Below are 130,465 nucleotides of genomic sequence, written 5' to 3'. Positions count from 1 at the left end.
CTATAACGTATTAGAACAGTATCCTGGCTATACTGACTATAATGTATTAGAACAGTATCCTGGCTATAATGACTATAGTGTATTAGAACAGTATCCTGGCTTTAATGACTATAATGTAAAAAACAGTATCCTGGCTTTAATTACTAAAATTTATAAGAACAGTATCCTGGCTTTAATGACTATAATGTATAAGAACAGTATCCTGGATTTAATTACTTTAATGTTTAAGAACAGTAGCCTGGCCTGATCCCTGTGTTTGTATTGTGATGAATTGTGACCTGAGGTTTACTGACTCACATGTTATATTTTACTAGTGAGGTTTCTCTCTCTCTCTGACATACAGTACAGTACAGTACAGTACAGTACAGTACAGTACAGTACAGTACAGTACAGTACGCTGCTACAACAGAACCAAGAAAGCTTTAATCCAACCTGCCAAAGCCTTCTAACAGGCCTGATTTGTTCAGGGCTAAAAGTAAACAGTACTGGTTCACTTGCAACAATGAAAACAAGCCCTTCGAATGCAGTGAAGACAAAAGGGACAGTGATATACTCCTTTGACCTTGTTCTGGAAGAAGAAAAGCCTTGACTTGACATGTCCCGATCCTGAATCACCCCTCCGTCCTCTGCCAATTATGAGCCAATAGAGGAATCGTTTTACAACCATGTTGTACTTACATGTAGCCTACTGTGCAAAAGTCCACAAAGGAGGAGGAGGTTTTCCGTAGCCTGGTCCCAGATATTTTTGTGCTGTTTTGCCAACCCTTTTCGTCAGTGTCACACCAAAAAATTGCCCAAACAGATGTGGGACTAGGCTAGGTTTTAGGCTAGGTTCCAGGCTAGGTTTCAGGCTAGGTTTCAGGGTAGGTTAGAGGCCAGGTTCCAGGAGTTCCAGGCTAGGTTCCAGGCTAGGTTTCAGGGTAGGTTCTAGGCCAGGTTCCAGGAGTTCCAGGCTAGGTTCCAGGAGTTTTAGGCTAGGTTACCTGTGCTTGCTGGGGGATAGTCAGGTATTGTTCTTCCATTTTGAGAGCAGGAGCATGGTTTATTTAGTGTGTTGATTAGACTTAATTGACATTCATTTGACTGAGTCGCTGATTTGATAAATAGAGAAATGGTGAGGATTGTGGAAAACGTTTTATTCTCAGATCTATGGGCCAATATAAACGTAATCCAACACTTCATACACACAAAGACATCTAAACATCTAAACATAACCTAAGGATTGTGTATTTGTTTACTTCTGTAACCATATGATCATACATTGAGAATCCCCAACAGAAGATGGGAGACTGAATGGTCTAAACTGAAATGGAAAATCAAGGTCACACAATTAGAGATTTTTTTAGAAGACATTTCCACCCATAAAAATGCAACCAACTAATCCACAATGTTAAGTTGGTCCATGTTTTCCATAACATAAATCATGTTGCTTGATTTTAATGCAATGCCAAAAATCTGAGAATTTGAAACAGTCACAACATGCTTTCAGTGCATGCTTGGTCTGCAGAGAACCTTTCCTGCCAGAGCATCTCAGTGGATGGAACTGTTTACCAAATTACCGTACATAAATCCTTACATGGAAACATCCCCAGTCCCGAATGGAAAAAGATTGTCTTGTGTGTGCGTGTGCGTGTGTGCGTGTTACCTAGCAACAAGACATGAATGGTACAGACTTAAATTAGAGAAACCACTTAGTTTTGGACATTTGGTATAAAAGGTGGAAACTCAAAGGATCCCGCAAAGGAATTGGTAGTAGGCCTATTTGTAAAAACGCTTACTTTACTTAATTACTCCCAATTACAGATTTGTTAAAAGTCTTTAGTAGGCTAAACGATACTATTTTGCGTGCCTTGCATAGTTACATCTAGCTACTTCTTGCAGTGTTGAAAACGGTGTATTGTCCTTCCACTCCATTGTAAAGATAACATCCAGAACATTTTAAAAGGGCGATAAAGCATACCAGAGAGATGTGCTGAGTGTTCTCAGAATGCACTTAATAAAGATGAACAAATGAGCAAATTGGAAATGCCCCATTGCGTTGTCACTGTCATAAAGTAAATATTGTTGATCCCCTATGATTTGATCCTGCTTCTTGAGGTAGGGAGCCATCTAGTGGTGGCTATGGCCAAGAAATCAGACTGAATCTGAAATTTGAATCATATTTTGTACATGCACACGATTTTTTTTTGTTGAGATGTCTCGCTAATTTATAATATTTCACTATCCATTGATTAGCACAAGTTACGAAAACGCCTGTTTTTGATTTTTGAAATTTGGTTTCTCCGGGCCACTGTATATTTGTTTCGAAACTTCCTCACGTGACATCAGTCCAAGTGAAGATGTCAACATCATCAACAGAGTACACTTGAAGTTATTTGATTGATGCTTTTGTCGTATTGCTGGCAATCGGGAGGGAATGACGGTGTTGACCACTGCTTGATTGTCACATAAGATAGCTAAGGTATGTTGTTGTCTCAAGAAATAGTCTATGGAACGTTATCCAAGACAAGCTACAACAGCTAGCTAGAGATAGATTCGTGTTGGCTTTGTGAGTAGCCCAGTTTAACGTTCACAAACAACTGCAGGTCCTGCATTGCAATGTACTCTACATAGGTAGCTAATAAGCTAGCTGGTATTTAACCAGTATCCTACAAGTTAGCTTCCATCATCTCTATACTGTAAGTTGAGACCGTATTTTTATTTTAACAATTTGTGGTATTGTTTGGGTTGTTTGCACGTGTCACATTTCTCCAGCATCATCTGTCTCGGTCTTCTCATCTATTTTATGGTGCATTGTTTACCTGCAGGATGGCTGGATGTCACAGTGGCCAATCCACCCTTGTCAACAGCTTGGCCACTCTGCTTCGGAATCATGGTATAGTAACATCACCACCGTCTCTTGAAATCATGTCTGTCTCCCAAAACATATTCTAGATATAGCCCCTGTTATCCCAGACCTGCTAATCGGTTCTTTTGACTTTGTTAGAAATTATTAGGGCCTCATTGCTATACTGTAGCTACATGCTTAATATATTTTATGTTGCATTATAACGGCTGGTTTTAAGTGGTGTGTTACCATTGTCTCTCCTCTCTCCAGGTGCATCTGTGCTGGACGGCAGCAGTACACTGACTCTACAGGCAGACTCTCTGCAGCACCTAGGTCGTTTGTTTGAGCAGTACCTCCTCTCCAGGACTCACCAACATGGCTTCCTGGCTCTGCCCTCACACCCTGCTGACACCGCCTCCCTGCTGCAGCTCCAGTTCCTGTTCGACGTGCTGCAGAAGACTGTCTCCCTCAAGGTGTGTGTGTGTGTGTGGCCTGCTCTATTTGAGAATAGTTTTGTAATAGATGTATGCATAACTTGCTCAGCACTTCATAAATGTTCCAACTTAAAGTGAATTATGTCGACATCTGAGGGAATTTCATTGCGCCACTAGGTGGAGCTATAGCATTCTGTATAATGTTCTTTGGCCTTTGGTTTTTCATTCCTAGCTCATCAATCCACCCGGGTCGAGGCTTCAGTCAGTGGTCAAGATCTTTCCTTTCAAGTCTCTCAAGTCCTTAGAGGTATGGGAGGAAAATGTGTGCGCTTCTCCTTTGTAACAAAACAGTATACATTTTGTATATAGATGAATCTGTCTTACTCTGGGCCTGTTCTCTCCCAGTTGAAGCGTATCCCCCCTCACTGTCTGGAGGACCTGAGGGGAGTCTACTCTCAGTTAGAGGTCTTCACCTGCTCCAGGAGCCTCGGTTCCCTGGAGGTAACACACACACTTCACCGTTTTCTCTTTCTGAATAACAGACCCCTTTGCGTTTGAGTTTGAGCCAGTGTCATTGTTGCAGGAGCTACTGTCTCTGTGTGGGGGAGACCTCAGCTCTGCACTGCCCTGGCTGGAGCTGCACACCCTCAACTTCAGCTACAACGCTATAGTCTGCCTGGATGAGTCACTGGTAAGACACTCACACATGCTCCTGCTCACTGGTTTATTTATTCACTGACTTTGACTTTTTCATGTGAATCACTTTTTTTAGCCATGTTTTAATGTGAGTCACTCTGCCTTTTTTTTTTTAGAGTTTACTGAATGTTCTGAAGTCTCTGGATCTTAGTCACAATAAAATCCAGGAGTGTGCTGACTTTCTCAAGGTATTTCTGGATAGGTTTTGTGTCTGTGTGTTGAGAGGGGGTCAGAGTTGGAGTCATGCAGTAAGTTACTGCACTGGGCTATCTCCATATCTACTGTCTCTCTCTCCTCCTCCTCTCTCAGCCTCTGAGTGAGCTAGAGCACCTCAACCTGGGCTATAACAATCTCCAGAGAGCACCAACGCTGGGTTTGAGCTCCAGAGCCAAACTCCTCACTCTCATCCTCAGCAACAACGAGCTGGAGACCATCAACGGTACTGTAACACTTCTGATAGACACCATCTGGTCATGGTATAATGAATGATAGTATGGTGGTTTCTCTACGGAAAATGTGATATTTAAAAAAAAAAATGTTTTACCACAGCCCTAATGTTGATATTATCCCTAAACGTTTGCCAAAAATCATCAATACCAAATAGTTAGCAATAGTATTCCATCTGCAAACTCCCTCAAGACTACCTGCTATGCACAACCCCTTGAACTGACCTCTATCAGTATTGGAACAGAGAGGGACTTCAGACAATCAAAGCCTTGGACAAGACAAGGACATTAGCCAATCAAAGCCTTGGATCTGTTTACACCCTTGTGTCCACAAACAGTTGGGGGTTATAGATAAACAGGAAGCTAGGAATATATTAATATACTGGCATACTCCAGCGTTTGTTTGCCAGTACTGCCTATCTGCCCATCTCTCTCCCCCAACCGTCTCCCTATTGTTCAGTGTACTCTCTAAGAAGTCTCTGTTAGTCTTGGATGGCTGACTCTGTCCCCGTCTCAGTATGAGATGCCTAGATGTCTGATTTGTGTGTGTGTGACTGTGACCCTATGCAGGAGTGGAGCAGTTGTCGTCCCTACAGCACCTGGACTTGGCCTACAACCTGCTACTGGATCACTCCCAGCTGGCTCCTCTGTCTATGCTGCACAGTCTCAACATGGTGAAGGAGAGAGAACTTAGAAGTGTGCTTATCAGTAGTTTACTGTGTGACAGCCTCTGTTATCCCAGACCCGCTGACCTGTAGCCTCGGTGTTATCCCAGACCCGCTGACCTGTAGCCTCGGTGTTATCCCAGACCCGCTGACCTGTAGCCTCGGTGTTATCCCAGACCCGCTGACCTGTAGCCTCGGTGTTATCCCAGACCCGCTGACCTGTAGCCTCGGTGTTATCCCAGACCCGCTGACCTGTAGCCTCGGTGTTATCCCAGACCCGCTGACCTGTAGCCTCGGTGTTATCCCAGACCCGCTGACCTGTAGCCTAGACCCGCTGACCTGTAGCCTCGTTGTTATCCCAGACCCGCTGACCTGTAGCCTCGGTGTTATCCCAGACCCGCTGACCTGTAGCCTCGTTGTTATCCCAGACCCGCTGACCTGTAGCCTCGGTGTTATCCCAGACCCGCTGACCTGTAGCCTCGGTGTTATCCCAGACCCGCTGACCTGTAGCCTCGGTGTTATCCCAGACCCGCTGACCTGTAGCCTCTGTGTTATCCCAGACCCGCTGACCTGTAGCCTCGGTGTTATCCCAGACCCGCTGACCTGTAGCCTCGGTGTTATCCCAGACCCGCTGACCTGTAGCCTCGGTGTTATCCCAGACCCGCTGACCTGTAGCCTCGTTGTTATCCCAGACCCGCTGACCTGTAGCCTCGGTGTTATCCCAGACCCGCTGACCTGTAGCCTCGTTGTTATCCCAGACCCGCTGACCTGTAGCCTCGGTGTTATCCCAGACCCGCTGACCTGTAGCCTCTGTGTTATCCCAGACCCGCTGACCTGTAGCCTCTGTCTCTTCTTAGCTGAATCTGAAGGGCAACCCACTCTTCTTCCAGAAGACCCACAGAACATGCACTGTCCGCCACCTCTCCCCCAAGGCTGCCTACCTCAGAGTGAGTGAGAGGGGGAGGGAGGGAGAAAAATCGGAAAGCTGAATTTGGACCCAGTCTTTTTTTCATGATCCTCTGTCTCCTCCTGGAGTTTAATATTGTCTCTCACCTCTAGCTCAGACTGGACAGCAGCCCTCTCTCCTCCTCAGAGTTGTCAGTGAGTAGGCCCTCCTGTGGGTCAGCAGGCATATACTCGACACTTCTCCAGTCTTGTTGGGTCACTTGTTGATGTGCACTTTAAGTCCTTTTGTGGGATTCGCCACTTTTGTACCAGATAGTCTTAACATGGGACCGCCCCCCCCACCTTCACAGGTGCTACCCAAACCGGGACAGCTGATTGGGAAGCTCCAGTCCCAGGCCTCGCCCTTGATCACCAGGGCTTCAGAGCGGGGTAACCAGGAAGTAGTGTCCAGCGGGGGTGGGGAGTTGAGTGACAGCCTGTCAGTCAGCGAGGTGAGAGTGACACGACAACGCAAGAAGAAAGCCAAAGTAAGTCAGCTACACAGCTCACTGAGAGGCTGGTGGTCTGTCCCCACCCCCTAACCACTCTGTGTACCTGTTAAAACCCTGGCCAGCTAGAAGAAATGCATATTAATAGCTTTAACTAACTAACTAAGGGGGCTAGGGGGTGTCTACGGGGTAAGGGGCTAGGGGGTGTCTACGGGGTAGGGAGCTAGGGGGTGTCTAAGGGGTAAGGGAGCTAGGGGGTGTCTAAGGGGTAAGGGAGCTAGGGGGTGTCTAAGGGGTAAGGGAGCTAGGGGGTGTCTAAGGGGTAAGGGAGCTAGGGGGTGTCTACGGGGTAAGGGAGCTAGGGGGTGTCTACGGGGTAAGGGGGCTAGGGGGTGTCTACGGGGTAAGGGGGTGTCTACGGGGTAGGGAGCTAGGGGGTGTCTAAGGGGTAAGGGAGCTAGGGGGTGTCTAAGGGGTAAGGGAGCTAGGGGGTGTCTAAGGGGTAAGGGAGCTAGGGGGTGTCTACGGGGTAAGGGGGCTAGGGAGTGTCTACGGGGTAAGGGGGTGTCTACGGGGTAGGGGTCTAGGGGGTGTCTAAGGGGTCTAGGGGGTGTCTAAGGGGTAAGGGGGCTAGGGGGTGTCTAAGGGGTAGGGAGCTAGGGGGTGTCTAAGGGGTAGGGGCTAGGGAGTGTCTACGGGGTAAGGGGGTGTCTACGGGGTAGGGGTCTAGGGGGTGTCTAAGGGGTCTAGGGGGTGTCTAAGGGGTAAGGGGGCTAGGGGGTGTCTAAGGGGTAGGGAGCTAGGGGGTGTCTACGGGGTAGGGGCATGGGGGGGTCTACGGGGTAAGGGGGCTAGGGGGAGTCTACGGGGTAAGGGGGCTAGGGGGTGTCTATGGGGTAGGGAGCTAGGAGGTGTCTACGGGGTAGGGAGCTAGGGGGTGTCTAAGGGGTAAGGGGGCTAGGGGGTGTCTACGGGGTAGGGGGCTAGGGGGTGTCTAAGGGGTCTAGGGGGTGTCTAAGGGGTAAGGGGTCTAGGGGGTGTCTAAGGGGTAAGGGGGCTAGGGGGTGTCTAAGGGGTAAGGGGGCTAGGGGGTGTCTAAGGGGTAAAGGACGAAGGGGGTGTATACGGGGTAAGACCCTGGGGGGTGTCTACGGGGTAAGGGTGTGTCTACGGAGTAAGGGGGGGCTAGGGGGTGTCTACGGGGTAAGGGGGTGTCTACGGGGTAAGGGGGTGTCTACGGGGTAAGGTGGGCTAAGGGGTGTCTACGGGGTAAGACCCTAGGGGGTGTCTACTGGGTAAGGGTGTGTCTACGGGGTAAGGGGGGGCTAGGGGGTGTCTACGGGGTAAGGTGTTTAGGGGGTGTCTACGGGGTAAGGATGTGTCTACGGGGTAAGGGGCTAGGGGGTGTCTACGGGGTAAGGGGGTGTCTACGGGGTAAGGGGGTGTCTACGGGGTAAGGGGGTGTCTACGGGGTAAGGTTAATTTGGAATTAACAAATCAATACAGGCAGAGGAGAAGGACCATGTGTCTGGAATGTCGTGTGTATAATATATATATCTGTGTTGTTTCAGAGTAAGGTGAGGGTGAGACGGGCCAGCATCTCAGAGCCCAGTGACTATGAACCCAGACCACAGTCCTCTATACAAGGTAAACTGTTCGTGTGTGTGTGTATATATATAGATAGATATCTCTAAAAACCGCCTCTCTATTTCAGACATCATTCTCCCTCACCAGAAGGAGATTGAACGCATGGACAGTTTCAGGGACCAACTGGGTGAGGATTGGCTGCGCTACCAGCATCACCTAGAGGGGGCGCCAATCGCCACCCTAGAAGTGGCGGACAGGCCAGCTCCTCCACACCTCACCAACAGTCTCCGTGCCACCCCCTCCCCAACCAACAACAGCCCTGTCCAGGCAAGCCCCGCCACCTTTAAGCCCTCTTCTCCAGACCTGGAAGTCCCGGAGGTTCTACCCCCACCACTCCTCTCGTCTGAGCCCAAGGAGGAGGCCTCAGCCTGGGATGCAGATCTTGAGACAGAGTCCACCCTCCAGTGGCCTGACCACAGCCTCGGGCACACAGAGTCCACCCTGGAGACTACTATGGCAGAGGGACTGGGTCAGGGGTTAGAGGGGCCACCAGCGACACCCACGGACACCAGAGAAGAAGAGGAGGAGGACTTGGGAGGTAGGAGCACTTCAGAACTAGCAGTAACACACCTGATTTGAAGTAGACAACTTATCATCCAGCCCTCAACTAGTCCAGCCAGCTGTGCTAGAGTGGGAATACAACCAAAATGTGCAAAGACTGGGGGGGTTCCAAAGGAACTGATTGGGCAACGCTGAGCCAACCTTTGACCTCTCTTTCTTCTGTCTCTAGTTGACCTGTGTCACCCCCTGCTTGTGGGAGTACTATCATCATCGGAGGAGGAGGAGGGGCTGAGGAGGAACAACAGGGCCCAGTGTCCAGTGTTCCTCAGGGTCAAGCCAAGACACGTCCTGGAGGTGGACATGAGCAGGGGTCAGTTGCAGGCCCGGCTAGAGTTGGACAGTCTGGGGAGGTTCACCATGTCCCAGGTCACCTGGACTGACAGGGTGAGGAGCGGGGGGGAGGGAAGGAGAGGGATGGTGGGGGAGGGGAATTATGCCGAGAGGAAGGGGGGTGATTTATTTTTGGTGTTGCCTGAAATGATGAAAGAAGTATATGTTTTGTATTTGTTCTAAAGATAGTTCTCTCTCTCTCTCTAGGAGGTGGAGCGAACTCTTCCTGCGGTAGAGCTTCACTTCCGTTACATCAGCAGAGAGAGGAGGAAGAGACGCTATGTTATGCTGGATGATGACCCCCAGGAGGCACTGCAGGTAACACAATAGGGATGTGACAAATGGAAAATGCTCTTACCGGTTAAACAGACATTTTTTTTAAAGTCCGTTTTCCATTTAAACTCCACGTGAATTCACAATGCAGCTACTCTGCTGCTAGCAACGCTTTGGGTCTCACAGTACGTCCCTTTCAGATGGTTAAGCATCGCACCTGTACTACCATTACTCTACCTCAACTCCACAAAGTCTGCATTTCCTTCTCATTTAACTTGTGAAAGTATTGCCATACCGGACTATGCTGCTGTCGCTTGTCTTTCTCTGCCATTTTGCGAACTGTTAACGATGGTGACGTAGTGTTTTGAGAGTGTCGACTCCAATAGAATTGATACCTCGTCTCCTTGCACGTCGACTCCCGGTGCTGACTCCCATTTCTGAGTTTCAAGATTGACTCCTAAGATTCAGTATTCTTGGAACGGAGGAGAATGATTAGTTGCCGTACTTCTGAGAACACAAACAATCGCATCTTTCATAGCGAGGGACCGACAGAGAGGAGAGGGGCACAGTATCGGCAGGTCAGCCACCAGGCAGACGGAGTCAGGACCGTGCACTAGACCTATCTATCTGCAATCAAAAACAGCATTCTATTGCGAGATACTGCGTCTCGCAATTTCTTGGCTTGCAACTTCAGTAAAGCGGGGCCCATCATCAATGAATAGGTTAGGATGTTCTACACGCAGCAGACCGGAGCCTGATCACACACTCACATCATTAGCGAAGAGAAAGATCAGGGGTGTAGTCATTAGTCCAAACAGTTGTAAAACGTCCACAAGGCTGCGGTCAGTACTCCATGGATGTTGCCATCAGTCCTACAGATCAGGCCTTGCTCATTAGGCCCAATGATATCTATCTTGTTGTTTGTGTGTTTTACGTAAGCAGCCATTGGAATGTTCTGTATTCTGAATGTTCTGTTTTCTTGTTTGGACTTGCATGTGGGTACAATACAAATTTGAAGTAGCCAGTCATCATACAACTGTTCTATCGGAAAATACAAGGACTGTTATTAAAGTTTGAAAGAATGTCTTGGAAGATACATGATTGTAAATACGGCGGTGTTGTGTTGTTGCCAGGCACTGACAGAGGTCCTGTCGCGGGTGGTGGAGGAGAATGAGCGGCGAGTCATGGAGGGTCGTCCCAGCTGTGTCCGCCTGCAGTGTCTTCGCTGTGGGTCAGAGTTCATACAGCGGGGAGGGAAGGAGCAGGAGGATGGAGGGAGATTGAGAGGATGGACAGGACTGGAAGAGCAGCAGCAGGAGGACGAGTGGAAGAACAAGTGCAGAGAAGATGGATTGGGTGAGAGAGGCACACTTGTACAGGAACACGGATGCTAGGGACTGGCACGGTTATTCAAATATTACAATATCCAAACCAATGTCAGTATTCCATTTTTTTCTTCTCTCCCTCTGTGCCCCACACACACACAGACACACACACACACAGACACACACACACACAGACCATCACACACACACACACAGACCATCACACAGACCATCACACACACACACACACAGACAGACCATCACACACACACAGACCATCACACACACACAGACCATAACACACACAGACCATAACACGCACACACACACAGACCATAACACACACACACACACAGACCATCACACACACACACAGACCATCACACACACATACACACATACACACACACACAGACAGACAGACAGACAGACAGACAGACCATCACACACACACAGACCATCACACACACACAGACCATCACACACACACAGACCATCACACACACACAGACCATCACACACACACAGACACACAGACCATCACACACACACAGACACACAGACCATCACACACACACACACACACACACACACAGACCATCACACACACACACAGACAGACAGACCATCACACACACAGACCATCACTCACACACACACACACACACACACAGACCATCACACACTCACCATCACTCTCACCCAATCTGGATATGTGAAAAAAGATCATGATATTATTTGAATACTGAAATCATTTCAAATGCCCATACCTAACACATGGACACACCCACATACAGTCATGCATGCAAACATACAGGTAACTGCCAAAATAAAGGAAACACTTGGGTAAATGAGGGATAAAAAGTATATTGAAAGCAGGTGCTTCCACACAGGTGTGGAATTAACCAATAAAATATCCCATCATGCTTAGGGTCATGTATATAAATGCCCATTATTTTGGTTACCATGGCTAGAAGAAGATATCTGAGTGACTTTGAAAGAGGTGTCTCAAAGCTGTCACCAGATCTCAACCCAATCAAAAACGTATGTAGGGCTGGGCGACTTATATTGAATGAATTTGATTAATTCAGATGTATGTTTTCGCAGGATATTCCAAATGCCTGTATCGCAAGAATCAAGTTTTTATAAGAGTTTTTATGAGCGTTTTATGTCTGCTTGTTCTCATATATTTTTGGTCTCGTCTCCTTCGCTCCTCTGTGCTGTGTGCACCTTCCTATTTACACCTGAGATCTGTATATAATGACGAGATGCTTATGTCTCCACCCTAACAATTCAGTCGTTGTCCAAAATTCGGGAAGGCAGGCGACAAGCTTAGATCCAAAATAACCCCATAGAAATGCAGATTTTGGTGAGAGTGAAACCTCTTGCTTTGCATCTTCCTCTCTGTTTACACACACCAAGCCCCTTCCCCTGCCACTCACAACAACAAAGATGGGAGATCACTTCCTCCTCTGATAATCGGTTACAACTCGCTATTTGCATTTGAGACTTAGTCCAACAGAATCTGTTATGTGGAAACCGAAAACACATTGAGACATTATTTTACTGCAATAGAGAAGTTATCCTGTCTCAACTCCTCAAATTGCATGCAGAGCAGACACTATGAAAACAAGAGTATCGATGAACATTGATTCTGGAAAATGAATGCTCAGTTTGGTACCACGTTCCGCTAGCAGCGTTTTATTCAAAGACCGTTATATTTGCTGTCTAGTCTGTTTTATAAATGTGCAATAAGCATAAAGCACAATGACGTAAGGAATTGGAAACTCGTTCTCATAGCTGTCTAGTCTGTTTTATAAATGTGCAATAAGCATAAAGCACAATTACATAAGGAATTGGCAACTCGTTCTCATTCTGAGAAATAAGATGGGCCACTTGATTTCAACATCTGAACAAAGTGGACAGGCTAGCATGCTGTTCAAACAATTGGAGATGGACAGAAGGGTGTTTTATAACAATTCAACTGTTCTACCTTGTTGGCTAGCGAATTAAACTAAGCAAAAAAGAAACGTCCCTTTTTCAGGACCCTGTCTTTTTAAAGATAATTTGTAAAAATCCAAATAACATCACAGATCTTCATTGTAAAGGGTTTAAACACTGTTTCTCATGCTTGTTCAATGAACCATAAACAATTAATGAACATGCACCTGTGGGAACGGTCGTTAAGACACTAACAGCTTACAGACGGTAGGCAATTAAGGTCACAGTTATGAAAACTTAGGACACTAAAGAAGCCTTTCTACTGACTCTGGAAAAACACCAAAAGAAAGATGCTCAGGGTCCCTGCTCATCTGTGTGAATGTGCCTTAGGCTTGCTGCAAGGAGGCATGAGGACTGCAGATGTGGCCCAGGCAATAAATTGCAATGTCCGTACTGTGAGACGCCTAAGACAGCGCTACAGGGAGAAAGGGCGGACAGCTGATCATCCTCGCAGCGGCAGACCACGTGTAACAACACCTGCACAGGATCGGTACATCCGAACATCACACCTGTGGGACAGGTACAGGATGGCAACAACAACTGCCCGAGTTACACCAGGAATGCACAATCCCTCCATCAGTGTTCAGACTGTCTGCAATAGGCTGAGAGAGGCTGGACTGAGGGCTTGTAGGCCTGTTGTAAGGCAGGTCATCACCAGCAACAACGTCGCCTATGGGCACAAACCCACCGTCGCTGGACCAGACAGGACTGGAAAAAAGTGCTCTTCACTGACGAGTCATGGTTTTATCTCACCAGGGGTTATGGTCGGATTCACGTTTATCGTCGAAGGAATGAGCGTTACACTGAGGCCTGTACTCTGGAGCGGGATCGATTTGGAGGTGGAGGGACCGTCATGGTCTGGGGCAGTGTGTCACAGCATCATCGGACTGAGCTTGTTGTCATTGCAGGCAATCTCAACTCTGTGCATTACAGGGAAGACATCCTCCTCCCTCATGTGGTACCCTTCCTGCAGGCTCATCCTGACATGACCCTCCAGCATGACAATGCCACCACGCACAGAACAAGCAGTATGGCTGATTTCCCGGATCTCCACGTCTGGGACCTGTTGGATCGGAGGGTGAGAGCTAGGGCCACCCCCCCCAGAAATGTCCGGGAACTTGCAGGTGCCTTGGTGGAAGAGTGGGGTAACATCTGACAGCAAGAACTGGCAAATCTGGTGCAGTTCATGAGGAGGAGATGCACTGCAGTACTTAATGCAGCTGGTGGCCACACCAGATACTACACTGTTACTTTTGATTTTGACCCCCCCCCTTTGTTCAGGGACACATTATTCCACATGTCTGTGGAACTTGTTCAGTTTATGTCTCAGTTGTTGAATCTTATGTTCATACAAATATTTACTCATGTTAAGTTTGCTGAAAATAAACACAGTTGACAGTGAGTGGACATTTTTATTTTTTTGCTGAGTTTAGATCCAAGTTGGTTAGACATGAAATATAAAGATTAGCTGGCTACTCATAAGCATGTGGGCTTGTGCTTGAGTGATTGTTTACAGTGCCTTTGGAAAGTATTCAGATCACTTGACTTTTTTTCCCATACAGCCTTATTCTAAAATTGATTCAATTGTTTTTTTTATTTTCTCATCGATCTACTTTCAATACCCTATAATGACAAAGCAAAAAGAGTAATTTTTTTTAATGTTTGCTAATTTATTGAAGAAAAAAACCAGGACATTTGGATACAGTACCAGTTTCAAAGTTTGGACACACCTACTCATTCAAGGGTTTTTCTTTATTTTTACTATTTTCTACATTGTAGAATAATAATGAAGACATCAAAACTATGAAATAACACATATGGAATCATGTAATAACCAAAAAATGGTTAGGAAGAGTCTTGGTGGTTCCAAACTTCTTCCATTTAAGAATAATGGAGGCTGCTGTGTTCTTGGGGACCTTCAATGCTACAGAAATGTTTTGTTACCCTTCCCCAGATCTGTACCTTAACACAATCCTGTCTCGGAGCTCTACGGACAATTCCTTCGACCTCATGGCTTGGTTTTTGCTCTGACATGCACTGTCAACTGTGGGACCGTTATATCAATTGAATTTACCACAGGTGGACTCCAATCAAGTTGTAGAAACATCTCAATGATGATCAATGGAAAGAAACGAGATGCATCTGAGTTACATTTCGAGTCTCATAGCAAATGGTCTGAGTACTTATGTTAATAAGATGTGTATATATATATATATATATACATCTTATTAACATAAGTACTCAGACCATTTGCTATGAGACTCGAAATGTAACTCAGATGCATCTCGTTTCTTTCTTTTATATATATTCCAACCTGTTTTAGAATAAGGCCTTAACTTAACAACGTGGAAAAAGTCGAGGGGTCGGAATACTTTCCAAAGGCACTGTGTGAGACCTGTGTTCATTTTCTATAATGCCTGCCACAAGAAGTTAGTCATTATTAGTGAATGTGCGTTATACCTAGTTCTGGTAAACATTTGAACAAAAAGGACATCTTGCTAGACAGACTTGAACACCAGATCAGTGATTATTACAAAAAAAATGCAGCTTTTTATAAAACAATTAAATGATTAGTGGGTCTTGGTTGTGGAAGGCTTATATTTAGCATAGGTATAATTTCACTAACCCTGAATTAATTTGATTATTACTGACTGTTTGAAATGCAGTGTATTTGACCTTTTTAAGTGTACAAAAAAATCTTCATTAGAGAATATAGATTTAAAAAAAATCAAGCTATATATCGTTAATCAGCCCATGAGTTTGAAAATATTGAGATGATTTTTAGGCCATATCGCCCATCCCTACACTTATCGGAGATTCTGGACCGGCGTCTGAGACGGCGTTTTTCTACCACCATCAACAACACCAAAGGATGGAATGTCTCATGGAAGAATGGTGTCGCATCCCTCTATTAGAGTTCCAGACACTTGTAGAGTCTATGTCAAGGCGCATTGAAGCTGTTTTTCACATCGTGGTGGCCCAACGCCATGTTAAGACACTTTATTTTGGTGTTTCCTTTATTTTGCTCATGTTCAGTCATCTCCATCCCTCTGATAGAGATCTCCAGGTCTGATCTTAAGGACAGGGCTCTACTGGTAGCGTGCAGGATCACCTTATCTTCCTGCCCTGACAGACGTCATACAGACGTGGGTGGAGGTCCGATGACAAGTTGTTCTAAAACCTTTTGAGGTTACTATGGCAACAGACATAACGCTATGGTCCAAGCGACCACATTCTTTCCTTATAAATTGGCTGTCAACTTTGTTGAAAGTGCTTGTGAGATTCTTCTATCAACTATTTTTTTAATCAACTCTCTTTCTAAAGTACTAATTTACCAGAACAAATCCCTCAAACACGCCAAATGTAGCTTTTCATTCCTGTTTGTCTTTTAACGCTTGACTGCTGGTCCCACAGACGACAAACTAACCGCTATAATTAGCAGAGACAGATAGCTTGAAGCACTTGCTATCAGCTTAGCCCTCCTCTCCTGGTCCTCAACAACCCAGACCTGAAATGACTACATGCTCTGACATGCCCAGAGCTCAGGGAGAGTTTGTTCTACAGATTTCTACAGTTTTTGACAGTTGTAACTTCTAGTTGGAATGTAGTTAGTCCTATCCCTTTATATGCTGAGTACGACATCTACACCAAGGAAATGCTGAAGTGTCTAGTCATTAACTCTGTTTTTAAAGAGCAGATTATGGACCGAATTTTGCCTTTTTATATATAAGTATTTTTGTGTACAAAAATTAAACCATTACAACATACACTAATTTACCAATACGTACGAATTCACACTGAAGTATAACACTTTTGAAACGATGTATTTATTTTCTGTTATTTGTCAATTTCTACAACGTCTTCAGGAAGTACCGTCATCTGTCCTGAGTGTGGTAGTGATCATGTGGTCCAGCTGGCTGGCCAATCAGCTCCCTCCACCAGTACGCCCGTCCATACACCCGTCCATGGTTCCCCATGCCAAGACGGGACTGACCGACACTTTACCTTCAACCACAGAGATACACCTCTACCCAGTCACCCTGGCAACAAGGTTTGAGATTTTTTTTAGTCTTTAAGGTTTATTTAAATATGTTGTTAAATATGATGAACATGTTTTTAAAGTCTAGGGCAGTGGTTTCCAAACCTTTTATAGTCAAACATTCAACCTCCAGCTGCGTACCCCCTCCAGCACCAGGGTCAGCGCACTCTGCAAAAAAAACAATATTTGAATCATTGTAAGCCTGCTACATGCTATACGATACATTTATTAAACATAGGAATGAGTGAGTCTTTGTCACAACCCGACCCATGGGAAGTGAAAAGAGCTTTTATAGGACCAGGATGATGATAATAAAAAAATATTTTTATTTAGCCATCTTACATATAAAACCTTATTTGTTCATTTGAAAATTGTGACTACCTCACCACAGGTTAATGAGAAGGGTGTGCTTGACAGGATGCACATAACTCTACAATGTTGTATTGGAGAGAGTCTTAAATCATTTTCTACACACAGTCTGTGCCAGTTAGTTTTCATGCTAGTGAGAGCCGAGAATCTACTCTCACATAGGTACTTGGTTGCAAAGGGCATCAGTGTCTTAACAGCGCGATTTGCCAAGGCAGGATACTCTGAGCGCAGCCCAATACAGAAATCTGGCAGTAGCTTCTGATTTAAATGACATTTTCACAGAACTGCTTGTTGCAACTTTGACGAGGCTCTCTTGTTCAGATATCGGTAAGTGGACTGGAGGCAGGGCATGAAAAGGATAACGAATCCAGTTGTTTGTGTCCTCTGTTTTGGGAAAGTACTTGTGTAATTGCACACCCAACTCACTTAGGTACTTCGCTATATCACATTTGACGTTCATTGTCTGTAAGCATGAGTTCATTTGCACACAAAGAAATCATACAATGATGCAAAGACCTGTGTGTTGTTCTTGTTAATGCAGACAGAGAAGAGCTCCAACTTCTTAATCATAGCCACAATTTTGTCCTGCACATTGAATATAGTTGCGGAGAGTCCCTGTAATCCTAGATTCAGATCATTCAAGCGAGAAAAAACATCACCCAGATAGGCCAGTCGTGTGAGAAACTAGTCATCATGCAAGCGGTCAAACAAGTGAAAATTATGGTCAGTAAAGAACTTTAAGCTCGTCTCTCAATTAAAAGAAATGTGTCAATACTTTGCCCCTTGATAACCAGCACACTTCTGGTTGTAAAAGCGGTACAAGTTCACTGCCCATATCGTTGCATAATGCAGAAAATACACGAGAGTTCAGGGGCTTTGCTTTAACAAAGGTAACCATTTTCACTGTAGTGTACAAAACGTCTTTCAAGCTGTCAGGCATTCCTTTGGCAGCAAGAGCCTCTCGGTGGATGCTGCAGTGTACCCAAGTAGCATCGGAGCAACTGCTTGCACACTCATTGCCACTCTACTATGTCTCCCTGTCATGGCTTTTGCACCATCAGTACAGATACCAACCCATCTTGACCACCAAAGTACATTTGATGTCACAAAGCTGTTCAGTACTTAAAAAATATCCTCTCCGGTTGTCCTGGTTTGCAGAAGAGGTCTTCCTTAATTGACCCCCCCTTAAAGGTAACGGACATATACCAGGAGCTGTGCCAGGTCCGCCACGTCTGTTGCCTCATCCAGCTGTAACGCATAGAATTCACTGGCTTGTTTGCGAAGCAGTAATTGTTTCAAAACGTCTCCTGCCATGTCACTGATGCGTCGTGAAACAGTGTTTTTTTTATGAAGGCATTGTCTGTATAGTTCTTTTGGCCTTTCCCCCAGCCTTGTCCCAACAATATCCGCGGCAGCAGGAAGAATTAAGTCCTCCACAATAGTATGGGGCTTGCCTGTCCTAGACACTCGGTAGCTCACCATATAAGACACTTCTAGCCCCTTCTTATTAATGGTATCTATTGCTTTTACTACTCAAACGTCTTAATTCTCGCTCAAACTCCTGTGGCTTAATTCTCAAATTGGCATGTTCTGTTTCTAAATGTCTGAGTTGTGAGATAATACTTTTGCACATATAACACACCATGGCTGAGGAAAGGCACTACTGCCAATATAAGTGAACCCTAAATCAATGTAGTTCATCATATTTGCACCTCTTCGATGGTCCAATGTCCCTGTCTGTTGTTCGGTGCTTTCCCGGGTAAGGGGGCAGTAGCTCTTCGGCTGCATCAGATTCACAACTGTCAATTTTTGAGCAAACGGAATGAGCAGCAGCTACGTTTTGGCTACATACAGACCGTTAGTGGAATTCCCGCGAGAGAGTAACGGTTAATGTGATTGGAGGTTAATTGTTTGACTAGGCTACCTGTATTTGACAATGTGTTGTTATCTCGCTGAACACGAGATTGTTTAATTTTTTGGCAGTGAAACGAGGCTACTCACCCAAATGTATAGCCCCGTTGGAAAATCTAAATGGACTGTTTGAAAATTGTTTTTTTTTTAAATGTATTTTAAAATGTGAATCATATTTTTATTTGGCGTACCCCTGACTGCATTGCGCGTACCCCAGTTTGGGAATACTTGGTCAAGGGTAATCAATCAGCTTTCAGGCCCCGCCATAGTGTCAGTAAATCTCCCATATTCCCCCTCCCTCTGTTTTTAGGACCCCACCATGGAAGGTCCTTCCTCTGCCAGGGCCAGCCACCACGACAGCCCTGCTATGAAGGCCTCAACCCAGGACACTATCCAGACCAACACCTCCATGGAGGACCCCACCTCCTTCTTCTCAGCCAAAGGAAGCTCCTTCTCCTTGGGGGAGACCTGGGAGGACCAGAGCTGTGACCAGAGCCTGTCCCAGCCTGCCAGCTTCTACAGTACAGAGGGCCAGAGTAAAGGAAGTTTAGCAGGGAGCTACAGCTATGCTGTTAGAGCTACCCCACCTGGACCCCAGTATCAGCATGCAGAACAGGCCAGTCCAGGTGGGTCCTGCTTCCTTTGCATAGACATCATTTTGTAGTCATAATGTAATAACCAATGTTATTGCTAAGATATAACATCTGTGTATTGTGATGGGGAAAGGCATGAACAAAATAACATTGTTTGATTGGGTCCTTTGGTTTTTATCAGCCATCAGATGAAGTCATAAAATGGATTTGATCCTTAAATAGAAGTGATGACATGACCTGGATTTGAACCTTTTATTTAAAGATTTTTCATCAAATGGCCCCTTTTTTTGTTTTTATGTCAGTCGGTCCAGCACCATCCTCAGATAATTGCTTTCATTTTTGGTGTAATTCACATTTCTGGAAAAAGGTTCAAATCCAGGTCATGTGACATGATAGTCCAAAACACAGGGCCCTAGTGATAGGAGACGAGGAGGAAATGCAGATTTTGATTTTGCAAGAACGATTATAACACAACAATCCACAGGAGGTTATTTGATGTGACAGTCTCCCAGCCTGGCCCCCTGGGTCTCTGTCTGTGAGTCTTACAGTAAGGTCTCATACGGTTTAGTTAGACCGTTACTATTAGAACTGATGGGAGAGGAAGGAATGATTTAGCCTCCACAGAGAAGACAATGGAATGGGGAGACGGAGAAAGAGTGATCTTAGAAGGGGGTATAAATACTGTATATACACAGTATCGTAGACCTTTATATTTCCCTCTGTGGTAAACTGTAGCAGCCAGAGATGCTGAATGACTGACAACATGGAATCCTTCGTGTTTAAAAACCACACGCCGCTGCAGAGACCCATCCCAAAGCACTTCATCAGCCGCTGAGCTGACGCTGATTTCAGACAACTTCTGAGAGGATGAAGACGCATCTCTTTTGTTGAACAAGTCCTTTAGTCTAACACCAGTTTACTACATATAGATGAAAAATAACTCTGATCTGATTTCCATGTATTTGGGACACATTGATCTGAATATCGCACTTCAAAAAGGGAATGTTAGACGCATACGTTGAGATGAACAGAGCGGAAAGACAAGTGTAAATGCAACATTTGAATACTCTTACTTTAGCTATAGACACTTCCACTCAGTGATATATGTAGCATTGGACCAGATTCAGAGAGGCCAAGTGAATGATGGCCACATAGTAACTAACTGCCAGAAAACTGGACTATTGACTATCTATTGTCTCTGGGGTTGATGTGTCACCTTGCACTAAATGGACCAGCAGCCCTATGCCAAATTAGATTTACTACACAGCGACAGCATAATGCTCTGTTTCTACAGTTTTAGAGACAGTTTAGATTTAGTGGGAGGGAGGGAGGGTTAAATCTATATGTTAAATTATGAGACACCCATCCCTTTTATCAGTTTTTAGTGTGATCTGCCAAGGTATTAACTGGAAAATATATTTGTTTAAAAGGGGAAGTAGGGAGACTACATAGCCAAAATGTTATTGGGTCTGTTAGCTGTTGCATACTAACTGTACTGTTTGTAATCTAGTACTGTGTCTGTGTTGGTTATGCTTAGCTAATTTCTGGCCCTGTGTGTTGGTTATGCTAACCTAACAGCTGTCCCTGTGTGTTGGTTATGCTAACCTAACAGCTGTCCCTGTCTGTGGTGGTTATGCTAACCTAACTGCTGTCTGTGTGTTGTTTATGATAAGCTAACTGTTGTCCCTGTGTGTTGGTTAAGCTAACTGCTGTCCCTGTGTGTTGGTTATGTTAAGCTAACTGCTGTCCCTGTGTGTTGGTTATGTTAAGCTAACTGCTGTCCCTGTGTGTTGGTTATGTTAAGCTAACTGCTGTCCCTGTGTGTTGGTTATGTTAAGCTAACTGCTGTCCCTGTGTGTTGGTTATGATAAGCTAACTGCTGTCCCTGTGTGTTGGTTAAGCTAACTGCTGTCCCTGTGTGTTGGTTATGTTAAGCTAACTGCTGTCTCTGTGTGTTGGTTAAGCTAAGCTAACTGCTGTCCCTGTGTGTTGGTTAAGCTAACTGCTGTCCCTGTGTGTTGGTTATGATAAGCTAACTGCTGTCCCTGTGTGTTGGTTATGATAAGCTAACTGCTGTCCCTGTGTGTTGGTTAAGCTAAGCTAACTGCTGTCCCTGTGTGTTGGTTAAGCTAACTGCTGTCCCTGTGTGTTGGTTATGATAAGCTAACTGCTGTCCCTGTGTGTTGGTTAAGCTAAGCTAACTGCTGTCCCTGTGTGTTGGTTATGATAAGCTAACTGCTGTCCCTGTGTGTTGGTTATGTTAAGCTAACTGCTGTCTCTGTGTTGGTTATGTTAAGTTAACTGCTGTCCCTGTGTGTTGGTTATGATAAGCTAACTGCTGTCTGTGTGTTGGTTATAAATGTTACCCTAACACTATTCTGACCTGTGTGGCTGTAGGCCAGTTGGACCTTCTCTCAGAGGACTATGAGGCGGTGGACCATCGGCTGAAGCTCTTCCTAGATGTGGAGGTGTTTGAAGAGGAAGAGGAGCTCCACTCCTTTCTCAAGGTTAGCAGAACCAATGTTCTGACAACGGTTAACAGTTCAGTGACGTGGCTGAATCCGGTCACAGCAGTTCTGCTCAGAAGTTCCGTGAACTGCTAACCCAGCCAAAACCGGTCGACTCCAGCTCTTGTGATCTGCTCCTGGCTGCGTTTGTACCCCCAGCTGTTCTCTCGCTGTCCTGCACCCCATCTCTCTCTCCATCTCGCCACCCCCACCCACCACACCATGACCTTGGATGAGCTCCTCCATGTGGAATGCATGCTGGGAGCCCTGTGGAGCGGAGGGGTATTGGTTTACTGCTCAGGGACACCTGGACGAGGAGAGGGAGCCAAGAGGACACAAGCAACCCCAGCAGGAGATCCATCTCATAACATGCTCATTCATCTGATGTTTATTTATCTTGTCACACATGCTTCTCTCCCCTCTGGCTCTCTTTCTCTTTCAATAGCTCAACTTTTATTTTTGGGCCTACACAGTATTCATTGAAGATTGATGTGACTTTGTTGCTAGACCTTACTCTTTAGGTGTTTTTTTTAAACAGGAACTGATCTGTTCTTATACAGTATGTTTAAGAAGAGCTCTGAATGCAGCCATCATTTTCCTCAGTCAAAGTTATTTGCAGCAGTTGAGTGTTGTGGAATCTTTAACGTGTACACCTTATCTTTGTTGTAGGTGTCGACCGTGAAGTTTGGTGATCCGGTGGAGTTCCCCTCGTTCCTGGTGGTGTCTGACCAACGCATCTACTTCCTGGAAGTGACATCCGACATGGAGTAAGTTAACCACCTGACCTATCACACTGAAGAGCATCACACAAGAGAAGGCTGGAATAAAAATAAACATTCAAGTACCCATTCTGTGGTCCTAGAAATGGTTGTGCCTGGATTGAAGGTGTGGTAGGGAGCAGACCAACACAATAGGATCACCACAGCTTTATGTAACCCACCACATCCCAATACTAACAGACTTTCTGGGCCACATCTTCAAACCCATTACAGCCCTGGTCTTTGTGGTGCGAACACTATATCAATGACTTTGTAAGCCCTGTATCAATGGCTTCTTTTTTTGTCCTCATCAAAAGCATGTTGGCTTGCCTCCGCTTCCTCCCAGGAGTGTGGGTAGTACGGTGTTGGACAGGCCTGAGTCTCATGCTGCGACGGTCCCTATAAAGTTACTGGGATTCTGACCCCAGAAGGCCACACCCCCACTATCCTTAGCACGCCCTGGAAGTTGTGTAACGGCCACGTTTGGTTGCGCAACAGTGTGATATTTTTATGATGACCTTTCGCTACTTTTTAAAGGTGCAATCTGTGACTTGGTTGTCTGTGGCTGTCTGACAAATTGCACAAACAAACAGTGCTCAAACAAAAACATATACACCTTAAAAGGTTAACGTGAGTAGACTCAAGGAAACAAAGTTAATAGGCGGGATACATGCAAGTAAAATAATAATTATGTTTCTTTCACACTTTCCTGTCTTCATTGTTCTCTTCCTGGCAGAGGGCAGCCGTGTGATTGGCTGCAGAAGAGGGACAGCCGTGGAATCACAGAGCTGAGTTACCTGGAGGTGGGACTGGGCTCCCAGAGTATCCACATGGAGTTTGAGGACGGGCCTGTGGCCTACACCCTGCTAGTACGGGACAGCGTGCGTTGCAAACGCTTCTTCAGCCTCTTCACAGGCAAGACGCTGACACACACACACACACACACACACACCACACACACACACACACACCATGAATTAAGGGCCTTCCTCCTGGGGATATGAGAGTGGAGCGTACTCGTTCTTAGGACAATATGTCCCTCTCTTGCTCTCTCTCTATCCGTCTCGCCTTTTCTCTTTCTCTCTGTCCCTCTCTCTATCTCTCTTTCTCATCCCTCTCAGTATGTTAATCACATGCTCCTCTGCTCACAGTGACTACACCCTGCCTAGCCTGTCAGCAAGGCAAGACCAGAAGCAGAGAGAGAGGAAAGCTGAGTTTTATTAGATCAACACTCCCCTCTCTGACTCACAACTTCTCTTCACAACTTCACTAGAGCACTCTTTTAATGGAGTCCCTTTGGTAGCAAGGGGAAGCACCATGGCCAAACGGTCTTCAGCTAAGGCTCTGTGGACCTGAGTCTGTGCTGTCTTATCTGTGGGGACTCCATGTTTTCATTCAGTTGTATCAATAATCACTCAGATCACGTCATTATTTGACTGTTTTCCAGATCAACTCTTTAGCTAATCTGGTACGGTCCAGATGTCCTCAGATTTTTATTTGGAATTCCCTCTGCCTCTGAAAATGAGGGTCCAGAATCGAAGATTCATTTCTGGCCTCAAAAGGGGTCATATTGTCAAAGTGAGTCTATGTTTCTTGTACTGTGAGGCCTGTTGGAATAATTGTTTCTGAGGTTATGTCCTTTTCTGGATTCGTCAAAGATTATTTTTCTCCTTCCTCTCAACGACTGAGGACGGGTCCAGCTTTTCAGTCACCGGGACCACATAGCCGGCTAGCCAGTCCAATTCTGGGCTTGGACTCTGTATTGCAAAGCTGAACGGCCCCATAGAGAGAGGCTGTAACAGGGCTCTGCTATAGCCTGCCAGTTGGATCATCTCCTATACTTCTTAAAATATCCTCTGTTCTTTTTGTGTTCCTGAGGAAGGAGGAGGAGGAACAGGGGAGGTGAGCCTGGTTGTAGGCCTGGTTCTGAGGTATGTGCTACAGACAGACAACATGGCTGGTCCTGTCCAGTTGGCAGAGGGGGGGGCTAAATAACTAGGTGCCTTCTCAGTGCTCCACTCGTTGGTATGAGGCTTTGGCACCATCCTTCCTCTCCGGCCTTCACTCCTAGTCTGCCCCGCTCTTCCTCCCCTTGAGGAAACTAGAACTATTTATTATATGCCTGAAAACTCGGTCCAGAGCTCTGATATTGCCCCCATAACAACTATTACAATATTTGTCTCAGGGAAAGAACCAAAGGATACCTTTACTATAACAAAAGCAGTTTTCAGACGGGGCTGGCATTCCCAGAACAGATGTGGTCACGCCTGGCTTGTCGGTGGTGAGGGCTACAGACATGGAGAAGGAAAGGGTCTGGGACTGGGAGGAAACTAGGATGTGGTTTTACTACCCCAAGGAGAAGAAGCTAATAGGGACAGATCAGTCCACTGCTCACTGGGTTTGAAAATGTTTTATTGAAATGAGGAAGAAGGCTGGACAAGTCTTAACTTGATATTCCGGAGGAGTCAGTACAGGTCACCATGTCAATCAAAGACTTGTCTGAACAATGTCTCGGCTTTTGCTAATTGAAATGCCCTTATTGCCCGGTACAGACCTACAGTGGGTAAAAATATGTGCTCTGTATGGTTAGAGGACTGTCTGGTAAGTAGTTTGGTGAGGTTTGCGATGCTCGTAAATGGTAATGGAAGGAGTGTTTTGGTTTGGTTGTGCGGGTTGGATCCAGACACTAGATTCCTGAAAGGTAACGGAAAACTGTTCCTGTCTCCTTCACTAACTATCAAGTTAAGGGGTAGTGCTCCCAAATTACAAACGGACCTAATCTATTGATACCAGGCAACACAATCAACATTTTATGATTTGTTTACTTATCAACAACGGCAATCAGCATCTTGAGTAATATTTGTAATTTGGGTGAAGAGTCCCTTTAACTGCATCGTAAACTCAGCGTCCTCTCTTGTAAGGAGATGATAGAAGCAGATGTCATTTCTCAAGTTTAACCCTATCAGATACCTTTGCAATACCAACACAGTGTCACTTCCCACTGTCTTAGACCTGGGCTAAACTCTGCCCTGTTTTCCTTGGAAATCCACTCAGATTCGGCGTATCCCGGCCGTACTGCTCCCACTCCCGTGCCCTCCCTTCCCCGTGGTCCGCTGTTCCAACAGGGCCGAGAGTGTTCGGTTTCGCCCGGAAGGACGCTAAGGGTTCATCTATTCCTTGTGAAAATAAGCAAGGGTATTTGGGAAGGTTGGAAGTGGTTAACCTAGCGGAGAGGGTCTTGTGATTGAACCGGCAGGAGGGAGAGTAACGTTATTCGCCAGGACAGATCCCAGACGCCGACACAGATCTGCTCTCCTTTTACAGCGACCGAGCCCTGTACCTGTTTATCCTCTGGTCATGGTGACGGTGGTCCACTAAATCACGCAACACATACATGCACTGAGTGTACAAAGCATTAGGAACACCTTCCTCATATTGAGTTGCACCTCTTTTTGCCCTCTGAACAGCCTCAATTCATCGGGGCATGGACTCTACAAGGTGTCGAAAGCGTTCCACAGGGATGCTGGGCCATGTTGACTTCAGTGCTTCCCAGAGTTGTGTCAAGTTGGCTGGATGTCCGTTGAGCGTGAAAAACCCAGCAGCGTTGCAGTTCTTGACACACTCAAACCGGTCCGCAAGGCACCTACTACCATACCCTGTTCAAAGACTCTTCAATCTTTTGTCTTGCCCATTCACCCTCTGAATGGCACACATACACAATCCATGACTCAAGGCTGCTTTAACCTGTCTCCTCCCCTTCATCTACACTAATTTGAAGTGGAGTTAACAAGTGACATCAGTAAGGGATCATAACTTTCTCCTGGATTCACCTGGTCAGTCTATGACATGGAAAGAGCAGGTGTTCCTAATGTTTTCTGCACTCCGTGTACACCGTCGGGAGAAAGCACAAGGGTATGTTTAGACTAAAAGGGCGACGTTCTTGACTCCTGCACGCGCAGCTTAAAGATGGCAGAAGTAGGTGTTGCTCACAGGACGTTATTCTCTGGGATAATAAAACAAAATAGGCCCTACCTTGTCCTGTCCCACCTTGCCCTGTCCTGTCCCACCTTGCCCTGTCCTGTCCCACCTCGCCCTGTCCTGTCCCACCTTGCCCTGTCCTGCAAGCTCCACCTTGTCCTCTGCTCCAAAAGGAATTTAGTGTTATTGAGTTTAGAGGCTAAATCTCTGCATTGCTACATCTTGAATAATGTCCTGAATAGAGAGGTATGTGTGTGGTCTCCTATTGGTTCACTAGAACCCACCAGACGATAAGCGGTTAAAGGGGAGCTCAAAGTGGGACAACAATACCGTCCCTTTAATGGTTGCCCTTTTAATCCAACACCATGCTTCGTCCCGTAGGCTTCACTTTAGATGTTCCTCCTGGTCTGGAACGTTAGTGTGGCAGATCAGTTTCCTCCGGGAAGAAAGGGAAAGAAACAATGGCAAAAGAGTTGAGGTTGAATCTTATACAGGCATTGGGAGCCAGAATAGGCCACTGGTGCCACGCAATGTCTTTATTTCTCGTCCCTGTTGTTGTTGAACTTGGAAATTGATAGGGGCAGGGTGTTCCTACTCTGTTTTTCTTCATATTTGTTGTTTCACTCTTTTCAGTGTGTCTCCCTTTTAAACTCAACTTCCCTTTCAAGTTCACCTATTTAACCTTGGCATTTGCCTGTGGCCCTGTGTTCCCCTATTGTTACCACCCCACAGGGAAGTATTTTGTCGCTGTGAATGTGACCTACCACATTGTACTCCTGTACCTATTTCAACCTGTTTTTTTTTACCTGCTTCCATGGAGATGTAATTCTAGATCTGAAATCAGAGACCTGTCAGCTTTCTAGTCCTAACCCACCACAGACTGTAATAGTCTAACATTAGCTTTGTCTATTGTCCCTTGGACTGCAAAGCTACCGGTAGCTTACCAAAGTTACCGGAATCTTCAGTAATTTTGTTAATTTAACAGAATCTATGGCAATCTATCGTAACCTTGGTAATTTATACTTGAATAAATGTTTAAAAAATGATATATATATATATATATATATATATACACTGCTCAAAAAAATAAAGGGAACACTTAAACAACACAATGTAACTCCAAGTCAATCACACTTCTGTGAAATCAAACTGTCCACTTTGGAAGCAACACTGATTGACAATAAATGTCACATGCTGTTGTGTAAATGGAATAGACAACAGGTGGAAATTATAGGCAATTAGCAAGACACCCCCAATAAAGGAGTGGTTTGGCAGGTGGTGACCACAGACCACTTCTCAGTTCTTATGCTTCCTGGCTGATGTTTTGGTCACTTTTGAATGCTGGCGGTGCTTTCACTCTAGTGGTAGCATGAGACGGAGTCTACAACCCACACAAGAGGCTCAGGTAGTGCAGCTCATCCAGGATGGCACATCAATGCGAGCTGTGGCAAGAAGGTTTGCTGTGTCTGTCAGCGTAGTGTCCAGAGCATGGAGGCGCTACCAGGAGACAGGCCAGTACATCAGGAGACGTGGAGGAGGCCGTAGGAGGGCAACAACCCAGCAGCAGGACCGCTACCTCCGCCTTTGTGCAAGGAGGAGCAGGAGGAGCACTGCCAGAGCCCTGCAAAATGACCTCCAGCAGGCCACAAATGTGCATGTGTCTGCTCAAACGGTCAGAAACAGACTCCATGAGGGTGGTATGAGGGCCCGACGTCCACAGGTGGGGGTTGTGCTTACAGCCCAACACCGTGCAGGACGTTTGGCATTTGCCAGAGAACACCAAGATTGTCAAATTCGCCACTGGCGCCCTGTGCTCTTCACAGATGAAAGCAGGTTCACACTGAGCACGTGACAGACGTGACAGAGTCTGGAGACGCCGTGGAGAACGTTCTGCTGCCTGCAACATCCTCCAGCATGACCGGTTTGGCGGTGGGTCAGTCATGGTGTGGGGTGGCATTTCTTTGGGGGTCCGCACAGCCCTCCATGTGCTCGCCAGAGGTAGCCTGACTGCCATTAGGTACCGAGATGAGATCCTCAGACCCCTTGTGAGACCATATGCTGGTGCGGTTGGCCCTGGGTTCCTCCTAATGCAAGACAATGCTAGACCTCATGTGGCTGGAGTGTGTCAGCAGTTCCTGCAAGAGGAAGGCATTGATGCTATGGACTGGCCCGCCCGTTCCCCAGACCTGAATCCAATTGAGCACATCTGGGACATCATGTCTCGCTCCATCCACCAACGCCACGTTGCACCACAGACTGTCCAGGAGTTGGCGGATGCTTTAGTCCAGGTCTGGGAGGAGATCCCTCAGGAGACCATCCGCCACCTCATCAGGAGCATGCCCAGGCGTTGTAGGGAGGTCATACAGACACGTGGAGGCCACACACACTACTGAGCCTCATTTTGACTTGTTTTAAGGACATTACATCAAAGTTGGATCAGCCTGTAGTGTGGTTTTCCACTTTAATTTTGAGTGTGACTCCAAATCCAGACCTCCATGGGTTGATAAATTGGATTTCCATTGATTATTTTTGTGTGATTTTTGTTGTCAGCACATTCAACTATGTAAAGAAAAAGTCTTTAATAAGATTATTTCATTCATTCAGATCTAGGATGTGTTATCTTAGTGTTCCCTTTATTTTTTTGAGCAGTATAGTTATATATAGTTAACACCTAAACATTTATTCAAGTATAAATTACCAAGGTTACGATAGATTGCCATAGATTCTGTTAAATTAACAAAATTACTGAAGATTCCGGTAACAAGTCATTTATTTATATATATATATATGTTTACATGTATGTACATGTTTACATTTCGCTTGAATCATATGGTCTATCTACTAGAAACAGTTTTTTTGTGTGTGTGTGTGTATATAAATATATATATATATATATATATATTTTTTTTTTATACAAAAAAACTTTTTCTAGTAGATAGACCATATGATTCAAGAGAAATTAGCCTAATTAATGAAAAAAGTATCTAATCAACAATGTCATTATTTTCAGTTAACTCTACAACTCTTCCAACAACTGACTTTTTTCACAGCTGCCACCAGTTTGACGCTGAGACATTGGCAACAAATACATAGTCAAATAAGTGTGTAAAAAAATTATAATTAAATATATTTCATGCTGAAATCCTCATATTAAACAATGGTATTCACTAAGTTTATGGTTATATTTTAGATAATGTTTTATAGATTTGTCATTCAATTATTTTTGTGAAAATCATATTAAATGAGTTGATATATTTTACATGTGATGAGGCCACACAGAGGGCCAGTGACTATTAGACACCTGTCATCTCAACTACCCAAAAGGACCACTAGATGTATTGTGATAGAGTTCATAAAATCCTTGAAAGATACTGGAAAATTTCAAAGAATTTTGGTAAGATACCCTCCCTTTGCAACCCGAATTGTAGTTGGTTGGATGGGCTGTTTACAGATGGGCTGTGTACAGCTGCAGCGATCGGTAAGCTGCTCTGACAGCTGACGCTTAAAGTTAGTGAGGGAGATACAGTTGAAATCGGAGGTTTGGATACGCTTAGGTTGGAGTCATTAAAACCCGTTTTTCAATCACTCCACAAATTTCTTGTTAAAAAACTATAGTTTTGGCAAGTCGAATAGGTCATCTACTTTGTGCATGGCACAAGTAATTTTTACAACAATTGTTTACAGACAGATTATTTCACGTATAATTCACTGTATCACAATTCCAGTGAGTCAGAAGTTTACATACACAAGTTGACTGTGCCTTTTAAACAGCTTGGAAAATTCCAGAAAATGATGTCATGGCTTTAGAAGCTTCTGATAGGCTAATTGACATCATTTGAGTCAATGGGCGGTGTACCTGTGGATGTATTTCAAGGCCTATATTCAAACTCAGTGCCTCTTTGCTTGACATCATGGGAAAATCAAAAGAAATTAGCCCAAAAAAATTATAGACCTCTGCAAGTCTGGTTCATCCTTGGGAGCAATTTCCAAACGCCTGAAGGTACCACGTTCATCTGTACAAACAATAGTACACAAGTATAAACACCATGGTACCACGCTGCCGTCATACCGCTCAGGATGGAGACGCGTTCTGTCTCCTAGAGATGAACGTACTTTGGTGCGAAAAGTGCAAATCAATCCCAGAACAACAGCAAAGGACCTTGTGAAGATGCTGGAGGAAACCGGTACAAAAGTATCTATATCCACAGTAAAACGAGTCCTATTTCGAAATAACCTGAAAGGCCGCTCAGCAAGGAAGAAGCCACTGCTCCAAAACCGCCATAAAAAGCCAGACTACGGTTTGCAACTGCACATGGGGACAAAGATCGTACTTTTTGGAGAAATGTCCTTTGGTCTGATGACCATCATTATGTTTGGAGGAAAAAGGGGGAAGCTTGCAAGCCGAAGAACACCTTCCCAACCGTGAAGCACGGGGTTGGCAGCATCATTTTGTGGGGGTGCTTTGCTGCAGGAGGGGCTGATACACTTCACAAAATAGATATGAGGACATGAGGATCTCAAGACATCAGTCAGGAAGTTAAAGCTTGGTTGAAAATGGGTCTTCCAAATGGACAATGACCCCAAGCATACTTCTAAAGTTCTGGGAAAATGGCTTAAGGACAACAAAGTCAAGGTTTTGGAGTGGCTATCACAAAGCCCTGACCTCAATCCCATAGAAAATTTGTGGGCAGAACTGAAAAGGTGTGTGCGAGCAAGGAGGCCTACAAACCTGACTCAGTTACACCAGCTCTGTCAGGAGGAATGGGCCAAAATTCACCCAACTTATTGTGGGAAGCTTGTGGAAGGCTACCTAAAACGTTCGAATTTTTGCAATTTGTTCCAGTCATTGGCAGCAGAGAACTGGAAGGAAAGGTGGCCAAAGTAGGTGTTGGCTTTGAGGATGACCAGTGAAATATACCTGCTGGAGCATGTGTAAGGGTGGGTGTTGCTATGGTGACCTGTTAGCTGAGATAAGGCAGAGCTTTACCTAGCAAAGACTTATAGATGACCTGGAGCCAGCGGGTTTGGCAACGAATATGTAGCGAGGACCAGCCAACGAAAGCATACAGGTCACAGTGGTGGGTAGTATATGGGTTTTGGTGACAAAATGGATGGCACTGTGATAGACTGCATCCAGTTTGCTGAGTAGAGTGTTGGAGGCTATTTTGTAAATGACATCGCCGAAGTCAATGATCGGTAGGATAGTCAGTTTTACGAGGGTATGTTTGGCAGCATGAGTGAAGGAGGCTTTGTTGCGAAATAGGAAGCCAGTTCTAGATTTAACTTTGGACTGGAGATGCTTAATGTGAGTCTGGAAGGAGAGTTGACAGTCTAGCCAGACACCTAGGTATTTATAGTTTCCACATATTCTATGTGAGAACCGTCCAGAGTAGTGATGCTAGTCGGGCAGGCGGGTGCAGGCAGCGATTGGTTGAAGAGCATGCATTTCGTTTTACTAGCATTTAAGAGCAGTTGAAGGCCACGGAAGGAGTGTTGTATGGCGTTGAAGCTCGTTTGTAGGTTAGTTAACAATGTCCAAAGAAGGGCCAGAAGTACAGAGAATGGTGTCGTCTGCGTAGAGGTGGATCAAAGAATCACCTGCAGCAAGAGCGACATCATTGATATATATACAGAGAAAAGAGTCGGCCCGAGAGTTGAACCTTATGGCACCCGCATAGAGTCTATAAACTATCAAAATAAAGAAACTCATGATGCCGAAATATTGGTAAATACTCATTTAATTGCTGGGAGATTATACATGGAGTGTGCGACTTTCTTTATTTTGATAGTTTATAGTTTATTCGCCGTTAGTCAGCACCTCCACACAAACTTATTCTGGGTGTGCGCCAGCTCGTGTTTTTTTAACCCCCATAGAGACTGCCATAGGTCCAGACAACAGGCCCTCCGATTTGACACGTTGAAGTATATCTGAGAAGTAGTTTGTGAGCCAGGCGAGGCTGTCATTAGAGAAACCAAGGCCGTTGAGTCTGCCGATAAGAATACAGTGATTGACAGAGTCGAAAGCCTTTGCCAGGTCGATGAAGACGGCTGCACAATTGTTCTTTTGACCAATCACATCAGATCATCTGATTGGTCAAAAGACCAATTAATGGAAAAAAAGATCAGAATTGGGCCGCAGGTGTAAACCCAGCCCGTGTCCTGTGTGATTTCCAGTAGGTTACATGCAGTTACATACAGTGTAGACTTCAAAGTGAGGTCTTCTGTCTGTGTAAGCTCTGATTTTACTTTCAATCAATCATTCAACATATTTATCATCACGGTTCATTGAAATTAATTGTGCTGATGTTCCAATACACTGCATGGAAACACCATAAAACATGAATTAACTCTATTTAAAGGGATACTTCGGATTTTTGGCAATGAAGCCCTTTATCTACTTCTCCAGAGTCAGATGAACTTGTCTATACCATTTTTATGTATCTGTGTCCGGTATGAAGGAAGTTAGAGGTAGTTTCACAAGCATATGCTAACTAACGTTAGCGCAATGACTGGAAGTCTATGGAAATCTGCTAGCATGCTTCTTCCAGTCATTGTGCTAACACTAGTTAGCAATTGCACTAGGGCTAGTTAGCAACTTCGTTCAAAATGCACGCAGAGACATAAAAATGGTATCCACAAGTTCATCTGACTTCATTGCTAAAATCCCAAAGTATCACTTTAAATAGAGTTGAGCGAACAATTGATAGGGACGCATCACTAAACTTAATTCGTATCTCCTATTCTTTTTTCCCTTCCTCCACTCTATCTCTCCCTCAGGAGTGGTGCGTGAGTTGGCTACCAAGTCGGACAGCAAGCTTAAGTCTATCTCCACCACCAGGCTCAACCCACAGCATCATCTCTGGTACGAACTGCTCAGATTTATGTTATAATTGCCATGAATAACTTGCATGTGTCCTGGATATGTTCTCATATGCTGACCATCTCCACTCGATGGTATTGAGCCAAGCCATAGGCCCATCTGTCTCTTACCCCCACTGTGACACTGACAAGGCTGTGGTAACTTCTGTCTGGTGTTACTAAACCTCCACATTGTTGAAAATTGGGCTCTAAATTAGTGGCTAAACCACATACTAATGTCTTACATGTGTTGGCCTCAAGATGCTAAGAAAGCGCTAACGATGCATTACCTTTTAACTAGAAAGCTGATCCTGCAGTGCCATGTCCTTAGGGGCTTCATCCCAATACTGTGAAGTGGCTTCCTCCCCTATGATCTTGGTCCTTAGAGGCTTCCGTGAAGTGGCTTCCTCCCCTTTTCTTGTATCAGCTGAAAGGACTGGAAAGTGAGGACTAGCAGATTGGAAAGGAAACCATTTTTAGTATATGGATTTACCATCCACCTTTCCCTTGTTTCTGTTGTAATGATTGAACACACTGTACATTCACTGAGATAATTCATGGCTCAGTTAGTTATTATACGGCCCTTCTTTTTTTTTGTGTAGCTGAAAACCACAGCTACTCAGGGAACAGACTCACTGTTTGAACAAGACAGTAGTATGACTAAGGACTGTTTTAATTGTTTATCATTCCTACCATTTCTGTGTAGCTTTTATAATCACACTATCGTGGATATAGTTGGAATAACTGTTAACACATGGTCACTTTAAAGTCAACAACAGACTTAGAAACCACAAAATACTACACAGAATTAGTATTACCTCTGTCTGCTCGCTTTCGAAAACAAACTCACCCAGGCGGCCATTTTGAAACCATAGACCAAAGTCGTGTTTATGTGTCTGTGATACAGATAAGAATCAGGAAAAATGGACATATCTCCACACTTTTGAGATCTGCCCCGTCTCAAAAGCACTTAGATTCAGAGTCTGATGTGGTGTATGGGCCTGATGTATGTGACGTGGTGAATATTAACCTGGTTGTCTCTTATGTAAGCCTTTCCTCTGTGTCTCCCCAGGCCCCTAGTGTGTGAAGACATGCAGACTGATGTGGAGGATGGCCAGCTACAGTTCTTCTACCTCCTGTCCTTTCTACACCAAGGTACATTAGAAGTGTGTGTGTGTGTGTGTGTGTGTGTGTGTGTGTGTGTGTGTGTGTGTGTGTGTGTGTGTGTGTGTGTGTGTGTGTGTGTGTGTGTGTGTGTGTGTGTGTGTGTGTGTGTATACTGAACAAAAATATAAACACAACATGTAAAGTGTTGGTCCCATGTTTCATGAGATGGAAAAATAGAACCCAGACATTTTCCATATGCACAAAAAGCTTATTTCTCAGATTTTGTGCACAAATGTGTTTACATCCCTGTTAGTGAGCATTTATCATTTGCCAAGATAATTCATCTACCTGATAGGTGTGGCATATGAAGAAGCTGATTAATTAAAACTTCTTAGGGCTAAGCCCCTTTTTTCATAATTTCTGCCTGAATGACATGCCCAAAGTAAACTGCCTGTTGCTCAGGACCTGAAGCCAGGATATGCATATAATTGGTACCATTGGAAAGAAAACACTTTCGAAGTTTGTAGAATTGTTAAAATAATGTAGGAGAATATAACACAATAGATATGGTAGGAGAAAATACAAAGAAAAACCAACCAGAATTGTTTTTGTTGATAGACTATGCTCTTACAATGGCAAGTATAAGGACATACTCAATTCTAGTTCCCAGGATGCAATTCCTATGGCTTCCACGTGGTGTCAGCAGTCTATGTTCAAGGTTTCAGGCCTGTAACTTCCAAAACGAATAAGAAATATCCTTTTTAGTACAGGGACACAGTCTTGGAAATTCGTGTTTGCGGGCGCCATGAAGACAAGACGCACCTGCTAAAATCCTATTGAACATACTTCTTTCCGTAAGAAATATTAGTTTGATTATATTTTAGGGTATCTGAGGAGTATATAGAAACGTATTTTGAGATTTTCGGATTCCTTTCTCTTCATGTTGAACGAGTGGATTACTCAAATCGGTGGCACCAACTAAACAGACTTTTTGGGATATAAAGAAGGATTTTATCTAGCAAAACGACACTACATGTTATAGCTGGGACCCTTTGGATGACAAATTAGAGGAAGATTTTCAAAAAGTAAGTGAATATTTAATCGCTATTTGTGAATTTATGAAACCTGTGCCGGTGGAAACACATTTTGATGTGGGGCGCCTTCCTCAAACAATCGCATGGCATGCTTTTGGTGTAATAGCTACTGTAAATCGGACTGTGCAGTTAGAGTAACAAGAATTTAAGCGTTTAACCAATATAAGACACTTGTATGTACCTAAATGTTTAATATCCATAATTTTTATGATTATTTATTTGAATTGCGCGCCCTCCAGTTTCACTGGAAGTTGTCCCGTTAGCGGGACACCTAGCCCTAAGAAGTAGCATGCTCATTACACATGTGCAACTTGTGGTGGGGACAATAAAAGGCCACTTCTAAAAATGTGCAGTTTTGTCACACAACACAATGCCACAGATCACTCATGTTTTGAGGGAGCGTGCAATTGGCATGCTGACTGCAGGAATGTCCAACAGAGCTGTTGCAGGAGAATTTAATGTTAATTTTCGTACCATAAACCGCCTCCAACGTCATTTTAGAGAATTTGGCAGTACGTCCAACCGGTCTCACAACCACAGACCACGTGTAACCACGCCAGCCCAGGACCTCCACATCTGGCTTCTTCACCTGGGGATCGTCTGAGACCAGCCACCCGGACAGCTGATGAAACTGAGGAGTATTTCTTTCTGTAATAAAGCCCCCAGTGGGTGGGCCTATGCCCTCCCTGGCCCACACATGGCTGCGCCCCTGCCCAGTCATGTGAAATCCATAGATTAGGGCCTAATGAATTTATTTCAATTGACTGATTCCCTTATATGAACTGTAACTCAGTAAAGTCATTGAAATTGTATTCTTTATGCATTTATATTTTTGTTAAGTGTATTTATGTATGTACGTGCAATGCGTAAATGTTAATGTTTCTCTGTGTAATTGAGTGTATCTGTGTGTCTCTCCCTGCCTGTGGGTGCAGACTTTGCATCCGTAGCCAAGCATGGCTGCAGGCTATGGGCTGTGCAGGTGAAAAGAATGTTAACTTCTGTAATTCTAACATGCACTGACCTGCCTCTGCTGAAGAGTTTTAAACTGGGTTTAAACATCAGGAGGACATCAGGAGGATGGAGAATTTGTTTTAAACTGGGTTTAAACATCAGGAGGATGAGGAATAGAAGGGTTTTAAACTGGGTTTAAACATCAGGAGGATGGAGGATTAGTTTTAAACTGGGTTAAAACATCAGGAGGATGGAGGATTAGTTTTAAACTGGGTTTAAACACCAGGAGGATGAGGAATAGAATAGGAAAGTGTCTACCCATTTGAGTCCAGCCACTTTATATCCCTGGACTTCATTGGACTGATGTGGGGAGTGAGGGAGGACTATTACGTATATCACTCCCTACCCAGTCCTCCCACTGTCTCTCCTTCTGGGAGATCACTGTAGTCTAGTCAGACCCAGTCCTCCCACTGTCTCTCCCTGTAGGAGATCACTGTAGTCTAGTCAGACCCAGTGTTGCATGACTCTCTCTCTCCCTGTAGGAGATCACTGTAGTCTAGTCAGACCCAGTGTTACATGACTCTCTCTCTCCCTGTAGGAGATCACTGTAGTCTAGTCAGACCCAGTGTTGCATGACTCTCTCTCTCCCTGTAGGAGATCACTAGTCTAGTCAGACCCAGTGTTACATGACTCTCTCTCCCTGTAGGAGATCAATGTAGTCTAACTTTAAGCGTCAGCTGTCAGAGCAGCTTACTGATCGCTGCAGCTGTACACAGCCCATCTGTAAATAGCCCATCCATCAAACTACCTACCTCATCCCCTTATTTGTTTTTGTTTTTCTGCTCAGTTGCACACCAGTATTTCTACTTGTACATCCTCATCTGCACATATCACTCGTGTAAATTGCTAAATTGTAATTACTTCGCCACTATTGGCCTATTTATTGCCTTACCTCCTTACTTCATTTGCACACACTGTATACAGATTTTTCTATTGTGTTATTGACTGTACGATTGTTTATCCCATGTGTAACTCGGTGTTGTTTTTGTCGCACTGCTTTGCTTTATCTTGGCCAGGTCGCAGTTGTAAATGAGAACTTGTTCTCAACTGGCCTACCTAGTGAAATAAAAAAATAAAGTCTAGTCAGATCCAGTGTTGCAGGACTCTTATTTATCACCCTATACCCCTGGTGATTGTCGACTGATCAAAGCTGGACAGTTCCTTCCTGGTTTAATGGAGTAGGTCAACACAGAGAGGAGGAGATGGAGAGGGGGAGAGAGAGGCAGCTGTTTCCCGGTGGGGGTGCTAGGGAGATGAGAGCTCTTTGTCTTATCTCACCACGGTACCGATGTCCCACTGATATGGCTCTCCCCGTGTCTGTTAACCAGACGGTAAAACACTTTGAGACGTGCCATAAGGCCCCCGGTTAGATCAATACAATACAATACAAGCCAAACTATTTAGATGCAAGTATATGATTATAATCTGTACAGGGGGGGTGTTTTAAACATTTATCCAAATGCATATTTTCTGTGTGTTGTATTTGTTCTCTCTGCCAGAAGACAGTGTGACCCCTCTGACAGTGCTGGCCACCCGGGAAACCCTGTACCTGCTCAACGAAGACCACCAATGGAGCAAGAGCTTGCCCCACCCGTCAGCCAATGAGAATGGGGAACCCTGCAGTGGGCATGTCACTGTTCAGGAGACCCAGCCAATCAGCTGTGTCAGCTCTGTCCATCTATGTACGTCTGACCCGTGCAGAATGGACATCAAGCTTTACGATGAGGTGAGACTGAGGGAGGAAAGAGGCATGTGATTGGTCTTAGATTAGGAAGGGCTTCTTCCAAGTTCTCAGGGGTAAGCTGGATAAGCTAAATGCTATCATGAGCAAAGCTGGGCACACGCTTGTATATTTATTAGACATTTTTCAGGATGAAATCTCTTGAGATGCACCATCTTGTTTTCAAGAGTGTCCAGATGAAAACGACTAACAAACGAACAATACTTAGTAAGAAGAAGAATGTGGCTACTACTGTCTAACAACAATGAAATCTAATTTTATTTGTCACTTGCGCCAAATCCAACCGTGAAATGCTTACTTACAAGCCCTTAACCAACAAGGCAGTTATAAGAAAAATAAGAGTTAAGAAAATATTTACTAAATAAACTAAAGTTAAAAAAAATTTTAAAAAAAATGTGTAACACAATAAAATAACAATAACATGGCTATATACAGGGGGTTTCGGTACTGTGTCAATATGCGGGGGTACAGGTTAGTCCAGGTAATTGAGGTCATATGTACAGTACCAGTCAAAAGTTTGAACACACCTACTCATTCAAGGGTTTCTTTATTTTTACAATTTTCTACATTGTATTTCAAAACTATGAAATAACACATATGGAATCATGTAGTGACCAAAAAAAGTGTTAAACAAATCAAAATATATTTGAGATTCTTCAAAGTAGCTAGTGATGGAGATCTGCCTTGATGAAAGCTTTGCACACTCTTGGCATTCTCTCAACCAGCTTCACCTGGAATGCTTTTCCAACAGTCTTGAATGAGTTCCCACATATGCTGAGCACTTGTTGGCTGCTTTTCCTTCGCTCTGCGGTCCAACTCATCCACACCATCTCAATTGGGTTGTTGGGTGATTGTGGAGGCCAGGTCATCTGATGCAGATCTCCATCACTCTCCTTCTTGGTCAAATAGCCCTTACACAGCCTGGAGGTGTGTTGGGTCATTGTCCTGTTGAAAAACAAATGATAGTCCCACTAAACTCAAACCAGATGAGATGGCGTATCGCTGTGCTAGCCATGCTGGTTAAATGTGCCTTGAATTCTAAAATCACCAACAGTATCACCTGCAAAGCACCATCACACCACCACCTCCATGCTTCACGGTGGGAACCACACATGCCGAGATCATCCGTTCACCTACTCTGCGTCTCACAAAGACACGGCGGTTGGAACCAAAAATCTTAAATTTGGGCTCATCAGACCGAAGGAAAGATTTCCACCGGTCTAATGTCCATTGCTCGTGTTTCTTATTATTGGTGTCCTTTAGTAGTGGTTTGTTTGTAGCGAATCGACCATGAAGGCCTGATTCACGCAAAGGGTGGCTACTTTAACTTTTCTAGGGTAGGGGGCAGGATTTTGACGTCCGGATGAAAGGCGTGCCCAAATTAAACTGCCTGCTACTCAGGCTCAGAAGGTAGGATATGCATATTATTAGTAGATTTGGACAGAAAACACTCTGAAGTTTCTAAAACTGTTTGAATGAAGTCTGTGAGTATAACAGAACTCATATGGCAGGCAAAAACCTGAGAAAAATCCAACCAGGAAGTGGGAAATCTGAGGGTTGTAGTTCTTTCAAGTGATTGCCTATTGCCTTCACAGTGACTTAGGGTTCATTTTGCACTTCCTAAGGCTCACACTAGATGTCAACAGTCTTTAGAATGTTGTTTCATGCTTCTACTGTGAATATTGAGCGAACGAGAGGGCCTGGAGTCAGATGAGTGAGGAAATGACATGAGCTCAGAGGTTCGCGCTCACATGAGTGTGAGCTGTGTTCCTTTTCTTTTCTGAAGACATTGGAATTGTCCAGTTGGAATATTACTGAAGATTTATGTTAAAAACATCCTAAAGATTGATGCTATACATCGTTTGACATTTCTATGAATGTAATATAACTTTTTTAGACTTTTCGTCGTGATATTTCTGTGCGCTTCCTGCATTTGGAGTAGTGGACTGAATGCGCGAACAAAAAGGAGGTATTTGGACATAAATTATGGACTTTATCGAACAAAACAAACATTTATTGTGGACCTGGGATTCCTGGGAGTGCATTCTGATGAAGATCATCAAAGGTAAGTGAATATTTATAATATTATTACTGAGTTTTATTGACTCCACAAAATGGCGGGTTTGGTTTCGTGTCTGAACGCTGTACTCAGATTATTGCAAAGTGTGCTTTCGCTGTAAAGTTTTTTTGAAATCTGACACAGCGGTTGCATTAAGGAGAGGTGTATCTATAATTCTTTGAATAACAGTTTTAATATTTTATCAACGTTTATGATGAGTATTTTGGGAGGCAAAACATTTCTGAACATTATACACGCCAATGTAAAATGGGGTTTTTGGATATAAATATGAACTTTATCGAGCAGAACATACATGTATTGTGTAACATGAAGTCCTATGAGTGCCATCTGATGAAGATCATCAAAGGTTAGTGATTCATTTTAGCTGTATTTCTGGTTTTTGTGATGCCTCTCCTTGCTTGGAAAATGGCTGTGTGGTTTTTCTTGTCAAGGTGATGTCCTAACATAATCTACTGCTATGCTTTTGCCGTAAAGCCTTTTTGAAATCGGACAATGTGGTTGGATTAACGAGAATCTTATCTTTTAAAATGGCATATAATAGTTGTATGTTTGAGAAATTTGAATTCTGAGATTTTTTTATATTTTTATTTATTTGGCGCCCTGCTATTTCACTAGCTGTTGAATAGTGTGTCCCGCAGGTGGGACGGTCACGTCCCACATACCCAAGAGAGGTTAAAGAAACTCAAATGTAAAATATATTTAGATTTGTTTAACACTTTTTTTTGGTTACTACATGATTCCATATGTGTAATTTCATAGTTTTGAGTCTTCACTATTATTCTACAATGTAGAAAATAGTAAAAATAAAGAAAAACCCTTGAATGAGTAGGTGCTTTCGACCGGTAGTGTACATATTTACAAATGTCGTCCCATGGTGATGTTTCTATTAGTTAAAAAACAGTTTGATCTTAACATTTGAAAAAGGGCTTTCTTAAATTCAATGTGTGATTTTAATGTCCTGATTTCTATAGGTAAAAGATTTGTCAATTGGGTGTTCCTTTTAATAAATATACACAACACGACAAAACATGTTTTAAGTTGATCCATTTAAAAAAGAAATTGGTTCCAATGCAGTTGTCTTCTGTTTGGGAGTGACGGTCCATTTAGTGATTCAGACATTGTGCAATGATGTCTTATGGCATACAAGAATGAATCTGCAAAGATTATGGCATCGAATTCTCAAAGTAAGGTCTCTGTTGTGATTTGAAAGATGTCACTATAGTCTAGGATAGGAAGCAGCAGATAGAAATACCATAGTAAACTAATGGATACAGTAGAAAAACTCTGTATTGTTACCCAGGCTTATAGTTAGTTGTTTTTCTAATATAATCTATATGCTGTCCAAAAGATCATTCAGAATCTATCCTCAAACAATCAACACTTTCAAGCATTGTTCCATCACTTCCAAAATGTTTGAAATTGCCAGCAACTCATTCTTTGCCGTGTACCAAACCACATGATATAGGTGTGTGTATACGTATACATGTTTCAAGCAGACCATCATAGTCCCTGTGCCCAAGGAAGCGAAGGTAACCTGCCTAAATGATTACCGCCCCGTGGCACTCACGTCGGTAGCCATGAAGTGCTTTGAAAGGCTGGTCATGGCTCACATCAACAGCATCCTCCCGGACACCCTAGACCCACTCCAATTCGCATACCACCCAAACAGATCCACAGATGACGCAATCTCAATCGCACTCCACACTTCCCTTTCTCACCTGGACAAAAGGCTCACCTGGACAAAAGGAACACCTATGTGAGTGCTGTTCGTTGACTACAGCTCAGCGTTCAACACCATAGTGCCCATGAAGCTCATTACTAAGCTAAGGACTCTGGGACTAAACACCTCCCTCTGCAACTGGATCCTGGACTTCCTGACAGGCTGCCCCCAGGTGGTAAGAGTAGGAAAACAGCACGTCAGCCACGCTGATCCTTAACACTGGGGCCCCTCAGGGGTGTGTACTTACTCCCCTCCTGTATTCCCTGTTCACCCACGACTGCGTGGCCAAACACGACTCCAACACCATCATTATGTTTGCTGACGACACAACAGTGCTAGGCCTGATCACCGACAATGATGAGACGGCCTATAGGGAGGAGGTCAGAGAACTGGCAGTGTGGTGCCAGGACAACAACCTCTCTCTCAATGTGAGCAAGACAAAGGAGCTGATTGTGGACTACAGGAAAAGGCGGGCCGAACAGGCCTCCATCAACATCGACGGGGCTGTAGTGGAGTGGGTCGAGAGTTTCAAGTTCCTTGGTGTCCACATCACCAATTAACTATCATGGTCCAAACATACCAAGACAGTCTTGAGGAGGGCACGACACAACCTTTTTCCCCTCAGGAGACTGAAAAGATTTGGCATGGGTCCCTAGATCCTCAAAAGGTTCTACAGCTGCACCATTGAGAGCATCCTGACTGGTTGCATCACCGCCTGGTATGGCAACTGCTCGGCATCTGACCGTAAGGTGCTACGGAGGGTAGTGCGAACAGCCCAGAACATCACTGGGGCCAAGCTTCCTGCCATCCAGGACATATATAATAGGCGGTGTCAGAGGAAAGCCCAGAAAATTGTCAGACTCCAGTCACATTTACATTTTTAGTCATTTAGCAGACGCTCTTATCCAGAGCGACTTACAGTAGTGAATGCATACATTTCATACAATTTCATACATTTCATACATTTTTTTCCTGTGCTGGCCCCCCGTGGGAATCGAACCCACAACCCTGGCATTGCAAACACCATGCTCTACCAACTGAGCTACAGTCACCCAAGTTATAGACTGTTTTCTCTGCTACCGCACGGCAAGCGGTACCGGAGCGCCAAGTCTTGGACCAAAAGGCTCCTCAACAGCTTCTACCCCCAAGCCATTAGACTGCTGAACAATTCATAAAAATCGCCACCGGACAATTTACATTTACCCCCCCTTGTACACTGCCGCTACTCGCTGTTTGTTTGTTACCTATGCATAGTCACTTCGCCCCCACCTACATGTACAGATTACCTCAACTAGCCTGTACCCCTGCACACTGACTCGGTACCGGTGCCCCCTGTATATAGCCTCGTTATTCTTATTGTGTTACTTTTTATTATTCCTTTTTATTTTAGTCTACTTGGTAAATATTTTCTTCTTCTTGAACTGCACTGTTGGTTAAGAGCTTGTAAGTAAGCATTTCACGGTAAAGTCTACACTTTGTACCGTGTATTTGGCACATGTGGCAAATAAAGTTTGATTTGAGCATATGAGTGTCTGTATGTGTTTCCTGTGCAGATAGTGAAGGAGGAGAAGACGTGGTCGTTGCACTCTGACAGTGCAGAGCTGATGCAGGGCCTGCTGGTCTGGGTCAGAACACAATGGGAGAACATGTTCGGAGTCAAACTTGCCATCACCAACCTCACCCTACCAGCCTGAGGGAAAACACCCACCCTTCCAACTCTGTGTGTGTGCGTGCGCATGCTTGAGTGTGGGTCTGTCTGTCTTCACTGTCAGACTTGTCCCTCAGTAGGACAGTATGTTTACCTGGTTTAAGCTAACTATGATTTCCTCATGTTTGGTCACTTTTACAAAGCACTGATCTGTTAACGCCTCATCTGAATCCCGTCCATTTTCTAACCCTGCCAGTATAGCCAGCCAGGGAGAGTGCCTTGTGGTGTTGCCAGTCCTGCTACGTTCTAATGCACCTTGAATATGTGAAAGGGGTGAGGGGGAATCATGTGTTTCAGGGGGTGAGGACAGGATAAGGAGGGAGAAAGGGGTAAGCAAAAATGTGAGTTGGGGGTAATTTTGTGTGTGTGTGTGTTATCAAGGAAGTTAGTCCATTCCTCTGAAGCTCATTGGACTGTGACTTCATCAGAAGTCCCGGGACTGCAGCAGTGAGTTGTGACATCACACGCTCGGCACAAGGCTCTCTAGCCGTCCCGTGAGGCTCCGCTCCAGACACCTCTGACGTGACACCTCTTAGTTCTTTTCTTTTTAATCAGGGACTTTTGATGTCTCTATGCACTGTGATTATGTAAAGGAAAAGGACAACCCAAGTGAAGAGTTGCAGCCAAGGCAATGAACCGGGACAGTATCTGTGTTCTGTATTCTTGAGAAAAGTTCAGAATACGCATGATAGGGAATGTGAAATGGAAGGGTTCTGACTGACCTGTTTTAAAGTGGGAGATGTTAGTTGGTTTGTGGCTGTCTGTTAAAATGTATAGTCTTATGCTAATACCTCTCTAGTGCAGTTTAACTATATTGCGAATGTCAAGTGAATACTATTTTTGATGTAGACAAATGAAAAGATGTGTAGAAGTGGACAACAAACAGATGTGTGTAACTTCATTTATTTACCGTCAGCAAATCAATGATAAAAAACTATAGCTTTTTATACTTTAAATAAAAATGCATAGCTGTGGTACAATACATCCTCTTATGACACTGTATTTCCACATGTTTGTCCAACTCTTTCATTTTCACAGTGAGAAAGTTCCAATAGCTACTTTTCCCTCTGTAATCATGTAGTTCCAGAGGGGTTTTTCATTGTTCTCACACAGTCAGCCCAACGTCAACCACAACCGCAGCAATGCACCCCTCCCCATCGTCACGCTAATCCTCCAGTCATCCACGTGGCCACACTACTACCAATAATCATCACTTTCTGCCCCATCAGACACCCTTGTGGTTTTTCAATGGAACATTTGACAATTCCTAAGATTTTGTGTAATACGAGAACATTTTCACACCAAGTGCCATTTTTCATAGGAGGAATACAAATTCTGAAAAGTTACACGAAGCTTTGAAATAGATTCATGTGTACTATAGGCTTAACCATCACACTGATAGTCTGTCTATCCATTCCTGTCATATCAGGGCTCACAAGAAAGGAAGGAAGGAAGGAAAGAAGGAAGCACTTTAAAACCCTCTAGATGTTAAATTATTTCCTTTCAGGGAGAGATTGATCAGGACCAAATCTCCAAAGAGAAAGCAGCACAACGGCTAGGAAAAACTCCCTAGAAGGCAGCAACCTAGGAAGAAACCTGGAGAGGAACCATGCTCAAAGGGGACGGCAGTTCTCTTCTGGCTGGGCCGAGTGGAGAGTTAAGAGTAATATGTGGCCATTCATTCCAGAAATTCAAATGTTCATAGATCACCAGCAGGGTCATATAATAACAATGGTGGCTATAGAGAGGGCAACAGTTCAACAACTCGAGAGTCAATGTCAGTTGGCTTTTCATGACCAGGTGTTCTGAGATGAGAGAGTGGCCGGTGAATCAGGTCAGGGGTCAACAGCAACCGTCAGAACCGCAGCACAAACTGGATCAGTACAACCAGGTGGACGGGACAGGAACAGCCAGGAGTCATCAGGCCAGGTAGTCCTGAGGCATGGTCCTAGGTCTCAGGTCCTACGGGAGGGGAGAGATAGAGGGGAATTAGAGAATGGAATGCTACCAGACACATGGAAACAATACTATGAGCCTGTCCTCCTATAGCTCCTCCCACCAGCCTCCTCTGATAGAGAGAGCATGCCTAAGAACACACAGTACATCAGATAAGGCAACACAGACTGACGATAGTTCCCTGGCACATAGGCTATTGCAGCATAGATACTGGGGACTGAGACAGGGAGGGGGTCGCAAGACACTGTGGCCTCGTCCAATGTTACACCTGGGCGGGGCCAATCAGCCAGGATATAACCCCACCCACTTTGCCAAAGCACAGCCCCCACGCCCCTGTACACACCGATTCAACATTTTCAAGTAGTTCTTGTTGGCTCAGTTGGTAGAGCATGGTGCTTGCAACACCAGGGTTGTGTGTTCTATTCCCATGGGGGACCAGTATGAAAACGGATGCACTTGGTACTATAAGTCAGTCTGGACAAGAGTGTCTGCTAAATGACTAAAATGTGAAATAAACATCTGTGATGCACATAACTCTACTAATCAACCCACCACATGGCTAAAGAGAAACTTTTATTTGATGTCCTACTTCCCACCCAGTGGTTCCAAATGGTAGGGAACACAGTAAAACATCAGGGTGATCTACCTGGCAGGCACATACGTCAAAATGTTAAGGCTTCATTTGCACGGATCAACAGTTGCCCAAAGGAGACACTAATTCAACTGACTGCCTAAAAGACCCAGAGGTGACAGACTGACATTCACGTGGAGATGAAGATATGGGGACATTTTCTCTGCTTGTGTGAGAAGGATTGGAATAGTAGTGTTAGATATCACAACATGCACACTTCCTGCAACATTCTTGGTGACCTCGACACTGCTCTGGCAATGCTACTCAAGCGTTGCTCACCCCTAGGAGAAGACAGCAGTGTCCCAGTCCTGCTGTCACTGCCATGCAGGGAGGGGGCTTTCTCCTGTTTGTTTTTCCAGAGTTAAGACCAACAGTTCCTTATTGAGCACTGTGAATGACACCAGAGAGAGTCAACATACCACCTGTAAGTAGTAAATACACCCCCCCCCCCCCCATGAAAAAATATTGCAGTTAGAGTGCAATATAACTGCAGTATGCTGCAAATACTGCATTCAAAATAAGTTTTTTTACTGCAGTAATTTTGCAGTAGAACTGCAGTTCAACTGCAGAACACTGCGATTATTCTGCAATTACTGTGTCTAAAATACCACAGTCGACTAGTTTCAAAACTGCAATCATTTTTTTGGAAGGGCTTTGTTGATGGCAACAAAGTGAAGATGGGATGGGACTCTGTTCAGGAAACGTGTTAAAGACCCACTGGGCAAAAACTGGTTGTATCAACATTGTTTCCACCTACCAAAAAATGTATCTAAGTGAAAACCGATTGGATTTGCAAAAAGAAATCAGCGTAAGGGAATTTCGTCCTAACTTATAACTTAAATCCAATAGCATGGTGACATGCTTTGTTGATTTCATGTGGAATTCATATTAGTTGACAACTCAACCAAATGTAAATCAAAACTAGACGTTGAAATGATGTCTTTAACCAGTGTCCTTAAGAAAAAAGAATGCAGTCAGAATGCAGTTTAACTGCAGTACAATGCAGTATAACTGCAGTTAAAGTGCAGTCTAACTGCAGTATGCTGCAAATACTGCGTCCAAAATATCACTGTTTTTTTTACTACAGTAATTTTGCAGTGCAACTGCAGTTACAGTGCAGTATAACTGCAGTTATTCTGCAATTACTCTATCCAAAATACTTCAGTCGACTGCAGTTACTGCACTTTTACTGCAGTTTCAAAACTGCAATATTTTCTTGTAAAGGTGGGGAGGGTGTTTTAAAGAGATTCAGTAGGAGTGGATTATGCTTTTGATTATCACACCTATGGCATAATATACCAGCGGTAGTAAACCACATTTGCGGACCTGTTTTGTCTTGCATGACGCCCACATGTTTGACGTAGGTACTCTGTATTGTTCCAATAAACTCTAGCACCACTTACCCTATTAAATCTGTCTCCTGTTATTTCAAACAATGTTTTTGTTTGGCAAATAAGCCTGTGATAGATGAGTTCTGGGTTTGTGGACGTTACAGTGGGACCGGTCTATTACCATACCATATATGGCAAACATCGGATGTTGGCACCACTGTGCAAGCTGTTATGTGTGAATTTAAAGGTTTTAACAGTGGAGGAATGTGTACACACAGCCCATTTTAATTGTGAGAGCATGTGCGCTGAGACCAGCCAAAATACCAAGCTTGAGTTCAGGCAACAGGTGCTTCAACTCAAGATTGGTATTTTCTATTCTACTTTAATCAAACTCACTTGGAAGGTAAGCTTTTGGGTTTAAGATGCTGTAGACGTTGAATCACTGGCATCTTGCTATGTATGATACACAATACACAATCTTATCAATCAGGGGAGGACGGCTCATAATAATGTCTGGAACGGAAATGGAATAGCATCAAACACATGGAAACCATGTGTTTAACGTATTTGATGCCATTCCACTGACTCCGCTCCAGACATTACCATGAGCCCGTCCACCCCAATGAAGGTGCCACCAACCTCCTGTGCTATCAATAAGGATATTAATTAATCTGAGAATAGCAATGAAATGATACAAAAAGGTGTGAAAACTTAATTACAGTAAACAGCTAACAGTATCTAGTCAGCTAGTATATCTCAAGTTTCAGATAAGGGCCTCCTAAACGGGGCAGGCTTACGTGGAGGTATGGTAGGAGGAGAAAAAGGATTTCGGGACTCTTCTTTTGTCCTGCATGAATGTGTTTGGGGCCCCGACATGGATGCAGGGGTCACATGGTACCACAAAGCGCCGAATGGGTTAAAAAAGAGGGGGTTGTAGTTTATGAAAGAGCCGCGGAGGAGAAAGAACAGTTGTTGATCATTTGGAGAGGCTACGAGGGGAATTAAGGCTGAAAACAAGAAGGACAGTTTTGAGCCTTAAAGGTGAGTTTTTGCGAGGAGACCCATAATCCTTTGAGACGTTTTTACCAGGTTCACAAACGCTCAATGTAACTTTACTCGCAGTTTAATTTACTAGTGTCAATGTATTCCTGCCACAAGTTGTTGCCTATCAATCCTTGCTCAAAATGTAACGATACTTTTTTTTGTCCCCTAAATTACCATCGTTGTGTGCGCGCATTCCGCAAAGCTACAATCGTGTGAGTTTTAGCTTTTCTTGGGCAATTTGACTCAAGGCGCTTAGGTTTGCTACTTTTGTATTCATTTAATCTAAATTCGGAATTTACAATTAAATGGTTGTTCGGAATCAAGTTATTTTCTAATCTTATTTGCTGAGTGTATCAACAACTGTTACGGGCCAATGTTTATGATGGATTTTTCCATCACATCATTTAATTTTTTTTAACCAAACTCCTTCCAGCCATGATGTCAAACTTTGTTTAGGCCTTCATTATCTTGATCATCTTAGTCTTAAAATCAGCTTTTTTTTTGTATCAATCAAGATATCAACCCCTCGTTAAGCATTTCATTTTAACACGCGTGTAGCCAATTAAGTCGCTAATGAAACACTTGATGGTGAGTTAACAAGCCTAATCTACATTCTCCGGCTCATTGGCCTTCTACACAGGTCATTTCAAGTCACCGTTCTATGAGTGACACAGTGAAGTTCAATGACTGGCGTTTGTAGGTTTATTGGTTGCCATGTGTGACCGACAGCATGCAGTCAGTGGTTTCATGCATGTGCCCTCGGCCTACACCATGTGCCATCTCTGTTTTTGGTTAGAGGCCAAGGAATGTTAGCACGATGTACCTTGACCGGATACCTTCACTACCAGGCCTTCTGCACTGCTCAACTCCCATCCCCCCCGTCTTTACTTCACTGACTTGTAATTAAATTCCTTTGCTGGCTCAGTAGCCTAGGATGAGTTTTGGTCCAGATGAGAATGAACTACTCTGTCTTGGTCAGTTGTTGATTTGTGAAGAGTGTTCGTTTAATAGGCTTATTTGCCCTCACTCTCTCAACTGTTTTTGTGTGTTAACCTTTCAAATATGACCCACATGTTAGCCTATCAGCTGGCCATCTTTACTGGTCCATTTAGTCTAGGGTTCTCCTGCTGTTTGGGTTTACTTTAAATGCCAGGCCGAGGTTGTCACTGATAGGTGATTTGATTATCTGGCACGGGTTGCCTCGCTGGAAGAAGTTTGCATCGGGTGAAAAGTGATTATATTCGTTTTTGAACCGGTTGCCACTTGGGCGTGAGCCAGGTGACCAGCTCTGGCCACTGACGTTGTCTCAACAAAGGTGACTAGGTGACACATGGAGTAATGAGTAGGATTCTGTTTTCACATGCAGAAGTTATTGATTTTGATAAATGCTTTATCTGCCTCCCCAATAAACTACACTGAACAAAAATATAAACGCATGAAAAGTGTTGGTCCCATGTTTCATAAGATGCCAGAAATGTTCCATATGCACAAAAAGCTTATTTCTTTCAAATGTTACATCCATGTTGGTGAGCATTTCATCTTTGCCAAGATAATCCATCCACCTGACAGTTGTGGCATATCAAGAAGATGATTAAACGGCATGATCATTACGCTGGTGCACCTTGTGATGGGGGCAAAAGGCCACTAAAATGTGTAGTTTTGTCACAACGCAATGCCATAGATGTTTTGGGCGAGCGTGCAATTGGTATGCTGACTGCAGGAATGTCCTCCAGAGCTGTTGCCAGAGAATTGAATGTTAATTTATCTACCATAGGCCGCCTCTGTTTTCGAGAATTTGACAGTATGTCCAACCAGCTTCACAACCGCAGACCACGTGAATGGCGTCATGTTGGCGAGCGGTTTGCTGATGTCAACATTGTGAATAGAGTGCCCCATGGTGGGGTTATGGTTTGGGTGGGCATAAGCTACAGACATTGAACACCATTGCATTTTATTGATGGCAATTTTGAATGCAGAGATACCGTGACGAGGTCCTGAGGCCCATATGCATCTGTGACCAACAGATGCATATCTGTATTCCCAGTCATGTGAAATCCATAGATGAGGGCCTAATTTATTTCAATTGACCGGTTTCCTTATATGAACTGTAACTCTGTGAGATCTTTGAAATAGTTGCCTTTATATTTCTGTTCAGTGTAGTTTAAAAAAAATACAAAAAAAATGTTTAACACTACCATTCAAAAGTTTGGGGTCACTTAGAAATGTCCTTGTTTTTAAAAGAAAAGCAAATGCTTTTGGTTCATTAAAATAACATCAAATTGATCAGAAATACAATGTAGGCATTGTTAATGTGGTAAATTACTATTGTAACTGGAAACGGCAGATTTAATGTAATATCTACATAGGCGTACAGAGGACCATTATCAGCAACCATCACTCCTGTGTTCCAATGGCACATTGTATTAGCTAATCCAAGTTTAGAATTTTAAAAGGATAATTGATCATTAGCAAACCCTTTTGCAATTATGTTAGCACACCTGAAAACTGTTCTTCTGATTTAAAGACGCTATAAAACTGGCCTTAGACTAGTTGAGTATCTGGAGCAGCAGCATTTGTGGTTTCGATTACAGGCTCAAAATGGCCAGAAACAAAGAACTTTCTTCTGAAACTCATCAGTCTATTCTTGTTCTGAGAAATGAAGGCTATTCCATGCGAGAAATTGCCAAGATACTGAAGATCTCGTACAACTCTGTGTACTACTTCTTCACAGAACAGTGCAAACTGGCTCTAACCAGAATAGAGGGAGTGGGAGGCCCCGGTGCACAACTGAGCAAAAGGACAAGTACATTAGTGTCTAGTTAGAGAAACAGACGCCTCACAAGTCCTCAACTGGCAGCTTCATTAAATACTACCTGCAAAACATCAGTCTCAATGTCAACAGTGAAGAGGTGACTCCACGATGCTGGCCTTCTAGGTTTCTTTGGCCTTTTTTATATTCTCTCCTATGTGTTGGCGGAACTTAACTGGACACATGGCTTTTGCTGGCATGAGCAGTGTAGCATGCCTGTTAGGTGTAGGCTAGGCCTAAATTGATCAAAGCTGAAATGGTACGCACTGGGAAGGTGGTACCCACTGCTTTTCAAAGCCAGAAGGAAATTCATAAGAAAGCTGGCTGACCCATTTTCTTGCACAATGCTTAGGCTGCTGGGACGGTGTTTTTTGTTTTGAAGAGCGGGTTGATTACATGGACCATTATGGAACATTGGATGTTCTACTGAGACATTTTAGACAATGGCTAGATCATACCTGTCATCTTCAATGGCCGTTGTGTTCTCAAAGTACACTATGAAATGGAGACGAGGATCCAATATCAGATCACTGAGATTTTCACTGAACATATTCATAGTGTCTCAGAGTAGGAGTGCTAATCTAGGTTCAGTTTAGCCTTGTTAAATATACGGGGTCCATTGAATATCTACTAACAGGAGATCACTTGCACCCGTGTGTTTTAAAACAAACTTGCTTGCAACCAAAAACCCAGAAGAATAAACCAGCCGATCACTTGATCTCATGTTACCGTGTCAAGAGTCTGATGCCAGACAGCTGTCTACGTTCTCTACTTCTGCCCCAATGATCGAAAATATTTATTGTAAGAATATAGGATTATATTTCCTACAAAACATTTAATCTTTAATGTTATAATTAGAATATTATTAAAAGTTACTTGAAACTACAATTACATTTAGGTACATTTTAGATGGAACAGTTCAGAGTTATTTCTCCAAGAAATTACCATACTGTATTAAGACAAGTTGTTACTTTTTCCATTTCATGTGATCATTAAGAACAAAAACATTGTCCAGTGAAAATGTGTAGGGTTAATTGCCACAGATTTGCCACGGTAAACTAAGAAAGACATTGATTCAGTTGTACGGAGTGATTGTCAAATAGGACTGGTTAAATCTGCTTACTGCACCCATTCTGGAAAAGAGTGCACCTTTTTTTCAAAGATCAAGTTGAGAGGACCTGGCAATGCCATGGATGGCAGATTGGCGAGGTATGCCCTCAGGTACTGGCGCTAGATCAGGACTTTGTCGTGTCACCTCAACCACATGTATTCTGGGATATTTGAATCCAGAGATGACTAGTGTGGGAAAGAAGGGCTAGTTATTGTTTCTTGGAACAACTAGAAAGTCAGCAAGGTAAATGGAGGTGATTGATGAAGATGAGTAATGATGACTGTTGATTTTAGATGAACACTCCTAGACAGGTTCAGCATGTCAAATACAGTGTGCGCTAAAAGTGTTGGGACAGTGGCACATTTTCTTGTTTTGCTGCTGTACTCCAGCACTGGATTGGAAATGATGGAATGGCTGTGATGTTAAAGTGCAGATATGATGTGCATTATATTTCTGTCCAACTTTCTCTCACTCATCATTATTCACGATTCATTCAGGATTTTCCGTAATCCTGGTAGCATCCACATTAAAGAAGCGCTTTAGAAATGTATCATATTAGTATTTATAAAAAGTGACTCAAATGGCACAATACCCTATTTACCATTCATTAATATTCGGCGCAAAATAATCTGAAACAAACAGCAAATGCATCCAACACATTTCTAGTCACAAGCTTGATGTAGTCATTGCGTGCTATGAATATAGGGCCAAATACTTAACTTTTTACTACTTTAATACACAAGTGCATTTGTCCTAATACTTTTGCTCCCCTTAAATGGGGTGGGGGGGGGTGCTGCGCTGCTATGTCCATAAAGTACAGTAATTTCTAAACGGTTCACCCAATAATACCCTTAAAGTAAAGCTGACATCTGCACTTTAACCTCAGTCATTGTATCATTTCATATCCAATGTGCTGGAGTGCAGATTCAAAGCAACAAAACAATCCACTATCCCGATACTTCTGGAGCTCACGATGTACACAGTATGCCATTACAATGTCTGTACACACTTTACTGGGGACAATGTATTTCCTTGCAGTAGCTTCTATCTTGACCTGCCTCCTCATCTATCATAATTCACTGTCCTGGTAAATACTGTGACTCTATGAGCTGACCCCTTCCAGTCCTTTGTCTTTCTAAACTGCTGTTGCTAAGCTTTCCCATCTGGTCTGCCTTGCTTCTCTGACCTGCACCAACCTCTCTCCCCAGTGTGAAGTCCCAGCTTGCTGTGACTTGCCGACCCCAGTCTTTAGAGGTGGTAGTGAGCAGGATGGGGTTTGGAATGACAGGTCGCTGTAAGAATGTAGGTGTGAACCACAATCCACTATGGTACCATGTGATACAGTATGGACCGACTTGTGTTAGGTCTTTTTCAACTGTTAAGAATCTATTTTTGTTGGGCCGGTCCACCAGACGGTATACATAGTTCACTAGCAGTTCAGTCTATAAAAATAGCTTTTTTTTTTTTTTTTTTTGTGGTTCCAAATTAACAACCTCCTTTTTACATCAGAGCAAAAAGCATATTATGAAACCAGAAACCACACTTGTTAAGTCCTTCACGGAAACCTATGGCCATAGATCTGAAGCCTGGGTGTGAGACATGGACCTTGCAACACGTTCATCTCGTGGTACTTCTACCACAGTACTCCCACTAAGTCATACCATTCCACCTGGCGCCTGCTCTTCTCGTTCCTATAATAATATTTAACCTGGGAGTGTGGGTGTCAACATCCAACCCTCCCTGTGCCCTCCTTATATGCACGTATGGCTCATCATTGATGAACCTTGTGGGTGGCCCCTGTTGAGCAAATCAAATATTGCTCAAGTGTTATTTTTCTGGAGAGTGAGGTTGGGGTCAAGGAGGCCATTTTTCATTCGTTCCTGTCAGAAAGGGAATTAAAATTCCTTTTCAGGAAGAAGAAGCCTAAGTCATACCTTTTCAGTTAATTGTTTTTTCAATTCGTAGTTCATGTTCAGGGGTCAATAAGAACTGGTTTTGCAGCATCTGATTTTAAAGTCGTATATGGATTGTTTGGTTTAGCTGAAGAACCAGGCTTAGTTGAATCGTGGTAAAGAATTTAACATGTCAAGTGGATTTCCAGCAGTATTACAGTAGTGACTTGTAAATAATTTGACTGGGTTGAAGTTTGGACCTCCCCTGTAGTTCACACAGTAACTAACAGATTAGAAACTTAATACTAAGTTATGATTTACTGTATTAGCACTTTGTAGTATGGCTGTCTTGGTTTTATATCTGTGCCTCTCCCAGGGTGACGCATCCACACGTGTATCGCATGGTGGCTTTCTGATCTACAGTCTGGTCTGTACAGGATATCTAGTGTGTAGATATCTCTGTACAGGAGGCAGCCAGTTCTCTCTGCTGACATCTCTTCACTTGAATGGCATGATTTGTTTTATCTTGATGTGGATGGTGTGTTGACTTGTGTGTTTTAAGAAGCTTACCCTTTTTGCTCCTAACACTCGTCCAACCCCACCACCATAACTGACATGATGATCAGGGTGTTCTTTCTCTCTTTGAAAATCTGGAGATGAGCCAGGAGCACCAGAAACGGCTTTTTCAGGTAAATGTCACACTGAAAATAACATCACCTCTCCCCCCCAGAGCTGAGAGGGGCCCCTGGCCAGGTGTCTGCTGAGGCCTCATCATGAGCTGGAGCTTCCTGACGCGTCTCCTGGATGAGATCTCCAACCACAGCACGTTCGTGGGGAAGATCTGGCTGACTGTGCTCATCATCTTCCGCATCGTGCTGACGGCCGTGGGGGGCGAGACCATCTACTACGATGAACAGGCTAAGTTCGTCTGCAACACGCTGCAGCCCGGGTGTGAGAACGTCTGCTACGACGCCTTCGCTCCGCTCTCACACGTCCGCTTCTGGATCTTCCAGGTGAGACTGAGTCAAGCAAGCATATGTAAATGCTTTCTCAAGTTAGGGTGAAGTAACTATAAGGTGTGTGTGTGTAGCCATAACAGATGGGATGTATAACCTTTTGACACAAATAAACCATTAACTGCTTATGTACTTGTAAGCGATCGCTCAGGGACTTTGAATTCCCTGTCTATCATCCACTCCCTACCATCCACTCCCTCCCTCTCTCTCTCCTCCAGGTCATCCTGATCACCACCCCTACCATCATGTACTTGGGCTTTGCCATGCACAAGATCGCCCGCATGGACGATGTTGAGTACCGGCCTCTTCATCGCGCCGGGAAGAAGAGCATGCCCATCGTGACCCGGGGGGCACAGCGGGACTACGAGGAGGCCGAGGACAACGGAGAGGAGGACCCCATGATCACTGAGGAGATCGAGAAGGACAAAGTGAAGGTGACAGAAGGTAGGGTGAGGGACAGCTTCTCCACACAAACTGACTCATTTCATACCTGCTTCACTCTTTTCATTCACGCTGGTTATAAAGTTGTCACCAGGGAAATGACTTTGTATTTTAAAGCTGTGTGGGGATCACACCTGTCCCTTTTCTTTGACTTGCCCTGTGGCATGCTGTCCGTGAGTTAATTTGTCTCATCTCCAGGCTCTGTGAAGAAGCACGACGGTCGGCGGCGGATCGCGCGTGACGGCCTGATGAAGGTGTACGTGTGGTCGCTGATCTCGCGCATCGCCTTCGAGGTGGCCTTCCTGTTAGGCCAGTATGTCCTCTATGGCTTCGAGGTGGCGCCCTCCTACGTGTGCACGCGCTCTCCCTGTCCGCACACGGTGGACTGCTTCGTCTCGCGGCCCACCGAAAAGACCATCTTCCTCCTGGTCATGTACGTGGTTTCTCTCCTCTGCACCACACTCACCCTCCTGGAGATTCTCCATCTCGGGGTCGGCGGGGTCCGCGACACCCTCCGCGGGCGCGCCAGACGCCACCCCAACCCATCTCTTCCCCCCGTGGCCCGGGGCTCCCTCTGCAGTTCCCGCCATGTACCCACGGCCCCGCCAGGGTACCACACGGTCCTGGGGAAGAAGGACCCGTCAGGCAAGCTGAAGGCAGAGTTCAGAGAGCCGTTGGCGGGGGACTATGGGAGGGAGAGCCTGGGGGACGAGGCGTCCAGCAGAGACCTGGAGAGGCTGAGAAAGCACCTGAAGATGGCCCAGCAGCACCTGGACCTGGCCTACCAGAACGAGGAGGGCCAGGGGTCCCCGTCACGGAGCAGCAGTCCCGAGAACAACACCACGGCTGCAGAGCAGAACAGACTCAACTTCGCGCAGGAGAAACAGGCAGCGGCCAGCGAGAAAGGTAAGGAGGTGAAATGGTGTGTGACTGCTGAAAGGGTCAAAACAATATAGCTTCATCAATCCTAGAAAAAGAGCGATTTGAAGAAGGCGCCATATGTATTTTTCAGACATTGTTTATTTGAACCTGTTCCAGATTCCTTAAGCCATTTTGAATGACTGCATTACTGTACAGAATGACATTAACCTATATAACCCCACAATACTGTTTGTTCCCATGAGGTAGTAGAGAACCTAGAGATCTCTCCATTTCCTGTCTAACATGTTGTTCCCTCAGGAGTACATGCCTGAATCCTGCTCAATGCCTGCTGGACTGCCTGCTTTCTCTTCCCGACTGGCCCTCCACGGATGGGGAAGCACATGGGGACACAGCCAGACAACTGAGAGACTGACGAGTGTGGTTGTGAGAGGGATGAAGTGCCTTGCAGTATTCAGGGCCAGGGACAACTTTAAATGTAAAGCTTCCCAAGCTTCCGTAAAGCTACAGTACAAATCTCCTTTTAGCGTCTGACTCATTCGACTTGAGAGCCTCCAAATACTTTGGTCTCAAGTTTCAGCTTGCCGAAACCCCACACCCTACCTTGGCAGTGCCTGTCGCTGAAGCACAGCCTTCTAGATGTAGTCGACACCCCGTTTTATTTTTGCCCAAAGGTGTTTCGGTTTGTCCGTTTTTGTTTTAATTTGTTTCGCAGTCATTCCGTTCCAAAGTGTTCTCCGGTCAGTTTCTGTATTCTGTCAGGTGAATCGGTCTCATCCAGTGTAAGCTTTCATTTAACCCCCCCTCTCCTCTCTATTGACAAAGTTTACTAGTCGGTCCAATTTTAAGAGCGAGGCTCAACAAAGTCTTAAAAGCATTTACTGCACATGTTGTTATGCCAGGGCTTGTTGTTGCTGGATACAGAGTGAACCGCAATGAACACTTGCCTGCGGGGGATGTCCTTTTGCACAGACATTAAGAGGATGGGCGTGCGTCCATGTATGTGTGTTGTATACAAGGTGCTGGGAGGTTTTCTAAAAGTGCAGTTCTTTAACGAAAGCTTTTAACTTAATCTTGGATGTTAACTGTACATCTTTTGTCAGAGGTTTAGTAATTAAAAGTGAATTGTTTTGACATTCCATGAGACTCCACTCATTGTTAAAGCCTTGTATATTAGTCATTCCAACAAATTGGCCAAATGTGATAAATACCTGGGAAATGCTTGAATCCTGTGATGACTATAAATGTTCTTCCATGCTGTTTAAACACTCCTGTAGTCCTCCTGTACCTGTCATTTTGCTCGTGTCCTTGTTTCCTTTTGTTCGCGCTAGTCTGAGTTGTTTTGTTTAAAAAAAAAAAACATTTTTTTATGTTCGTACTGGAATTCTAAGGAGGCAAATGCACCAACATTTGCTTATCTGTTGTCATAATGAAATGATTGAGTTGGAAACTGGAAACAATCGTGTCGTCGTGTGCTGTGTTCATTTCATTTTTCCTTTTTTTATTCGGTACAAAATTAACATTTCAATATTTTGAGTGTTTTTGTTACATTGTTCCAAGTTTTGTCGTTTTTGTAACTGATGAGTTTAGTTTCATATGAATAAATATATTTGAACAGAATGACTTTGCAATATCTTTGTTTGGAATGATTACTTCACTGTAGACCTCTGTACTTCACTTCTAAAATGCCTTAATCTGAGTCTGCATTGCCCTCTTGTGGCAAGAAGGAAGAACACACTACACACCCATTTCAGTTTCTTAAATTATTTTTATTAAAAATGCATCTTGTGTAGCTGTATCAATAACAAACTTTATTTTGCTCTATATTCTCGGTGCATGACAAATACAGGCCTTTCAGTTAGAGGTCTAGCCTAGGTGCTCTCCAAAGACAGTTGCCCTGGCTTAGATTACACCAGTATAACTATTAATCTTACTTGGAAGAACTGAGCCCATCTCAGAGGTTTTAGGCCTAGATACGGGTGCACTCCTCTGGTATGATGTTGGGCAGGGTCTTGTATTTAAAGGAGTACCCTCTGTCAGACGTAGTGGTGAACCGTAGTGACTTCATGGTCCCGGGGACCGGAGCACAGCACTGTTTTGATCCCCAGCATAGCAGTGGCGCGGTCCGAAGCCGAGCAGGTGCCATGACGACAGAAGTTGAGAACCTTTGGGTGAACGATCCAGTTGTCCCAGCCCAGCTCCTGGAACGAGATGTTGATCATCTCCCGCTGACAGTCGCTGTACTCTGGCTTCTGCTGCGATGGCCGCATCAGGTCGATGGCCGATGGAAACCAGGGAATGGTGGCAGCCAGCTCACCATGGGGAGCGATCTGGGCCGTGAGGTCGGGCGTGCAGGTGGAGGAATGGCGTCGTTGGCTTCGTTTGCGTGGCATTCGCAGGCGGGGCAGCGCACCTGGAGTCCGAAGGGACCTTGGGTCAGGGCGGTGAGGAGGTGGTGCTCGATGCGGTAGGTGGTCCAGCGGTCGTCTTGGCCGGAAACTCTGCCACCTGGAGGAGCTGCTGGTCTGAGATGAGGAAGAGGGGTGATGTTCCTGCTGGCCGCCTCGCCGGCGTAGAACCAGAAATGGGCTGAGGTGATGGCAGACTCCTGGTTGTAGTAGGTGTAGCAGGTGAAGTGGCTGGTGGCTCTCTCCTCTGATGGGGAGTCTGAGCTATCACAGGTAGAGTCTGGAAAAACAAGGCAGACAGTGGAAATAAGACCAGGTCAATGGATGGGGAAGCAAATAACCTACAGTTGTTGTCTGGAAAAACATCTGACAAACTTCACTTTTGGAGTGAACTAGTGAAGAGCGATTGACTAAAGAGAAGGGAAAAGGAACATGGCATCAGAGTGTGAGAAAGAGGGATATGGACTCACTCAACAGAGCTGGGGAAGAGGATGACTTGCTCATGGCTCTCCTGGTGATGCCTCCTGTGCCCAGGCTGCCCTCCCTACCCTGGTGGATCTCCGGTGACCACGCCCCGCATCTGTTCTCTCTCTCCCCCCGTCAGGGGCCTGTTGGCTGGGCAGCTCGTCCCCCTGGCAGGCCTGGGTCAGGGTCTGGGTCCACAGGAGTAGCAGGGCACAGGAGAGGACGCTAGAAGGACCACTCTGCATGTTTCAGATCTCTTCAGTCTATAGAGGGTTGTGAAGCATGTAGATCGAGGTGGAAAATTGCTTTGAGTTTGAGTAATCCAAGTAGGTCAAATATCCTTGTCTAATAATTGGTAAGATGACCAAATGGGTCAATTGATTGTGCCAGAACTTCCAGTAGATGAGGTGAAGTAGTGTAGATCCTTCTCTGTCCTGAGCCGGTGGGCAAGTGGTGTCAATGAAGTCCAGCATTATTTGGAGGTTCCATCTCTGCCAATGCAGAACACTGTGTCTCTCTTATCAATTGTTTTGTCATGGAATAATATTGCCTCCTACCCATGCCTATCTAGGCACTGGAGAAAAAGGGAGTGAGAGAGAGCCCTATGTTATTGTTATGCAGTCATAATCCATAGGAAAGACTTTAGAGTAGGACCTTGTCGGTGATTGGAAGTTACAATGTATTTGATCACAGTCTGCGTTTCACGGTAAGGGCCGCTTTGTTCTTGTACTGTACTAGATTTGGCTGTTTTGTGAAGTGGACTGTAGCAAAACTTTGAAACCATTTCTGAGGTATTTTTCCTTAGTGTTAAGGTTTTCTTTGATACACATAGTGTGTGTATTTAGTGTGGGAGGTGTGATGAGATTTCAGCAGCGGAGAAGTATTAGACAAAACACCGGGGCCAGATAAGACAAGGTTGAAAGAGGCGTCTGAAATGGAACGGTTTACAGGCTCTGTAAGTGCAAAAATGTGGTTGTCTCACCTAGCCATCTTAAGATGAATGCACTGTAAGTCACTCCTGATAGGAGCGTCTGCTGAATGACTCGAATATAAACAGATACTGGGGTCAGTTATTGAAAATGAACCACAGTTTGAACTAATGTGTTATAACTGTTTATATAAACTATTCATAAACTCTTTACAACCCCCTTAGAAGACACAAAGTGTTCCGAATAGATCACAACACTAATCACACGTGAAGTCACAGTGCTGCTGTAGTCATTTCATAAGGCTCATCTGTAGATGACACCTTGGTGTCAGTATGACTCCCTGATCAAATAAAGGTTCAATATTATTTCTTTTTCATCATAATGAACCCAACAGATGTGGATTTCCCTCATCACCTGCTTTCCCACCAAACAAATGTGTGTGTTAATGTGTCTTTGAAAATAATAACAATTAGGCTTTCTTTATCCAACTCCAGCCTTGGGGCTATGCCTGCATCTGTGCAATTACAGAATACAGTTTCATAGACAAGGTCAGATATTACAGCTTGTCTCAGTGGGGAATAAACATACCAGACCGAGTTACAATAACCTCGGAAGCACATAATCGTTCTCTTGCAAACACATCCTTTTCTCTATACGGAGAGAGTTAAGTTTAGCCCCAGGTCGTGCTGGCCAACTCCGAAAGTGATCCTGGCCAGGCAGACGGGCAGTCTTCTGCGTAACTCACCAACTCTCTGACAGATTATCTGCTCTCTCGTGTGACTAGAGTGGAGTCATGGAGCCACACATGTCTCTAGTCAGGCCTGGGGAACTAGTTCATAGACCGCAGTCAGGGTACATATCTTTACATATCTCATAGCTGCTGTACTTCCCATGCTGCTGTTCTTATCATCAACACTGACTGTCTTGTATTTTTGTCATATGATGCATTGAAATCCCAACATGACTCTCAAGAACATTTCAAGAGGACAAGTAATCTAGGATAGAAGGTAGGAAGTAACTTTTAGTTTGGAATCCACCTCATGTTTGGGGCGGCAGGTAGCCTAGTGGTTGAAGCGTTTTAACATGAATTTAACACATAAACGAAAGGTTGCTAGTTTGAATCCCCAATCTGATATGGTAAAAATCTGTTGTTCTGCCCCTGAACAAGGTAGTTAACCCATGTTCCTAGGCCGTCATTGTAAATAAGAATTTGTTCTTAACTGACTTGCCTAGTTACATTTCTTCATTTATTATGTTCGTGGGGCTGTTTCAAGGGCTCTTGCAGTACAACAGGGTGGCCAGAAGATGGTCTACTAGTTTACCACAGCTGGGGCTCAGCTGCACGAGGGAGTTCTGTTCATAGTCAGGAGTGTTTGCAGGTTGCCAGGCTTTCATTATTCTGCCAAAACTTCTGCCCAACCTCAGTGCTATCTGATGTGTCTAGGACGTTAAGAGTGGGAGATAGATATAGACTGAGTGTACAAAACATTAAGGACACCTTCCTAATATTGAGTTTCCCTCCTTTTTCCCTCAAAACAGCCTCAAATCATCGGGGCATGGACTCTACAAGGTGTCAAGCGTTCCACAGGGATGCTGGCCCATGTTGACTCCAGTGCTTCCCATACTTGTGTCAAGTTGGCTGGATTTCCTTTGGGTGGTGGACCATTCTTGATACACGGGAAACTGTTGAGTGTGAAAAACCCAGCAGCGTTGCAGTTCTTGACACAAACCGGTGCGCCTGGCATCTACTACCATACCCTGTTCAAAGGCATTTAAATATTTTGTCTTGCCAATTCACCCTCTGAATGGCACACATACACAACCCATGTCTCAATTGTCTCAAGGCTTAAAAATCCTTCTTTAACCCATCTCCTCCCCTTCATCTTCACTGATTGAAGTGGATTCACCTGGCTCTATGTCATGGAAAAAGCAGGTGTCCTTAATGTTTTGTATACTCAGTGTATAGAGAGAGAGAGAGAGCACATGAGGTTGGTGGCACCTTATTGGGGAGGACAGGCTCAAGGTAATGGCTGGAGCAGAATCTGCAGAATGGTTTCCATGTGTTTGATGCCATTCCATTGGCTCTGTTCCAGACATTATTATGAGCCGCCTTCCCCTCAGAAGCCTCCACTGATATAGAGAGATGTAGTAGTAGTAGTAGTAGTAGTAGTAGTAGTAGTAGTAGTAGTAGTAGTAGTAGTAGTAGTAGTAGTAGTAGTAGTAGTAGAAGTAGTAGTAGTAGTAGTAGCAGCAGTAACAGTAGTAGTAGCATAAGTAGCAGGAGTACTAGTAGTAGTAGTAGCAGTAGTAGTAGTAGTAGTAGCAGCAGTAACAGTAGTAGTAGTAGTAGCAGCAGTAACAGTAGTAGTAGCAGCAGCAGCAGTAACAGTAGTAGTAGTAGTAGCAGCAGTAACAGTAGTAGTAGTAGTAGCAGCAGTAACAGTAGTAGTAGCAGCAGCAGTAACAGTAGTAGTAGCAGTAGTAGTAGTAGCAGCAATAACAGTAGTATTTGTAGAAGAAGTAGTAGTAGTAGATAGTGAATAAAAACATCCTCAGGAGTAATGCAACATTTAAAAAAATGTGTTTATAAAATCCTAAAGTCCTAAATTTAACACTCATTCTTCTCAGTGGGCGACATTGCATATGTGTGCATGAATAGGTGAGTGGGTGCAAACACACAGGAGTGAATATCAGTGTCAGAGACAATAGCTCCCTGCTCTGTCTGGCTGGTGGAGCGTTTGGTTGGTGGTGAACTGACGTCTCCATCTCCTCCTTCACTCTGGCTGGCTGCTCTTTTGTGCTCCCTGATGACAGACGCCTCATCTGACCAACCAGTGGTCATGGCAGGCACAGCAGGCCTCTTTTCCGTCATCCTCTGTCGCTTCTTCTTCGGTGGGAGGGTATCAGGGTCCTTGAAGGCTCTGATCCTTATGACCCATTTGGGCTTCTTGGGCTTTGGGGTCTCTGCATGACTGGCACTGTCGCCCAGCTGCTGCACAGCACTCTGGGATGGGCCTGGGCTCTGTGAGTCTGGACTACCAACCATCCTCGGGATCATTCTGTTGACAGTACAGGGTTGTTTGCTTACAGAAACAGGATGGACTCCCGGAAGACTTGAGCCTTTTTGGGTTTTGAAGGGCGGTGTAAGTCTGCAGTTTTAGCACTTTCAAAGACTTTGACCTTGACTTTGGAGGCTTTAGATGGAGCTGTGGCTGGGTGGTTTTCCCTGGAGACCAAACACTGTTGGAGACGTGAACTGTCACTATGGAGACTGAGGTTGAATGCTATCCATACCTGAAAGTGGGGAAATTGTGTTTTTACTTTACAAGCAGTTCATTTTAACAGTAAAATGTTAAATACATATTTTTTTTAAATTAAGTAGCCTAAGAGACACTCAGTTATCCCAATTATCCCTAGATATTAAGATTTGATTCAACGTTTTGAATGAGGATGGAGGTTTGCCGATTTAAAGCAACTATTTCAGCTTTCGTCCATAAGCAAACTAAAAGTTTTAGTTCCAATTCTACGTTTGTTGGCGCGTTTATTATGAACGAGACGTCGTAATAAAGGAGCGCATGGAGGAGCCCAATTTCCATAGTAACGCGCAACTTATTTCTTGGCATAAATAAACAATTGTTTTAGACGGAAATATACAATAAATGTAGGTCAGGCACAGGACTACTGTTACAGTATAGTTTATACAAAGGTATCTTTAGCGAAATTCAGACAACAAATGAAAGAAAGTTTAGGCAATAAAATTAGAGGATACATTTTTGTACACGTTTTGACTTTGGGCCAACGGCTTCACCAGACGAAGTTATAGGCCTAAATATTGTTTAAACCTCCGCAAAACCCGACGTTCATAAAATGCATAGTTCAAAACCTAAAAATGTTTTACCCAACTGTTGGCCAGTTAGCAGGGAGCGGTCTGTCCAAGTTCGTGTGATTGATGGATAAACTCTGTTGCCATGCGACTTTTGCCTGAAAATAAACACCAGATGCGCTCCCATCATCACCGCAGGTGCATCCTAAATGGCGCCTTTTCTATCCAAAGCTCCTTCAAATAATCGGAACTGCCGTTCTTTTATCCTTATGATACATTTGTAACCTCTTAACAAAGTGTTGGGTGCACATAATTCAACATGAAAAATAATTTCCCAACACTGCACGTTGGTGTGCAGACTATAATTGGTAAACTAGACAGACAGACGCTGTATTGTTTATTAGCAACACGTCTCCTCTTTGCACATATCACCATTTGGTCCATGCTCTGCTTGAGGCCTAGACCAGAGGATGATCTTTGTCCAAGTCAGAGCGATGTACTCTCTGAATATATGGCTCTGGTCCAAGTCCACGGCCCTATATAGTCTGTTTCCATGGTGACCAGACAGACAGAGGAGCTGTAGATGGGGTTTATTCATCCTGTACCAGCACACATGGTCCTCCTACTGCTGTGACTCAGAGTTAGTCATAATGACAAGCTGTCAATGACGTATGAGGTTATAAATGACCAATGAATAATCTAATATGATGCAACCGGAATTGAATTCCATAATGCAAAACAAAAACACAAGATTGTGAGATTATTTGTTTTTTAGCAGAGTTAGAAAAGTAATTATGTTTCTTTGGTTTTATTTCCTTGTGAGCTACCAGTAGTTGTTAGTATCCATGTGAACTACCAGTAGTTGTTAGTATGCATGTGAACTACCAGTAGTTGTTAGTATGCATGTGAGCTACCAGTAGTTGTTAGTATGCATGTGAACTACCAGTAGTTGTTAGTATCCATGTGAACTACCAGTAGTTGTTAGTATGCATGTGAACTACCAGTAGTTGTTAGTATGCATGTGAGCTACCAGTAGTTGTTAGTATGCATGTGAACTACCAGTAGTTGTTAGTATGCATGTGAACTACCAGTAGTTGTTAGTATGCATGTGAGCTACCAGTAGTTGTTAGTATGCATGTGAACTACCAGTAGTTGTTAGTATGTATGTGAACTACCAGTAGTTGTTAGTATCCATGTGAGCTACCAGTAGTTGTTAGTATGCATGTGAACTACCAGTAGTTGTTAGTATGTATGTGAGCTACCAGTAGTTGTTAGTATGTATGTGAGCTACCAGTAGTTGTTAGTATGTATGTGAGCTACCAGTAGTTGTTAGTATGCATGTGAACTACCAGTAGTTGTTAGTATCCATGTGAACTACCAGTAGTTGTTAGTATCCATGTGAACTACCAGTAGTTGTTAGTATCCATGTGAACTACCAGTAGTTGTTAGTATGCATGTGAACTACCAGTAGTTGTTAGTATGCATGTGAACTACCAGTAGTTGTTAGTATGCATGTGAACTACCAGTAGTTGTTAGTATGCATGTGAACTACCAGTAGTTGTTAGTATGCATGTGAACTACCAGTAGTTGTTAGTATGCATGTAAACTACCAGTAGTTGTTAGTATCCATGTGAGCTACCAGTAGTTGTTAGTATGCATGTGAACTACCAGTAGTTGTTAGTATGTATGTGAACTACCAGTAGTTGTTAGTATCCATGTGAGCTACCAGTAGTTGTTAGTATGCATGTGAACTACCAGTAGTTGTTAGTATGTATGTGAGCTACCAGTAGTTGTTAGTATGCATGTGAGCTACCAGTAGTTCTTAGTATGTATGTGAGCTACCAGTAGTTGTTAGTATGTATGTGAGCTACCAGTAGTTGTTAGTATGTATGTGAGCTACCAGTAGTTGTTAGTATCCATGTGAACTACCAGTAGTTGTTAGTATCCATGTGAACTACCAGTAGTTGTTAGTATGCATGTGAACTACAAGTAGTTGTTAGTATGTATGTGAGCTACCAGTAGTTGTTAGTATCCATGTGAACTACCAGTAGTTGTTAGTATGCATGTGAACTACAATGTGGTTGTTAGTATGTATGTGAGCTACCAGTAGTTGTTAGTATGTATGTGAGCTACCAGTAGTTGTTAGTATGTATGTGAGCTACCAGTAGTTGTTAGTATGCATGTGAACTACCAGTAGTTGTTAGTATGCATGTGAACTACCAGTAGTTGTTAGTATGCATGTGAACTACCAGTAGTTGTTAGTATGCATGTGAACTACCAGTAGTTGTTAGTATGCATGTGAACTACCAGTAGTTGTTAGTATGCATGTGAACTACCAGTAGTTGTTAGTATGCATGTAAACTACCAGTAGTTGTTAGTATCCATGTGAGCTACCAGTAGTTGTTAGTATGCATGTGAACTACCAGTAGTTGTTAGTATGTATGTGAACTACCAGTAGTTGTTAGTATCCATGTGAGCTACCAGTAGTTGTTAGTATGCATGTGAACTACCAGTAGTTGTTAGTATGTATGTGAGCTACCAGTAGTTGTTAGTATGCATGTGAGCTACCAGTAGTTCTTAGTATGTATGTGAGCTACCAGTAGTTGTTAGTATGTATGTGAGCTACCAGTAGTTGTTAGTATGTATGTGAGCTACCAGTAGTTGTTAGTATCCATGTGAACTACCAGTAGTTGTTAGTATCCATGTGAACTACCAGTAGTTGTTAGTATGCATGTGAACTACAAGTAGTTGTTAGTATGTATGTGAGCTACCAGTAGTTGTTAGTATCCATGTGAACTACCAGTAGTTGTTAGTATGCATGTGAACTACAATGTGGTTGTTAGTATGTATGTGAGCTACCAGTAGTTGTTAGTATGTATGTGAGCTACCAGTAGTTGTTAGTATGTATGTGAGCTACCAGTAGTTGTTAGTATGCATTTGAACTACCAGTAGTTGTTAGTATGCATGTGAACTACCAGTAGTTGTTAGTATGCATGTGAACTACCAGTAGTTGTTAGTATGCATGTGAACTACCAGTAGTTGTTAGTATGCATGTGAACTACCAGTAGTTGTTAGTATGCATGTCAACTACCAGTAGTTGTTAGTATCCATGTGAGCTACCAGTAGTTGTTAGTATGCATGTGAACTACCAGTAGTTGTTAGTATGTATGTGAACTACCAGTAGTTGTTAGTATCCATGTGAGCTACCAGTAGTTGTTAGTATGCATGTGAACTACCAGTAGTTGTTAGTATGTATGTGAGCTACCAGTAGTTGTTAGTATGCATGTGAGCTACCAGTAGTTCTTAGTATGTATGTGAGCTACCAGTAGTTGTTAGTATGTATGTGAGCTACCAGTAGTTGTTAGTATGTATGTGAGCTACCAGTAGTTGTTAGTATCCATGTGAACTACCAGTAGTTGTTAGTATCCATGTGAACTACCAGTAGTTGTTAGTATGCATGTGAACTACAAGTAGTTGTTAGTATGTATGTGAGCTACCAGTAGTTGTTAGTATCCATGTGAACTACCAGTAGTTGTTAGTATGCATGTGAACTACAAGTAGTTGTTAGTATGTATGTGAGCTACCAGTAGTTGTTAGTATGTATGTGAGCTACCAGTAGTTGTTAGTATGTATGTGAGCTACCAGTAGTTGTTAGTATGCATGTGAACTACCAGTAGTTGTTAGTATGCATGTGAACTACCAGTAGTTGTTAGTATGCATGTGAACTACCAGTAGTTGTTAGTATGCATGTGAACTACCAGTAGTTGTTAGTATGCATGTGAACTACCAGTAGTTGTTAGTATGCATGTGAACTACCAGTAGTTGTTAGTATGCATGTGAGCTACCAGTAGTTGTTAGTATGTATGTGAGCTACCAGTAGTTGTTAGTATCCATGTGAGCTACCAGTAGTTGTTAGTATGCATGTGAACTACCAGTAGTTGTTAGTATCCATGTGAACTACCAGTAGTTGTTAGTATCCATGTGAACTACCAGTAGTTGTTAGTATCCATGTGAACTACCAGTAGTTGTTAGTATGCATGTGAACTACCAGTAGTTGTTAGTATGCATGTGAACTACCAGTAGTTGTTAGTATGCATGTGAACTACCAGTAGTTGTTAGTATGCATGTGAACTACCAGTAGTTGTTAGTATGCATGTAAACTACCAGTAGTTGTTAGTATCCATGTGAGCTACCAGTAGTTGTTAGTATGCATGTGAACTACCAGTAGTTGTTAGTATGTATGTGAACTACCAGTAGTTGTTAGTATCCATGTGAGCTACCAGTAGTTGTTAGTATGCATGTGAACTACCAGTAGTTGTTAGTATGTATGTGAGCTACCAGTAGTTGTTAGTATGCATGTGAGCTACCAGTAGTTCTTAGTATGTATGTGAGCTACCAGTAGTTGTTAGTATGTATGTGAGCTACCAGTAGTTGTTAGTATGTATGTGAGCTACCAGTAGTTGTTAGTATCCATGTGAACTACCAGTAGTTGTTAGTATCCATGTGAACTACCAGTAGTTGTTAGTATGCATGTGAACTACAAGTAGTTGTTAGTATGTATGTGAGCTACCAGTAGTTGTTAGTATCCATGTGAACTACCAGTAGTTGTTAGTATGCATGTGAACTACAAGTAGTTGTTAGTATGTATGTGAGCTACCAGTAGTTGTTAGTATGTATGTGAGCTACCAGTAGTTGTTAGTATGTATGTGAGCTACCAGTAGTTGTTAGTATGCATGTGAACTACCAGTAGTTGTTAGTATGCATGTGAACTACCAGTAGTTGTTAGTATGCATGTGAACTACCAGTAGTTGTTAGTATGCATGTGAACTACCAGTAGTTGTTAGTATGCATGTGAACTACCAGTAGTTGTTAGTATGCATGTGAGCTACCAGTAGTTGTTAGTATGTATGTGAGCTACCAGTAGTTGTTAGTATCCATGTGAGCTACCAGTAGTTGTTAGTATGCATGTGAACTACCAGTAGTTGTTAGTATCCATGTGAACTACCAGTAGTTGTTAGTATCCATGTGAACTACCAGTAGTTGTTAGTATCCATGTGAACTACCAGTAGTTGTTAGTATGCATGTGAACTACCAGTAGTTGTTAGTATGCATGTGAACTACCAGTAGTTGTTAGTATGCATGTGAACTACCAGTAGTTGTTAGTATGCATGTGAACTACCAGTAGTTGTTAGTATGCATGTGAACTACCAGTAGTTGTTAGTATGCATGTAAACTACCAGTAGTTGTTAGTATCCATGTGAGCTACCAGTAGTTGTTAGTATGCATGTGAACTACCAGTAGTTGTTAGTATGTATGTGAACTACCAGTAGTTGTTAGTATCCATGTGAGCTACCAGTAGTTGTTAGTATGCATGTGAACTACCAGTAGTTGTTAGTATGTATGTGAGCTACCAGTAGTTGTTAGTATGCATGTGAGCTACCAGTAGTTCTTAGTATGTATGTGAGCTACCAGTAGTTGTTAGTATGTATGTGAGCTACCAGTAGTTGTTAGTATGTATGTGAGCTACCAGTAGTTGTTAGTATCCATGTGAACTACCAGTAGTTGTTAGTATCCATGTGAACTACCAGTAGTTGTTAGTATGCATGTGAACTACAAGTAGTTGTTAGTATGTATGTGAGCTTCCAGTAGTTGTTAGTATCCATGTGAACTACCAGTAGTTGTTAGTATGCATGTGAACTACAATGTGGTTGTTAGTATGTATGTGAGCTACCAGTAGTTGTTAGTATGTATGTGAGCTACCAGTAGTTGTTAGTATGTATGTGAGCTACCAGTAGTTGTTAGTATGCATGTGAACTACCAGTAGTTGTTAGTATGCATGTGAACTACCAGTAGTTGTTAGTATGCATGTGAACTACCAGTAGTTGTTAGTATGCATGTGAACTACCAGTAGTTGTTAGTATGCATGTGAACTACCAGTAGTTGTTAGTATGCATGTGAACTACCAGTAGTTGTTAGTATGCATGTAAACTACCAGTAGTTGTTAGTATCCATGTGAGCTACCAGTAGTTGTTAGTATGCATGTGAACTACCAGTAGTTGTTAGTATGTATGTGAACTACCAGTAGTTGTTAGTATCCATGTGAGCTACCAGTAGTTGTTAGTATGCATGTGAACTACCAGTAGTTGTTAGTATGTATGTGAGCTACCAGTAGTTGTTAGTATGCATGTGAGCTACCAGTAGTTCTTAGTATGTATGTGAGCTACCAGTAGTTGTTAGTATGTATGTGAGCTACCAGTAGTTGTTAGTATGTATGTGAGCTACCAGTAGTTGTTAGTATCCATGTGAACTACCAGTAGTTGTTAGTATCCATGTGAACTACCAGTAGTTGTTAGTATGCATGTGAACTACAAGTAGTTGTTAGTATGTATGTGAGCTACCAGTAGTTGTTAGTATCCATGTGAACTACCAGTAGTTGTTAGTATGCATGTGAACTACAATGTGGTTGTTAGTATGTATGTGAGCTACCAGTAGTTGTTAGTATGTATGTGAGCTACCAGTAGTTGTTAGTATGTATGTGAGCTACCAGTAGTTGTTAGTATGCATGTGAACTACCAGTAGTTGTTAGTATGCATGTGAACTACCAGTAGTTGTTAGTATGCATGTGAACTACCAGTAGTTGTTAGTATGCATGTGAACTACCAGTAGTTGTTAGTATGCATGTGAACTACCAGTAGTTGTTAGTATGCATGTGAACTACCAGTAGTTGTTAGTATGCATGTAAACTACCAGTAGTTGTTAGTATCCATGTGAGCTACCAGTAGTTGTTAGTATGCATGTGAACTACCAGTAGTTGTTAGTATGTATGTGAACTACCAGTAGTTGTTAGTATCCATGTGAGCTACCAGTAGTTGTTAGTATGCATGTGAACTACCAGTAGTTGTTAGTATGTATGTGAGCTACCAGTAGTTGTTAGTATGCATGTGAGCTACCAGTAGTTCTTAGTATGTATGTGAGCTACCAGTAGTTGTTAGTATGTATGTGAGCTACCAGTAGTTGTTAGTATGTATGTGAGCTACCAGTAGTTGTTAGTATCCATGTGAACTACCAGTAGTTGTTAGTATCCATGTGAACTACCAGTAGTTGTTAGTATGCATGTGAACTACAAGTAGTTGTTAGTATGTATGTGAGCTACCAGTAGTTGTTCGTATCCATGTGAACTACCAGTAGTTGTTAGTATGCATGTGAACTACAAGTAGTTGTTAGTATGTATGTGAGCTACCAGTAGTTGTTAGTATGTATGTGAGCTACCAGTAGTTGTTAGTATGTATGTGAGCTACCAGTAGTTGTTAGTATGCATGTGAACTACCAGTAGTTGTTAGTATGCATGTGAACTACCAGTAGTTGTTAGTATGCATGTGAACTACCAGTAGTTGTTAGTATGCATGTGAACTACCAGTAGTTGTTAGTATGCATGTGAACTACCAGTAGTTGTTAGTATGCATGTGAACTACCAGTAGTTGTTAGTATGCATGTGAGCTACCAGTAGTTGTTAGTATGTATGTGAGCTACCAGTAGTTGTTAGTATCCATGTGAGCTACCAGTAGTTGTTAGTATGCATGTGAACTACCAGTAGTTGTTAGTATGCATGTGAGCTACCAGTAGTTGTTAGTATGTATGTGCTCTTATGTTGCTGGGTGCCTAGCTTTGACTTATGAATCAGAACACATTTATCTACTCCCCTTGGCTCCCCTCTCTACTCTGACACACGCACACACGCACGCACGCACGCACGCACGCACGCACGCACGCACGCACGACACACACACACACACACACACACACACACACACACACACACACACACAAGCTTGGTGTGCGTGTGTGTGAGAGAGAGGCAGAGGCAGGGGCACATGGGCTGCCCAAAAAATGTGACCTATCCAGGACGCAGCTGTCATTTCAAGGCTGGGGGCACTTGCCCGTCACCTACCAGGAGACACGACCACGGAGAGAGAGGGAGCGAGGGAGAGAGAGGGAGCGAGGGAGAGACAGGGAGCGAGGGAGAGACAGGGAGCGAGGGAGAGACAGGGAGCGAGGGAGAGAGAGGGAGCAAGGGAGAGACAGGGAGCGAGGGAGAGACAGGGAGCGAGGGAGAGACAGGGAGCGAGGGAGAGACAGGGAGCTTAACTCCTGACAAGAAAAAAAGAGTAGTGTGGGTGCACTAGAGCCACTCTCCTTGAGTCCAAGTAGAGCCAGTTTGGATAGTGGTGACATTGGAGCCTCCATAGGTCAGATCTCTCTCTCTCTCCACTCTTCGGTGGGGTGTAAGCAGAGCCCCAGACCCCCTTCAAAGGGCTGTAACGGTGGCAGCTAAGTCTAGATGATCCAGGTGGACTTACACCAGGGGCTCCAGTGGACAGGAGGACAGGCAGAGAGAGGACACTTTAATTTGTTCCAGATGAAATATTTGGCTTCCCAGATCTTGTTACCTTAACTGGACTTTGCGAGGATGTGAAAAAAATGGACTGCATATTTTTCTGGGAGGTGACAAGGTAAGTTCATTATCAAGGGTTCATAATTGGGTTAAAGGCATGTTGTCCCTTCACTGGCATGATATTTATTGAGGGATTTGGGGTAACTTTATGATGATAAGTTAATTGGTTACCTTCTGTGTTTTATTTGGGTCTCCATAAGTGGACTTCGTTGCAGCTGCATGTTCATTTCATTTGTGACAGTAACTTACTGTATATCTATGTAACCACAGACTCCAGATCAAATTGGAATGCTGAAAGGTACCTCTGACCAGCCAAGGAATAGAAGTACCAATGGATGATTTCATGAGGATTGTTCCATACACTCAGTAACTGCAACCCATATCTAAAAGGCTGTCACTTGTTGAACATGAAGTGTTCAGAACCATGAGCACCAACCCAAAGAAAATGGCGGAAGGCGGCACACACCTCAGTCCTGGTATCCCCTCCAAACGGGCCAAAGTTTCCCAGGACCAGGTAGTTCCGGAAACAGGGGACCCAGATCGAACCCCGCCGGTGTTCGTGCGCAAACTCCGCAAGGCTGCAGTGGGGACAGGGTGTGATATCCGCCTGAGGGTGTCTGTGAGGGGTCAACCTGCCCCCTCTCTGTTTTGGTACCGTAACAATGAGCTCCTGGCCCCGCCTGGGGAGAAGGATGTTGGGGGTCTGTGGATCAGGGATTGCAAGGCCAGTGACGCTGGTCTCTATACCTGCGTGGCCAGCAACTGCCTGGGGGAGGCTCAGAGCAGCGGCCTTCTTGCCGTTATGGACCTGGGAGAAGGTAACGTTGGGGAAACATTGGGACAACATTATGATTCATCTGTGTTTGCTAAGTATTGAAACATGGGGACAACCCTCACGAAACATTGTGTAAGTCTACAAGGGAAGCATGCAGGGGAACATCTGTTATCCATCTACTTTTTAAAGGTGCTCGGTAAGCATAGGACCAATCTTTACAAAAGCCAACAACAATGTACCCAACAGGTTTGCAGGTGGTATATTTATTTCATTCCATCTCAAATAGCTGTCCATTCCACTCTAGAAAACCCTTGGTCTTTCAAAAGTACTTCAACCCTGCTCTTTCAAAACGACTTCTACTGTAGAGCCTGTCAGCTAGCAACACTTGTCTTGAGAGGGGTGAGGTTAAATTTGGCTCCTCAGTCTAAATTGAGACGTGGCGGTTTAGGGTGGGGCTGGTGTGACCCCCCATTACATTTACATTTAAGTCATTTGACCCCCCATGTCATCTGTCACTGTGATCTTTTAGCAGTTGAACCCTTCACCTTCTGACCCCCTAGTTGGATGATTGTTGTTGTTTTGCAGTTTGGAGCAAACTGAAGTGATATGGCGGCCATTTTGTCCAGGGTGTGACCGAGAGATGGAGAGAGAGAGAGAGATTACTCCATTTGAATGACTGTAAATAGATGTTTGTGTATTTATTTGTGTATTTACAGTATCACATTTGGGCCTGCAGAGCTGTCCCTTTAATAAATCTAATAAAGGAATCAGGCAAATGCTATGTGGCTCACCAGTCAGTAAAGGCCATGTCATTAGTCTGGACCACATCACATGAGAGAATGAACAGTTGTAACTGGAGCTCCACACGTAGTGTCCCACAACCCAATGCCATCCAACACATTGTCTGTCTGTGTCCCAAATTGCACTCTACTCTCTATATAGTGGCAGTGGAGGCTGCTGAGAGACGACGGCTCATAATAATGGCTGGAACAGAGTCAATTGAATGGCATTAAACACATGGAAACCATGTGTTTGATGTATTTGATACCATTCCACCTATTCCGCTCCAGCCATTACCACGAGCCCGTCCTCCCCAATTAAGGAAATAGTAATCAATTTTGGGACGCAGGACAGAATCTTACGGTGAGAACGCTATTAAAGGGAAGACGATACGACGAAGGACACTTTTTGTACTTTGTGCGTGGTGAAGCCGAAAGCATTGCCTTGATCCCCTTGTTTCATAAGATACTAGTTATAATTAGAGTGCTTTGGAGGGCTCCTTTGCTGAGGGTGGGAGTTCTGACGGCATAAATTCACCGTAACAGACAGTCAGCTGAAGCCTGAGAGAGATGGATCGGCCTTTTTGAAAGGCTAGACGAGGAACTCTATCTCACTCCCCACATCTCATCTTCTTTATACTCCCCTTCAGCTCTCACTCACTCCCCCCTCTCTATTAATCTATTTCCTTGCCCTTTTATCGGTTCTCATTCTTCAAACCTCTCTCTCTTGATCTCCCTCTTCCTCTGCAATCACTGCCCTTCCTTTCCACCATACTCCTCTCCCCTCTCTCCCTTTCCTGGGGACGTCTTTGGCCTTCGCCAGACAATCTCTGCTTATCACTTTCTGCCCCCATACCTTCTCTCCCTTTCACTCCACTCTTCTCCCCCTTTCTCCTCAGCCCTCTCTCCTCTCCCCTCTCCCCTCTCTCCTCAGCCCTCTCCCCCTCGCTCCTCAGCCTTCTCCCCCTCTCCTCAGCCGTCTCTCCCTCTCTCCTCACCCATCACACCCTCTTGTTTTCTCCTCACCTCTCTCCCCTCTCCTGTTGACATCTTGGTCTTATTCTTGAGTCTCTGCCTAGAACCTTCTACCCCTCTCTTGTCATGTCTGTGTCTCTCTCCCACCTGGTGGGTCTCTATGTCTATCTCTCCTCCTGGTGGGTTTCTGTGTCTCTCTCCTCCTGGTGGGTCTCTATGTCTATCTCTCCTCCTGGTGGGTCTCTGTGTCTCTCTCCTCCTGGTGGGTCTCTATGTCTATCTCTCCTCCTGGTGGGTCTCTGTGTGTCTCTCCTCCTGGTGGGTCTCTATGTCTATCTCTCCTCCTGGTGGGTTTCTGTGTCTCTCTCCTCCTGGTGGGTCTCTGTGTCTCTCTCCTCCTGGTGGGTTTCTGTGTCTCTCTCCTCCTGGTGGGTCTCTGTGTCTCTCTCCTCCTGGTGGGTCTCTATGTCTCTCTCCTCCTGGTGGGTCTCTGTGTCTCTCTCCTCCTGGTGGGTTTCTGTGTCTCTCTCCTCCTGGTGGGTCTCTGTGTCTCTCTCCTCCTGGTGGGTTTCTGTGTCTCTCTCCTCCCGGTGGGTCTCTGTGTCTCTCTCCTCCTGGTGGGTTTCTATGTCTATCTCTCCTCCTGGTGGGTCTCTGTGTATCTCTCTTCCTGGTGGGTTTCTGTGTCTATCTCTCTTCCTGGTGGGTTTCTGTGTCTATCTCTCCTCCCGGTGGGTTTCTGTGTCTCTCTCCTCCTGGTGGGTCTCTGTGTCTCTCTCCTCCTGGTGGGTCTCTGTGTATCTCTCCTCCTGGTGGGTCTCTGTGTCTCACCCTCCTGGTGGGTCTCTATGTCTCTCTCCTCCTGGTGGGTTTCTGTGTCTATCTCTCCTCCCGGTGGGTCTCTGTGTCTCTCTCCTCCTGGTGGGTCTCTGTGTCTCTCTCCTCCCGGTGGGTCTCTGTGTCTCTCTCCTCCTGGTGGGTCTCTGTGTCTCTCTCCTCCCGGTGGGTCTCTGTGTCTCACCCTCCTGGGGAGTCTCTGTACTCTCTCCTCCTGGGTGTGACCATCTATCTCCCACCATGACCATGCACCATGACCAATAAGCCTCTTCTCAGACACTCTATCTCCCCCTTTCTCTGCCCTTCTTTTCACCTTTCTCTCTCTCTCTCTCTCTCTCTCTCTCTCTCTCTCTCTCTCTGTCTCTCTCTCTCTCTCTCTCTCTCTCTCTCTCTCTCTCTCTCTCTCTCTCTCTGTCTCTCTCTCTCTCTCTCTCTCTCTCTCTCTCTCTCTCTGTCTCTCTCTCTCTCTCTCTCTCTCTCTCTCTCTCTTTTTTTCTCTTTCTCGCTCTTTCTTTTTTTCCCTGCCCCCAGACCCCTGTGTGGTTCTCTCCCTCCTCCCTTCCCTCTATCCCCTCCTCTCTTATTTGTGGCATGGTATGTGCCAGGGGGTTCGTGTTCCAGAGATGTGTGGATGCCATCGGTCTCTCCTATTGCACCAGTACACATCACAAGTAATTATAGCAACACCACAGTGCCTCAGTGGGGCTGAGACTATGGACAGTCACGCTCAATCACAGTCATCATGATGAAAGAGGGAGGGAGGGTTGAGGGAGTGGGAGATGTAGATGTATAAAAGGATAGAGGAAGTGTGTGTGTGTTTTTTCTGGTAATAGATGTGCACGTAGAAAAGACTAGATGCATCACATGTAGGTCTTTTTTGAGGCTGGCCCTTTAAGAAGTCAAAAAGCAGCATATGTCAGTACGGACCATCCCACAACAAGCCACCAGTCTGTGACCGTGATACTTTTTGACACATCATATTTGGCTTAGTAGTGTTTACGCTTTGACCACTGAATCACTTCAATGACTTGACATGAGGTCAGTCTGTAAACGTTAACCCCCTCACACATTCAATGATTTTACAACTCTTATAATCTTGGTTACCCAGAAGTAAAATCCGCTCGCGAAAATCTGTAATTTGCTGTTTTACTTCTGGGAGGAATGCTGTTAACAATTATGGTTACCCTTGCGCAACGGAAGGAAGTGAAGTCTCCTCCATCGCAAACGGAAACTGTCAGCCAAACCCCTCCCTTCTGCAAATTTCACCAGTGTTTATCATGGGCAGATTTTGTTTTCATGAATTTTTACGATACAGACAATTTTTACTTTGTGGCTGTGGAATCTAGTGGAAACTGTATATCATCCACACACAGGCTTGAAAATCACTGCACCGCCTTCTCCCCATACTGATTGGTCCAAAAATCAACAACGAAAGACCGGACCAGAAGCTATTGTTGCTTGTAATCACATAATTATACGTGAGCCTTGACAGATCCTCAACGTTTCATCTGTCCACGAGAATCTGTCAGTTTCATCTGTCCACGAGAATCTGTCAGTTTCATCTGTCCACGATAGATGTTTAATGGTGTAAACCATCCAATGGTTACATGATGTTTCTCTGAGCGCTATCCAAGTAACTGGTCTTTTAGCTGACATTTTAGCTGACATGGTATTTAGACTACATGAAACATCCATAAAGGTGATATGAATGCCTTATATAAACCCCCTTCAAGTTACCAAATATGCATGCTCTTAGACTGGCCTCTCAAACCTCTGCCATTTTGTTATTCTGGGAAGGAAACCAGAATGCAACAGTACATGGATACTCCCATGCTTGGGAGGACATGAACTTGATCCTCCTCCAGCTCTGGCCCATATTCCACAACTACGGTTTGTTATGCCAAATATCGTGACTGTCCACTCCAGTGTCCTTGTGGATCTCGGGAGTTTCAGTGTGGCTATGCTATGCTATGCTAACCAGAACTCTACTGTAATTTAACGACCCCGTGACAAGTTGACAGGGTGGATTCCCACCCTCAGAATATATTTACTGTGCAGTTATAGACCCATGTCTTAGACTCACACTGTCGGTGGGTATATATGCACTCCAGAATTTGGTCTACGTGTCTAACATCTGATATCCTCAAGCAGGAGACCGGTTTAGTGACGTCAGACATAGTGGTGAACAATCCCCTTCAGATTTAGAATGTAATGTAATCCTCCACCACACTCTGTACATGTGTTTTTAGCCTGTCAAATTGATACTGGTTTTGGTCCGTCATTCAAAAGTTCACCTCTACTTTTTATAGTTACTTAAAGATCGAATCAGCTTTAGGGGAAACAGAGACAATGTTTTCTCTCAGAGCCAGTGGTGGAACAAGTACCCAAATTGTCATACTTGAGTAAAAGTAAAGATATCTTAATATTAATAGAAAATGACTCAAGTAAAAGTGACCCAGTAAAATACTACTTCAGTAAAATTCTAAAAGTATTTGGTTTTAAATATACTTAAGTATCAAAAGTAAATGTAATTGCTAAAATATACTTAAGTATCAAAAGTAAAAGTAAAAGTATACATCATTTAAAATTCCTTATATTAAGCAAACCAGACAGCACGATTTTCTTGATTTTTTTAATTTATGGATAGCCAGGGGCACACTCCAACACTCAGACATCATTTACAAACGAAGCATTTGTGTTTAGTGAGTCCGTCAGATCAGATGCAGTAGAGATGACCAGGGATTTTCTGTTGATAAGTGTGTGAATTGGACCATTTTCCAGTCCTGCTAAGCATTCAAAATGACACGAGTACTTTTGTGTTTCAGGGAAAATGTATGGAGGAAAAAGTACATTATTTTCTTTAGGAATGTAGTGGAGTAAAAGTAAATAAATATAGTAAAGTAAAGTACAGATACCCTAAAAAATGACTTACGTAGTACCTTAAAGTATTTTTACTTAAGTACTTTACACCACTGCCCAGAGCCTTTGTTGTTGTTATTGTTTTGATGATTGAACAGATGTGGAGGCATGTTCGGCAGCATTGAAAAAACAACGACAGTGCATATTCTGCTGTGCTATCGCAAGTGCGATGATGTCAGAGGGGAAAAAACAGTGTTTGTTGTTTGCTGTTACTTGTATGTTGTTGAAATATCTCAAACAGATGTTAGTCTTGAAAACACAACCCTAGGCAACACAGTGACTAGGGTCTGGTTTCAATGATGGACTGTTTTGGCAAAGAGGAACTACCTCACTGCCTACATCAATACTTTATCAGCTTGAATAAAATACAAAATAGTAGCTAGCAATACGGAGATCACCTTCAACCTTCACTAAAACCACTGCAAAGGTTTTGCCTGCAAACTTTGGTTTTGAGTTGTGACATTCTGGCATGTCTAGCTTGTGACTTGAGTCCCCAGATTTTTTTTTCTTTATCGACGTAGGCAGTGATGTACTTCCTCTACGCCAAAAGAGTCCATCATTGAAACCTAGTCACTGTGTTGCCTAAGGACAGGTTTTCGAGATTCAACAGACGTAGCAGTTGCACCATTAAGGATTCCAGCTTTAAAGCAGCTTGTTGAAGTTATTCATGGCTGACAACGATATCTTTGCCATGTTCATTGGCTGTCAAAACAGACAGAAATGTAAACAACTCCCACTCAATAAGCTGTGTTCAAACTTTCTCTGTTCTTTAATGAGTTCAGATTCTGTTTCAATGCATCACAGGATCATGCACACATGTTAAGACCTAAGCCTTCTTCAGTCTGTCACTAGTAGGGGGTTTCTCAGTCCAAGCAGAGAGTCAGACAGGACAGTAAAGGTCGTTTCAGCCCTGTCTGTAATCTCCTTATTACAGGAAGGCAGGTCCACTGTAAGGGTACAGAGCAGGGGTAACAGGGGTGTACAATAGCCCACTCGAAATAGACCACCGGGCTTGGTGTTGTTGTGTTGGAGTAAGGGGGAACGGGGGAGAGAGAGAGAGAGGGCCTGAGTGAGGCAGAGGGGACCGTCAGGCGCATTGAGGCAGCCATCTTAAGGAATATGTCCTCACCCTGGCCATGAAGTAGACAGGACATCTAGGAGTCTGGGAGGAGAAGCCATTTTAAGGATCTCATATTCACCCCTGCCTCCATGGGATTGGGATACACATTCCAACGAAGGAGAAGTGACAATTTTTAAATAAGACATCCTTACTTCACTAAGGTCAGGATTTGAGGGTAAAACCAGGAAGAACTGTCAAGTGTAGAGGAATGGGCTTAGATTGTGATTTGATGGTGATTTGAGAGTTCGACAAGAAGACGGACGTTTGATTAACAAGGATTACACATCTGAGAGGCCCAATGTTAAAAGAATAAGAGAGTGAGACAGATATCAACTGGAGCCATGCTAAAGAAGGAGTATCTGGATGCTCGGAAGGCTTTGAGAAGTGTGAGGGACGGTGTGACCGGCCCCAGGAGAAAGAAACCCAAAGGTGAGTGTTAGAACTCCTTCTAACCAACCACACGGAAAACGTGGGCTCTTGAGTAGGTTATTTGTTACTGTTCAGCTATCTATTATCTTATGACAATCTGATGTTGTTGTGCTTACTGGGACGAAGTCTGAAGTAAAAAAAGGACGAGACCATGATGAGGTCACAACAGACACAGAAGACCTCATCAGACTCATATTGTCTACTGTTCATTCTCTTCCATTACTTCCTTATAGAATATTGAATTGTACAACGCCATTGACCTATTTTTCTAATTCTAGTTGGGGACCAGGATGTTTCAAACCTAACAGGTGGTGGCTGGTTGACAGGCTTCCAGTGCAAACCAATAATACTCATCTAATGAGCAGGCTATTCACAGCATCCCCCGATGATGACAACTAGACACACACTGCCTCTGAGGATAGACAATTTTTCTAGGCTCTCAACTATTAACAGACGCTGAGAAAAATGACAGGGCATTGCATACATAAAATTACTGTACTATGTACAGCAAATACTAGGGAGTACATTGTTTCAAAGGATAATATTGCAATACTTCAAAGCTGTGGATTGCAGTTGTAAATACATTATCTCCCACCAGTGAGGGTCGCCCCCCCCCCCTTAGTTGTCTGTATGTCTGTCAGCCCGACTGCCTGTCTGTCTGGTCACATGGTAGATACAGTACCTCCTAATTTTAGTCCATACTGTAGGCATAGAGTATCTCATAGTATCTCTCTCGGTCTCTCTCTGCTCCCCCCCCTCTCTCTCTTTCTCTCCTTCTCTGTCTCTCTCTGCCCCCTCTCTCTCCTCTCTTTATCACCCCAGTCCACTCTCCAGTCCTGTGGCTAACACAGACCAGACCTAGAGAATGACATAAACTAGCAAGAGGCATCTGTGTGATGTGAAATCCCATTACATTCCCAGAATGCATCACAGTGCATGGTCACGGACCACAATGTATCGCCATATTCAGTGATGTAAAGTACTTAAGTAAAAATACTTTAAAGTACTACTTAAGTAGTTTGTTGGGGTATCTGTACTTTATTTTTGACAAGTTTTACTTTTACTTCACTACATTCCTAAAGAAAATATTGTACCATATTGTACTCCATACATTTTCCCTGACAACCAAAAGTACTTGTTACATTTTGAATGCTTAGCAGGACAGTAACATTTTGAAATTCACACACTTATCAAGAGAACACGTGGTCATCCCTACTACCTCCGGTCTGGTGGACTCACTAAACGCAACAGCATCTTTTGCAAATAATGTCTGGGTGTTGGAGTGTGCCCCTGGCTATCCGTAATTTTAAAAACAAGAAAATGGAGCCGTCTGCTTTGCTTAATATAAGGAATTTGAAATGATTTATACTTTTACTTCTACTTTTGACACTTAAGTATATTTTAGCAATTACATTTACTTTTGATACTTAAGCATTTTTAAAACTAAATACTTTTAGACTTATACTGAAGTGGTATTTTACTGGGTGACTTTCACTTTTACTTGAGTCACTTTCTATTAAGTTATCTATACTTTTACTCAAGTATGACAATTGGGTACTTTTTCCACCACTGGCCATATTAAGGGAACTGACCTATTTTGTCAGGTGAGGAAAGATGATCCTAGATCTGTACCAAGGGGAAATTTCACCCCGGAGCATGAGATGAGGTGCCTCTGTGTTTGGCCTGGCGCTGATCTTGTTTATGTCCCATGTTCTGAGGCCTGGAGGGGGCCAGGATTAGGTGATAGGATCAGGTTTCTGTGTGGTCGTCAGCAGTCAGTATAGACGTGCCCACTGTGTCTGTCACCTGGGCCTGGACCTCTATACCACCCTGTATCTCCACAGGGTCTGACTCTGAGCTACGTTTACAACAAAGGAATGGCTTCTGTTCTATTAAAAGTCTATTACAGTAGTAGAATGTACAAACCCACTGGGTAAAAACTGGTTGAATCAACGTTGTTTCCACGTCATTTCAACCCTAAAATGAAACGTGATAATGTTGAATCAATGTGGAAAACTGATTGGATTTGCAAAAAGTCATCAACCTAAAGGAATTTCATCTTTTTTTTCGCCAAACCTACAACCGAAATCCAATGACAAGGTGATATTTTTGGTTGATTTCATGTTGAATTCATGTTAGTTGACAACTTAACCAAATGTAAATCGAAGACGTTGAACTGACGTCTGTGCCGGTAGGAAGTTTCTTCTAACTAGACAGGGCAACCGGAAACAACCATGTAGACCTGGGGAAACCTCAGGGCAAGAGGAATGATTACCTTGTCTTCCCCAGCACACGTCTAGATATGGGTTGTGACTAACGTGTTTTGGAGAAGGCTCTGGGTTCCTCTGTTGGGTATGACCGTGCCCTGTGGTTGGACCTGTAGCGCGAAGTGACTCGTATAAAAAACCAACTCGATTAAGATGCGCCCACAGCTGGGTCTGTTTTCTACCCCAGGGAGCTAATGCCAGATAAATGCCTCTGATAGAGTTGTCGGCCTGCAGAGAGTTCATCAGAGCTGCGCCACTGAAACCCCCCTCTGTCACAAAATCAATGAGCTTCCGTGAAGTCTGCTCTGTTTCTCATTGTTGTAAGCTCATTCAAGTAGAGTAAATGGTATGCTGGCTACTGTATTGTATCAGCTGATTGAAGTGGAGTAAATGGTCTGCTTACATTTACATTTTTTTACATTTTAGTCATTTAGCAGACGCTCTTATCCAGAGCGACTTACAGTAGTGAATGCATACATTTCATACATTTCATTTCATTTCATTTCATTTCATGCATTTTTGTTTTTTGTACTTGCTATTGTATTGTATCAGCCAATTGATATCTGCATGGAAGTCATGTTGTTTTCATTTATTTTCATGTAACTGATGATGGGGAAGAAAGAGAGGAGAGGAAGCCTCTTTAGACTTTAAAAGATATGCCCATTGTGTTACTATGGTGACTTACTGTGATATAACTGAATCCCCCATAGGTCATTTGTCTGACAACGTATTGTAGCTTTGACACCTGCTTCTTGGATTTTCATTGGACTGCTGTAATAGAAGGCAGTGTTATGATTGGTCCGGGGACATATTGATCCCGGTCGAGTGAATTGTGACTATCGTGGTGTATCCTGTATCGCACAGAGACCCTTGGTATTGATTACTCACTGCCAGAGAAAATCCCTTCTTTCTGGAGATGCATGGGGCGAAGGTGATGGGGCAGGGATGAAGAGGGATGGAGGGAGATGAAGGGAGGTAGAGGGATGGGGAAGGAAGGAAGGAAGGAAGGAAGGAAGGAAGGAAGGAAGGAAGGAAGGAAGGAAGGAAGGAAGGAAGGAAGGAAGGAAGGAAGGAAGGAAGGAAGGAAGGAAGGAAGGAAGGAAGGAAGGAAGGAAGGAAGGAAGGAAGGAAGGAAGGAGAAGGCTTATAGCTATTGAGGCAGCTTTTGAGTGAAAAGGAACACTGTATTGTGTGTATTTTTTGAAGTAGGGTGCATTACTTAGAAACAGCCAAATGGGTAAATAAACAACATTATTACAACCAATGGAGGCTTTAGCTATAAAAACAACCATTTATTGCGACGTCTGTGAATGGTTGGCTTTCTCTGATTTATGGGCATGTGGTAATATCCCCTGGGTATTGACTCTGTGTATCACACCTATAAACAGTAGTGTGTCTCACATAACAATGATAAAAAAGTGGATTTCTCAGTATAGCAGTCAATCTCAGTGTGCGAGATTTGGCCTAAATCTGAAAAAATGCCCATCTAGTTTCTGGATGGCTGGGTGGTTTTTACAATGAGATCTGGGTCCACCTGTTATTATTTTTTGATGGATGTGGTGGACACAGATGTATCTGAGAGAACAATACATTATGCTGTGTGTGTGTGTGTGTGTGTGTGAGTGAGTGAGTGAGTGAGTGAGTGAGTGAGTGAGTGAGTGAGTGAGTGAGTGAGTGAGTGAGTGAGTGAGTGAGTGAGTGAGTGAGTGAGTGAGTGAGTGAGTGAGAGTGTGACAGGCCTGTAATAAGAAGGGAGGATTTGTAGGGAGGATGATGTGTTCTCTTCACCTTTCCTCGTTCCCTAATTCCTTTCACCACATCTGTTTGTTTCATGATCTGTTATTTCTAGTTGATGATTATTCCTGTGAGAACCGTAGGACGGGGAGGCGGGGTACAAAGACATCATCATCTTTTCCCACATAATTTATTGATGGTTAAGACTCCATTTCCCTCACACACTCTGACCTACTGACACACTAACGCAGGGTTTCCCAAACTGGGTCCTGGGGCCCTCTGGGTGCACATTTTGTTTTTTGACCTGGCACTACACAGCTGATTCAAATCATCAAAGCTTGATGATGAGTTGGTTATTTTAGTCAGCTGTGTAGTTCTAGGGCAAAAACCAAAACGTGCACCCAGGGGGGGCCCCAGGACCCAGTTTGGGAAACCCTGCACTAACGTAGTGAGAGAGATACACTGTGTATAAAACACCACAAAGACAAACGCACAACCTACTGTTGATGTGAAATGTACAGTGAATGTATCCATGGTGTTTGTTGTTCCTATTGATTTGTGTATCTGTCAGAGACTATGGCGTGTATCTGTCAGAGACTATGGCGTGTATCTGTCAGAGACTATGGTGTGTATCTGTCAGAGACTATGGTGTGTATCTGTCAGAGACTATGGTGTGTATCTGTCAGAGACTATGGCGTGTATCTGTCAGAGACTATGGTGTGTATCTGTCAGAGACTATGGCGTGTATCTGTCAGAGACTATGGTGTGTATCTGTCAGAGACTATGGTGTGTATCTGTCAGAGACTATGGCGTGTATCTGTCAGAGACTATGGCGTGCACAGCTTGTGTGTTGCACCAGCTAGCCATCAAGCTAATCTATCTATGCCATGTGTAGTGTTGGGGACAGAGTTGAAGCAGAGCGAGATAAATGGAGAGGGGCAATTCTGCTCTGTTCACTGGTGCAAATAACTGATTGCTATTTAGCGTGAAGTCAGATTTAGTGGAACGTCAAAGACATGGACCATGAATGTATAATTGATGCCCTGGGGGTGGGGAGGCTGTTTTCCGAAGGCTGCATTCTTCCTCTCCTCTGTGAAGATACTGGAGCTAAAGAGAATAAAGCAGAGGAGGAGAGGAGAGAGGGATCCCGAAAAAAGAGGCAGTTTGGATTAAGGATTTGGATTTTGGGGAGGGTGGGGTTGGAAGCGGGGCACACTTCAACTGTGGGTTTATGATGTCAACAGAACGGAGGGAACTCTGTCTGATTCTATTTCCCACTTTCTATTCTCCCTCCATCTGTTTTGGTCTGTCTTTCTCTCTACCCTCTCCTCTCTCTCCTGCTCCCTCTGTGCCTCCCCTCTGCTCTCTCTTTGTCTGCTCTCTCTCTCTCTCTTTCTCATTCTTGGCGGCTATCTCTCCTCTCCTCCCATTCCTCCTGCTGCTGCTGTGTCAGAGAGAGGAGACAGAGAGGATGCTTTAGAGGAGCAGGTAGTTTTCCTTCCTCCGGATCACACCTTTCCACTGTTGTCCTCACGGGTTGGGGTCTCAATCTGTCCCTCTCTGGCTGGCTGCTGTTGCTCCGAGGAGGGGCTTGGATGAAGGAGGGAGGGATGGGCTGGAGGGGATGGAGTCCGGCTCGGCTTGTGTCAGCGTTCGGCTGAACATTTTCTCCTCCGGCAGCAGTCAGAGCATAGTCTGCTACGTCAGAGTGATGCTGCTCACCTTGGCGGATAAACACTCTCACTCTCACACAAAGACACCTGGATTTTGTGGATTGTAATCCCCGAACGTTCCTCCTCTCATCCAGACCAGAGGATTATAAACACCCACGCGTGTGAAGAGAGCTCAATCTATTTACATGGTTTGTGTGAGAATTATTGTGGTTGGACCCACACTCCATTTGGGTAGGATCACAGCAGTGATGTTTTGCTGAGCAAGTGCCACAGGTAATCTGCAACCCAGAGGAGGGCATCGAGAGATAGAAAGAGAGAGAGTAAGAGAGATACATACAGAGGCACTACTTCTAGACATGAAGAAAATCTGGTCCAAGAAGAGGTTCCAGGTGAGTCTCTACCTTTCAGACACAAAGTTGCTTTGTTACACTTAGTGCATGCTCTTTTCTAAGCCGTTTTCTCATGGAGTACTACAGAGCTATAATGGCTTTGTGATAGATTCCTGGAACCAAGAGGAGAAGGATACATACTTTGTTGCCCCACCCTTTTACCATTTTACCAGTAAACACAGATCTTTGTTACTATAGGTTAATAAATCCAGGACTGTACAGTAGGTCTTGTGTAGTATAGTTCTCTGTGTGGAATGTCCTCTGTGTCCTCTGGGTTCTAGTGGCCTCTGTGGCTCAGAGGGTATGGCTTTACAGTTCCACATGACACGGTAACAAAGAATGCCACCCTGGGGGTCAACGTCCCATTCTGTTGGCTGGTGGGAAGATGTCTGTGGGAGCTGGGTGGAAAATCAGCTTTCAGACAAATTTCACGGTCAAACATTTTTTTTTTCTGCCATTTATATTATAAATGTTCCATTTGTAACACATTTTATTCTAATTAGCATATGTGTAACCTACAACATGTATCCTGGCAGAGAACATCTGATATTTTGGATTTGACATTGCGTTTATCTGTGTGATCTGTGGAGAATAGAGAAGTGTGTCACTGGGCCACAGTGCAGACAACTGATAGGTAGCACCAGATGACCAAGTACAATTATGTGGTACAATATGTACGACACAGTCTATATTCCGAAATAACCGTATAAACCTTGTGAAATCTCCTCTCCAAACTCTGGCAGAAACAGTATAGAGCTTTGAGGAAACTATGGTGCCCAGTGATTACCTAGCCTTGCCAAGCCAGAAACCTTTACTGCGCAGAAATGCAGTTTGTGCCTGGTTCCGCCTACTACAGATGTAGGATCTTAATTTGATCGCTCTTTTGTTGCTGAGATCCAAACTTGTGGTTTATTCAAGTTTTAAAAAGGCTTCTAAAGTTTGTAATTTCCCCTTTCAAATGTCAGACTTAGCCCTAATGAAACATGTATCTACCCTTACAAAGAATGTCCATTAATATAATAATATTAACATTATAATTAATATTAATATTATAATCCACATAATAATTCACATTTCCTGTTGCTTCAGGATTATTTTCCTGCTGTAGCAAACTGTCTCAAATGAAGATCCTACATCTGTATGTGTTGATATGATTGCCTAGAGTTCCCTATAATCAGGAACAGGAGATTGACAATGGACGCTTCTAGTTGCTTCGGTTGTTTTTTGTCTCACTGTGGCCACCAGGCAACACTTCATCACCAGGCTCTGGCTGGCAAGTAGCAGTAGGCATGGTACTTAGAGAGCAAAGCAGCCTGATTGATCTAGCAGTTGAATCATTACTTTGCTCTGACTTCAGTGTTTTCTGTGCCTCGGTACTGTAATGAGTCATTCCATTGAGCTCTCTGTGAGCTCTTCAAGGTCCTGATCGATGGTTGGTCATAGGAGTCATAGGAGTAATCAAAGGTCATAGGAGTCATAGGAGTAATCAAAGGTCATAGGAGTCATTGGAAGTAATGACTTATCAAGTTATCAGTGTGTAGGTTTTTAGATTAGGTTATAAGGATGTAGGATGCAGGACATTATGGAGTTTGAGATATGAGCTTCTTCTCTTGTTTGGGCCTTTTCTTTTGGATTCTGACAAAAATGGAATCCTCTGATTTCAGTAACTCATTAAGTTTCATGACAGTTGTACTTTTTGCTGGTTTGACTCATGCAACCCTCTGTCTCTCTATTATTTCAGAGGACCGGACACTCCACCAAGACGTTTGGAAGGTTCACCCATGGTGTGTTTTCTGTATGAGTTATTACACAGTTATTACTTAGTAATTACACAGTTAATAATATTAATTACATGGTTAATAATAATTATTACACAGTTAAGAATGGTTTTACACAGTTAATAATGGTTATTACACAGTTATTACTTAGTAATAAAACAGTTAATAATAGTTATTACACAGTTAATAATGGTTATTACACCGTTATTAATACATAGTTATTACACCGAAACTGAGTTTTACTGTGCATATTTAGCTTTGTGTTGTGTTTGAGAACCACTTAACGCTTTCTGTATTAAAAAAGATCCTTGTTAAAAAAACGGATCTAGTACAGAGATGTCATGCATTTTTCATGTTTTAATTGCTGCTAGGAAAAAGACAGTGGGCTTTTTTATTATTTAGCTGTCAGAATGCCTCTCCTCCGCCCCCACAAGCAATTTTCTTGTAACCATATTGTTGCCTCTCTGCATAACATCACAGAATGAATCATTTCTGAGGGTCTTAGTTTAGCATTACATCTGGAATCTCAGTCAAACAGAAATGCTCACAGCTCCTTTTCCAAATCATATTTCCACCCAACTGTTAATTGAATCCACGGTGTATATTGCAGCTAGACATTTTGAATTACAGCCTCTCATATTGCTGAGTCGATATTCCTTGCACAGTGTGTGTCCAGCTATTTAGTCCCATCCCACTTGGTACAGATGGGTGAACCCAAATACACAAGGAAATTGACTGTTAAAACTGTATGATCACTGTTATTGTCTATTTCACATTTACCCTTTCTTCTGTCATTTAGCAGATACTGTTATCCAAAGCAACATGACAGTGAAACGAGGCATAACCCATTTGCTTGCCTTTTCCTCAGCAAGCTCCAGCAGTAGGCTATCTAAGCGTATGTGTCAGGGTTGGCACTTGGGCTGGTGATTTTAGACTCTAATGGGTATGGAGCCGATTGGTCGTGTGGGTGAGAGAGATGGTGGTTTCTATAGTAACTGTGCTCTCCCGTCTGCCCTCTCTTCCTGCCACTATGGAAGCGAAGTTTTCCGCTCTTGCCGAAAGCAAAGCTATGGTAAACCAGTCTTGTTTTCTCTCGCTCTCTCGTTGTCATCTGTCTGTTTTCTCTCTCTCTCTCTCTCTCTCTCTCTCTCTCTCTCTCTCTCTCTCTCTTCTTTGTTATTATTGATTTGCCATTCAATGTGCTAAGCCCCTAGGGACTTTTGTAGATTCTTGTTACGTCTACAAGCCAAGATACTGTTGTGAATGAGGTCCTCCCATGTTTGCCTGGACTCATTTCCTCTTCCCTTTCTTTCTTTATAATTTTCCATCTATTTTATTTCTCTGTCTCTTGAATATGTCTATTGCTCTATTCCAAACATTTCCACAGGGTTTTGCACTATACACCATTTAGTTCTGACCATGTGACAGTTTCTTCTAGTATTTCACCCATTAAATATGTCCTTTTAAGTCTCTGAAGTGGTTCATGTTTTTTCTTAACACCTTCCCTAGAAATGTCAGCTTCTTTGTAACATCTCTATTGATCTCATCAAAGGTCGCTGAATCGACTTCTCTTCTTTGAGATGATTTGCACAAGGCCTCCAAATCAAAGGCCACAGTTACAGTACTTATCGGGTGCTTATATCTGTTAAAGAGATAGAGTGCAAGTCAAACGTCTGGACACACCAACTCATTCCAGGGTTTTTCTTTATTTGTACTATTTTCTACATTGTAGAATAACCCAAAAAATCTAAATATATGTCAGTTGTGTTGTGACAAGGTAGGGGGTATACAGAAGATAGTCCTATTTGGTAAAAGACCAAGTCCATATTATGGCAAGAAAAACTAAAATAAGCAATAAACGGCAGTCCATCATTACTTTCAGACATGAAGGACAGTCAATTCGGAAAATTTCAAGAACTTTGCAAGTTTATTCAAGTGCAGTCGCCTAAACCATCAAGTGTTATGATGTAACTGAATCTCATGAGCACCGTCACAGGAGTTAGAGTTACCAGCCCCAGAAATTTTAGCACAAGTAAATGCTTCACAGAGTTCAAGTAACATACACAACTTAACATCAACTATTCAGAGGAGACTGCGTGAATCAGGCCTTCATGGTTGAATTGCTGCAAAGAAACCACTACTAAAGGACACCAATAAGAAGAAGAGTCTTGCTTGGGCCAACAAACATGAGCTATGGACATTAGACCGGTGGAAATCTGTCCTTTGGTCTGATGAGTCCAAATGTTTTGTTTTTGGTTCCAACCACTGTGCCTTTGTGAAACACAGAGTAGGTGAACAGATGATCTCATCATGTGTGGTTCCCACAGTGAAGCATAGAGGAGGAGGTGTGATGGTGTGGGGGTGCTTTGCTGGTGACACTGTCAGTGATTTATTTAGAATTCAAGGCACACTTAACCAGCATGGCTACCACAGCATTCTGCAACGATACGCCATCCCATCTGGTTTGGGCTTAGTGGGACTATCATTTGTTTTTCAACAGGACAATGACCCAACACACCTCCAGGCTGTGTAAGGGCTATTTGACCAAGAAGGAGAGTGATGGAGTGCCTCATCAGATAACCTGACCTCCATAATCACCCGACCTCAACCCAATTGAGATGGTTTGGGATGAGTTGGACTGCAGAGTGAAGGAAAAGCATCCAACAAGTGATCAGCATATGTGGGAACTCCTTCAAGACCGTTGGAAACGCATTCCAGATGAAGCTGGTTGAGAGAATGTCAAGAGTGTGCAAAGCTGTCATCAAGGCAAAGGGTGGCTACTTTGAAGAATCTAAAATATATTTTGATTTGTTTAACACTTTTTTGGTTACTACATGATTCCATATGTGTTATTTCATAGTTTTGACGTCTTCACTACTATTCTACAATGTAGAAAATAGTAAAAAATAAAGAAAAACCCATGAATGAGTAGGGGTGTCCAAACTTTTGACCGGTACTGTATATTAATCACCATAAATGAGTGGGCTAAAGGGCACTGTTGCAGTTAAAAGAGGTATAATGGTCCTTACTGACGTTGTCTTCTGTAGGGGTCAATAGACTTCCAATGGGTTTGGAATGGAATGGATGCTAGTCTGGTTTCAGCACTAGCCTGCTCTATTACCAGTAACATACCTAGTTAGAACCGACAGTCTAGAAGGTCATTTCTATAAAGGTATTTCAACCAGTCTAGTGGTGTATTTCTAGAGGCCACATCTGGCTTCATATCACGGTTCAGTGACTCCCCCTTGTATTACCTCTGAAGGAGACCTGCCAAGGCTCAACTCTATTGCCCATTATCCTCTCTGTCGCTAAGTGAAAATGAAGTGTCATTAGTCACCGTGACTCAGACTCAGCTGTTGTTTTATTCCTCTCTCGGTTTCTTCTCACCCTCCTCTTCCTCATCTTCCTCCCCTCAGACTCTGAAACCACAGAGGATGAAGCCACGGAGCCCCAGGTACCCATGGAAACCAAGGAAGGACCTGGCGGGTGGCACCAGGACAAGGCTGGCCATAGAGTGCCTGCAGGTAATTCACTTAATTCATTAACTTGAGCATGATCTGTGATTTAAAGGCCCGTCCTTAATTAAGTCTGTAAATCAGGTTTCCGGGATTAAGACATAAGCATAATTCTTCTGGCGCTAAGTAAAGGCATGTGTTTGCATTGCTTTAGCGTGACTGTCGGTTATGGCACTATGTGTATGTTGGTATAAGCCCTACTCATTGGATGAAACCTATATATGATGTGACAGACTCCTTTAATCCTTCACGCCATGATGTAATGGTGTGACAATGTGACATTCTGACCTACATGCTGCCAGGTAACCTCTTGGAGCCGTTGCATTCTCTGTCTGTCTGTCTGTCTGTCTGTCTGTCTGTCTGTCTGTCTGTCTGTCTGTCTGTCTGTCTGTCTGTCTGTCTGTCGCTGTCTGTCTGTCTGTCTGTCTGTGTGTCTGTCTGTCTGTGTCGGGGGGGACTGCCACCCTACAGAGTTATGGTCTGGATAGAGAGCCCTGGCTTTCAGAAAACAGAGCATTTCCCCATCGTGAACATCACATTCTGCCGCCCCTTTACTTACAGCACCAACTCTTTGTGTATGGAAATATGGATGAAACAGGACTTGATAGGGAACTGATGATGATTTGTTATGGGGGTATGACAGTGCTCATCGTTGCCACCAAAGCAGATGCTTCACAACAGGGGTCACCAGCCTGTCTAAATGTAGTCCATGAATATGGATACACTCCTTTAGCAGCACAAATCTATTTTCAATTCTGTCCTCCTTGCTCGGTTGTAAAGAGACTGTTTGCACTTTCGAAGGTTTCGTGTTGACAGACCAAGAGTGCCGTCGTTCCCAAAAGAGGAGAGAAGAAGAGAGAGTGGTGCTATCAAATAAGAGTGAAGGAGTGTTTCAGTGTTTGTTCTTTTCATACAAAGGAACCAACACAAAGACATGGCTTTCACTCATCGCCCCACCTGCAGTGAGATGTGGAATACATTACCAAATATCAACCAGATAACAATGCAAATTGCATTTCCTCTTATAACTGTCCCTTAGCTAATGCATATAAATTATATTCCACCAGCTAATTTAATTAATTTACCAAAAAATAAAAATAAAAATCTTCATTGGTTCCAACAGAACCTTTTGTTAACCGATAATGCATACATGTAGGATGCTTGTGGTTAGTAAGGTGTTGTGTGAGGATAATGTCTTTCATCATCATTAGCTTCAGAATGAGTCATGGAAAATGGAAAACCCATAAAAAAAATTCCTGTTCCACACCTGCGTGGGAGGATTAGTAGACCACTCCCCTTCCTTCCACCCGGAGCGCCCGGAGAAGCACTGCCAGAGGGAATCCACCTCACTGCCAGAGAGGCTTTTAAGGATCTGCACGGCAAGATTTTGGAAGGCTGTGTGCTTTTATCAGTAGGCCCCGTCCTCCGTCTACTACAGTTTGCTCATATTGAGCTTTTTAGAGATGTGAATGTGTGTTTTGTCTGTGGAGCTGAGTCTGTTTAGAATCCTCAGTGCTCGTGGGAGATGCTGCTTGCTTATTTTCCCTCGTTTCCTAGTCTCGTCCCAATAAATGGGTTTAGTCGTTAAAGGAAGCTGCTGACTTCAAGTTCTTTCAGCTGCCGACGCATTTCTGTCTCCATCTCCACTCGATAAAATGTCAATCACTATCTGATTGATCGAGCTCGGGGGTTGTTTCAGTGCTTGGGATGGAACACATTTGCTTATTTCCTTCTTTCCCGCCTCTCTACTTAATCAATCATCTTTGTTGGTTTAGACATTCCTCCAGTGCTTGTCTTAACTCTCCCTCCCCTCCCCTCTCCCTCCCTCTCTCTCTCTCTCTCTCTCTCTCTCTCTCTCTCTCTCTCTCTCTCTGTCTCTCTGTCTCTCTCTTTCTCTCCCTCTCTCTCGCTCCCTCTTCCTGTCTCTCATGCTCTCTCCTCTTTCTCTCTCTCTCTCCTCCCTCTCTCGCTCTCCTTTATTCCTTAATTTCTCTCTCTCTAATCCACATTCTTCTCTAAATCTCCATCTCCAGTCTGACCCCTGACCCCTGTCCTCTGTCCCTGCAGGTGAAGGATGTAGGATGATGGACTCCAGCCCTGACCGGAGGGCCACCCTTCCTGGGGGCCATGACCCAGTGGTGGAGAGGGAGCTCATGTCTTTGGGCTCGCGGCCCCCAGGGGCCCAGGACCCAACCCACCCCGGCAGGCAAGCTCTCTGCGGCGGGACCGATGGGGGGCCAGGGGCCCTAGTCAGACACCTGGGTGTGGAGCCCTTGATCCGGGCGTCACACGCTAACCTGGCTCGCACTAACCAGCCCATGCTGGGGTCGGAGGAAAGTGTGTCTGTAGGAAGCGACTACTATGGAAGCATGTTCAGCCTCTACAGGGGAAGAACGTTTTCCATGCCTTTATAGGGACAACTTCTTATTTTCACTGATTAGAAAAAAGAATGGCCTCCAAAACCAATTTCCCAACTTTAACAGATATAACAAACACAAAATATTACACATCATGATTTTCCTAGATCCATTTATTCCCAAAGATTTCATATTTTCTATCGAATTGATAATGTATTTTAAATTTCCTTTTGTGTTCTTGCCTTTTAGCTTTTTTCAAATCATCATTGCTTCCTATAGTATATTATTTCTGTTTAGTTTTTTAAATCATACCTTCCTTTGACTTCATGCCATGACATTTTTCAGCTGTGTTCAGTTCTGTTTTGAGCTTGGTTCGATTTTATTACGATATCAAAAAGTACCACTGAAGTCGTTGGTTTCCCTTGGTTTTTTCTGCATGCCATGTATATTGACCAAACTGTTTCCCGTGTTCTACTAGCATTACCATCAGATAATCCTGGATATCTTCATAGCGTTGGTGTCACACGCATGAATGGAAGTGTGAATCAAAGCTGATGTTTGTCTGCATGTCTAAGCGAGCTAGTTTCGTCCCAACTAAATTGACTGTGTGTCCAGCTAACATCAGAGGTGTGTGTGTGTGTCAAAGCATGTGTGATTGTTTTCATAGTTGATGAATAGGGGTCTTTCCTGGTTGTGTTGGAAGAGTTAGTATTAGATGAATTCATACAGGACTCGTATTATTTCTCTATGTGTCACTGCAACATGATAACATTGACCATTCATGTCATGGTCTGGTATGGGCAAAAGCCTGTGTGCTGCCATTCCAGTCACTCCCAGTAGGCCTTGGAGCTTGTATGACTTTTAACTGTGTTCTCCATTGGCCTGTAGAGGGGGAACATATACTTGACAGGGATCATGAATTGGAAACATACAAATATACAATATGATCTATTTGGCTCCTACACATGTTGTGTTAGACCCATGCATAATCTTCTATAGTGTATTGAGATTTGTGTCCATAGAAGTTAAGTGTTATCTGTGCTAAAATCACTTCATTCATGGCCATTCCATGTTCTGTTTATTTGTGAAAGGTACCTCTGTCCTGATGAGAAATCAACACTCAAATTATATTGACTTTAAGCAGTATTACTATTTCGTAAAGCAGTGGACACTCATTTACGTACACACACACACACACACACACACACACACACACACACACACACACACACACACACACACACACACACACACACACACACACACACACACACACACACACACACACACACACACACACACACACTACATACACACACACACACACACACACACACACACATCCAATGGCTTTTCTTCCTCTTCCAAAAACCTGGGCCTCTCCGTGTCCCTTCTTTGTACGTCTAACTTTCCATTTCCCTAAAACCCCCATCTTCCAGGATCCCATCTCCTTCTCTCCCCCAAACCCAAACAGGCCCATCCTTCAGTCCTGCCTCACTCCAGTCCAGTCAAACTGTATCCCAACCCACAACATCCTTCAGCTCCCATAAGAACAGTGTCACCTCACACAGTACCCAGGACCCTTCCCTAGGAGGAGCTGTGGTCAAAAACAAACTCCCAGGGATGTTTTCAGGAGCCTCCTCCCATACTTCAAGCAGCGGCAGCAGTGGTGGCAAGACACCCAAACTGGCCCGTGCTGCACCCAAGATCTTTGACAAGATCAAGGAGTTTGAACAAAAGGTGAGTGAGGTGAGTGCGGGGGTCAGATCTGGGCGGTCTTTCGGCCGGGCGGCATCCTGCAATCTGGAGGGGGTCTCCAAAGAGGAGGGGACAAGCCAGCCGGATGCCGCGGCCTCGAGGCGCTCCACGTTCGGAAAGAAGAGGGCCTCGTCTTTGGAGGACAAACCAAGCTACCAGCAGAGGGTCCAGAGCTTCCAGAACAAGTTCACAGAGGAGCTGGCCAGGATCAAGAAGCTGGTGGGGAGGCCCAACCTGAAGAAGGCCTACTCCACCGAGCAGTTGCCCCAGATGGAGAGACGGTCCGTGGGCAAGCTGGAGCCTATTCCCCCTCAGGTGGTCAAGAAGCTGGAAGAGAGGGAGAAGGTCCTGGAGGAGAGAGGACTATTAGGGAAGAGTGTTGAAGAGAGTGTTTCGTCCCGAAAATCATCCCAATCCCATGAGAAGGGTCTGACAGATCAAAGGAATGTTCCGCAACGGGAGCAGTATGATTCAGCTTCAGCGTCAGCTCAGCCGTCTGAGTCTAAAAGTGTGGGGAAAGGCTCTGTTTCCATGGAGACAGTACTGGTTAACCAGTTACCAGGACGACGATCACCCTCATCAAGAGTCACGCGGAAAAGCCCAACCAGGTAGGCTGAGATGATCCATTAACACTGTGTGTGTGTTTTGTGTTGGTCGATTTGTGTGTACGTGTGTGTGTGCCTGTGTGCGTTGGTACACACTACTCTGACAGCTCAATAGTGATATATGTACACACACATTACAGATATAAATGACATAATTCCTTTCTGTTCTATTTTCTGTGCCAACATTACATAATGCATTTGACACAGGGAGGTCCTTCGGAGCTCTCCCGCAGCAGCGAAGCCTCCACACACGGCCGAGGAACAACCACCTGTATCTCCAACACCCAAAGGGCCTTTGGCTGATAAAGAGCTGGAGCAGCCTCCACCCAGGATGGACCACCCCGGGTCTCCAACCCCTACCGCACAAAGAGCACCGTCTACCTACCCCAAAGGGCCTTCCTCTCCTAAAGATCTTGAGAAACCTCTACACCACCGCAGGCCTCCAAGCCCCAGGTCTCCAAGCCCCACTATGCAGAGAGGACCATCACCGACCCCTGCCAAAGATCCAGCCTCCGCCTATCCCCCCAAGCCCCCACGACTGTCCCCCACCCCCATCTCCACCCCTTCCATCAGCCCTCTAATGAAGAGACGGAAGGGAGAGCCGGGGAGGACGTCTCCCGCGCTGAAGATGACCATTCCTACCATCCTGGTGGAGGACGAGCTCATGGAAATGGAAGAGGATGAGGCCGGAGAGAAGAGAGAGAGAGAAAAGACGAGAAGAGCAGGGAAGAGGGAGGACAGGGCTTCCAAGACTCAGAAGAAGGGAAAAGTCTCGGGAAAGTCTTGGGAAAGTCAGCCTATGTCTCCTGAGACAGGTAGGACACTGAATTGCGGGTATCCACTGGGCAACACATTAGCTAGACATTAATGTGCTACCATCCTAAATACATTAATATCTGCAGTATAGAAGGAAAGTAATACAGCTCCTGCCTTTCTGTTGTAGGAGACGATTCAGATGACTCTTACATGTCGGCAGATGAGGGGCCAGCTGAGAAACCAGCGTTTGAGAGGCCCCTGGGGGACACCATCGCCACCGCTGGCTCTGAGGTCCTGCTCAAATGTGTCATCACTGGCAGCCCCCTCCCAACAGGTAGATCATCTCCAGGTAGAGGTTAAGCAAAGCTCTGGGGTAGGCTTTTGCCTTTCCCAAACACATTTGGACCATGATGAGGTAATACAGTGCTTTCGGAAGGTATTCAGACCTCTTGACTTTTTCCACATTTTGTTACGTTACAGCCTTATTGGATTAAATCATTTCCCCCCTCATCAATCTACACACAATACCCCATAATGACAAAGCAAAAACTGTTTTTTAGAAATTTTCGCAAATTTGTTAAACATTTTCTACGGAAATATCACATTTACATTAGTGTTCAGACCCTTTATTCTGTACTTTGTTGAAGCACCTTTGGCTGCGATTACAGCCTTGAGTCTTCTTGGGTAAGCTCCATATACTACCCGCCACTGCGACCTGTATGCTCTCGTTGGCTGGCCCTCGCTTCATATTCGTCGCCAAACCCACTGGCTCCAGGTCATCTATAAGTCTTTGCTAGGTAAAGCCCTGCCTTATTTCAGCTCACTGGTCACCATTGCAGCACCCACCTGTAGCACGCGCTCCAGCAGGTATATTTCACTGGTCACCCCCAAAGCCAAATCTTCTTTTGGCCGCCTTTCCTTCCAGTGCTCTGCTGCCAATGACTGGAACGAATTGCAAAAATCACTGAAGCTGGAGACTCATATCTCGCTCACTAACTTTAAGCACCAGCTGTCAGAGCAGCTTACAGGTCATTGCACCTTATCATAGCCCATCTGTAAATAGCCCACCCAACTACCTCATCCCCATATTGTTATTTATTTTTTTGCTCCTTTGCACATCAGTATCTCTACTTTCACATTCATCTTTTGCACATCTATCACTCCGGTGTTTAATTGCTAAATTGTAATTATTTCGCCACTATGGCCTATTTATTGACTTACCTCCCTAATCTTACTTCATTTGCACACACTGTATATAGACTTTTCCATTGTGTTATTGACTGTACATTTAGTTTATTCCATGTGTAACTCTGTGTTGTTTGTGTAGAACTGCTTTGCTTTATCTTGGCCAGGTCGCAGTTGTACATTAGAACTTGTTCTCAACTGGCCTACCTGGTTAATAAAGGTGAAATAAAATACATTAAAAAAAATGACGACACAAGCTTGGCACACCTGTATTTGGGGAGTTCCTCCAATTCTTCTCTGCAGATCCTCTCAAGCTCTGTCAGGTTGGATGGGGAGCGTCACTGCACAGCTATTTTCAGGTCTCTCCAGAGATGTTCGATCTGGTTCAAGTCCGGGCTCTGGCTGAGCCACTCAAGGACATTCAGAGACTTGTCCTGAAGCCACACTTGCATTGTCTTGGCTGTGTGTTTAGGGTCGCTGTCCTGTTGGAAGGTGAACCATCGCCCCAGTCTGAGGTCCTGAGCGCTCTGGAGCAGGTTTTCATCAAGGATCTCTCTGTACTTTGCTCTCTTCATTTTTCCCTCGATCCTGACTAGTCTCCCTGTTCCTGCCCCTGAAAATCCTCCCCACAGCATGATGCTGCAACCACCATGCTTCACCGTACATGTAGGGATGGTGCCAGGTTTCCTCCAAATGTGACTCTTGGCATTCAGGCCAAAGAGTTCAATCTTGGTTTCATCAGACCAGAGAATCTTGTTTCTCATGGTCTGAGTGTCCTTTAGGTGGCTTTTTCCAAGTGGGCTGTCATGTGCCTTTTACTGAGGAGTGGCTTCCCTCTGGCCACTCTATCATAAAGGTCTGATTGGTGGAGTGCTGCAGAGATGGTTGTCCTTCTGGAAGGTTCTCCCATCTCCACAGAGGAACTCTAGAACTCTGCCAGAGTGACCATCGGGTTCTTGGTCACCTCCCTGACCAAGGCCCTTCTCCCCCGATTGCTCAGTTTGTCCGGGCAGCCAGCTTTAGGAAGAGTCTTGGTGGTTCCAAACTTCTTCCATTTAAGAATAATGGAGGTCACTGTGTGACCTTCAATGCTGCAGACATTTTTTGGTACCCTTCCCCAGATCTGTGCCTCGACACAATCCTGCCTTGGAGCTCCACAGACACTTCCTTTGACCTCATGGCTTGGTTTTTGCTCTGACATGCACTTTCAACTTTGGGACCTTATAAAGACAGCTGTGTGCCTTTCCAAATCATGTCCAGTCAGTTGAATTTACCACAGGTGGACAATCAAGTTATAGAAACATCTCAATGATGATCAATGGAAACAGGATGCGCCTGAGCTCATTTCCGAGTCTCATAGCAAACGGTCTGAATACTTATGTAAATAAGATATTTCTGTTTTTTATTTTCAATATATTTGCAAAAATTTCTAAAAACCTATTTTCGCTTTGTCATTATGGGGTATTGTGTGTAGATTGATGAGTACATATTTTTTTTTTAAGCTATTTTAGAATAAGGCTGTAATGTCAGAAAATCTGGACGAAGGGAAGGGGTCTGAATATTTCCTGTATGTCAAACTGACCTTGGATTGGTGCTTAGGGGCCTCACATCATTCTGCACCTAGACACAGGGGAAGGGACTGTGATTAAGTTGTCTGAGTGTGGTCTGAGATGTGTCTTTGTGTGTGACCCCTTGGAATGCAGTGACTTGGAAGAAGAGTAACGTTCTGATAAGGAGCAGCCCGTCCCATGTGGTCAAGGCTGAGGGGGAGCAGCACTCCCTACTGATAACCCAGATGAGGCCTGGAGACGCCGGGACGTACTGCGTCACCGCTGTCAACGCGGCCGGGAAAGCATCCTGCAACGCCACGCTCTACATCAAATCAGGTGAGCTGGGTTACAGATAGACACACTCACACAGGCATGAACACAGAAGGCCATACATTCTAGTTGATCAATTGACTAGGAATCAAAGGCACACCATTTTTTTGGTCTGTGATGCACACACACACACACACACACACACACACACACACAGACAGACAGACAGACAGACAGACAGACAGACAGACAGACAGACAGACAGACAGACAGACAGACAGACAGACAGACAGACAGACAGACAGACAGACAGACAGACAGACAGACAGACAGACAGACAGACAGACAGACAGACAGACAGACAGACAGACAGACACATGCACACACACACACACACACACACACACACACAACACACACACACACACACACACACACACACTCACACGCAAACACCACAACTCCCCATCCTAATCCCCTGCCAGCTCTGCTCTGACATTTTGTCTTCATAACTACAAAGGGGCATCCCATCCCAAGTCCAAGCTCCATTCACAGATAGTTGCCATGGTAACTCATAATTTGTGAAAGGCATTTGGGTCCCCTGGTGGATTTCAAAACAAAGATTTGCCTGCCAGTCACTAAAGGTCCCCGGGTTTTCAGTCAGTTAGACGGATGTTCAAAACTGGGGATTAGTCTTTGTCAACAGAATGCGTATTCCTCTTGGACATAAAACTTTAGTTTGTGTATTATTAGCTGAGATGTCTGTTGGTTCGGTCAATAGTCAATAGTTTGAATTGTGGTTATATAAAAAGATAAATCACACCACAGCTCTCAATGCAGACAAACAGTACCACTCCTGCATCAAATCAAAACGCAACCACAGTCCTTTCCAGTCACTTGAGTAATGGCTGCAATAATAGAATTATTACCTCCAACAGAAATACACAGATCTCTGTGACAATCCAATATACATACAATATGCTCATAAATGTCTCTCGCTCTCTTAGAGCCACTCCTTCCATATCTTTTGAGGAAGCCAAACTAATTAAACTTCCTTTGAATGTGCCACAAGCTCTTTCTCCAGTCCTGTAATGTCTCTGCACAGTGTTATCCTGTAGAGTGAACACTACTGCTGTAACTTTCTGGCGCTAGCTCAGCGTCCAGGCCTGCTTGGCCATATTAGGCCAGTGGAGGCTACCACTAGGTATTTATAGCAGCCTCTTGTTCTCAATGGCGGTCTGTTGTATGTCCCAGTGTGAGATTAATGTTACTATCACAGACCCATTCTTTATCTGTGATGATTCCACCCTGAGATGCTAGTGTCAGGGGAATTGCCAAACTCATGTACAACAAGATTATGAGTCATGTTGCTATGGTTCTGTGGGGTGGGTGAGGATTTTGGCGCATCAAGTTGGGATTTATACGGTCGTGTATTAGAGGAGATTTAGGGTATTAAAACGTCTGAATTTAACCCACGTACATCAAATGCTGAGTTTTTGCAACTGGAATATATACCCACAATATGAGATGCTTTCCAAAAGTCTTTGGTGTTTATGAATCACATAAATACTGCAATATTGCAGTCTGACTTGATTTTATCATTTACATTTTTTTTTGTATCAAAGCCTTCAGGCTACAGGGCATGTGGGTTGATGTAATATTGCTGGAGGACAGAGAAAAGGAAAAAGATAATTTGGAGCTGAAGAAGGAGGAGGAAAGTGAGGGAGAGAGGGAGAGGAGGATGAGATTGAATTGGTAGATTATTAGCAGCAGGCTAGGAAGGCTTGCTTCATGCAGCATTTGTGTAAACGTTGGCAGCATTACAGAAATAAAGCTGGTGCTGGTTGTCTGTGCACAGGCTCCACTCTGCCATGTAACTTCTTAGGTGAGTCCTCGATCTCCACATCTGAAACGTCTTAGTCATGGTTAGAAGAAATTGGAACATTTTAACATCAAAGGGTTTTCACTTGTTTACTCATTCATTTCTGGTTCTCAGACCTCGAAACATCTAGAATGCCTCTATGTCCTCTGTTCTTTCTGCAGACGTCCTTGTTTAGCTTTAGTCTCTGTGATGCTGATCACTTTATCTCTTCATGTGTATGGCCAAGCAATCTAAGCAAGCTGTTTCTATATATACTAAGCTACCCTGTTCTTTTTCCTAACAGGAGAGAAACTTTTCATATTTTATCTACTGCTTCTGTCGATTGTTCTCGTTCGATTGTCAGAACATTGTCTGTTTATCTTGCCAGTGAAATTGAATTCTGGAGCCCATGGTTTTGTTAAGAGGTGGCTGCTACAATACTATGGTTCCTCTGTGGAGCTGAATTAACTGTGACTTGTGGAGAGGCTGGTGGTGACAATGTGACAATGTGTCTCCTGTGGTGCTGGGCTAGTCTCACAGAATGATTGGGTCAGGGATTCAGGGATTAATCCATTATCTGTCCAGCGCTGGTCACTTCAAAGGGTCCCTCAGCAATGTGTGTGTGTGTGTGTGTCTCCATCGCTCCAGCCAAATCGCTCATCTCTTCAAACACTCTTGTCACCATGGTGATACAAGTAGAGCAACACACAAGCAGAGCAGAAGACAGTGGAGCACTTATACGCTGCTTGTTGGGAAACTAATTTAGAATATTCTAGCAATTCAGTTAATGCTTATTGCTACATTCTCTGAGCTTTACGCCTCACAAACACTATCAAGTTACAATGTGTCCATTTTGTTAACTATGTTACTATATCGTGCCGGTCCATAAACGTCTTTGTGGAATTATTGTGAGTAATGTTTGATCTATATTACAAAATTCATTTTTAACACCCTACCTCGCTCTGTGTTGCATAGACAGGACAATGCGCTTGTTTTGTTCATTTTGATACTGTAAAGGATCGTGCTCACACGGGGCACCATTTTGTAGGGACCAGTGGAGGCTGGTGGGAGGAGCTATAGGAGAATGGGCACATTGTAATGGCTGGAATGGAATTAATGCAGATGAGTCAAACGTGGTTTCCATATGTTTGATGTGTTTGATACCGTTCCATTACAATGAGCCCGTCCTCTGACAGCTCCTCCCACCGGCCTCCTCTGGTGGGGACATCGTTAAAATACATTGAAATGATACAGTATATGGTAAACAAGTATAATGTTGTTTCTCCAGAGCTGACCAAGGTGCATGGTGGGAAGCCGAGCAGCTTGCCCCTGGTGGAGGTCACGAGTCCCCTCCAATCAGACGAGGAGTACCTGAGCCCCCTGGAGGAGGTCATGGAGATTGGAGAACCACCCTCACGAGGGGTGGGGCCACAGTCTAAATATGCCTTCTTCAAAGATCCTCCCTCCTTTCAGGTAAAGAAGATTCAGCGGGCATCTCAATAGTCTACGGGGGATTTCTCCCCTCGCCATTGAGTATTCAATATTTCGGCTTTTAGACAGTCTTAGTCTTTTGGTTTGATAGGCAGCACTGAATGACCACGGGGTGACAGAGGGACAGGAGGTTACCATGTCTGTCAAAGTTAGAGGACAGCCTAAACCTATGGTGTACTGGTAAGAATACAGTATTCAGTGTGTTTCAGTACAGTTTGTCATGTCTTTCTCTCGTTTGCTTTTGCAAGAGCTCAGAATGTACCTGTTTTTATCACCTAGGCTGAGGGACAAAGTGACCCTAAAAACCAGTGGTAGATTCATTGTTCGTGAGACAGAGGACGGCACCAGTGAAATGATCATCACTTCAGCACAGAGATCTGATGCAGGACTCTACACCTGCAAGATCATCAACGAATATGGAACCAAGCAGAGCGAATGCAAACTAGAGGTCAAAGGTAAAGATCACTCCAAAATCCACAAGACCAGCGTCAGTGACTGACCATTAGGGTTGGTGCCAGCTGCATTTTGAAAAAGCTCAAAATCAAATCAAAGTGTATTGTTATTGCAGGTGCAGCAAAATGCTTGAGTTTCTAGCCGCAACAGTAACAGATCTGTGTTGGTCTCTCCTCTGTCTTTTCCCCAGCCTCCCCGGCACAGGAAGCCCTGGCCATCATCAGAGAGGTGCGAGACGTGGCGGTGAGGGCCGGAGAGTCGGCCATGTTTGAGTGTCACATGACTGGGCCTCTGGATGTGGAGGTAGACTGGCTGTCCAATGGTAAACTGGTTCAGCCGGCACTGCTCAACTGCAAGATGACCTTTAACGGGAAGAGGTGGGTAGGCCTAGACCAAGGCACTCTAACCCTTCTATCGCTCCAACCCTAATCTAGCGCATCTGATTCTAATAAGTAGGGTTGGAGGTTGGAGTGAAAGGGGTTGGAGTGAAAACCTACAGGAGGGTAGCTCTCCAGGATCAGGGTTGGAGTGAAACCCTACAGGAGGGTAACTCTTCATGAACAGGGTTGGGGTGAATCCCTACAGGAGGGTAGCTCTCCAGGAACAGGGTTGGAGTGAAACCCTACAGGAGGGTAACTCTCCATGAACAGGGTTGGAGTGAAACCCTACAGGAGGGTATCTCTCCAGGAACAGGGTTGGAGTGAAACCCTACAGGAGGGTAGCTCTCCAGGAACAGGGTTGGAGTGAAACCCTACAGGAGGGTAGCTCTCCAGGAACAGGGTTGGAGTGAAACCCTACAGTAGGGTAGCTCTCCAGGAACAGGGTTGGAGTGAAACCCTACAGGAGAGTAGCTCTCCGGGAACAGGGTTGGAGTGAAACCCTACAGGAGGGTAGCTCTCCGGGAACAGGGTTGGAGTGCCCTGGCTTAGACACTATGAAAGGGAAAGGTGCCTCAATGCTTTTAAGTGAATTCCTTCCCTTTCCCTTGATTGAATGGGTGAGAGCGATAGAGGGTGTGCCTCAAATCTTTGAAGTGATTTCCTTTCCATGCCCCTTTCTCCTTCATCCACTCTGATCTGAGTAGATTGGAGCAATATGGAGGGGGCCTTCAAAATTCAATTTCTGATACAACAACATTTCATCCATAAGCAAACTGTGAATGGACATTCACTTTTTCTAATGAAGGAAACAGCCCACACAAGTGGATGTGAGGCAGTGTTAGCTCATGGAGCGTGTAATAAGGTCCAGGCAGCTGACAGAGGGGATTTCTATTACAGGTGCCGGCTGCTGTTAAACTCACTACATGAAGACGACAGTGGAACATACACCTGCAAGCTGAGCACTGCCAAAGGTAAATGACAACTCCAGAAAGAAAACTTCCTTGCCAAATAATGGGTTTATACGGCAGTAATGAATTGCTGCTGTTGTAAGTAATGTAATGATACAGCCACACTATTTGGCAAGAACCAAAAATGATGATCACACAATTTCAACCAATGAGTTAAAACGTCTTTTTTAATAATTTGTAAATCACTTCTTGTCTATAAACTACTTATAAACCATTAATGTATTTGCTGGTGATTTTCATTCCTGTTCCAGAGGAGTTGACCTCCAGTGCCCACCTAAAGGTCACTCCCTCCAGGGAGCCCCTGTTCACCCGCAAGCTGGACATCCTGGAGGTCATAGAGGGTCGCACCGCCCGTTTTGACTGCAAGGTCAGCGGGTCCCCACCTCCCGTCGTTACCTGGAACCATTTCGGTAAGTATCTCTCTTAGAATGTACTGTATTTCCTATTGGTACAGAATGGACAGCAAATTGGTAATGTAGGCTAGTATGGCTCGTAATGTCTCTTCGTTACCCCATTGGTTGACTCTTTATGAATCTACCATATTCTGTTTATCTCCATCCAGAGAACCCGGTGGAGGAGAGTGAGAATGTGCGTCTCCTGCAGGAAGGAGGTCGTTACTCATTGGTCATCACTCACGTCAGCAGTGACACGGAGGGCTTCTACACAGCCGTCGCTAAGAACGCACGTGGAAAGGCGGAGTGCACAGCCGAACTCTACATGCAGGAACCGCGGCCCGCTATCTCTTCTCACATGTACGGGGAAAACCATAGACGTGGGGTGATCCCACTAGTCTGAAGTGGCTTCTCCTCATCTCAGTGATCTAAAAACAAATAATAGGCGTGTTTCATTGTCTTCTCGTCTGTATTTCCCTTTCCTTCTGTCTCTCATTCTATTTGCTTCCTTCTTCTCTCCAGGGCGAAGCTGGAGAAGATGCCTTCCATCGCTGAGGAGCCGGAGGTTCTGGAGAGCGAGGTGGAGCAGGAGCAGAGGACCATGCCTGACTTCGTCAAGCCCCTGGCTGACCTGGAGATGATCGAGGGGAAGGAGGCGGTGCTAAAGTGTAAGGTGGCGGGCCTGCCCTACCCCACCATCGCCTGGTACCACAACGGCAAGAAGATACACAGCACAGACGACAGGAAGATGACCCAGCGTAAGGAAGCAATCTCTCTCTATTTCTCTCTCTCTCTCTCTCTCTCTCGTTCGCTCTCACTCTTATTCTTTCTATCCCTCCTCTACTTGCGTCATCTCTCTCTCTCTCCCTCCTCTACATTAGTCATCTCTCTCTCTCCCTCATCTACATTAGTCATCTCTCTCTCTCCCTCATCTACCTGCGTCATCTCTCTCTCTCCCTCCTCTACATTAGTTATCTCTCTCTCTCTCCCTCATCTACCTGCGTCATCTCTCTCTCTCCCTCCTCTACATTAGTTATCTCTCTCTCTCTCTCCCTCCTCTACATTAGTTATCTCTCTCTCTCTCCCTCCTCTACCTGCGTCATCTCTCTCTCTCTTCCTCCTCCAGACAGGGATGTCCACAGTCTGGTCATCCGCTGTGTGTGTCACGGCCATGGGGGCGTCTACAAGAGTGTCATCTCCAACAAAGTGGGGAAGGCAGCCTGCTACGCACACCTCTACATCACAGGTATGGATGGGGACCATCCACCAGCAATCACAGCAACAGGTGCTCCAACCAAAAAAGCCACGAGAATTATTGTGCCAACTGAGTACAGTATGGGTGTGTGTTGGTACATTTGTATTTTCCTTTGGTAGATATTGTTCCTGATCCCCCCGATGGTCCTCCAGTGGTAGAGTCCATAACAGGGAAGACCATAACACTCAGCTGGAAGAAACCAAAGAGGCTTGACTCTTCCATAGGTATGCCTCAATATAACTGAGAGTCCCAGGGACCTGGATTCGAGTCCCTTTCAGGCTACTCTACCCTCCAAATTCGCTACAGTACTACAGTAACCCTCATGGTTGTACTTCCAGATGGCAGTTCTTTGATGTATGCGGTGCAGCAGCAGCCTCTGGGTTCCATCCAGTGGAGCATCATAGCCTCCAACCTGAGAGAGACCACCTACACAGTCACTGGTCTCTCCAAGGGAGTCCGCTACGCCTTCAGGGTCCTAGCGGCCACCGCCAAACTCCTCAGCAAACCCTCCCCCTCCACTGACCTGGTGCAGCTCATGGATAGAGGTGCTTTTATAAGCTCCAAGTCTCTACAGTTATGTTGGAGGGTCAAAGGTTAAATGGATTTATGTAAAAATTTGCGTAGTGCAAAAGCAATGTCACCAAACACATTGCAGCAGGTGTACAAAAATATTATAATTACATGGTCCTTCGAGCCGGATATATAGGATCTACTATTGTGAGAGAATGATGGTCTGTCAACACATCAGAGATGATGGTTTGATCCCCTGATCATTTGACCTTTGATCCCTATCAGGTCCCTATCTGAGGAAAGCTCCCATCATCCTGGACAAGCCTGACGTTGTGTACGTGGTGGAGAACCAGTCCGTGAGCATCACCCTCACCCTTAACCACGTCAATGCTGTGGTCACCTGGAAGAGGAGGGGAGTGGTTTTGCTCAACAAGCCAGGGATGTTTGAGATGAGCATGCCAGACGATGATCAACACACCCTAAAGATCCAGAGGGTGAAGAGCACTGACACCGGTCAGCTGGTCTGTACAGCCAACAACCAGTTTGGCAGTGACCTCTGTACCATCCTACTGGCCATGGGAGGTGAGTTTGGGGTCAAAGTTCACCCCTATGTGCAGATCTAGAATCAGCTAACAGCCTTGGTGCTTACTGTAACTATGATGAGGTAAAAAGCCAAACTGACCCCAAACTCTCTATCCTCCTTTTCTCCCAACAGTGCGTCCTAAATTTGAGTCCATCATGGAGGACTTGGAAATACATGTTGGAGAGACATCTCGCTTTGCTGTGGTTGTCGAGGGACAACCCGATCCTGATATTCTGTGGTACAAGGTATGGTAAGAGTCAATGGATGGATATCATATCATTAACCACATAAACTTATTCTGCAGTGATTAAGCAGGTTGTTGGATGATTAACTCCTTTGTCGTTCCAGGAAAACAAACCTACCCCTCCATGATAGTTGATCAAGTGGAATTGATTGTGGTTATCTGTTCTGTGGTTCCAGGATGACACTCTGCTGTCGGAGAGCAGTCACTTCACCTTTGTGTACGATGATACAGAGTGTTCCCTGGTGGTGCTGAACGCCCGGCCTGAGGACTCAGGGGTGTACACCTGCACCGCCAAGAACTTGGCTGGGCAAGTCTCCTGCAAGGCTGAACTCACCGTCCACAAAGGTCAGGACCATCGTCTATACTGTCTGAAATGTATAAGGATATATACAGATATTGGAATAAGTCTGGAAAACATCTACAAGAATGATACTTTGTGCTAACATAATTGATGAATTATTGTTGATTAACACACCCTTATGGTAAGGTATTAATGACACACTCTTGTTGAAAAGTGTGCTTTTTCTGCATACTGAATATTGTTAACACAGATGTCACAGTACCAAGGCTTTTCCTATTATTTGTTGTTGCCAGAAATTGCAGTTTTAGTTGGATTGCATCTGTTTGTCCTTGTAATATCTCAGCCAAAGCTTGTTGTAATCGAGAGTTAAACAACCAAATCTGCTCCATATGGGTTGGACCACAAGGTGTCTGAGACTATTAAACCATCTGTCAGCCCACACACGCACACACACACACACACACACACACACACACACACACACACACACACACACACACACACACACACACACACACACACACACACACACACACACACACACACACACACACACACACACACACAAACCACCCACCAGCCCACATTAACCTTGCCCCCTGTTCCAACCCTCTGCCTGCAGTGAGGAAGGAGGTGGTGGAGCCCATGGAGGATGAGGGGTCCATTTTGAGGAAGATGCGGAGGCTGACTGATTACTACGATGTACACAAGGAGATAGGACGGTGAGTCATGGACCAGGCAATCACCAACAACATCCGCTCAGCCAGGCTATCTCTTCTGTATTTAAAGGCTTTGCGAGTGGTAGCTACTATGTGTATTAAATTGCACTGTGAACGGTGGCCACAAAGGTCAGTAAGGGGAATTCCACCACACCAAACAACACCCTGACTGCATAATGATAGCAGACAGAAATAGAGGAGAGGTGAGTCACCCGTCAATAGAGGAACACATCACAAAGGCTATTTGTTTTTGTTTTTCTCTGGTAGAGCTTGGCTTGACTCACCAGAAGTTGAACAATAACAAGGTGTCACGTACCGTTTAATACTCATGTCCCTTTACTTTCTCAACTAGGACTTTTGGTTTCTCAGAACTCAATCCCATTGAAAGATTTGGTCATTCTCCTAGAGTTATTGCAATGATATCATCATTGTGTGACTATTTTCCAGTGGGGCGTTCTCCTATGTGAAGAGGGTGACTGAGAAGAAGGGGAAGGTGGAGTACGCGGCCAAGTTCGTGTCTGCGAGGGCCAAGAGGAAGGCCTTGGCCCTGAGAGAGATGAACCTTCTGTCAGAGCTGAACCATGAGAAAATCCTCTACTTCCATGACGCCTTTGAGAAGAAGAACATGGTTGTCATCATCACTGAGCTGTATCCTTTCACTGACTGGTTATTTGATTCATTTCAGTTGTCAGAAAATCCATAACATGATGACCTAACCAGCTCTGCGCATGCGTCCGCGCGCGCCATCGTGCGCCATCATGCGCATGTTGATTTCGTCTATCCCGACCAGACGCATTCACGACACGCAGGTTAAAATACCAAACCAACTGTGAACCAACTATATTAATTTGGGGAGAGGTCAAAACACATGAAACATTCATGGACATTTAGCTAATTTCTTGCTAGCTAATTTGTCCTGGGCGATAAACCAAAGACAGTACAGTATTCAGATAGGCTAAAACTGCTTCTCCAATAGAAATCCCTGATCACACTTGTAGGCGATGTCATGGTGACGTTGGCTAGCAAAGCTCATGTGCAGAAACACGTCATTGGGTCTCGCGCCGAACTGTGAATGTGCAGGCCGTTAAATCAAAGGCATTCCTTCGATATAAAGTTGTTTTTGTCATGTTCAACTCCTTAAGACATGTTCATCTCCTTAAGACATGTTCAACTCCTTAAGACATGTTCAACTCCTTAAGACATGTTCAACTCCTTAAGACATGTTCAACTCCTTAAGACATGTTCAACTCCTTAAGACATGTTCATCTCCTTAAGACATGTTCAACTCCTTAAGACATGTTCAACTCCTTAAGACATGTTCAACTCCTTAAGACATGTTCATCTCCTTAAGACATGTTCAACTCCTTAAGACATGTTCAACTCCTTAAGACATGTTCAACTCCTTAAGACATGTTCATCTCCTTAAGACATGTTCAACTCCTTAAGACATGTTCAACTCCTTAAGACATGTTCAACTCCTTAAGACATTGGCTCCAATCTAGCTTGTGCCTTTAGATTTTTCACTTCTCAAACACCAAACCCTAGTCTGTTTGGTCTGTTTCGCAAGCGTTCCAGTAGGTTTTGTGATGTAGCGCCTCTGGATTAAGAAAACATTCGTTTATTTTACCTGAAATGCTTATGGTCCTTTTTTTCTGGATCTTTGTAGAATTTTGACCCATTATGGGTCACTCAAAATCGTGTGTTCTCTACTCCAACAATTAATCCACAGATAAAAGAGGAAACCTAGTTAGTTTTTACTTAGTTTTCTTTGATTCATCTCTCCTCACTCATTCTTCTTCTTCTGTGGATTTTATATGGCGGTTGGCATTACCACCACCAACTTGACTGGAGTGTGGACCCCGTTCATCTTTCAATCACCCATGTGGGTATATGCTTGTAAAAACCAACGAGTAGTATGGAGAGGCGGGACTTGCAGCGCGTCACGCGTCTAAAATAAAACTATTTTAGCGCCTGGTGACACAGACGCGCGCGAGCAGTTTGGATGAAATGATTGAATAACATGTATGTGTACATTTATTTTGCAACGCTCGCGCATGCAACGTGGGCAGTCTGGTCAGCATGTAAGAAGCCATGTTACAGGAGATGAACATTTTGAATGTAACATATCCTCTGAGACAGTATTGTATTGGTTGCGACAAGGTTATTTCCCTGTTAATCTAACATATCTCATCTATGTAATAATGTTGCATCAAAACTAAAGCCATCAATGTACTCATTTTAGCCCAGGTTTCAACCAAAAACCAACATCGTGGTTCCTAGAATTGTTTGTATTCAAATTATATTCATTTTTGTTTACAGCTAGATCCAATATGGATCAAAATATGGCATTGATCCAATGTCTTTGCATAAAAACCTCTCCATGAACACACCAGAGCCAAGAGCCTTCTTCCCACCTTAGCCTTCTTCCCACCTTCTTCCCACTGTGTGGATGAGAGAGAACTGCTGCATAACATTAATCTCAATGTCCTTTCTGCTCCCCTGGAGGCATGACTGAACCGAAGCGCTACTTTCTCCTGACTCATCACAGATTGGTTTCATTACCAGGAGACGCCATGTGTGGGAGTTTGGTTCATTTATTATAAAAAATGTAATTTGCCTCCCACTTGGACTATAGCGATAAGGTTATCACCATAGACTTATATAGACATTGCATCATTGTATCTGTCTCATGATGGCATCTGTGAGAGCATGTGCAGCGCCATTGAGGCCATCTCCATTTTGAAGTAATCCACCTTCTACTACGTCTAGTGCCACCTGTACTGTGTTGTTTGCTCACGAGTATAATTCATTGGCTGATCCCTTCTGATGACGCAGATGGAATCATGTGATCCTTCCTTAACCCATAGGAAGTCCCACCCAGTTGACTACTCCAAAATGGTAAAGTCCTCAATGGCGCTGCTCATGCTAAAATAGGATTTTGGGCACTTGAGTCCTCTATCTATCTCTATGGTTGTTACACACTATACCTCTATTCTCCTTAACTGCTGTGTGAAGATGCCATGAGGAACTTCTGGACCGATTGACCAAGAAGACTACCGTCATGGAGTCTGAGGTTTGCCTTGGCCTGTTGGCCTTGTGTTTGAATGTGCTTTGGATTGCATGGAAAAATCAACCAAGAACAACCCAATTATCTTTATCTAAAAGATAACAAAATTCAGTAAGATATAATTTTGTTTACATGTTGAGCATACAAGAATGTAGAAAACAGAAAGTAGAATGTAGACTATAGAATGTAGAATATAGAATATATACTGAACAAAAATATGAATGCAATATGTGACAATTTCAACAATTTTACTGAGTTACAGTTCATATAAGGAAATCAGTCAATGAGGGGAGCCAGGCCCAGTCAATCAGATATAGTTTTCCCCCCACAAAAGGGCTTTATTACAGACAGAAATACTCCTCAGTTTAATCAGCTGTCCGGGTGGCTGGTCTCAGACGATCCTGCAGGTGAAGAAGCCTGATGTGGAGGTCCTGGGCTGGCGTGGTTACACGTGGCCTGTGGTTGTGATACCGGTTGGACGTACTGCCAAATTCTCTAAAACGACGTTGGAGGCGACATATGGTAGAGAAATGAACATTAAATTATCTGGCTACAGCTCTGGTGGACATTCCTGCAGTCAGCATGCCAATTGCATGCTCCCTCAAAACATGAGACATCTGTGGCATTGTGTTGTGTGACAAAACTGCACATTTTAGAGTGGCCTTTTATTGTCCCCAGTACAAGGTGTAATGATCATGCTGTTTAATCAGCTTCTTGATATGCCACACCTGTCAGGTGGATGGATTATCGTGGGAAAGGAGAAATGCTCACTAACAGGGATGTAAACAAATATGTGAACAACATTTGAGAGAAATACGCTTTTGTGAGTACGGAACATTTCTGGGATCTTTTATTTCAGCTCATGAAACATGGGACCAACACTTTACATGTTGTGTTTATATTTTTGTTCAGTGTAGAATGTAAAATGTAAAATGTAGAATGTAGAATATAGAATGTAGAATATAGAATGTAGAATATAGAATGTAGAATGTAGAATGTGGTAAAGGAGATGTTCTGTGCTGCAGATCCGGTCCAGTATTCAGCAGGTGCTTGAAGGGGTCAGCTACCTTCACCAGAAAGATATTGTTCATCTTGACATCAAGGTACATCAGATTCCCACTGTGCAAAGGACAAATACAGTACTTTAATCACAAGCTAGTATACAGAGCATTCAGAAAGTATTCAGACCCGTCGACTTTTTCCACATTTTGTTATGTTACAGCCTTATTCTAAAATGTATTAAATTATTTTTCTCCCCTCATCAATCTACACACAATACCCCATAATGATGAAGCAAAAACAGATTCCTAGACATTTTTACAAATGTATTAAATATTAAAAACCTTGGCAGCGATTACAGCCTCGAGTCTTCTTGGGTATGACACTACAAGATACAAACATGGCACACCTGTATTTGGGGAGTTTCTCCCAGTCCTCTCTGCAGATCCTCTCAACGTGTGTCAGGCTGGATGGGGAGGGTTGATGCACAGCTATTTTCAGGTCTCTCCAGAGATGTTCAATCGGGTTCAAGTCCGGGCTCTGGCTGGGCCACTCAAGGACATTCAGAGACTTGTCCTGAAGACACTCCTGCGTTGTCTTGGCTGTGTGCTTAGGGTCATTGTCCTGTTGGAAGGTGAACCTTTGCCCCAGTCTGAGGTCCTGAGCGCTCTGGCCAAAGAGTTCAGGCCAAAGAGTTTCATCAGACCAGAAAATGTGTTTCTCATGGCCTGAGAGTCTTTAGGTGCCTTTTGGCAAACTTCAAGCGGGCTGTCATGTGCATTTTACTGAGGAGAGGCATCCGTCTGGCCACTCTACCATAAAGGCCGGATAAGTGGAATGCGGCAGAGATGGTTGTCCTTCTGGAAGGTTTTCCCATCTCCATAGAGGCACTCTAGAGCTCTGTCAGAGTGACCATCGGGTTCTTTGTCACCTCCCTGACCAAGGCCCTTCTCCCCCGATTGCTCAGTTTGGCCGGGCGGCCAGCTCTAGGAAGAGTCTTGGTGGTTCCAAACTTCTTCCATTTAAGAATAATGGAGGCCACTGTGTTCTTGGGGACCTTCGATGCTGCAGACATTTTTTTGGTTCCCTTCCCCAGATCTGTGGCTCGACACAATCCTGTGTCGAAGCTCTACGGATAATTCCTTCGACCTCATGGCTTGGTTTTTGCTCTGACATGCACTGTCAACTGTGGGACCTTATATTGACAGGTGTGTGCCTTTCCAAATTATGTCCATTCAATTGAATTTACCACAGGTGGACTCTAATCAAGTTGTAGAAACATCTCCAGGATGATCAATGGAAACAGGATGGACCTGAGCTCAATTTCGAGTCTCATAGCGAAGGGTCTGAATACTTATGTAAATAAAGTATTTCTAATATTTACAAATTCTAAAAGCCTTTTTTTTCCTTTGTCACTATGGAGTATTGTGTGTAGATTGCTGAGGGGTTTTTAAAATGTAATCCATTATAGAATAAGACCGTAACGTAACAAAATGTGGAAAAAGTCAAGGGGTCTGAATACTTTCCGAAGGCACTGTACAGCAGATACTTCTGAAATGATCAACTTACTTAATATAACAAGGAAAGAATATAGCAAACCCCAAAATACATACTACTCAGATACCGATGTATTTTCCTCACTCAAAACATGTAGACTAAAATGAATAAGATTACACAAATCAAGTCATAGTTTTACAAAGATAAAATAACAGAGGATGGTCTCTAATGTACATTTTATTTGTATTCGGATTTTAGAATATTAGCATGAAAATCTGTTGCCAATTGGACGGAAACCTAGCTTATGTTTTGAATATGTCCCTGTTTTTCTCCAACTCATCCAGCCTGAGAACATCCTCATGGCAGGCCGACACAGTGACAATATCCGCATCTGTGACTTTGGCAATGCCGTCAAGCTGGAGACCAATGAAGCCCACTACTGCAAATACGGCACTCCGGAATTTGTTGCCCCGGAGATCGTTAACCAAACGCCGGTCTCCAAGGCAACAGACATCTGGTGAGCACCTGGTCGGGGGAGGGGTTCTGGAGACTCGTTTAATCTATTTCCTGATTAATCATGATTTTATCACTCTCTCCCTCTCTCCTTCATCTTGCCCTCTGAAAGTCATTTCTCTCTCTCTGTTCACAGGCCTATTGGGGTTATCACTTACCTATGGTGAGTGGTTAAGGTTCTGGTTGGACTAAGAACATGATAAATGTGTCTGGTCGAGATATTCTTAGAATTCAATACACCTTTTGCATTACATTTCTGTCAATCTTTAATGTAATTTTTCACCACACTCTATAACCTCAGTAAGCAAAACACCAATGCATATCACCTGCATATTGTTTGCATATTGCCACAGGCCTCAATTGACCCAATTAAAATGGATGTGACAGCTAGTAAACAGTCTCAGTAAAAGACTATTAACATAACATATTTCCCTTCTAGCCTGACTGGTGTGTCTCCTTTCGCTGGGGAGAACGACAGATGCACCGTCCTCAACATTAGGAACCAAAATGTGGCTTTTGAGGAGAGTATGTTTGCTGACCTCTGTAGAGAGGCCAAGGGATTCGTCATCAAACTGCTGGTGGCTGACAGACTGTGAGTGTTATTGATGATAATGCCTTGGTATAAATTGATTGTAATGAATTCCTTTATATTAGGAATACAAACAATTTCAACACAAAATAAGAACAGAAAATAAGTGTTTGGGACATAGTGTTTAATTTGTCACCATGTGATGTTTTACTCTCAGGAGGCCTAACGCTACAGAGAGCCTTCGCCACCCCTGGTTCAAGACTTCAATAAAAGACAAGAGCATCAACACAGCGATCCTAAAGCAGGTCTTATCTCGAAGACGTTGGCAGGTAAGGCATTAATTATTTCTGTAAGTAGTACATTGATTAATGCACTTCAATGAATCCCTCTAAGTACCTTCCAAATGACTCCTTTAACACGTCCCTTTTTTCCCTATCTCTCCCAGCGTTCCCTCATCAGCTACAAATCTAAGATGGTGATGCGCTCCATCCCTGAGCTTCTCAACGACTCGTCCAACCACATCTCCATCGCTGTGGCCCGTCACCTCAAAGAGGGCTCGCCCCCACCCTCCTCATCCTCCGACTCAGACGAAGATGTGGACGAACTCCCCTTCATCCCCATGCCTCTGTCTATGGTCTTCTCCGGCTCCAGGGTCTCCCTCAACGAGATACCAGGTGATGAGGACGTCACAGGACCGCCTTCCAGGTCCAATGGGACAGTGGAAGGGGGGTGGTTAACCCGGCACAGGGAACAGCCCATAGAGGAGGTGGTGTCCAAAAAGGAGGCCAAGGAATTAGGAGGAAGCAGAGGAACGAGAAAAAGGGTAACAACCGAGGAAGATGGCGGGTCTTCGGAAGAGGAGAAGACTGCAGTTAAAACGAAGAGAGTCCCCCTGAAGAAGGGCTCGAGTGTGGAGGAGGATGACACTCAGACGAAGTCCCGGAGAGCGACGATGAGGAGGGGCAGTTCAGCTGACTCGGCCCTGCTTCTACACATTGAGCCAGAGGAGGGGGCTGTGGAGGAGGGCAAGGAAGACAGCGGCAAAAAAAGCCTTAAAAAGGCAGTTTCCATGGAGCTACCAAATCGCAGCCCCAGCCCTGGGGCGGCTAAGATGAGCCAGGAGGACTATGCCCTCAAACTGGAGCTGATGAGACAGAGGCTGCTGAGGGGAGGAAACAGCAAAAGCGGCCTGCGAGGTCCCCTGCTGGAGACCCTAGGAATGGATGACGAGAGGCGAACCTCGTCCCTGGACAGAAACTTGAGGAGATCCAGGGTGGGGGCGCCAGAGCGGTCGCTGGCCAGAGCAGCCTCTACCGAAAGTGCAGTGGAGGACACATCCAAAACCAAAATGTTCCAGAAGAGTTCCTCTTTCAGTCAGGGAGACTCGGAGCCCATGCCCCTACACCGGCAGTTTGGAGCCCCCTTAGAGATCCCCACTAGCACATCTAGCCAGAGCACTGAGAGGAGAGACAGTGCTGAAAGGACCCAGGGCATTGAGAGGAACGCACAGGGGAAAGACCTCCAGGAGGCCACTTCCATATCAGCAATTACGGAGCAGACCAGGCTGGATTCCAGACCTTACTCTCATGGGCCCTCCTCCTCCATACAGCCCACCCCAGTCAAAGAGGACCAAGGAGCGAGGGAAGAGAAAGAGCCAGAGGAGAAGAAGAAGAGCAAGTCTGAGGAGACTTCTGAAAAGGATGAAGATATGGAGAGAAGGACCAAAGCACAGGAGAGGGTTGATAGACACGAGTCGAAGAGGGACATTTCCCAGGGCAGGTCTCCTACTGTGTTAGCTCCTGTGATCGTCATAGAGGAGGAGGATACTGAGGAAGATGAACAGAAAGAAAAGCAGGAGATAGAGTTAAAGAAAGAAGAGGTGAAAGCAAAAGGTTGGGATTCTCCAGGGGTTACACCTACAGAAAAAAACTCTGCGTATGCCAACGTGATGCAAACTATTGTAGTACCATCTGGAAAACCTGACAGCAGCCGGAGATCTCAATCTACACCTAGCCCCACATTTCCTGAACACCCTGCCGTCTTCGCCAAGGTGGCCACCGAACGCCCAACAAGCCCAACCATCTCGACTAGCTCGTCTACGGTCCCAGACCGCCCCACCACCCCACGCCAACCTACCACGCCACTCAGAACAGATATCAAGGACATCGACTCGGAGGAGGTCTTTGAATCCAGGTTCAAGAAGCGTGAGTCATCCCTTACCCGTGGGCTCCGGAGACTTACCAGGACCAAATCAGAAGAGAAGTCCCCGACCCTTCCCCGTAAGACAGGCGAGGGTGAGGAGGTATACCGGCCGGGGCGTCTGGGGGCGCCGCTGGAGATGGTGCCCCAAGGATTGCAGGAGAAGTCCAAATCCGTCCAGGACTTGAGGGAGGTGGATAGAGACACAGGGTCCCTGGGCATCATTGGACGGTTCTCCATGCGCACCAAGAGGACACCGTCCATAGATAAAAAGGAGGAGAAGTCAAAGGAGACTGAGCCTGCGGCCAGTAAGCGCAGGGTGTCCTGGGCCATAGGTCGCAGTAAGAGTCTGGACACGACAGAGCTGGACAATATAGAGGTACGGAGAGAGCAGGATTCGAGAGAACGCAAAAAGATGGAGGAGTCGTCTGTCTTCGCCATGCGGCGGAAGTTCGAGAACAAAGTAGCGGGTATCTCAGCCAGTTTGAGGAGCAAGTCAGAGGAAAGGAAGGAAGAGAAAGAGGCCAAGCGACGCATGGAGGAAGAGAAAAGTCGGAAAGATGCAGAAGAAAAGGATTTTAAGAAGGTCAGCGATTCCCCCGTCTTGGCGATGAGGAAGAAGTTTGAGAACAAGGTGGCAGGAATTTCTGGGAAAGTCCGAAGCCAGTCAGAGGATAGGAAAGAGATGGAGGAAGAGAAGCCAGAGGGAAAGAAAACTCCACTGTTTTCCCGTCATCGACATTCCCAGTCCGAGGGAAGAGGTCTTAAAGAGATGGGGATCCCAGAGAATCAGCTAGCCAAACAGACAAACAAAGAATCCAAAGTGTCCAAGGAATCCATTGGGTCTGCATCAAGCCTTCATTCCGAAAAGTCAAAAAGTCAAAAGTCGCTCAGTAAGTAATATTATATTATGCTGGCTAAGATGGCATTGGCAATTTCCATCAAATATCAATCAAATGTATTTATAAAGCCCTTTTTACATCAGTCCTCTTCTGGCTGTGCAGGGTGTAGATTATACAATCTCAGAAAAAAGGATTCCCAAAGGTTTCTTCAGCTGTCCAAATAGGAGAAGCCTTTGAAGAACCCTTTTTGGTTCCAATTAGAACTCTTTTGGGTTTCATGTAAAACCCTCTAGGGAAAGGGTTCTACCTGGAACCCAATAGGGTTCTACCTGGAACCAAAAAGGGTTCTTCAAAGGCTTCTCCTATGGGGACAGCTGAAGAACCCTTTTAGGTTCTAGATAGCATTTTTTTTTTAACTGTAAGAGTACATGGCTATTAAGGCCAGATCCTTCTTCAACATGTTCAAACGTTCAAAGATCACCAGCATGGTCAAATAATAGTGGTTATAGATCAACACATCAGGAGTAAATGTCAGTCAGCTTTTCATAGCCAAGCATTCAGAGGTCGAGACAGCTGGTGGTGGGAGAGAGAGAGGGTCAAAATAGCAGGTCCTGGTTCAGCAGCCCAACCAGGTGGACTGGGGACGGGAACAGCCAGGAGTCATCAGGCCAGGTAGTTCCGAGGCATGGTCCTAGGTCTCAGGTCCTACGGGAGGGGTGAGTGAGTGAGTGAGTGAGTGAGTGAGTGAGTGAGTGAGTGAGTGAGTGAGTGAGTGAGTGAGTGAGTGAGTGAGTGAGTGAGTGAGTGAGTGAGTGAGAGATGGGGGAATTAGAGAGAGCACACCTAAGATCAAAGGGCACCAGATAAGACAGGAGAATTACACCAGATAGGACAGACTGACACTAGTCCCCAGGCACATAGACTATTGCAGCATAGATACTGGAGATATTAGCTCACCTCCTCAGGTTCGTCTGTTTCAGCTGTTTGCCATTATGTCTTGTCCTCCACAGCTCCAGAGACTGACAGGCGGTCGCGGTGGGACAGGTGGGGTCTGGGCAGGAGCAGGAAGGACAAGACCCCCTCTCAGACTGACCTCCACTCAGCCAAAGGTGAGGGGTCATCAGGCAGCCTGCAGTACTCCCGCACTTCCTCTAGTACTGTCTGCTAAATTCGGCAACCAGTTGCCTTTATGTTGAATGTGCATACAGAGTTGGAGTTTGGCAATGAAATAGAATAGCTGCACACTGCTTTTACGTTCTAAGTTCATTCTCAGGGTTCAATATTATTATTAAGCCACACCCTTGTTTTTCCCAGACTTCCCTCCTGTGTTCCACATCAAGCTGAGGGACCACGTCTTATTGGAGGGTGACCCTGTCACTCTTAGCTGCCTCCCGGCTGGCAGTCCCCACCCACAAATCAGCTGGACTAAAGGTAAGAACTCATAGAGCTGACAGACACAACACTCTTTGCAAGAGCGCTGTCTAATAAAGCATTACCGTAGGGACTGCTGCTGAAACGTTGGTTGTTGCCTGTGAAGGGATGATATATTGTCATAACTCATCATAGCTCATACTTACACGGTGCCCTGTGTGAGCACGACTTCCTAAACTTGTGTTGATGTTAGAGATTGCTCATTATTTCCATAAAGTTTCTCATCGAATACTAGATAAACACCTTTTGAAATAGGACTGTAAAATAACACATTACTTTACAGGATGCCACTGTAATTATTATTGTTGATGGGTTTGCTTGTCCACAGATAAGAGACCACTGGAGATGGACGACAGGATAAACCTGATCTCCTGTCCAGACGGCAGGCAGCTCGTTACGATCATGAAGACCAGCAGGAGGGACGCAGGGCTCTATGAGTGTGTGGCCAGTAACCCCTTAGCCAGCATCACCAGCTCCTGCACACTGTCCCTGGCCTGTGAGTAACATGTTATCTACAAGAAAATGTTATTATCAACGATAATCCCGTCATTTAGATTTGTGGAGAAACAGGAAAATACCAATTTTTGAAACCGTTATCTTCATGTGATATTCTATTATCCTGGACCTGTAAAATCTGTTGGATTTGAATTGCATACAAAACCTTTAGTGTAAACACGACATTTACACTGAATCGAGAAAGGGGTGTTTGCCCTTCATTCTAAGCAAAAACATTTACTATTAATCTTTACGACGTGATGAACCTTGAAAGGTTTAGGTAATAGGATTTGTATTCGAGTGTGAATGCAATGCATATTAATGACATGGGCATAAATATTAATGTAGTTTACGGCTGATTAAACGTATGGCTTTTTGCCTTGAATTTACAACCTCTTTATAATCATTCCAAGAGGAGAGTGCTGCTTATTACAAATAGAAAGATGCGCTCCCAGGTTGTAATCCAATGTGTTAGAAACAAATAATCAACTGTCACTCAGACAGTCCATCTTGCTACTACAGATTCTGGATCTTAATTTGACCCAGTTTTTCACAGCAGGAAAAGAATCCTGCCGCAAACAGGAAATGTGAATTATTATGTGGATTAGAATTAATATTATTTCTTTGTAGGGGTTGATACATTTTTCGTTAAGGCAAATAAAGTCTGACATTTTGGAAATTGTGGAAATTAGAAATTACAAACTTTAGAAGTCTTTTTGTTGTTGTTCCTGCAACAACAGGATGATCAAATTATGATTTGGCATCTGTTGGTTCTTGTCCAGACAGCAGGCTATAAATAACAAAATGTTAAATATCCATCAGCAAAGCGACAGAACTAGGTGACTCCAGACACTTGATGGCCTCTCTCTTATTCAGGTGTCAGACTCAATGCGCTACATTTCAGTTCGATTTTCACAGCTTCAAATTTAATTTCTATGGGGACACTGTCTGGGCGTCTGCATTACTAATCCCGTCTGCTGATGCTATCTGTCTCCATTTGTCATCAATCTGTTGGGTGAGAGATTCCCCAGACTGCTCATCTTGTCTGAGGTCTGAGGCCTTGGCTCGATCAGTCTCAGCGGTGGGCAGCTTTCATTAAAATGCATCATCAGATCAGGGTGAAAAGCTATTAGTGGCGTGTATGGTTTGCGTAAAAAAAATGCTAAAAACCCATTTCTCTGTCGTCGGTGGTTTCTCCTCTTTCCATCGGCTATCTCCATCCTCCCCCTCTGTGACACCCCACCCCATCAAAACTCTCCCCTTCCCTAAACCTCCCCCTCTGTGACACCTCACCCCATTCTAACTCTCCCCTTCCCTAAACCTCCCACTCTGTGACACCCCACCCCATTCTAACTCTCCCCTTCCCTAAACCTCCCCCTCTGTGACACCTCACCCCATCAAAACTCTCTCCTTCCCTAAACCTCCCACTCTGTGACACCCCACCCCATTCTAACTCTCCCCTTCCCTAAACCTCCCACTCTGTGACACCTCACCCCATCAAAACTCTCTCCTTCCCTAAACCTCCCACTCTGTGACACCCCACCCCATTCTAACTCTCCCCTTCCCTAAACCTCCCACTCTGTGACACCCCACCCCATTCTAACTCTCCCCTTCCCTAAACCTCCCACTCTGTGACACCCCACCCCATTCTAACTCTCCCCTTCCCTAAACCTCCCACTCTGTGACACCCCACCCCATTCTAACTCTCCCCTTCCCTAAACCTCCCCCTCTGTGACACCTCACCCCATCAAAACTCTCTCCTTCCCTAAACCTCCCACTCTGTGACACCCCACCCCATTCTAACTCTCCCCTTCCCTAAACCTCCCACTCTGTGACACCCCACCCCATTCTAACTCTCCCCTTCCCTAAACCTCCCCCTCTGTGACACCTCACCCCATCAAAACTCTCTCCTTCCCTAAACCTCCCACTCTGTGACACCCCACCCCATTCTAACTCTCCCCTTCCCTAAACCTCCCACTCTGTGACACCTCACCCCATCAAAACTCTCCCCTTCCCTAAACCTCCCACTCTGTGACACCCCACCCCATTCTAACTCTCCCCTTCCCTAAACCTCCCACTCTGTGACACCCCACCCCATTCTAACTCTCCCTTTCCCTAAACCTCCCACTCTGTGACACCCCACCCCATTCTAACTCTCCCCTTCCCTAAACCTCCCACTCTGTGACACCCTAACTCATCAAAATATGCAACAATAAAACTTTTTTTACTCAAACTTCCCCCTCCACCATACCCAACATCTCCCTCTAACTTCCTATTGCTCCTAACCCTTCATCTCCCTCCACCCCACCTTCATCTCCCCTCCACCCCACCTTCATCTCCCCTCCACCTCACCTTCATCTCTCCAACACCCCACCTTCATCTCCCCTCCATCCCACCTTCATCTCCCCTCCACCCCACCTTCCTCTCCACCCTACCTTCCTCTCCCCTCCATCCCACCTTAATCTCCCCTCCACCCCATCTTCATCTCCCCTCCACCTTACCTTCCTCTCCCCTCCACCCCACCTTCATCCTACCCTTCACCCAACCTTCATCCTCCCCTCCCCTCCCCTCCACCCCACCCTCCTCCCCCCTGTCACCCCCTCCAGGTATCCCCAAAAGGCCAGGCACCCCGGAGGTTCCCCAGACGTACAACAACACAGCCCTGGTGCTATGGAAACCAGCCGACACCAAGCCCCCCTGTAGCTACTCTCTGGAGAGGAAGACAGAAGGTGGGTTGACATTCATCTCCTAGCCTGAAGTCCAAACTGATGTCACGATTGACACTGAGATATCAATTTGGACTCCAGGCTAGTCATCTCCATGAACTCAAGCCAAATATTAATTTTTATTTTATTTTACAGCCCTCTTCACCCAAATGTATTATCCTTACTGACGGTTGGATAGGAAACACCTTTGGCTGTCACGTTAAACACTACCATGCAGTGAATAACTCAAACACTGGGCAAATTGTCACAGTACAAACTGGCCACATAGACTACTAATGAGCCCTATTTCATCACGCTTTATAAGTCATTATGGTCTCATAATACGGTGAATCATTGTAGAGCCTACATCGTTAGGATTGTATCAAAGTGGGAATGACATGAATGTTAATATGATTTCAGGACTGATTGAATTGGATGGCTTCATACCTTGTATTACCACACAGTTACTGCCAGGCTGGGCTTTGGATGATTGTTGTTGTCTGTGTTTGTTCATTGGATTGTGCCCCACTATCTCCTCATTACCATGTGAATGTTCTTTTGTTATTCTGTTATTCCTCTGTATCAGTTGTGACTATGACAGATAAGTATGGCTCCACACCACCTTAGTGTACAACTGATATTGTAAACATAACCCTCATCTGTTTCATCATCAACATGAAACACTATCTCCACCTTGTGTGAATTATAAGTACGGCAACAAATGACAGTGGTGTGTAAAGTCAAAGTGACGCATATAATTTGGGTATTTGACCATATTGATATAACATAACGCAATTGGCAATCATATAAATGAAGCATTCTTTTCTTTCTCCTTTCAGGTGACGCTAACTGGCTGATCATAGCGACTGGAGTGGCTGACTGTTACTACAACGTCACAGACCTGCCACCAGGGGGTGCCTTTAGGTTCAGAGTGGCCTGCGTCAACAAGGCTGGACAGGGACCCTACAGCAACACATCGGACAAAGTCAGCCTGGGCTCAACAGGTGCTGAAACACACCTTTTGGACAAGGGGTTAAAATTCTGTAAATTGTGTTAAATTAGATCAAAAGAGGTGGTAAAGAAAGTTCTGCCGTTTTTTCTGTATTGTTTCATATTTGTTTCACAAAATGGTTATGATAATATGATATTGAAGAGAGATGTGTTTGCTTTGCAGTAGGCGTGTCCTCTCCAGCGGTGGCCATTGTGAAGACAATCTCCTCACCTCCCCCCCACCCTGCCCCATCCGCTACCACCTTGGTGACCGTTATCCCAAAGGTCAAACCAGCAGTAATGCAACCTCCTGGTAAAATGGTGTCCACTGTCTCTCCCTCTTCACCCTCCCTTACACAGACCTCTCTAACCTCCCCTGCGCCCTTCCCTGCTCCCACCGCAGCTCTCTCTCCCTCTACACCTGCGGCCCCCTCCAGCCCTGCCATCACAACCCCTCCAACTGAACCCCTGACGGTCACCCCTACCACCCCTCCAACTCTCCCCTCCCCGCCTGTAGTCAAACCTCCTCCCTTCGTCCTCCCCAAACCCCAGAGTCCTGTCAACGTGGTCCCACCCATGACCCAAACCCCACCCATCTCTCCCCCTCTCCCTCTCGTTACACCTCCTTCCACCCCCACCAAGCCCGTCATGGCATCCGTTCCTACCTACGCCCCTGCCGCCGCTGCCCGTATGGCCCCCAGCCCCCTCCCGGCCCCCTCCTTCTCCCCCCAAGTGCTCCAGGTCAGCAGTCTGAGCCCAATAGGGGAGGGGAGGGGCACCCCTGTTCGAGGGACCCCCAGGGACCGCACCACACCTAAGCCGGGTGAGACAGCTCTACGACAGGGAGTCCCACAGAAGCCCTACACCTTCCTGGATGAGAAAGCCAGGTGACTGAGATGTTAGAGATGTGGTCAATATTTCTACAGCTACAGTAGTACACTATTACACTACACAGTATTGCTATTACTACTACTACTACTACTTATATGGTTAATTTCAGTCAGGGAAACTGGCTTCATGTTTAACCACACATTATTTAGTGACTAAACTGCCGTATTGTCTCTGTCTGGCCAGAGGGCGGTTCGGTGTGGTCCGGGAGTGTCGAGAGAACGCCACAGGACACGTCTTCATGGCTAAGATCGTTCCGTACGACCAGGAGACTAAGAAGTCCATCCTGCAGGAGTATGAGATCCTCAAGTCTCTCCACCACGACAAGGTCATGACCCTCCACGAGGCCTACGTCACCCCACGTTACCTGGTACTGGTGGCTGAGTACTGCACTGGGAAGGAGCTGCTCCACAGCCTTATAGACAGGTGTGTGGAGCATGATGCTCACACACACACACATACATGTACACACACACACACTCACACATACACAGACTTGCACAGTGAGCTCAGCTGTGCTCTATAACACATCCGTGGAATAAATCTATTTCCCTGCTAAGGTTCCGTTACTCGGAGGATGACGTGGTGTGTTACCTGGTTCAGATCCTTCAGGGTCTGGAGTACCTCCACAACAGACGCATCCTCCACCTGGACATCAAGCCTGACAACGTCATGGTCACCAACCTCAATGTCATCAAGATCGTAGACTTTGGCAGCGCGCAGAACTTCAACCCTCTCTCCCTCAAACAGTACAACAGCGGCCTGGGCACACTAGAGTATATGTGTGAGTTGGTAACACTTTATTGAATTTACCACTGGTATCTGGAACTGGTACACGCCAAGTACTTCTTGGGTAATAAGCTGTTATCATCACCTTGATCACTACTTTCCTCTGAACTCTCTCTCTGCTCCTTCTATGCTGGTGTGAAAAGCTCCGGAGATGGTGAAAGGTGATGTGGTCGGCCCTCCAGCTGACATCTGGAGCCTGGGGGTTCTAACCTACGTCATGTAAATATACAAATATACAACAAGTCTGTGAAGTTGTGCGATTTATTTTTATTCTCTCAGAACTCTCATTGTCTATGACACCTTTGTTCAGGCTTAGCGGTAGGCTGCCCTTTCAGGACAAAGACCCACACCAGACTGAGACCAAAATCCAGATTGCCAAGTTTGACCCGACCAAGTTCTACCCCAACGTGTCCCAAAGTGCCTCGATGTTCCTCAAGAAGATGCTGAGTAGCTATGCCTGGTGAGTGCTTCAAAGAGTAGCTACATCATTATCTTATTTAACAAACCAGGAGTGGAGGGATGATCCAGGATCAGTTTAGCCTTTTAGATCATAATGAATAAGATTACCGTAATTTCCGGACTATTAAGCGCACCTGAATATAAGCCGCACCCACTGAATTAAAAAAACAAACATATTTTGAACATAAATAAGCCGCACATGTCTATAAGCCGCAAGTGCCTACCGGTACATTGAAACAAATTAACTTTACACAGGCTTTAACGAAACACGGCTTGTAACAAAAATAAATAGGCTTTAACGAAACACGGCTTGTAACAAAAATAAATAGGCTTTAACGAAACAAGGCTTGTAACAAAAATAAATAGGCTTTAACGAAACACGGCTTGTAACAAAAATAAATAGGCTTTAACGAAACAAGGCTTGTAACAAAAATAAATAGGCTTTAACGAAACACGGCTTGTAACAAAAAATAAAAAATTAGCAGTAAGCTTTAGTTGTCTTTTTGCACTGAGTCAATTCCTCAAGCTGCTGTTTCCAACGTCTTATCATCGACTCATTAAGACCAAGCTCCCGTGCAGCAGCTCTATTTCCTTTTCCAACAGCCAGATCAATCGCCTTCAACTTGAAAGCTGCATCATATGCATTTCTCCATGTCTTTGCCATGATGAGGGTGACAAAATGACTACCGTAATCAGAATGATGGGAAGTTTGAGAGCGCTCGATTTAATCTAAACAGTAAACAAAAAAATTGTTTGACCTTAACCCGTTCGGCAATTTCATTGGTCTAATGAAAGCTTCATGCCGCCAAAAAACTGAGCACGCCACAGAATGTGTTTTTTTTTGGGAAAAAAAATTGAAAGAGGGAAAAATCCATATATTAGCCGCGTCATTGTTTAAGCCGCGAGGTTCAAAGCCTGGGAAAAAAGTTGCGGCTTATAGTCCGGAATTTACGGTACATGGAAAGTGGGGTCATAGCCTCCCGAGTGGCGCAGTGGTCTAAGGCACTGCATCGCAGTGCTAGCTGTGCCACTAGAGATCCCGGTTTGAGTCCAGGCTCTGTTGCAGCCGGCCGCGACCGGGAGACCCATGGGGTGGCGTACAACTGGCCCAGCGTCGTCTGGGTTAGGGGAGGGTTTCGCTGGCAGGGATGTCCTAGTCCCATCGCGCTCTAGCGACTCCTGTGGCGGGGCGGGCACAATGCACGCTGACACGGTTGCCAGGTGTACGGTGTTTCCTCCGACACAATGGTGCAGCTGGCTTCCGGATTAAGTGGGCATTGTGTCAAGAAGCAGTACGGCTTGGCTGGGTTGTGTTTCAGAGGACACATGGTTCTTGACCTTCGCCTCTCCCGAGTCCATACCACGAAAAAGGGGTAAAAGTACAAAAAAAAGTGGGGTCATGATACTAGATCAGTGCAGGACTCCTGTGTTCTGATCCTTGATTGGACAATGTGTTTTATTGCAACGCAGGGCCCGTCCGAGCACCAAGGACTGTTTCACCCACGCATGGCTGCAGGACTCGTACCTGATGAAGCTGAGGAGACAGACGCTCACCTTCACCACCACCAAGCTGAAGGAGTTCCTGGGGGAGCACCATCGACGTCGCACCGAGGTCGCCACCAAACACAGGGTCCTCCTACGCTCCTACTCCAGCTCAGCTTCTTCAACCACATCGACCACACCAAATCTACCTAAGTGAAGGCATATGACTTATGTCAGTGTTAACTAGCCACCAGAGGGTGGAGGTATGGGGGATGTGTGGTGCACAACAGTGGGCTCCATGATAGAAGTTATAGGAGTGGAGACTAGAGCCATGAGCATTGCACCAGCCCACAGACTGCATGGAGTCTCTTTCTACTGAGACCTAACAGAATGAATCTCGGACAGTTCATCAACTGAGATTTTAATCCAGTTGTTGGATTGTTGGATACCACAGTTTCAAAATATTGAGTTATCGTTTGTTTTTGGACCTGGCACGATTTGGTTCTGTTTCAGGTCTACTGTCTGCTAGTACTACTCCGAGCTTGCTATCGCAATGTGTGTAGAACTTTGAAATATATAAAACAGGACATTTGGTTTGGAAAATTCATTCAATACAATTAACCTGGAACACACATATTTGTCAGTTTGATTTTAGAGCACAGCCTTATTTCTGCATCCTGATATTTGGTGGTGATTATGTGAATGTACCATCATTTATGCTGCTAATTTATGTTGCATTTATTTACACATTTCAAAAACGCAAAACCAAAAATAAAAACGTTTTTGTTCATGAAATTCTATGTGACCTGTTTACCTTTTTCATGTTAATTTATTTGCATGTGTGCTTTTTTTTCTTCTTTTGAGTGATTTTCTAAATACAATGAAAACAGTGCAAAAATATTGCTCACCATTGTGATTATACTGTTCATAGATACAGATAATAAACCTGTGAATATAGTAGAGTATCTTTAGTAGTCAGTGACGCAACCAGACGTCCTGTGGTTGATGCTCATGTTGAACAATAGTGCAACTTCATTGATGAAAACGGTCAGACTTTGATTATGTAGATTCTATAGTCTTCTATTGGATTTGTCACACCTCATCAACGTCATCACTGCGCCAATGGCTGGACTAGAATTCTACAGTATGTTCTGTTGATTGGACAGGTTGCTCTTAGCTTAACCAGCAGTCAGTTAGTGAGTCAATTTTGCCTAAAATGGGTCAATTTACAAACTTTATCATGTAAATGTGTTGTCCATGTAAATGGCTTACTTACAGATGCCGCGCAATATGTGTTCTGTTAATTTATTGAACTATTCATATCATACAATTTGGGGGCACTTTTGTCTACCATTAGGCCTACTGTACAAAATGGACATAGGTGCCATGAAGAAAAAATATACATAAAGTCATTTTTGGTACACAGAGACTTTCATCATACATACAGTATTTCTTTTTTGTATGAATTTGGATGGTTGAATATTTGTAAATG

The 130,465-nt window shown here is 44.5% G+C and overlaps 3 protein-coding genes and 1 pseudogene across 7 annotated transcripts; 3 read left to right on the top strand and 1 right to left on the bottom strand.

Moving 5' to 3' along the window:
* Nucleotides 1–2,289: 2,289 nt before the first annotated feature.
* On the top strand, nucleotides 2,290–45,055 carry LOC106574604 (serine/threonine-protein kinase 11-interacting protein). Of its 2 annotated transcripts, none has more exons than XM_014150583.3 (26): nucleotides 2,290–2,461; nucleotides 2,808–2,875; nucleotides 3,098–3,300; nucleotides 3,494–3,568; nucleotides 3,667–3,762; nucleotides 3,845–3,952; nucleotides 4,074–4,145; nucleotides 4,267–4,396; nucleotides 4,974–5,077; nucleotides 5,926–6,015; nucleotides 6,128–6,169; nucleotides 6,325–6,501; nucleotides 8,034–8,109; nucleotides 8,177–8,647; nucleotides 8,840–9,054; nucleotides 9,208–9,318; nucleotides 10,407–10,629; nucleotides 16,466–16,650; nucleotides 19,229–19,544; nucleotides 21,909–22,018; nucleotides 22,688–22,785; nucleotides 23,513–23,691; nucleotides 33,532–33,616; nucleotides 34,685–34,767; nucleotides 38,324–38,550; nucleotides 43,919–45,055. In XM_014150583.3, exons 2-26 carry the CDS (start codon nucleotides 2,809–2,811, stop codon nucleotides 44,057–44,059), a joined length of 3,684 nt encoding a protein of 1,227 aa, XP_014006058.2. In that variant the 5' UTR covers nucleotides 2,290–2,461; nucleotide 2,808; the 3' UTR covers nucleotides 44,060–45,055. The 2 variants fall into 2 exon arrangements, with proteins under 2 accessions (XP_014006058.2, XP_014006059.2); XM_014150584.3 differs by lacking the exon at nucleotides 2,290–2,461 and adding an exon at nucleotides 2,472–2,678.
* Nucleotides 45,056–48,823: 3,768 nt separating this feature from the next.
* On the top strand, nucleotides 48,824–58,803 carry LOC106574696 (gap junction gamma-1 protein). Its single transcript, XM_014150709.3, has 5 exons — nucleotides 48,824–49,032; nucleotides 55,578–55,860; nucleotides 56,082–56,307; nucleotides 56,503–57,210; nucleotides 57,484–58,803. Exons 2-5 carry the CDS (start codon nucleotides 55,621–55,623, stop codon nucleotides 57,495–57,497), a joined length of 1,188 nt encoding a protein of 395 aa, XP_014006184.2. The 5' UTR covers nucleotides 48,824–49,032; nucleotides 55,578–55,620; the 3' UTR covers nucleotides 57,498–58,803.
* Nucleotides 58,804–58,973: 170 nt separating this feature from the next.
* On the bottom strand, nucleotides 58,974–60,618 carry LOC106574595 (inhibin alpha chain-like; annotated as a pseudogene).
* Nucleotides 60,619–72,755: 12,137 nt separating this feature from the next.
* Nucleotides 72,756–129,768, top strand: LOC106592612 (striated muscle preferentially expressed protein kinase). 4 transcript variants are annotated; one of them, XM_082962971.1, is made up of 43 exons: nucleotides 86,299–87,157; nucleotides 88,899–88,941; nucleotides 89,978–90,007; nucleotides 92,352–92,459; nucleotides 94,518–94,656; nucleotides 96,247–97,173; nucleotides 97,378–97,985; nucleotides 98,114–98,260; nucleotides 100,815–100,997; nucleotides 104,081–104,265; nucleotides 104,375–104,463; nucleotides 104,563–104,738; nucleotides 104,927–105,113; nucleotides 106,014–106,087; nucleotides 106,336–106,494; nucleotides 106,647–106,836; nucleotides 106,999–107,234; nucleotides 107,603–107,761; nucleotides 107,851–107,955; nucleotides 108,070–108,276; nucleotides 108,527–108,823; nucleotides 108,957–109,069; nucleotides 109,245–109,413; nucleotides 109,992–110,091; nucleotides 110,536–110,736; nucleotides 113,104–113,161; nucleotides 114,181–114,258; nucleotides 115,996–116,168; nucleotides 116,301–116,327; nucleotides 116,604–116,756; nucleotides 116,911–117,022; nucleotides 117,139–119,785; nucleotides 120,745–120,843; nucleotides 121,049–121,165; nucleotides 121,494–121,661; nucleotides 124,267–124,389; nucleotides 125,205–125,369; nucleotides 125,540–126,242; nucleotides 126,430–126,669; nucleotides 126,804–127,027; nucleotides 127,176–127,251; nucleotides 127,343–127,492; nucleotides 128,962–129,768. In XM_082962971.1, the coding sequence occupies exons 1-43, from the start codon at nucleotides 87,125–87,127 to the stop codon at nucleotides 129,188–129,190; spliced, it is 10,407 nt and encodes a 3,468-aa protein (XP_082819097.1). In that variant the 5' UTR covers nucleotides 86,299–87,124; the 3' UTR covers nucleotides 129,191–129,768. The 4 variants fall into 4 exon arrangements, with proteins under 4 accessions (XP_045553817.1, XP_082819095.1, XP_082819097.1 ...); XM_045697861.2 differs by lacking the exons at nucleotides 86,299–87,157; nucleotides 88,899–88,941; nucleotides 89,978–90,007 and adding exons at nucleotides 72,756–73,318; nucleotides 73,531–74,078 and having other exon boundaries at nucleotides 107,603–107,722; XM_082962969.1 differs by lacking the exons at nucleotides 86,299–87,157; nucleotides 88,899–88,941; nucleotides 89,978–90,007 and adding exons at nucleotides 72,756–73,318; nucleotides 73,531–74,078.
* The last annotated feature ends 697 nt before the right edge of the window (nucleotides 129,769–130,465 follow it).

Source organism: Salmo salar, chromosome 16 (assembly GCF_965601325.2).
Source record: "Salmo salar chromosome 16, fSalSal1, whole genome shotgun sequence".
Classification (NCBI taxonomy): Eukaryota; Metazoa; Chordata; class Actinopteri; order Salmoniformes; family Salmonidae; genus Salmo; species Salmo salar.
The sequence above is the reverse complement of the archived record's forward strand: the minus strand, read 5'-3'. Positions and strand labels throughout refer to the sequence as shown.

Bases quoted from the DNA above. Each gene is read 5' to 3' on its own strand.
- LOC106574604 (XM_014150583.3), top strand. From the start codon at position 2,809: ATGGCTGGATGTCACAGTGGCCAATCCACCCTTGTCAACAGCTTGGCC. The intron at 9,055-9,207 runs GTGAGGAGCGGG...CTCTCTCTCTAG, and splicing joins AGGTCACCTGGACTGACAGG to GAGGTGGAGCGAACTCTTCC. The intron at 22,019-22,687 runs GTTAGCAGAACC...TCTTTGTTGTAG, and splicing joins AGCTCCACTCCTTTCTCAAG to GTGTCGACCGTGAAGTTTGG.
- LOC106574696 (XM_014150709.3), top strand. From the start codon at position 55,621: ATGAGCTGGAGCTTCCTGACGCGTCTCCTGGATGAGATCTCCAACCAC. The intron at 55,861-56,081 runs GTGAGACTGAGT...TCTCTCCTCCAG, and splicing joins TCCGCTTCTGGATCTTCCAG to GTCATCCTGATCACCACCCC. The intron at 56,308-56,502 runs GTAGGGTGAGGG...TCTCATCTCCAG, and splicing joins CAAAGTGAAGGTGACAGAAG to GCTCTGTGAAGAAGCACGAC.
- LOC106592612 (XM_082962969.1), top strand. From the start codon at position 73,685: ATGAGCACCAACCCAAAGAAAATGGCGGAAGGCGGCACACACCTCAGT. The intron at 114,259-115,995 runs GTACATCAGATT...CAACTCATCCAG, and splicing joins TTGTTCATCTTGACATCAAG to CCTGAGAACATCCTCATGGC. The intron at 124,390-125,204 runs GTGGGTTGACAT...TTCTCCTTTCAG, and splicing joins TCTGGAGAGGAAGACAGAAG to GTGACGCTAACTGGCTGATC.